General features: G+C 40.3%; 3 protein-coding genes across 5 annotated transcripts; 2 read left to right on the forward strand and 1 right to left on the reverse strand.

Moving 5' to 3' along the window:
* Nucleotides 1-37,080: 37,080 nt before the first annotated feature.
* nnt (nicotinamide nucleotide transhydrogenase) lies at nucleotides 37,081-81,467 on the reverse strand. The gene is made up of 22 exons (XM_033646671.2): nucleotides 81,347-81,467; nucleotides 78,969-79,184; nucleotides 72,781-73,010; nucleotides 72,412-72,629; nucleotides 72,079-72,166; nucleotides 71,845-71,933; nucleotides 70,381-70,568; nucleotides 69,932-70,065; nucleotides 69,638-69,829; nucleotides 67,109-67,262; nucleotides 64,912-65,073; nucleotides 57,831-57,941; nucleotides 54,227-54,372; nucleotides 53,875-54,070; nucleotides 53,022-53,255; nucleotides 51,100-51,260; nucleotides 48,851-49,030; nucleotides 48,442-48,601; nucleotides 45,154-45,235; nucleotides 43,839-43,957; nucleotides 41,636-41,751; nucleotides 37,081-39,515 (listed from the first exon to the last, which is right to left on the reverse strand). Exons 2-22 carry the CDS (start codon nucleotides 79,120-79,122, stop codon nucleotides 39,366-39,368), a joined length of 3,264 nt encoding a protein of 1,087 aa, XP_033502562.2. The 5' UTR covers nucleotides 79,123-79,184; nucleotides 81,347-81,467; the 3' UTR covers nucleotides 37,081-39,365.
* A 5,717-nt stretch (nucleotides 81,468-87,184) lies between these two features.
* Nucleotides 87,185-97,614, forward strand: ccdc80l2 (coiled-coil domain containing 80 like 2). Its single transcript, XM_033646672.2, has 12 exons — nucleotides 87,185-87,791; nucleotides 87,882-87,970; nucleotides 88,095-88,268; nucleotides 88,410-88,561; nucleotides 91,372-91,704; nucleotides 91,905-92,145; nucleotides 92,291-92,447; nucleotides 93,231-93,367; nucleotides 93,823-93,974; nucleotides 94,293-94,396; nucleotides 94,542-94,622; nucleotides 94,781-97,614. The coding sequence occupies exons 1-12, from the start codon at nucleotides 87,503-87,505 to the stop codon at nucleotides 95,113-95,115; spliced, it is 2,244 nt and encodes a 747-aa protein (XP_033502563.2). The 5' UTR covers nucleotides 87,185-87,502; the 3' UTR covers nucleotides 95,116-97,614.
* Nucleotides 97,615-101,324: 3,710 nt separating this feature from the next.
* On the forward strand, nucleotides 101,325-121,597 carry fyb1b (FYN binding protein 1 b). Of its 3 annotated transcripts, none has more exons than XM_033647538.2 (19): nucleotides 101,325-101,473; nucleotides 109,076-110,024; nucleotides 113,351-113,486; nucleotides 113,594-113,664; nucleotides 114,158-114,180; nucleotides 114,994-115,043; nucleotides 115,588-115,720; nucleotides 115,873-116,032; nucleotides 116,294-116,414; nucleotides 117,419-117,438; nucleotides 117,552-117,624; nucleotides 117,781-117,867; nucleotides 118,360-118,400; nucleotides 119,720-119,798; nucleotides 119,941-120,040; nucleotides 120,331-120,493; nucleotides 120,619-120,652; nucleotides 120,739-120,770; nucleotides 120,889-121,597. In XM_033647538.2, exons 1-19 carry the CDS (start codon nucleotides 101,471-101,473, stop codon nucleotides 120,909-120,911), a joined length of 2,298 nt encoding a protein of 765 aa, XP_033503429.1. In that variant the 5' UTR covers nucleotides 101,325-101,470; the 3' UTR covers nucleotides 120,912-121,597. The 3 variants fall into 3 exon arrangements, with proteins under 3 accessions (XP_033503429.1, XP_078018053.1, XP_033503430.1); XM_078161927.1 differs by having other exon boundaries at nucleotides 117,796-117,867; XM_033647539.2 differs by lacking the exon at nucleotides 117,781-117,867.
* The last annotated feature ends 299 nt before the right edge of the window (nucleotides 121,598-121,896 follow it).

The following is a 121,896-nucleotide window of genomic DNA, read 5'->3' on the forward strand; positions in this document are numbered from 1 at the left end:
CTATATTGGTGTTTTGTTTTTGTCAGCAATTTTTGTAGCTTCTTCAGGGATGTCCGCTGCTGGTGCCTACAGTTTTATAAAGTCCCATCCTCACCTGTGTGCTGCACCCAGACACGTCCTGTACACAGCAATATAGGAAGAAAATATAGACAGAGAGCAGAGTCTGCAGATAAATACACCACCACACACTTCTAGTGGGTCACAAGTGATAATTTAGACAAATGTTTTTTTTTAGGAAAATAGTGTATAGTATACCCTTAAACTTTAGACTTTGTTTTCCCTTCCATGTAAGTTTGTTTCTTGCTTTGTCAGACATCTCTTTTTTTCTTGACACCATGTTTCCAGATGTCTTGGTTAATACAATGTTATTCTTACCCATTAGTCGATGGCCAAAACTATGAAAATAATTTCATGAAGGATCATTTTGGTCGTTAAAAAAATCTTTAATAGTTTTTCCAAGCTTCTGATCACATGCTTGTCTCTGCAATCTTTAGATTCAGATCCAGAAAAGCTTCACAAGACTGACAGAATTTACTGTTTCAGAGAAAACAAGTCCTCCAAGTTCAAGCACCAGCTGACTGCTGATTTAATATCTGAGATCTTACGATAAAAAGACAGAACTTTTGCAAAAAAAACAAAAAAAAAAAACAAAACTCCACTAGGACATGTTTGAGTGTTTTACTAATGTCAGACTGTGTTACTACATTTCCTCCTTCCATTAAGCAATGTCTGTGTTTTTCGCGTGTGCATGGACGATATGTGTGTGTGTGAATGCACACAAGTGTGTCCTTCTGTGCATTTGTGTGTCCCTGAGCAGCTCTACAGAGTCCCGGCTCTAAAACAAATACAGCAGGAGGTCACGGTTAAAGATGGGCCAAGAGAGACACCATAAAGAGAAGAAGAGAGAGAGAGACAGAGATGTCAAATAAACTCGCTGCCTCCAACATCTTGTTTATCCATCAGAGTTTACTGGTGACTCACTCTGAATATATTTTTTGGTGCATGTGCGTGTAAGCACAAGCTCACATTTGCTGGTGTGACACGTGTACATTTGTGTGTACATTTACACTATTTAGTTCTTTTCACGCCCTTTGTGTATGTTGTCGGTGGGTGGTGTCCCCAAACGGACATGCTGCACGTGCAACATATCTGTGGTTAACCCAGGGTGGCCTATCTTCCACTGCTGGTAGCTGGTATATATTTCAAACTATATGTTTGGTTTCTTTCTTGCTTCAGCTACTGCTGCTGCTGACTCATGGTTAAAAGTGATTCTGTTTCTCTTGCGACCCCTTTGGGGGTCCTGAACAGGTTGGGCACCACTGGGGTACATCATAGACATGAAATTATTATTATGAAGATTTCTGTTGTATTTGACTAAAGATAAGATAAAATTTATCTCCTCCAAGGCTCAACAGCAAACAGACATACACACACTCATACATAAAATATGACTGTTCAAACCACAGTTGACAAGAACAGCTCAGGGTACAGTGCTGTCGTCATGTTGCAGTTATTAGTCAGTATAAATTAAGGCCAAATGTTAGTTGACCAGAAAGGTTATTAGTCGACAAGATTTCATTGGTCACTTAGTCACAGAAAAAAACGACAACAAGCAAACGTGAAACACTATTAGAAGCTGCACCTCGTCAAAAATAAATCAAAACCTATATGAATGGACCATGTGGGAATTTAATTTGAAAAGACAGGCACACCAAGTGGCCACGCTCAGCAGTCAGAGAGGAGTCACGTTAATTTCCAGGGCTGGTACCTGAGGTTATTCCACAGGCTAGTTAATAACATGTCGGGCAGGAAATCCAAAGTGTGGCATCACTTTGAGAAGGTGAAGGATGAACCCAAGGTGATATGTAAACTCATCTTCATTGGTCGACTACAAACATGACGTATCATCTGAAACATGGAAGCAGCTACATGCTCATTAGCCACTTAGCACAATCATTACTGCTTTGCTGACAGCGTCATTAACAGGCGGCTCGCTCAGTGTGTGACGTGCACTTGTAAATAAAATATAGGCCTATATTAATGAAGGTTCATTAGTACGGTTTTGTATTTCTCTGTAATGTAGCACAGTGTTAACAATGTTACTGATACTATTCTTTCTCACTCCTTCAACTCAAACCATTGTGTTGCCCCGCCCAAAATATATCATTTAATAATTGAATTAATATCATAAACATGTGGACGACTACTGGTCGACTAGGAAAATATCAGTCAGGGGCAGCCCTATTATAGATACAGCATGTTCATTGGTCCGAATTCAGATATTCATATCTGGTCTGATACTAAATGTATGATATTTTTTGTCTGCCGTACCTAAAAAGTCAAGACAAATCTATAGCTATAGTTCAAGCAGTATTATATGGATTTCGTAACAATAATCGCTATGATGATGGTGCTGAAAATCCCCACCTCTGAGTTTGTGATTATTGTTTTCGTAGTGGTTTTTATGGTGACTCGTGTTCAAAATGTACATCTATTCTAAGTCAAATCATAGATGCACACACAGGTGCCCATTACTTTTCTGCTACCTTCCAGCTTGATCACTTCTGCCTTTAATTTACACCATAAAACCTGCTCTCAAAGGTCAATTGTAGCAAACATGTTTTGGGACACTTTGGGCCTATTACTCATGTTCCTGTGTTTCTGAGTGGTAGAGAGTTATTTTGGGGTGATTGTATGTATTAACAAAGGGTGAATCATCCTGCCCCTAGCTGGATGTCTCCCCACTGGGGACTATTATAAATATTTGAGAGGAACTGTTGACATGAAGATAACACTGACTAATGGATATACAAGCCTGGAAAAGCACTGATGGGTCTGTGGGAGTGATAAAGAAAAGGATAGGTGGGAGAGATATTGGAGGGGAGACAGCGAGAGGAGAGGGAAGGATGGAAATGTGGTAATGGGCAAAGAGTAGAGAGGGGAGAGGGGAATGTGGAGGGGAGAGCAGTGACATAAGCGAGGAGAAAGTTGGGAAAAACAGATTGTGGGATGGAAAAAGAGGTGACGGGGCAAAGGCAGGTGGGAGAAACAAAGAAGGAAACTGACGGTGCCTATTGTAAATCAAAAAACTAAACAACCAAAATGAATACTGTACGAAAAGGAAAGACGCCCTACCCGACATTCAATGATTTTAATTCTTACAACAGCCATCCTAAATTAAAGTATAAACAAAATAGACAATTCTGCCTTATTTTCCAGAGTCCTGCCTTTTAAATGCACACCACAGTTTCATTTTGATGAGTGAAAAGGAAGAAGCGAAGGGCTGGAAGGAGGCTGGAGGGGGAAAACTTTCCATTCCAGCACTGGTGTTTAGTTTGAGATTATATCAATATTGATAAAACTGTCTGTAACACTGATTTCAGGCAGATTACCTTTTACTATTCTGAGAAGCAGGACAGCAGAAAGGAGATGACTGCTGCTATCTAATACACAACCTAATACTAGTTTGTTTCCAGGACAACAACACAGTGTCATTCATCTTGATTAAAGTGTTGGAAACGTGGCGATGTTTACACTTTTAAATGATAATCATTACAATGACTTCTATTAACAAAAGAAAGGTCAGTGCAGAATTTATCCAGGAGATTAATTTAAAGGCAAACAAATGGTTTCTTCACTACTTTCATGTAAAGTCTGTTTTCTTTCTTCTTTGCACAATGTTGGTTTGAGTAATATTTTACTGGAACTAGCATTTAAATGTTTAGATGTTTGCACTGGAGTCAGGTTACAGGGGAATGAATCAAAAGCACTGCTCCAAAAAAAATAAAGGGAACACTTAATTGTTACAGTATAACACCAAATCAAGGTCTTCTTCACAGAGGGTTCAGGGAGTTCATGAGCTCAAAAGTCATCTATTTAAAGCGACTTTGGCAGTTTGAGTTCGTTAGGTTAGGTTAGTTTTCTAGTTTCCATCCAATAGTCTGAATACAGACAATTCAAGAGAAAATGCAAGTTTTCAGCCACTACTGTTTAGCTTGCACTGAGGGTTGGGCGCATCAAGATAAACAGTTGGTGGGACTACTTCTCCATTTGACACTTGCTGAATCATGCATAAACATCCATCAGTTTACACCACTGTGCTGACTTACTGCTGTGCACACAGTTTGTCTCTGCAATGAAGGATTATATGAAGACTTTGGATGGGCTCACTTTCTGTTTAAACTGACTTAAAGCTGTTGATGCTAACTTTTATTAAAAGAAAAATCACTTAATGTCATACTTTTTGAAACTGTAATTATATTCAAACAGATATATTTGACGGAGGCTGCATTGAATTACACTATGATGTGTTAAAAAACTCTCTGGTAAAAATAAGTATTGGGCGAAAGTAAATTATAGCGTTCTCATGATTAGGGGTGTGCCATGTCATCTCATTCACGATAGTACCAGTATATTTTTTAATATATAAAATATTCATATAGTGATATTTGCGATATTTGTTACCCACAGCAACAACAAACATGCCTGAAAGCAAAATAATGATCAACTCCGCAGTGGTTCCAAAAGAGGAGCAGCTTCAGTAGTGTGGAATAAATTGTGGTGTCCTGAATGTTTTATCAACAACTCGGTACTTTTCAGACTCTTTTAGCGACTTACTGCTCTGAGGGAACTCATTCAGCAGCTCCTCTGGCAGCAGCACAGCGTCTGTCCCTCTCCTCTCTCGCCATGCGCACACGGGAGTTGGTGTCTTCGAGTGATTTTCTCATAAACCTTTGGTAATGTAAACCTACATGACGCTCATGGCTCAACAAATAACTACACATTGTTCTGTTACCATAACAGCCTGTCACAGGTTACAGTGTGATGATTAGAGGAGAAATGGCACAGCATAAAGGTCCAGGTGGGGAAAAAAAACAACTCAATCATTTAGGATTTTGCTAAATATATATAGTTACTGTTGTTATTTACAAACTAAAGAAAAGAGATTATTTTTGTTTAGTTTTTACTGAATATTTAAAAAGGTAAACTGGTTAACATGTAAAATTAAATTAATACATTTATTTATTTTATTCATTTTTTACTAATTTGTCATATCGTCAAGAATATCGTTATTGCAAAAATACCCTGAAATATTGTGATATTATTTCAGGGCCATATCACCCACCCCTACTCATGATGAGTTTAAATGTAATGCTGTAAAATGTTATTCCTGGCGAGAAACAGTTCTTCAAAGGAGAAACTTGTTGATGGTTTTAACAACAATATAAAGTTCATTTTAGATAGGGAATTAGCATATATTGTATATAGTAAAAAGGCTTTTAAAGCAGTTCATTGTTTTAAATGAAGAAAGAAGGTTTATTTTAAGTTTGATTCATGTGAGTGATTGAATTTGTGCTCAAGTAATGAAGTACTGAATGACTGAAATAGTTCAGTGTTTTTTTTAATAGGATAATTTCTTTGTTTCCCTACGCAAAAAGGGGAATATAGAACAACAACAAAAAACATCAGTATCCGATATCGACCAAATTGTTATTTTAAACATCAGTATTGGCCCAGAATCGGTGCATCCCTTCTGTAAAGAGGGATTAACTGCTTCCTAATAAAGAGAAGTTTTAATTAAATCCAGTGAAGGACATGAAAGAGAAAAGAGAAACAGATGAAGTTAAAAGTCAGCATTTCATATTACTGTCATCATGAAGTCATCAGCTCAGCATTGATGATGATGATGCACCTTCCTGGGTAGTCTTTCAGCCAGTGCTGCACTGGTAGTTAACCTTATACCTCCATAGACTACAGGCTAATCAAGGAACACCCACAAATCAGCGTGCACACCCACACACACGTACTCCAGGCCTGGTGATGAGCTGGCATGTGGAGCAATCCATGTGCAGACCGGGGTGTGAGGGGTAACGTTTCAAAACACACTGCCAATTCTGCTCAGGAACAAAGATGAAGTACCCACACACACACACACACACACACACACACACACATCTGCACTGGAAAAAAACACATCAAATTCCAGGTGTGGGGAAAATTTGGAATAAACATCCTGAACTAATGTGAGCAGATGATGGAAAAATTATTTGGCAGCAAACAATAAACACCGGCCCTGCCTATTAGTTATTAGTTTTTATTGACAGTCCTAATAGCTGATCGCATTCTGTAAACAAAAACGCTATTTTGGAAATATCGACACATGCATGTGAGTACAGTATGACAAAGAACTTATCCTCCATTTCATTACAAATAATGTTTTTCAAAGGCTTGGAGTTTGTGCATTCTCCATCATCATTTGGCTCTGTCAGTCTTCATACTGTACAGTACATCAGCTCTGTGAGCACATACAGTGTAATATCATATCCCATTTGTTACGCAAGTTCAGGACCTGTCTCTCAAAAATATTATCAACAGAGTCATGCCTATCTTGTTTCGAGCTTTTGGAGAGACTTGCTCATTTTGACATATCTCGACTCAGCTGTCCAAAACCTTAGCAGTAACACATGTTGATTCTGTTTGTTGACTCACAGCCTTCTGCTTGAGTCATCAGCAGTGTTGTGACTTTTGGGGTCTGATAGTGAATGCATTTAAATGTCAATACATCCATATTTGGCCTTAAAATGGCAAGTTTTTCTCACTTTAACATGTATTTGTTATTGCTAGCAATGTGCATTGTGGGTGGTTTGCATGAACTGTGTCAAATGAACGCTTGACCACTTCTGGTTTCAAAGATCCGATAGCCATCTTTTCTAAATCTGATTTCCAAGTCTCTGAAAACTCATTTTGAACAGACAAGTGTTTCTTTAGCTCTGATCTCAAGAATTATTTGAAGACCAACAAGAACTGATTGTGGTCTCTGGGTTTAGTCTATCACCAGGAAAGACACTGGAGAGAATTCCATGATTTAGTGCATATTTTATCAGGCAACCAGACAAACCACACTCAAAATCAAAGTCAAATGCACACCCATTGTGCAAGAACCATATTCCAACGCTTGGAAACGACTCCAAAAGGCTGGAAAATATGAATTCACATGCTTCAGTGTCAGGTTTTCTCAGCATGTAGCAAAATATGACTGTTAAGGTTGTAATTGATCACCAAAGTCTGTAAGATCCATCCTCTGGGGGCCATGAATGTCTGTAAAAATGATGGCAATCTGTCTAATAGTTAGGTCAGTCTGGACCCAAGTGATCCCATCCCTAGAGCCAGAACTGAATCTGTATATTGACAAACGAAATGGGGCCCTTCTTAGCTAAACCAATTTTTGTGTGTGCGAGGGGGAAAAACAGAGTCATCAAACATTCCACACAGCTTTGTGGTATGGTGTACGTGGTAGAGGTGAAACTATCCCTCGATCTTGATCGATGATTCGATTCAATGATAAATGCTCCAATATCTTTGATGCAAGGTGAAAACATCCATTAATATCATCATCTTTAGGATTCGCCTTTATTTAAAAGTCTGTGTCACTGTCAAACAGCACCAGGCAAATAATGGCAAGCAGCCAAGAAAAAGACAATGAGGATAAACATTCTTTACTCGAGGATAAATCAGCAGCGTGGCAGTCTTTACGATTTCTGAGCAAATATGGGTCAAGAGAGAGATGCAGCGGCTTAAACCCACTGTGCGCAAGAAAAAGTATAAATAATATTAATTAGGCAATAAGTATTTTTATTTTATTTATGCAATAAATTAAGCTAATAATGGGTGAGTAGCAAAAATAACACTTGTTTTGTCTATGAACATTTGACAACTGATATTATACTTTTGCTCAATGATCTTGTTGTAAAGCCATGTTCAATGGCAAAAATTTGCCTTCAGAGTTCAAAGATCCAGTGTGTTGGATTTAGGGGATATAATGTAAGTATAAGAAGTAGGGATGTCACACTTTTTTTTTTTTGCATCCAATCTGATACCGAGTCCTTTATTTTGAAACCGAGTCCGATACCAAGTCTGATCCGATACTTTGCAAAGAATTAAGAAAGAAAAAAAAAGAATGCATCCAAGTTGTCCCATAAGGTTTGTTTATCTTGGCTGTGATCTTTTTGGCTTTATTGTGGTCCTGGGGAAATTTCTCTTCCCTTTTCAAAGCATCCGCCAGTGTCGGTTGATTCTGTGGCTTTTTATTTGCTGCCTCGAACTCAGCATTCTGTGATGGATGTTTCCTTTCCAGGTGGCGTATCAAATTGGTTGTGTTGAAATGAGCTCGGTCTTTTCCCCCTTGTGAAATGCTAGACTTGCACATTTTACAAGTGGCTGTTGTACTGCCTTCGCCTTCCAATGTATAAAAGTTCCATATTGCTGACATTTTGCTACCGTTACTAGCTGCCCATCTGAACTCGCCTGCCTGCCCAACGTAAACACACTAATTTATGGCAGACCTGTCGTAAAGGAGTGCCGAAATGAGCGTGTTAACGTTGGGCAGGCGAGGGAGTGGCGTTCAGACAGATAACTTGTTGTTTTGGCATGGACAGCCAGCATGCTAACGGCAGCAAAAATGTCAGCATTTTGGAAGTATCATACATTGGAAAGCGGAGGCAACAATGAACAACATGTATGAAAAACCTGGCCATTTTTGTTGTTTTGATTCCTCCGATCTTTTATTACCGATTCCGATTTTGTAAAAAATAGCGTGATCGGCGCCGATACCCGATCCGAGGACATCCCTTATTAGGAATCCCTAATAAGAAGTATGTTTTCTTTAATGTATAATCACTTGAAAATAATAATTGTTGGGTGAACCATTTAGGGAGCAGATTCTCATTTATGAAGATCGCCATGTTGCACTGCCATGTTTCTACAGTAGCCCAGAACCGACAAACCAAACACTGGCTCTAGATAGGGCCATTCACATTTTAGCATTTTTGCATTGGCCACCTTAGTTAAAAGCCCATCTGTAACAAGCAGCATCGGAGCTATACTGGTGTGTAATGTTAAACTGCCTTAATCAGTGTTTTTAGCAATTTAAATTGCAGATTGTTTGTTTTAGAGTGTAATATGATAATCAGGCTAACGGCTTAAGCCTCCCAAACAATGAACACTGACAAACTTCTAGCTGGGGGAAGTTTTAACTGGTTGCAATTCATCCCGAGATGCAACCCAAATCTTACACTCTTCACCTTTAACCACATATTCTTTAAGTTTTAGGAAAAACATTTTGATTTGGGTTAAAATGAAAAGATTTCTGTCAGAAAGGCTGACTTATCCCCTTTGCTTTTTATGCATGTTAGTGGAGTCAATGTAAACCTTACTGTACTTAACCAGTTACACTTCTTTACAATCATCTATGTGTTGATATTTTACGGCCCAAAGTTAAACAAAGGGGTGGCAGCTTCTTCTGTAACTGATTGTGTTAAATGGGCATATAATATCATGTCACATCAATCACAGGCCCCTGAATTCAATCAAAATTATAGTGTGGCAGACTTTGTAATATCAGCAAATATCATATTGTTATCCAAAGAACTGATATACAGTAATGATGAAACTAGTGATTCACACCCCCAGTACAAGATGTTCTTGGTCCACAATCACACTCACCAAAACAAGCCTTCTAGCTGGAGCCGTTCAGACTCTACAGACACACTTTGTCAGTCTTTTCTTTGAACCTTCTGGATTGAATCAAAAGTCGTACTTGCTATTTAACAGACCCAAAAGTCAACTGAGGAGTATAAATTGAGGAACATACAGTAAGTAGCCAACGACCACACGATAAGTGCAATTAAGTGTAACAAAATAAACAACCTATGCCCTTTATTTCTTTGTACGATTTAACTCTGCACAGCTCGTCTTCATCATGCCCTCCATGCTTTCACTACAACAGCTGAGGAACATCTACAACTAATTATCCAACACACACACACACGCAGAAACACAACTTTAAACCCACCAACACTTTGAAACATACTTGCACGCACAAACACACGCAGGCAGGTCGTGGCCTCATATTAATATTTCCTATTCTGGTGTGTTCTCTTGGCAGGCGGAGCAGCCCTGCTGCAGTGTGTGGCCTGGCTGCACAAACACACCAAAAAAATCTCTAAATTAAGTTTTATTACTATCCAGAGGATTGACTCATCAGACTGTCATGCTAATGAGGGGTTCCCCTACTTCTATCACATTTCATTTTTCTCTCTCTCTGTTTATTTCTGTATGATGGTGTGTCTGTAAGTCTTTCTCTTAATCATCTTCTATCAGTACCACATAATGTATAAATCTTATTCATTTCAAAAGTGTGTTGTGATTGTGCCAGACTACCCTCACCAGGAATCAACAGCATTGATCATTCAGCCAAACGCTCAATTGAGCCGTGTTTACTTTTTCCTGTCAAGCGGCATGCTGTGGTCATGTAAAGGACTCTGCAAGTAGCCAAAGGAGAAAGTAGCTTGATGTTAAAATGCCACAAAACCTCTTAGGGGAGAGGCTGCGCCAGCGTGCCTGATGTACAATAATTATCGAACAGTATGCCCTCTATGTGATGCATGATCAATAAGTTGGTCATGGACTTTCCATGTCCAGGGATAACATGAAAGGTACCCTGGGTGCATTGGTTGTTGATGGTCTGAGACACTGTGTCAAGTTCGACCTGTTACATGCATTGTCTTCTTTCAAAATACACTTCCGTTTTCACAGGAAATTTACCATTTACATACAGTGTCTTTCAAAATAAAAGCACTACATTGGTACAACACAGCGATTTGCCGTTTTTTTGTGGGTTTTTTGTGGTTGGGTTTGGCAACAAAACACGTGGTTAGGTTTAGGAAAAAAGAACAGGGTTTGGCTTTATAATCTTACAGGACGTGAACACTGCTCCACCAAGTGAAAGTCGGTGTTTGTTGGACCCATCCACCACCCTTCCTGCCCGCCCAACTTGGGCTTTCGTCGCCTTTACTTGCATTCTTGTGCTGTCACCTTCCCCTGACGCTGCTGAGGGCAGTTAAACTATAACGGTGACCAGCCTTGTATCATGCCAATGTGAAAGGACGGCATGTCTGATGCCATAAGTCACTGTCAAGCGCTGGATTTCAAGACCTGGTTGCCTAAAGTACAATTATTAGACTATTCTGTGATGCTTACAATTGGTAATTCAAATCTGGACATGAATAAGGTAACAAAATATGGATATTACGTCTGTGTTTATGCATCTCTTCTCACAGGTCCTCTTTCCAGCCAATCGCGCTCGGGGTAGGGTGTGATGAACGTGAGTTGCAAACCTGGCTGTCCCTCTGAAGCTTAAACTTTCTCACTTAAGGTATGTTGTATTCAAGTCTTGTTTTAAAGCTTATGGCTTTAACTGACCTAGAAGAGCGTATTCATGCTTTTGTATTCTCGCGCCTCAACTACTGCAATGCCCTGTTTACATGCCTCAAATCTACAGTAGCTCAGCTTTAACTAGAGCAGAATGCTGTAGCTCGTATTTTAACTGGGACAAATCATAGAACACATATCACCCCATTTCTTGCCTCCCTCCTTTGGTTGATTTTAAGATTCTTTTAATAACTTTTAAAGCTCAACATGGTTTTGCCCCCAGTTACATAGCTGAGCTTCTGACTACCTATGCTCCAAGTCATGACCTGAGATCCTCAAGCCTGCCCTCACTAGTCCTCCCTAGATCAAGGTTAGTAACTAAAGGTGACGGGCTTTTGCCATAAATGGCCTCGAGGCTCTGTAATTCTTTGCCTGAGGATAAAGGGCTGGCTAGCACATTACCTGTTTTTAAATGATTGCTTAAAACAGTTTTATAATAAAGCTTCCCTTTTAATGCCTGATTTGAACTTTTGTGATTTGTAACCTTTGTGTTTTATTTCCTTTGTTCCATTTTTGCCTCTGTACACACTATTTTTTTCTTTTCAAATATTGTATTGTTGTGTCGTGATATTTGAATGCACCCTGTAAAGCACTTTGTAACCTTGTTCAAATAAGTGATATACAATTAAATATTATCATATTATAACTATTTTCAGGCAGAATATTAAAAGGCTTCCAGTTTTGCTGTCTTGTAATTTAATTTTGTAATAGTAGGCTATTACATAATTTGTCAGACTAATGGACATATGGACTTAAACCCCTTCCACACATCATAGCTATGTAATGTTAAAAAGAAAAACAAAAAAAACAATGTAGGTAGATTTGTAGACGTGCCAACAAGTTGTTTAAATATGCACTTTGTAAAAATTGTACATTTACGGCTATTTGTTCTAATGGTTATGACTAGCTTACGATACATTTCCTCAAAACCCGATCATTTTAAGCCTCTCGTATTATAGTTAAAATTTCCCTTCTAGCAACGCTGGGCTGGGCTGGATAGTTGGGTGTACAAAAGGTCTGACTTCAACAGAAGAGACTGCAGGTCACACCCTGTCCTCTATGTTTAGATTGATTCATACTCTCGTCCAAAGTGATACGAATAAGATGCAATCCAAACCACAGTAGAGAAATTAAATCCTTCAAACTACTTTAAGCCGCCAAACACATGGATTTATTCGTCCTTCTTGGATTAAGCTTCCTTTCAACAATACCAAAGCAACAGAATTCCATCAAAGCAGCCCTTTGCACTACACACAGACTTTATAAAGATGAATAAGTGAAAGGCTGCTAGACTGAGCATAAGTGAAAACATGACAACAAACAAGTACCAGAGATTCTCCTTCTCATTGAAATTGGTTAAACTTGTGATGTAGCGGAGCAGGAATTGTAAAAATTAGAAAAAAAAGAGAAGCTGTTTTTGTTTGTTGTTGGTCGATCAATCCCAAAAACAATCTGAGAGACAGACTGGCTTGTATTCGCTGCTAGGCACATTTGGAAAAAACAAAAACAATCCCAAAAACATCTGCGAGGCAAAGCATCTCTCCTATCTGAGTGATTGATTTAAAATTACTTTCTCGTCTGGCTCCACGTAACCGCTGTTATTTTTCTCTGCCTGTAATCTATTCATTGTGTCAAAGTCTGTCGTATACCATCCATGTCTGTTCAGCTGGCAGGGCATTGATTGCTCTGTTATTACCGTCTGCTTTCAGTCAGTCTGAGCTGTCATAAAATGTATTCATACACTCACTAAAAAAAAAGAACAAAAAAAGCCTTGTCTGTTACCACCATGTAGTGTGATAATTAACGGGGGTCACATGAGATGAAGTCTGATGCACTGTGTTGTGGGTAAGCTGACGTGCAGCCATCAGAACCTCACCTCAATCTTTACTGCAGTTGCCGGCTTTACATCTCTCCCCACCTGCAGCACTCAGCCACATGTTCTGTGTCCTTATGGTTCCCAATATAATGTTACAGTAAACCTCCCTGTGCATTTCGTTCCTGCTGCCTATAAATAAAACTTTACAGGCAGAGATGTTTTTCAAAACACAGCCGTGATGCCAAAATAAAATCTCCTCAATCTGCACAGCGCTGAGCTCATAGTGGCATATTTGCTGTCAGCACTTTCTAATATGCTCAACTTAGTGCAATAAATCCCAGATGGTAATTATGTTTTTGCTGATTAAAGTATGGGAGACATGGATAGAGTGGAAACTAAAGAGACTGAGATAAATTGAAGCATTTACCAATGCACTGACCAATATTTCATTACCACGATTATCTTCTCTATTTAATTATTCTATCTATCAACAAATAAATCTGCATGCTGTATGTGTGCCCATAAATCTCATTAGTAATAATGGAAAGTGGCAGATTGCTTTTCAGCAAGGACAAGAACACAGGCGTGCACCGACTCTGTCCCATCTTGTCATGCCTCTTCTGTTTGGCACGACATATCTATTGTCCATCCCTCACGCACAAAAATAAAACACCCACAACCACAAGATCTGCTGCTCTGTGCTTCAGAAACATCTGAGTTATACGCCCAGAGTGATGATGAGGGTTTCACAAGAGTTTAAAGGTTCAACCACTGCCACCATCAACATCATCATCATCACAGCAGGTATTTTGACTATAGCAGGAAAAAGCACAGGTGTAGTTACTGTTAATAACCCATAAGCTACCATGGAAAACTGACGCTATTTGCCAGTTTAAAAGAAACTGTTGTAGAGCTGAGAGACAATGGAGGAAAAGTAAACTAAATGTTCACTTTGACATCCTTAAATACCATATTGGCATTTACAATAATGCTGTTAAACAAGCAAAACAGGCCCATTTCTCAAAAATCATTATTGAAAATAAACACAACTCTAAAGTCCTTTTTTCCACGATCAACTCTCTTTTAAATCCAACACCGATGCCTTGCTTAAATGATCAAAACTCAGAAAGTAAATGTCAAGAATTTGCACTATTTTTTAAAGGAAAAATTGATACCATTAGGTCCAGTATTTTGGTCACAGATTCAATAACCATCTGTGATCTACCTGTTAGCGAGCCTCCATCTATGACATCTTTTAATTTAGTCACAGATAGTGAAATTAGTGCCACTATAACCAAAATGCTCACTAGACCCTATTCCAACTAAACTTTTTAAATCCAGCCATGGTGAAACCTTTGCTCAAGAAACCTGTTTTTGACACTAGTGACTTAGCCAATTACAGGCCTATTTCAAATCTCCCTTTTATCGGTAAACTGTTAGAGAAAATTGTTTTTAATCAACTATTGAAACATCTTAACACTAATAATTTATTGGATAAATTTCAGTCTGGCTATCGCACTAACCACAGTACAGAAACTGCCTTATTAAAAGTAGTTAATGACCTCAGAATCGCAGCTGTCCTCTTTTTACTTGACTTGAGTGCTGCGTTTGATCGACTTGAGAAATGGATGGGTCTTTCTGGTGCTGTGCTTGACTGGTTTCGTTCTTACTTGTCTGACAGGAAATTCTTTGTTAGCCTAGGTGATTCTGTATCACAGACATTTGATGTTGAGTATGGTGTACCTCAGGGGAGCATCCTTGGTCCGATCCTCTTTTCTCTATATATGCTCCCTCTAGGTAAAATAATTAGTCTTCATAATGTACATTATCATTGTTATGCAGATGATATGTAATTATATATACCTCTGTTTCATCAGGAGACCCTAGTGCGTTAAACAGTCTTTTTTCCTGTCTTACAGATATTAACATCTGGATGAACAAATTTTTTTTAAAAGCTAAACGAGCAGAAAACAGAGATTATACTTGTTGGTCCACTAGAAGAAAGGCAGAAACTTCAGTCAAAGTTTGGCAGTCTGTCCCAGCAGATTAAATCACATGTTACAAGCCTAGGAGTGATTTTAGACTCTGATCTTAAATTTTATTCGCCATTTTAACAGAGTTGCAAAAACATAATTTTTTCACCTTAGAAACACTGCCAAAATTAGACCTTTTTTAACTCAGGATGATGCTGAAATACTTGCACATGCTTTTATCACTAGCCGTTTGGACTACTGCAATTCCCTTTTTACTGGTCTCCCTAGAAAGTCACTGAAGAAACTACAAGTTATTCAGAACGCTGCAGCCAGGATTTTAACAAATACAAAAAAAGGAGATCACATTAGTCCTCAGCTTGCATCATTGCACTGGTTTCCTGTTTCTTTTAGGATTGATTTTAAAGTTCTGTTACTCACTTATAAGGCCTTAAATAATTTAGCACCGTCTTATATCAGTGATTGCCTTTCTTCTTATGCCCCAACAAGAACTCTCAGATCCTCCACTGCCTGTCTTTTAGCTGTTCCCAAGGTGTCCCACAAGAGAACCGGTAAAGCTGCTTTTTGTTTTTATGGCCCTAAACTATGGAACACTCTCCCTTTAGATCTGAGAATGGCAGACTCCTTAGCTATTTTTAAAAAGAAATTGAAAACCTATCTTTTTAATTTGGCTTTTAATACGGGTTGATTTGATTTTATTTTTTTTATCACTGTTATTGTTTTGTTTTGTTGATGTTGTTTAAATTGATGTGTTGTTTTTAACTGTTGTTGTTTTGTTGTTTCTGATGTTGCTTTGTTCAAGCACGTTGGGCTGCATTCGTGCATGAAAGGTGCTCTAAAAATAAAGTTTATTATTATATTATTATTAACTCTTGCCATTAAAGTGTACCAGGTAAGGCTGTAATTTTTGGTATTCAAATCATAACTTTTAAAGCGGTCGTATGTAAGGGAATGTTCTGTTATTTTTAAAAGTTAGACACAAAATAAAAAGTAAAATGTACCAGTTAAGGTTGCACAATTAATCAAAATATTACCAAAATCACAATATGTCAAACATCCAAATCGCAGGTTATGCAGTTTTTTCGATAAAAGGTAAAATGTGTCACAACATACCATTATAAATGAAGCATTGTGGTGTTGCAGAGATGCTCCAGTCAACAAATCATATTCCAGATGTGAGGGAAAATGCTTGTTATGTGCAGACCCCAGTCAAAATCACATGTTCACCATGTTTATATTTTTGAAAATTAAAAAATTAAATCCAAATATTACCATTCCCATTCAATTGTGGTTCATATTGCAGTCGCAACATCTGTCTAATTATCATTATGATTTTTTTTTTCGCATATCGAGCAGCCCTAGTATCAGTAAGCCAGCATGCAGAGTAGAAGGGCACCTAAACTAGTAAAGCTTAACATGGTACAGTCCAGATAAATTATTATTGACCCTTGTCTCTTTCCTGCAATGGCATGTCAAAATGACAGCTGTATAAAAAGCCCTTACTTGTAGTGCTGTCCAAATTCATATTTGTATATCTATTGTTCCATGTTTTACTAAGTAACTTTATTAACTGGTTATCAGGAGTCTCAAAAGTAGTGGCATTGGTGTACTGGTCACCTGTGGGTTGATGTCTATGTAGCACCATTAAACACTGGACTAGGCTGTGTGTTTGTTGTGAGGTTGTATTTGTAGCACACTTCATGAGTATCTTTTTCTTTCACGCCTCGCCAACTTTACTCTGAGCGGTCCAAACAAATTATCATTATGCTGCCTTCAGGGGCTGATAAAAATACCAACATTACAACTTGTCCCTGCATACAAACCAATAAAAACAATAAAAAAGGGGGAAATCAGGAAACAGACAGGATTTTCTGGAGTTTCCTCGATTTACCTTACTGGATCACTAATAATGCTTTGTTCTACATGTGTTCACAGTGTGTGAAGCACAACAAGGGCACAAAGCTGCTATTGGCCATATACAGGACTCATCATGGTTGATTAATATTGCATAGTAGCATGGACGGATTACTGAATGGGCCTACCGGGCACAGGCCCAGGAGCCCTAGTGTCAGGGGGCCCTCTGGCCTTCACACGTCACTCAAATTAACATGCACAGGCCTAGAAGGGACTCAAGATAAACACAAAGAGACACAAAACTAAAAAATGACCTCAAAGACACACAAAACCACAAAAGATGCATAATGACTATAAAGAGATGACAAAAAAAACAACAACAACCATAAAGTATATTTTTTGCTCCTGTGTAGGAAAGGTGGTGCGGTTTTTAGCCTATTTGTGCCTCATAATCCACCCTTGGATGGTAGTAAAACTATTAGGCATATCCAGAGGCGATCTCAAAGATCAGAATCGGGGCTGATCTAGGCATTTTAACACACTGTATTGGCTATATTGTGCCATACTGAGCCTCATCTGATCCTCTATTTTAAGTCAGCTGTCACACAAGAGTTTTTACTGAAAGCTTTCACGCACAGCAAAACAGCGAGTGCATCAGCTTTTTAACTCTCTGCTGTCTGTCCTCCATTCCATTCATAAAGGGAAACTTCACTGATATTGAACCAGCTGTGTGGCATCGCAGTGCGTGCAGATGAATGGTGTTTGGCTTCGCCCCAGTGCCACCTCCAGCAGTGTGACCTCTGTAAGCGGACTGTTGCGAAGCTCCAGGGGAGGGCAAACACAGTTCCTCTGCAGACACTGCGATGACACACAGCTGGTTAAACATCAGCAAAGCTTCCCTGTCTCCCTTCACTGGTTCCTGTACAGCAGGATGGGTCTTTGTTTCACTGTTATAATCATTAAAAAGCAAAAGCAGCATGTGTATACATTCAGTAGGCTATATCTTCAGTAGCTAGCTGGCTAACCCTATACTTTTCAGGGTCTGATTTTGGTTTTGGAACAGGGAAGAAACATATATCTTTTTCCAACCTCTCCAGGTAACGAGTATCATTAATACATGACGTGTCCCAGGCACATTTAGCTCCAAATCCACAAAACCAGCCTGAAAATGAAGGAAATCTGAAACGATTGCATTAAAGTCAATGGAGCACAGCTGTGTTGTTGTCGGACCCTGGTCTGAGTCGACCTGATGTTACATTATGATTGGTCAGTCTGCTTCCGGGGACTGAACTCAAGTCTTAACTCAATTAATTAACTACTGTAAACCACACAAAAGATTTACAGACGACGAAAGTAAACACTCAACGGAATACAGTTCAATCAGGGAAGAAAGGCTGCACCAAAGCAACAAAGACAAAGGATGATTTTTAAAAGACAGAGAAGTGACAGCAACAAGGCCACAAAAAAGAATAAAGAGGGGGTTTGTTATTTTATACTTTACTTTGTGAAAAGATCAGGTCAGATCAGGACTTGGTATCGGCAAATACTCTATATTAAATGACTCAGATTGAGACTGGGGGCAAAGAGACGGGGACATCCCTAAAAGATTGCTATCTAAAAAGTATGTAGTCCATCAAAATAAGAGGCTGTTGTTGCGTGCTAGTGACTGGGCTGCCCTGTTTCCAATTTTAGCTGAAACACCAGTATCAGTCTGAAATATCAGCAAGCCAACACTTGAGTCTCTCCCTGGCCAACAAACAGGTATCATCAGATACCCACTCAGACTGTGTGATCAAACACTTTACATGAGCCACTGATCACTGAATGGGCCACCATACAGCTGGGGAGCGTTCAAAGCCTCCCATGTAGGTAGGCAAGTGAGGTATGCTGGCTGCGGCTGGACACTCTCATCCAAATACCCAAACAGACACGCACACCCACAACCCCACACAAGTGGCACATTCCTTCTATGACATAGTGCTGCCCAAATAAGGGGCTCAGGTGTTTCTCCCTTTGTAGTTTTACAAACACGAAGACAGAGACAGAAAGTGAGTGAGACAGAAAGAGAAAGGAAGGAGAAAGATGTGATGTTTTCTTTTTCCTGCCTTGCCTGTGAAACCCTATCCCTCTTTCATTCCCTCTTTCATTGTGTCAGTCGCTCTTTTGTGTACGTTGCTGATGATGAGGCCCCCTTGACACTGAAGAGGTTATGCAGCTGATACCTGACTCCCATTGAAGACGCTTTTCTCTCAAACACACACACACACACACACACACCCTACCCTCTTTACTTTTCTTACACACAAGCTTCTGTCTCTCAATTTCTTCCTTTCTTCTTTGTTCCTTCAGTCTTTTAATCACTTCTGCACCATCCTAACACAGATATGCAGGTCATGCCACAAAAAGATACCACAGGAGAAGTGTTGGAAAACACTTACATCACTGCAGAGAGGGGGGAAAGGGAAGGAAAGACAAGCGGGAGTATGGACGGAGAGATGTCCACATCTGCTACCATCTGTATGTCCTTTACCCTTGTTCCTGACTCATTTGCATCATTTCTTCCCTTTACCCGTAAGTGAATCATGGTATTGAAAGACCTCTTATTTATTTTCAGTTTTCTTGATTAGACCATATTTCAATCATTAACAGAAATGAGTAAATTTTCATCACCTTAAAAAGAGAAGTGAAGTTGCTAACAACCCACTAACCAGATACAGGACACCACACTAGGTCACATCCCGAGGGATTCAATCTCCACGACAGTCCAGACCTTCTTTTTGGTCGGTGACTCTCACCAGAAAGCTCTGGAGTTCCCCCTTAGATAAAAGACACCTCAGATGACAGACCTAAGTGGCCACCATGTCACTGGATAAGGCTGCATGTGTTTTACGGTGCTGGGCAGGGTATGATGAGACAGAGGGAGGCAGTGTGAGCGTGTCTGCTTGAATAAAGGCATGATGACAACTATTTAAATGCTGAACAGCTGGCCTATATACCCTCCACCATATCTGATAGTCATCGCTTTCTATTTCTTATATTACATTTTGTGACCAGCGCATTCCTTCGAAGTTAATAAACTGAATCATTGCTGGATGTGAAAATAAGCCTAAATGTTTGCAAAGTTATATTTTGATGCATTTGTCTTTTTAGTTGTTTTTCAGTGGGACTGACAACTTTTAGTCAGTCAGTCAATATGCTCTTGTCTGACCAAACTCTCGGACAAAAGCTTTTTTTTTTTTTCCAAGCTAAAGACGCCAGCTGCTCTACTGAATATGGCTATCTGGGAGCACTTGAGAGTGCCCTCGAGGCAGAGTGTTTTTTCATCTGAGACACATATGGAGTATCCCTGGAAGTAAAAATTCTGGCACAGGGTAGAGTACTTGCTCTAGCCCCTTCTGTGGATAAACAAAAGGCTGAAGCATGTAGGGAGAACGGAAAGAGGGTCTATGTGGCAAACAGGGTTGCATACCGTTCGCATTTGAACCGTTGAACCGTTACAGGTGTCTATCATCTAGCAGTTACGTTAGACTATTACTGAAATACTATGGAAGCCGAAGACCAGAAGCCGAAAGTATTGGGGCAGTTCGACGCCAACAGAGTGGCCGATGGAGCGACTGATGGAGCGACCGATGGAGCGGCCGACGGACTGGCCGACGGAGCAGCCGACAAAATGGCTGATGGAGCTTGGTGACTGGCTTCCAGACTTCGGGGTGCTTTGACAAACTTCTAAACTCCGCATTACGATACGATACGATATACTTTATTGTCTGCTTGTACAGAAATTTGTCTTATGGCACAGCAGGCCCCAATCGCAAAAACAAGAGAAAGAGAAACAAACAGAAAATAACACCACAGAAACATTACAAAAATACACAACCAGTGTGAATCTTGATTGAACTTTAGAATTGACTGGTGGACAAAAGATCTTTGAAGTCTAACTTTCTTAAACTGTGGTACAGCATATCTTCTGTGTGATGGTAACAGGGCATATTCCTTCTTTAGAACATGACAGGCATTTGATACAATGTTTTTTGCAAGCCTTAATATGCTGTTTTGGTAGGTTGAAATACAGTTTAAGATTCTCACCCAAATGCTCTCTCAGGTACCCAAATCTGGCCTGGATAGAATTAAAGTGAATCAGTACTCAGTAGCGGCACCATAATTTGGTCATTACCCTTAAAAGTGCCAAGGCCAGCAGTATTAATGTTTCCACGATTGTTGTTAAAGTGATGGTTGGTCTTTGTGGTATTTGCCCTGCCCCACTTCGATTCTGAATGGACAGTTGGGTAAAGTGACGGTGATGAGCACGACATTTTATGTCAGTTTATGACCCAGTTTGACATTTTTCATCTCTCAGCAACCAAAAACAATGCCAAACGTGCAGCGCTCAGCACAGAAGCAATTCTCAGCTTCTGGTCATGCTGCTGCCATTTGAAGAAAACTGTGGATAAGCAGCTCTCCCATTGCAAAGATTTCAAAAAGGTACACTGGCCTCAGTAAGAACCCTTTGGTGGACAAACAATACACAATAAAGTCCAAGCCTGACAATAATTAATTCATGTGTACCAGGTATACAGCCTTAATATTACACATGGAGGAAGATTTTTACAACTAAATTGTGAACATGACTGTGTTAAAATCAATTACAAGTCTGTAGATGAGTACATTTATGTTTGTTTCAACTCTGCCAAAACAGTCTGAACATGATGAGAACTTCATGTTATCTGCAATGTAAATAAAGCTGTTTCACATTATGCAGGCTGTGACTAGAGATGGCTTCCACAAAAGACAGATTACATGGTATTATTAATATGCATAATATTATTTGTAGTAAAATGCCTTAGGGCCTTGATGAGCTTAATTTCTGGAGCATGGAGTATTTACAGTGTAAAGGGGATTACAAGCCTACAATTACAAGCCAGTCCATTATCCGTCTCCTCAGGTCATACAGATAATTACTGCAACTGGGAACTGATTTCATCACCATCTTGCATAACTCATGCAGCCGCCAAACTCTTATACATCATAAAAACATCATCAGAACATCATTCATTTTTTCCCTTCCTGGGTTTTCAAAAGGTTTGAACAGTGTTTCATTTTAGTGAATCCTTAAAGGATCCCAGAGGAACCTTTTCATTTCTAGGGTGCACTGTCCTGGACTGCCCTGCAGCAGATGTAAAAGCATTCTGTTGCCAAGTCCATATACTAAAACTGTAGGCTTAGATTTAATCCACAGCCAGCAAAAAACAGCCCATAAAAAGGCCTCTAAGTAAACATTATGCGACAATTCCCAAAGTGTCGAATGATTGAGGTCATTTCTGGACAACTCCATAAGTTACCCATGTCAGAGCTGACAAAAACAGAAAAAGAACTTAACTGTTTAATATACTGTCTAATGTTGATAGCGCAGAGGTATTTTGCCACTGACCGCAGGGACAGCAATGATTGTGTATGTGCATCTGTGTAAGCAGGTGACACAGTACGTGATTGTGTGGTGCTTCGTCATCAGGTCATCCAGGATCAATAAATATTCAAACAGACCAATGAGACGGGCCATTTCAAAAACGAACAAAGGGGACCAGATGGATCACAGCAGCAACTACTGACGCTATGTTTCACTCTCTACACACAAATACACACAGAGCTGTTCTAGGTCACAAACTACCACCCTGTACTAGATGAGCCATTTTACAACCAGACTGGCCCAGGTTCAGGCAGACATGGTTTGAACGCAACCTCAGAACACAGACTGTATAAAAATAATGGATGTAGCCACCGTGACTTCACCCACTGGTTTGTAGACTCCTGATTTAAAGCCTGATGCCAGAAGTGACTATATCTTGACAAGAGGGTGGAGCTTTGGAGGAGCGAGGTATGGATCTGACTGAAGAATCGAGGTGATGCCTAGCAGACAGCAGGTCACTCAAAGTGACCATGCCCAGTAATTGTGAGTAACTTTAAGCTGAGTGTTAGGATTCAGTCTTCTTGGGCATCTATGGGTCAGGTGGTAGGGACCTACTGAAGCACACATGTGAGGGGGGCGTGGGGTTTTGGGGTCATCAACCCAAATTGGCAGCCGCTGGGGCTGTTAAGGAGGATTTGTGGGCGGGACTTGAGCCCGGAGATTTGAAAAGAGAAAAGACGTCACCTGGAGAGGACAAGGGACAAGAGAGAAGACGTTAGCTGAGTTAAATAAAAATTCATCCCTGTACAGTTGCCATGAAGGTGGAAATTAGCTATAGAAAACAGTCTTTTTGTTTTTGTATGTTCCAGTCTGTAAACATGTTTATTTCGGCTGTAACATTGGGCATTTTAAAATGGGGGTCTATGGGGATTGACTTGCTTTTGGAGCCAGCTTCCAGTTCCTTTCTCACAACACAAAACAAGTAAATTTGTCTGGTCCACAGCCTCACCAGCGCTGAACTCGGGGAATAATCTGACTGAGGCAACAATAATCTTTAGCCTGTACGGCAAATTTGAATTGCTGCCAAACAAAGTTTCGTTGTATCGTGTGTACAATGACAATAAAGTTTCTTCTTCTTCTTTATTGGAGACCTTACATTTTCTTCAGTCACGGAGGGAATGAACTCCGACCTCTGACAGAACATGACTGGGCATGGCCTAAAACAAAAAATGTGATGACACAGCATACTTGTAGACTTGCGCCTCACTGTGGTGAACACAAAATACTGCCCCTCAGTAAACAGCAGTCACACAACAGTCACATAGCCAATTGAGTACACAATATAAAAGAATGCCTCTTAACAGAATACGAAAAGCATTGCTATTGTCCTCTGGTTTACATAATTAACTTAAGTCAGCATACAGGACACCTACAACGCATACCTAATGCAACAGTGAGCACATGTGCAACAGCTTTTACAATATTTATTGTATGAAACTGCAATAATAGCTGCTTTTGTTCTACATCACTCTATAGGGCAGAGCTATTCAACTACATATAGACCCTTTTAGGGCCGACGTCACAATGTCATCATTTTGTTAGCTGGAGGCAAAACACGACTCACCACCACAGGGCTTTAGGCTACATAGGAGTCTTAAATTGTCATCTTGTTGTGTTATCTGGAGCCAGAATAGAAGGAGTCATGACTCGAAACTTAAATTCGTAAATGAGATAAGACGAAAGGACTGGAGGGATCATCAAAAATGCTCACATGTGTAGCACACACTTCATATCAGGTTAGGGGGAAAGTATTTCCTGTTGTAGGGATGAATAACGTTATGTGTATCAAGGGTTATCATGTCCACATAATCAGAAATTGGGGAGGTATTAAGAGGAATGTTGAATTTCACCGTAACGCTAACTTTTTAGTGCATTAGCTAACATTAGCTAATGCAGCAAAACAAACTGGAGGAAACCGTTGAAGTGTTGTCCTCCTCTGAAAGACTGGCATAGTAATCAACCACAAAGTCGGCCGTCCCACCTTCAGCAATCCTGTCAAATCATTCATCCACTGAGTGAGAGCATACAGGTCGGCCAGTCTGGTCCCGTTGGTCAGTGTTTCCTTATTCAAGTAACGCTGGCGGTCCCGGAGAGTGAGTGACCTGACATGGTGCATTTGTAAATTCAGTCTGACGCTCTATTCTAGAGCTGCAGCTCCTCCACATCGAGAGGAGCCAGTTGAAGTGGTTCAGGCATCTAGTAAGGACGATTTCCGGACGCCTCCCTTAGGAGGTGTTTCGGGCATGTCCAACCGGGAGGAGACCTCGGGGCCGCCCCAGGACACGCTGGAGGGATTACATCGCCTGGCTGACCTGGGAACACCTCGGGGTTCCCTCGGAAGAGCTGACGGAAGTGGCTGGGGAGAGGACTGTCTGGGCTTCTTTGCTGAGGCTGCTGCCCCCGCGACCCGGACCCAGATAGCGGAGGACGACGAGTACGAGTACAATTTTAAACAAATGCATATGAATGTAGTAAAGGAATTGCAATGTTTATCATTTCGCTTTTGAAATGAAAACAGAAATAAATAAGTTGGTCACATATCTGACCCAGACACACCACGAAGTACAGAGGCAAAATAAAAAAGAGCTTTCAATGCACAGAAATATAACAAGTGGAAATAACAGTAACAACTGACACACTTTCTCCCTACCAGTACCTCTCTCCCTCTCCCCTCTCTATCTCCCATACACTCACACACACACACCTCACTTTACGATGTTCTCCATCAAGGTCAAGGTAAAGTGTTAAGGAAAAGGAAAAGACATATGATGTATTTTTTGACTATTCAACTGCAGCCCAGATGTTCTGAAACATTACTCAGCATGGTAAGAACTGTGTCACATGAAAAAACACTTGTGAATGATATGATTGGCGGAGTCGCTATACAAACATCCTGCCTGATTGGTAGTATACATGTGTTACTCTATAGAAAGGAAGATGGCAAACTCATTAGTGACTTTAAAACAACATATATAGTTTACATATTTTATCAGATATATCAGACATACCAGATACATGCATGTTGGGCCACTCTAAGGTTGCTTCTTGGTCGGATGTGACCCTTGGGCTGCCAATTGAGTAGGCCTACTATAGGCTGTTATCACACTGCACAGATCCATGTGCATTCTGCTTGCACACAAGAGACACACAAGAGATTTAGCCTATATACGGACGGAGCAAAAAATACAATTATCAACTTTAACTGTCACTAAATGGGAATCTTCATACAAGACATGAGTCTAAACATAGAGTAAAAACTATGCAAAGTAACTTATTATTTTTTTCCTTTTTTGTTCCCATGGGAGTGCAATGAGAGACAGCGTCCTGGACAAAGTGGACAGATGAAGACCAGAGCAGAGTATAAATACTCAACCAGAATAGAAAAGAGAAGAAGAAGAAGAAAAGCCTATATGCTGTTGACTGTTACGATACATTAAGTGGACACATTTCAAGCTGGAAGCATGGGGAAAATAAGGAAAATATATGCTCTGTCAGGACGGACAGTCTTCTATGACGACAACTTATGAGCACATAAATACTTACAGGCACCACAGTTGCATAGCAGACATATTTTCAAGGATTTCCATGGCAGTGTTTGTGTCTGACAGCCACAGCGAGGCTACATCAGCTTCAAAGCCTCACAGTATAAAAGCCCCCCCCCCCCCCCCCCCCCATTTGCATAAGTTGGGTTTCCTAACCGTTCAGCGTAAATACAATTTGTTTCTTTTTGCGTTTCTTTTTGCCCCTACAACTCTCGCCTCGCCACAAGACAATAACAAACTGATGCTAAGTGGTCTGGGAAGATTTTTCAATAAACATTTTGTTTCTCTGAACTTCGTGATGCCTCCGCTTTAAAGACACATATGCACAAACATACACATACACACACACACACACACACACACACACACACCACTCTAAATGATTCCTGACTTACTTCAGAGAAAATCCCATCCCCTCACTTCTTACCACCACATTAACCACCCCCTCACCTCTTTTCACCCCCACCTTATTCCCCCATCTTCTCTCATCCTTCCATCTCAACCTCTCAACAATTTACATCCAGAGGTTGAGAAGCAGCTGGACAATAAAAGCAGCTTAAAAGGACACACTCCCACAGTGTTTATGTTAGCCAGGCCTGAGCAGCAATCAAACCGAACAGTAAAGAGACCAGTTGTGTTGCTCACTGGCCAGGTTTGTGTGCTTACATTTATCTCGGGCTGTCACAGTCAAAACGACTTGAGGACAGTCTGGGGCAGACATTGTGTATGTTTGTGTGTGTCCACGAGACGATGTACCCAAGAGGCCTGGGTCTGGGGGCTTTTAAGGCACCGCTCAATAACACAGTTTCTCCAAACAAGCTGTTGGGACGATCAGATTAGACATTAAGGGAGGGAACATGCTCGAGATCAAGGATGAAAGAGATTCCTCTCGTGGAGAGGTCCACCATTTGTAACAGACTGATGATGCACCATCACTCTACCTGTAGATATAACAGGACCAGTGCTGCAGAGGTAGATTAGCATGATGGATCTCCAATTTGATACAGCTTATAACCTTTACTCAATAGATGATGGCTGTTTACTTAATAACAATAAAACATATTATAAAAGTAGAACATCTTCATTTTAAAGTCTGCACATGTTGGCAAATACAAATGCACTGTTTTAATTTAACTCAACATTAAAAAGGGACAATTCACCCAAAAATCAAGAATACATATTTTTCTTCTTACCTGTAGTGCTATTTATCAATCTAGTTTGTTTTGGTGTGAGTTGCCGAATGTTGGAGATACTGGCTGTAGAGATGTCTGCCTTCTCTCAATATAATGAAACTAGATGGCACTTGAGTTGCAGTGCTCAAAGCACCAAAAATACATTTGAAAAACTCAATAGTAATGTCTCTTTCCAGAAAGCATGACCCAGTTACTCAAGATAATCCACAGACCTTGTTGTGAGCAGTTTCATGCAGGAACTATTTTCTTTCTACCGAAGAACACCTGCCAACTGTATAACCACGCAGAAGGAAGCGTACATGTACTGCTGGCTCACCTAGCACCACTTAGCTAGTTAACGTAACAGCTCAACTGAGGAGGACGGCAATAATGTTTACATCTCACACTGTCAAGAGAATGAGCATCTCGTCCATGAGTAGTTGGGGTGGGGGGGGGAAACTGATATAGCATATATTGCAATATTTTGTGCTGCAAAATTGTATTAATACATGGACGCCAAGTGTCAATTTTTTTTTGTAGAAATTATTAATGTTGCAAATGAAACTTTTGGTAGCCTGCTAGAATAATAAAATCAACTGCTTTTTCAGTGCACTAGTTACAGTTTGCTGGAATACAAATGAATAAAGTGAGGAACTTCATTTTCTAAAACTTTATCTTAATAAATTGAAACAACTGTTAACCAATTTTTCCTTTGGAGACATTAAGTACAGTCCAAAAAGGTAATAAATCACAATATATTGTAATATATATTATTGCAATACTCAGCATATTGCAAAACTTTCACAACCACAACAATATTGTATCATGACTGAAGTATGCGATATTATCATATTGTGGGGAATCTGGCAATTCTTACACCTAATGAGTAGATCGAGGCACGCTTCCTTCTGCACTGTGATACGGTTTGCGGTGTAGTTCAGTAGACAGAAAATAGTTCCAGCATGAAACTGCTTACAACAAGGTCTGTGGATTATCTTGAGTAACCGGGTCATGATTTCTGGAAAGAGACATTGCTATTGAGTTTTTCCAAATGTGTTTTCCTGGTGCTTTGAGCACCACAAGTCGAGTGCCATCTAGTTCCATTATATCAAAGGGAAGACAGACATCTCTACGGCTGATATCTCCAACACTCTGCAACTCACACCCAAACAATCTAGACTGATAAATAGCACTATAGGTGAGAGGAAATATGTGCATTATGATGTGGGGGTAAACTGTCCCTTTAAAGTTAAATAAAAATAAATACACAGTATATCTTTATTTGCCAATATGAACAGCTTGAAGCACGAATCTGTTTTGCTTTTATAGTATGTTTTCATGTCATTAAGTAAACCACCATCATCTATTGATTAAAGCTTTAAGGTAAAAGAAAAATATGTATTTTGGATTTGGGAGTGAACTGTCCCTGTAATTTAATAAAGGGTTAGCCCCACTTAAGTCCAAGACCTCTTAAGCAAGGAAATCTGGCAGACAGCAGCATAACAACACAACAAACACACAAAGCTATAACAAATCTATTTGCACGGTAGATTTATTTTTGGACCTCTTATGCAAGATCAGACTGAACAGGGAATAAATGGGAAACCGCAGTCCTTATCCTAAGACCCCGTATTTAGCTGAGCTTAAGTTTAAATACGAAGCTGCATGACTGAATCTAATGTCTTTTCAAAGTATGGTTAAGATCAGTCGTTGGCATGTTTCTGTCCAGTATGGATGTAACGAGCAACAATGTCGCTTAATGAGACTGTGCCGTGGGGTTACGAGAACAGATTTCTCTGATTTGGGACCAGAGTTATGAATGTTAAATAACGCTGCCTGTGGTTTGCTCAGGCTGTATACTGTATATCCATGCTGCATGTCAGTTGCAAGATGCAAATACAGTATGTAGTTCATGTTCAGACTGTCAATTGGTAGGAAGACATGTTAAACAGATGTTGATCCTGGTATAAAGGCTTGTTGGAGAGATTTCATCCCATAGCACAGCCACATCCTCTGGCCTGATTTTGACACACACACACACGAACACACAATCACACACATACTTCATCTGTGGTGGGGAACCCGGCTACAAATCTCTCCAATCACACATAGTTTCATCTGCACGCCTTTCAACAAGGATTACTTCATGTACACAAGGCTATGCGCTCTCTCTTTGACACACACACACTCAGTTAACTAGGGTCTGTGGGTTTGGAGCTGCAGATAGTTTTGAGGGCTGCGGGGTCTGAGGTTGGCGCTCATCACACGATCAAACACACTGCAGAGACTCGAGCCTGTCTGCGTAGCACTGATTTAAAATGTGCTCCTTGAACTAACAGTGCTGGAACCAACGCGGCTCCTATAGTGGTGAGTGAGGGAGAGAGGATGAGATGTTTCTGCAGCGTTCAAACACGATTTGCTCATAGTTTCAGGGGATTGGGGAGCGAGTTACACCAGCCAATTCACATTTTTAATGTGAAATCAGAATATGTACAGAGTTGATATTTGGCGTCTAGGCTATGACCTCATCCTTGCTGCCGGCAAACACACACCAAGCTGAGCACAGAACTGAGGATGCTGTGGTATGGATGCTTTGCCCTAGCATGCAGCTCGTTCTCAAACACAGCACTGCAAGGAACACACTATACTATCACAATATGTTTGACCAAATACCTCAATACTGGTATTGCGATGATGATACTGTAAGGTTGACTATTGGTGCGTTCACAACATATTTACACAGAGATTTCTGAAAATAATCATCAGTATTGTGGGTACAGCCTGATCCAGTACATAAAAACTATCGATGCCTTAAGAAGCCTGCACACCTACAACCCTTTATTTTACCAGAAAATCCCAGTGAGATTGAAAATCTCTTTTATATGAGAGACCTGGCTGAGGTAGCAGCCAATCAAAACCCATTTAAAATGCAACAAATACAACATGTAATGCAAAAATCCAAAATAAAACAACAACTATTCAAACATAGTGGCCTCTCAAGAAAATCAAGCACATGGCTCTGTCACCACATCCTTTATGATGCCCTTAAATTCATCAATGGTTATGAGTGTTTCTAATTTTAGATCTTTTTGGATTGTTCCACGTCCGTGGTAAAACCTCGGGTACATTAAAAGCAACCACCTGGAGGAGTGTAGCTGGTAACTACCAGAGCTGACACACAGCAGGGTGCAGAGGTAGGACAAAAGTTTGCCCAAATATTGCTTTATAGATAAAAATATACAAGTGCTGTTGTGTGGGAATGGTCAATGATGTCCAACCCACCAAATCATAAAGAAATGCAGTGATGAGTAAGTGACTTTGCATTTGTAATTAAATAGAGATGCATACACTAAATCAAGGCTATGTAAAATGGAGGAGGTTGCATGCATATACAATATGTCACCTAGTTGATAAGCACCATCTTGAAAGCAGTCATGTCTGCATGGGAAGCTTTACACTACCTGTACTGGAATAAACTACCACTATCCTTAACCCAGGTTACTAGTAGGATTACTTTTAAAAAGGAACTAAGAACAGCAATCATTAAAAAGAAACCTGTTTTACTGGTATGTGATGTAACATTTATGAATGGTATTTTGATTAGTAGTGCTCACTTTAGTGTATAACCATGTTTTGTGCTGTCACATAATTCATGCAGTTCTTGGTTTGGTTTTATGATCTACTGATGTGATGACACTGTGAATGTGTGATAATGACTGCTGTCTGGTGTTTTGGTTTTATTCAAATGTGTCAATGTCGTAAATTATCTACAATGTGATGATGTGATGTTTTGTCTTGCCTCAGGAAGAGTGGTCGTTACTGTGGAAACAACTAGTGGGGATCCTGAATAAATGATAAAGCTAGAACAGTCTGGTGAGTTTGGGAAATTACATCACTTGCAGCCCCTAAAACTAGGTAAAGACAACAGTATGATACCCCAAATCTAAGATGACATCTCATCTCATCTCATATCACAATATTAATATAATATAAATAAACTGTGCAAATGCAGATGGAAACATTTTAAATCCAAGAATCCACCTCACATACAGCAACAGGTTAAAACCAATCAGGTGCATGGCACATTGGCTCAAAACTGACAACCTTTTAAACATTATTTTACACACAACAGATTATCAACACTGCTCTGACACTGTGTGACTCAAAGGTTGGGATTGTGAGCAGTGGAGTGCAGCACCATAAACGTCACAACTAGAAGTCAGCATCATATGAACATCAGTAACTTAAAGCAAGCTGACAGATAGGCTACACACATTAATGGTTTCACCAATGCTCAGCAGAATATTAAGTGAATATGAATGTGGGGGAAAAAAAGCCATGCAGAGTGCCAGTGAAGCATTATGTGGAAAAACAACACTCTTGTTTAACCACATCCCCAAACATGCCAACATGCCATTGTCACCATAATGTCCATAACACTGAGCCAAAAACCGCCCAAAACAACAGCAGTAATCTCAATGCCAAAACCAGTTTAACCCCATAACTGTTACAATACTCCAACATGATGAGCAGGGCCTGATCGTGGTTAATTGCTTCAATGCACACATCAAACAGCAACCAAAAGAAAACTCAATCCTCTACAAATGGATTCACAATAGCAGCATTGACAGCGAGCAGAAAACAATGTTAGAATTTTAAAGCATGACTTACAAGAAGAAGACACTCGGGTGGTTGGAGTGAAGCAGGGTCCTCGGCATCAGTCAGCAAAGACATAAAAAGTAGTGGCGGTCCAAAGCTGGGGAAAACACATGAAACTCCTTTTGGACTTGAAGTGCTGTTTGAGGCCCACACCTGACACCCACATTATGGATCCATAAAGCCGCCATAAAGCGATTAAAACCGAGTTAGAGTCTTTACAAAATGCGACATTGCACTTTCACGGCATGTACTGTAATTAGCTGGCTGACTTAATTACCAATGTGGAAACACCTGGTGGCCTGGAGAGTGGGCGGAGCTATGACGGATGTTAAAACTGACTGCCCTTTTACAAAAAGTCTTAAATGGTCTATATAATAATCTGCCCTGCATAATCTGTGCGCAAAGTAAGGCATAAAGAGCAAAATGGGTTGCATTTATTCATGGGTGTGTTTGTGCCTAACAAGACTTCAGCTAATCAGTGTCATTTCCCCTATAAAAGCCAGGTGTGCCTCCACCCGGCTGCTGTTTACATGCCGGACCGGGCAGATTGGAGGACTCTGTGGTTTTCTGAACAAATACAGTGGAACATTCAAGCAGCAAAACTAAAAAGTGTGGTTATAAACTTGATAGAAGAAACACAACCTACCTGTTCTGTAATATTTAATTAAGTTACTCCGCTCTTCATGTATAAACGCGCACAGCCGGAATTCTGCAGCTGTGCTCACATTCCAGAGAATGTAGACCTAATTAAAGGCGTAGTTGGACATTTTGGCAAATTCTTGAATTCGCCTATTGCCTTAATCCCTATAGTCATATGAGTATGTACATTACCTTTAATTGTCAGTGCCTGCTGTTCTGAGATCAGTGGGGCAGAGCTGCCTGCTGCTCAGGGCACAAAATGGAGGTAAATGGTACGGCTCCCTCTCTCCCTCAAAACTAATCAAATACACCATCAAATGACTCCAAAACGCTCTAGTGGACAACACATGGCTTGCGCATTCCCTACGCTATGAAATAATAATGTATAATTAAGTAACATTACGACACATGAAGCAAATACTAAACATGCTGTTTGAAATCACTCCGCCCAGCAAGTACTGTATGTCTGGAATGTAGTTCCGGCTCTGCATTTGGCTTCAAAACAACTCTGTCTCGTAATATTACATTATTATTTCATAGCGTGGTGAATGTGTAAGCTACAAGTTGTCCACAAGAGCGTTTTGGAAGCATTTGATGGTGTATTTGATGAGTTTTGAGGGAGAGAGGCACCTGTACCGTTCACCTCCATTTTGTGCCCTGAGCAGCAGGCAGCTCGGCCCCACCGATCTCAAAACAACAGGCACTGATAATTAAAGGTAATGTACCAACCCATATGACTATAGAGATTACGGCAATAAGCGAATTTGCCAAAATGTCGAACTATCCCTTTAATATATTCCTCATTACAGATGTAGTATTTTACCCACCTGCAACCTTTTGAAAAGCACAATAATGGACCCTATATATAGCAGGAAAGTACTGCGCATGTCTGACTTTGGACTAGGTTTTTGATAGTCATTATTGCATATTTGGTTTCAGCTGAAAGTGGCAATAGACAACCAATGTTCCTGACCACACCTAATTTTAAGACACGCCCACGGACGCACAGGTGGGCACAGGCCTTGAAAATGTCGGTATGAAACTAGCAATGTGCGTGGCCTCGCGCCAGGGTTAAGACAGAGCCCAGGATGTGTTTGGTAGTTACTCTGCAGCAGATACAATACTGCCTCTACAACTCATTAGGCTCCTTTTTATCAACATAACAATTGTGTTTGTTTCTCGTTTTGTCCTTTAGTAGAAAACCACATGCCATAGCTACAAGGGAAAAAATCTAATGCTTTGCTGTCTTAACAATATTAGACGAGTGTTACAACATGGGCCACAGTTAATCTGATAGGCTATTTAAAATGAAGGCTGCCATATGCACATATCTATATGTATTTTAAGTGGTGGAGACATATTTACTCATGTACTTTAGGTACATGAACTACAGTGTATGTATTTATGTTGCCTATAAAAGCATTTGGGCTGACCTCTATACATGACTCAGGCTTGATGTTGCTTTAAAATCCAAAGGACATGATGTTATGTGCATCGTCAAGTTGGTCTGATCCCTGACTGCCCTCTTGACTGTCCTGAGTCCCCTTCAGATCAGCAAACCTCTGTTGCTGCAGTTACACAGGTTAGACCCTGCTGTAAACCCTGGGGCTGGGGTTTGCACTGGCTGAATTGGAGGTGCTGCAGCAGCTGAGGTCCAAGCTGCCGTCACTCTCCTGCAAGGAAGTAGTGTCTTGATGGCAGGGAGTGAGGTGAAGGGTCATCAGGCTGTGCTATCTAGTTAACTCTCAATCTTATTTGTTGTCTAATAAACAGTAAATCCATAAAATTCAGTGCTCCCCCAGTGCTAGACATACGTATAGCAGCACCATGGTCTATACTTCGACTCCAGGTTAAGATGCTCTGTACAAACTGTGTGATCAGTTTATAAAACAGGATTTATTGTGATAGATCCAACTACTTGTTGCCGGCTTACTGTTTTTCTCCTTTCAGGGCGATGACCTTGTTGGTAACCTTTGAGGGTGTGATGTATACTTCACAGTGTATGTGAGGGGAAGCAGCTGTCTTGGTGTCATGGTGAAGACACCAGGCGACAAACAGTGATGATAGTCAGCAGAATTAAGTGTCTAGATAAGCTCAGTGCTACTGCTAAACCTCATGAGAAGGTAATGTTGGTTGTTATGTGGTGAAGACTGCAATAAAGCCATTGATTGTGAACGGCACCCGAATGCCTCGCCATCCTTCCTTCTGCAGAGTGGTCCAGACTGCTAGAAGCTAGTTACCAGCTAATAATGAGCCAAGCTAAAATTAATGTCACCAAGCCAGCATGTTCCCAACTATGGTTCGGAGCCGGTAAGCTGTCATTGAGAGAGGTAACATACTCATCAGTGTGTACAGTTTCTGCATCCTGACTAATTTTCTTACAGTATCATATAACTGATTAAACTTCTTCTGTGTTTATACTGAACTCACATTCTGATTTATATTTCTACTTTTTAAATAACATAATCTGAACACCTCATCCACAGCTGCAAATGTCTTCTCACGCATGTAGATGTTCACTGACCTTATCACACATGGAATCTACACAGTGTGTCTCTTCATCAAATAGATTCAAAAGCATTCTCTATCATCGTAAATAATTAAATACCCTCTACATCAAATTGCATGCAAGGCCAGGCAAAACAAACCGTGTTTGGTTTTTTTCAGGGAGGACAGACTATCCTTGTAGGTCGAAGAGATGGAGGCTCATTGTGGCTGAAACATGCTGGCTATCCTTTAGCGCTCGGGGTAAATACTGGCGGTGTGACAAAAGACCAGCTTGAGCTGAGGAGGCTGTCACCTCAGCGCTTATCAGGCCATGGATCTTCATGCTGTCTCTCCCACTTATCACTCTTTCTCTGTCACACACACCACAAGACACACGACCTTAGTCAGCACCTGACAACCTCCGCATGCACCCATCATTAGAAATAAATATCTGCAAGAAGTACATTTTATATAGATAAAGGAATAACTTTTACTCACATTTATGGAGGTAACAATTCGGACAGATGATGCTCACAAAATAAGTGCAAGACATTTTCTTTTATCACTATCACTACATCTCGCCTGTGCTGTGGGACTGACAGTTCTCCTCAGATCCCCTCCACCCTGAGAGCAGATAACAGCCTGTCTGAGTGCTACTTGTTACAGGATGAAGCCACCCTCATCGTGCACACATGCAATCCCCATCCTCATAAATCTATCTATGGTCTAATCTGCTCCATCTCTGCAGGCACCACTCCCTCTTCTAAGTACCGTCAGTTTACTCTCCACTGATGAATAGCAATCAAGTGCCGCTTGTAGGTGAAAATGTCATACAAACTGATATTTACATTTCAGTCATTATCCCAGCCCTCATGACGGACTCATGCGATCCCCTCCTGTTGCACGAGGATACTTTGAGGTTGCAGAGGTGGCTCTCCTAACCAGCGTGTGTATCTTCTTCCCACTATCCTCTCATCAAGGCACAGCTATTGTGTTTATTTCATAACTTCATTTTCACAATAGGAGGGATGGTCATTGCATGACACTGGTGGCACGAGGGCTCAAAGAAACCACTTCTCAGCTGCGTTTCAGCAGCTTATCGTGACTGCTTTTAAGTAAAAGTTTTGGTATCAGTTTGGAAAAAAAAAAAGTGTTGTAGTTACACTGTTATCGTGGGCACTGCAGCTGTATTCAATTTCCATTTCAATGTGATAACAATTTGGAAACAGCAACATGGCACTCTGCTGAAATGCCTACAGAAAAACTCTCACTGAAACATTCACAGCAGTGGTTCCCAACTAGTCCAGATTTCTCCTTAGTTATTAGTTCAAGGTCCACACGGTTTAACACATTCAGCGTCATACTTGTGTTTGTCTATGACTTTATTGCAGAAGAGCTTGACTCATGTTGACAGAAAGGAAATAAAAGATGGATGAATGAAGTCAGATAAAATGTTTAGGGCAATTTGACCTCACAAATACACATTTGTATCTAATGACTTTCAAGGCGTGCTGCGTGATGCAGTGGTTAGCGTCGTTGCCTCACAGCAAAGAGGGTTCCTGGTTTGAACCAGGGGTTGAAGGTTCGAGCCCCGGGTGGGGGAGCCCTGGGGGAGTGTGCATGTGCTCCTCGTGTCAGCGTGGGTTTTCTCTGGGTACTCCAGCTTCCTCCCACAGTCCAAAGACATGCAGGTTAATTGGTGACTCTAAATTGGCCGTAGGTGTGAATGTGAGTGTGAATGGTTGTCTGTCTCTATGTGTCAGCCCTGTGATAGTCTGGTGACCTGTCCAGGGTGTACCTTGCCTCTCACCCAGTGTCAGCTGGGATAGGCTCCAGCCCCCGGCAACCTCTAACAAGATAAGGGGTTACTGAAAATGAATGAATGACTTTTAAGGCCAACTATTTATAGGATTGAATTCAAGACATTTTAAGGACCTGTACACGTCCTCGCGTATGAAGCATGTGTGCGAATGTGGTTACAACTCCGTCCCCTCATGATCCTTCATCCAGGTAATTGCTGCAAATATTTGAGTTTTCAAACCCGCTGTACGAAATTGGGCAGGTAGCATTACCGTCAAAGCTGTGCTAGACCTCAAGGAAAACCTTGTGGATCAGCTTGTTTATTATTAGGGGATTCAGTTGCATCTTTAAGAGTATGTCAAGGAAGAAACACCACCCTAAGGCAACATCTAGTGTAAATACAGGTTTATTAGGGATGAAAATGTTCCATGATAAACAAAAGGGTCAAAACATTCACAGTACATTTCATCTCCATTTGCATGGTGCATCGAAACATTGTACAACTTCAAAAACCCCATTGTTGCTCTGCACAAATACGGTGCCTCTTTACAAAAATACTCTCCTTACGACGCGACATAATAAGGGGGCATATCGGCAAAACTATTCATATCCTCCATCTCCCAAAATTTGATCCAAACATGGCAACAAGCTACAAACATCAAGCAAACATCTCAATCTAATCGTCCCTAAAGACTGTGTTTGTGTAAATGGACATGTAAGAACAATAACCCCTCATGACCACTAATGACATTGGCAGCTTTACACTTGCAGAACATACAGTAAACTAGCCAGAGGCAAACTGAGGTCTGATGGTTAAAGAATGTAACACAAAACAGAAGGCAAATTGGTCAGGTTTAAGATAAATGAGAAGTGACTGGCTGAGTTAAGGTGTAAGGATGGAGAGTGACTGATTGTGGTCGAGTCAGTCCAAGGTAACTGGTCAGACAAGGGTTTTCTGGAAAGTTATTGGTCGCTTTATGGAGAGGTAGGAGAGTTGTCATGGTCGATGTATCAGGTCCCAGGATGAAACTTCGTACAGTACTCGTATTTTAAAAACAAAGACTGCTGAACTGTTAGCTCATTGTTCCTCAAACCTTGTTCCGGGAAAACTTCTTACAAATTCATCTACTCTATCATGACCATCAAAACTGAAAAGTAATAAGAATGGCAGCACCCAAACCTTAGTCAAAAATTAAAAATTGAGGGAATAAGTCTCTGGTGTAGCGTTAATGATCATTTGCAAATTACTCAACTGGTTACACAGCTATCCATCTATATTTGGGCCACATAATCCAGATTTACTGTAAAAGCGGGCCACGTTTATGGCTAAGAAAAAAAAAGGGAAATTCATTTTAGGAATTTGTAAAAAATACCATTGAACAATTCATGTCTCCTGAAATGTGGCGACGAATTGAATGAAATAAGTGTTATGTTGCTTTAGTCTCTTTACACAACAGTCAAGTTAACATCTGGTCCTAGTTTACAAACAGTGATCCTTCATTTCACTCTAGACAAAATAATGAGGACACACATATCGGAGTGGACATTCACTTACAAAAAGACACACCCTTCTTTACCGTAAAGACCAAAGGCTAGCATCACATGAACATCAGTACCACACAGGGTGATAGGATGCACCTGGCTCAAAAACACCATAAAATCCATCCAGCCATGAGAGCTACAAGAGTGTTTGTTTGTCTGAGTAGTCCAGTCTTTACTAGCGTTACACGACAGCTGTGGGCTCAGATCGGTTTGGTTTATTGCGTTAAATGCTTGACAGCCGAGGCTTGAACAGATCTTAAGTGTTTTTGGATCCATGTGTGATTGCTGCACTAGAGGCATAGGTGGAGATCACAAGACACGTGGAAGTGAAAAAGGAAAAAAGCAAACAGCATGACTAGGTTTCTAAAATGTGATGTTCTAGCTTTATGATAATTATTAGACCAAATAGAAAAATCTCTCAATACTGTATAAAACTGAAACTGAAGGAACTTTACAAAAATGTTGCACTATTCTGCTTTTTTTCTTTTTGCTTGTACAGAAAAAGGAGGTTAGAAATAAATAGATCTATTAACAGGGACAGTAAATTACCTAATAAAAGGAAGCAGGAGAAAACTCTTAACAGTGTGGAAAATTAGTGCTAAATGCTCTTATACTTCCTTCTCTTGGGGTTTCATCTTTATATCTCTGCTTTTGTTCCTTTTTAAATCCGATTCATCTAAAATTTTCCTTCAACTATTTCCTAAAATATCTTAACGGTGAAATTTGACCTACTAACTTCTTAACGTATCTACTTTTCTGATTGTTTTACATTAATACAGGTGTCTAAAATGAAGATGACACTGCCGGCTGCTCCCCAGACCACATGCTAATTTTTGCCACGCCCTTCCTTTTGCATCTAGAAATAAAAGACGTGCCTGTAAATCTGTGTCTAAGTTCATCACCACAGTGGGAGCACTAATAGAAAAACTATCTGTATCTATCACAACAAAATTTGCAACTTCTAGATGACAGGAGGGGTGTGTCAAAAACTTTTAAACCATCTTTGCTCAATTGGCCGAGTCACAATCGGACAAAGATCATCTTAATGTGGAGATCGTTTTGGAAAAAAACTTTGACTTGTTGTCTTCAACCTTCCTTGCTTCATGAGTGCTCTGAGTGAGGGTGTCCGCCTTACTGGCTCTGGGACTCGCGGACCTTGGCTTGCAGGGCATCGCAAGTCTTCTTGGCGTCGCCTAGCAACATCGCAGTGTTGGGCTTGTAGAAGATGGGGTTGTCAACAGCTGCGTATCCCACACCCAGGGAACGTTTCATCACAACCACCTAGAGAGGGAGATCCAGTCACAAACATGTGCACACACACACACACACACACACACACATACAGACAGACACACAGACACAGACACAGACAGACACACACACACACACACACACACACACACTCGTTAGGTTATAATTGGACGATTAGCTGTGACAATACTGGAGAGGAAGATTTTAAAAAGAATTTTGGGGGGATGAAAATTCTGCGCAGACTATGCCAACTTTTCTAAAGTAAAACCAGAAATTTCCCCTGGTCCCTGCCTTCTCTCCTCAACAACCTCTTTTCACTGACTTTGGGTTAAAAAATACAGCTGGAATTTTTTTTAAAGTCCAAAGTCAGCAACAGCTGCTGGGGATAGTTAACCCAAAGATCAAAAATCAGAATTTTTCCTTTTATCGGTAGTGCTATTAATAAATCTAGACTATTTATGGACCACAGAGATGTCTGCCTTCTCTCCAATATAATGGAACTAGATGGCACTCGGCTTGTGTTGCTCAAAGCACCAAACAAAAAACAACATTTGAAAATCTCAAAAGTCTCTTTCAAGAGTTCATGAGCTAGTTACCCTAGATAATCCACAGACCTTGTTGAGAGCAGTTTCATGTAGGAACTATTTCCTTTCTACCAAACTACACCCATCAACTGTATCATTGTGCAGAAGGAAGCGTGCCTCTACTGCTAGCTCACCTAGCACCACTGAGCTAGCTGATGTTACAGCTTACCTGAAGAGGATGTCATTAATGATTATATCTCGTGCTGTCACAAGCCTATCGTCTATGAGTAGATGCACACTTCCTTCTGCGCTGTAATACAGCTGGCAAGTTGGGTAGGAAGAAAATAGTTCCTACATTAAACTGCTCACAACAAGGTCTAAGGATCAGCATATGGGAAGAAAAAATTAACTTCAGGCACTCATGCGTGGAGCAGGAACAGATGCATTGGAATTAAGGTAAAAAGCCTTTATGTTTGCTTTACTCCTGTCCCCCCTTTTTGCACCCTAACGAAGACCTTAGGGTTGAAACTGGTCGGTGTTTTAATGTAAGCAGCCATGTTTTGAATTAAAGGCTTTTTCAATTAATTCAAATGCATCTGTTCCTGCTCCACACACAAGTGGCTGAAGTTCATTTTTTCTTTCCATGTGCTAAACGTTTTTTCTTCAAGAGCAACTGCGTTTTTTCTTGAGTATCATATGACAAAGACGGTCCTCTTGCACACTACTATCTCTTTCTTCAAGGTCTATGGATTATCTTGAGTAACTGGGTCGTGATCTACACCCAACAGCTCACCAAAACAGTCTAGACTGTTACATAGCACAACAGGTAACAGGAATGTGTTTTTGATTTTTGGTTGAACTGTCCCTTTAACACACTTAATATTAATTTCATTTTTTAAAAAATGCTGTGTAGTGTGTTCTGGAAAACATTAATTCAGTGAAGATGCATTATATTTGACTTCAAAAACAGTCCAAGAGTATCGTATGTAAGTAGTTTGTCCGTGTGTGTTCTCACATGACTCATGCATGCACAATTGGGCACTTATGACTGACTTTTTAAAGTGTGGTTTTTGTACACCCATATTTTTGTCTATGTATTTAATCTGTGCACCTGTACATGTGTCTTTGTGTGCATCCACATGAGCGCGTGTGGTTAGGTAGAATGTCCTCTATGATTTCCCCAGGGGACAGTGTGTGTGTGTGTGTGTGTGTGTGTGTGTGTGTGTGTGTGGAAACAAGTGGGAGCGCAGTATAAATCCCAGATCTCGGAGCGGTGCCAGCGGGATGCTCCGAATGTCGTCATTCCACAGCGACACAGTCACCACTAATGGGATCAGGATGGGACTGCACCTGGAACTGTAACAATCTGTGGCTATGTATGTGAGCCTCAGCGCGTGTGTGTGCGTGTGTGTGTGTGTGTGTGTGAGAATGTGAGTATGCATTTCTTTGGGTTTGTGTGTGTGTGAGTGTGTCTTCAAGTTGGAGGCCCCTCTACGGGTGTGGACTGCAACATTCAGTTGTGGCGATAAAAAGCAGTCCAGTTGCTGTAAAATCTTCCATTCCTCTTTATCTTTTTAGGCTTCAGGACAACCTCATTATCGCACATGCATGTACCAGATGTCTCACCTGCTTAGACTTCCAGACCTCCAGCACAGGCATGCCAGCAATGATGGAGTTGGGATCTTCCTGGGCTGCTGAGTTTACTGTGTCATTGGCACCGATCACCAGGACCAGGTCCGTTTCTGATTGGACATACAACAAATTAAAATTAGAGAACAGCTCTTAATCCTTCGACCTCATGTTTACTGGATTTATTTGTTTCAGCCTTTGACTCCATGACATTATATATCCCATCCAGTCTTTTGCTCAATAACTCAAGTTATTAAATTGTATCAGTGTTGGCTTGTTGTCACTGTGAGGTTGCCAGGCAACCAGCAGAGAGAACACCAAGTCCTGGCCAAGTGTCTATTTAACACATTTGTGTAGAGATTGAACAAACAAGATTTTACATATTAACTTTTGAGCTTTAGAGGTGCTGTGAGCAGATGTATTTATTTGGACTTACATCAAACTAACCGTCTCTTGGCTTTCGCTTCCTATGTAGCATACAAACAGGAGAATGGCGTTGATCTTCTCACCCAACTCTTCGTAAAAAAGCAAACTTATTCTTCTATATTAAGCTTGGATGGTATCACAGTATTACTGTTCCCCAGGGTATTTTGAAATCTCAATATTATGATTTTCAATACGGTCAAAAACACAGATGCTCCTCTTATTATTACAAACTGATACGAAGATGCTGTATTGAGGCAATGTGCTGTAGTGCAGAGTTCGCACCACCAGAGGTCAGTGTCTACTGGTGGAACAGGCAGCTGAGCTGAGAAAGATGGTGATTGCAAATGGTGGGGATAACGTTACAGACTAGGCTCACGGTGGCCAGTTGGAAAATTTTAATACATTGCCCAACTAGGGCTGGGAGATATGGCCTGCAAATGATATCGCAATATTTTTAGACTATATTGCTATACAAGATATATTCATCTCAATATTTCAGAATCTCCCCTAAACTAAGGAGACTACTACTAAAACCTAAATTACAAAATTAACTACTGTTACAATAAAAATGATCAAAGTATTGTTATAATGAAATAAATCAAAGAAATCACTGACTATTCTGAAGCATCCCCCTCATCTTGGGCTGGAAGTGTTTTTGTTTTTGGTGTGAACTTAAAGCTTCAGGTCAACAGTTAGCTGTTAGCAGTTACTACAGAGTTAAACTGTTATAAACCAGATCTATTCACTGTGAGCGGGAAACAAACTTACAGCTCTCTAGTTCATATATTAATAATATTTACAAGTCACACTGGTGCTCCATGGTCACAAAATGTGACTGAACAGTCATGGTCTGGAGCTCTGCGAAAACAAAACACGCCTCAGATGCTCACACACCATCTCCCAGGAGAGTGGTCTGGATGGGCAGCGGAGTGCATGTAGCAAATCATGTTTGTAGGGCTGCCCCTGAAAGTTGGAGATTCAAATCATCCACTGGAGACGCCTCAGTCGACTGAGATTCCTTTAAGTCAAGCAGTCGTTAATACGATACAGTCTCTGGAGTTTGCCTGATGTCTAGTATCGGCAAAAAATGATGTTGCACATTTTTTAATCCGTCGTTAACATAGTTAGCTTGTTTACTATATTATGTAAATGTCACTGTCACACTGAACGTCCCGCTGACCCCCCTTCAAACTCTCGAATTCTATGTGGGAAAAAAGGAACTAATAGTCAAATATTCATAGAGAACATCTGGGCTAAGTACAGCCCTACATGTTTTTGAGTCTTTTTTAATTTTTTGTGTCCTTAAGAGGGAGAGAGCAAGAGAGTTCAAACACAGAAGCGAGTCATATGCCAGTGGCTTTAACAAACAAAAAGTGAAAAATTATACTTGATATTTGCGATAGTCATTTTATACTTTCCACATGGAAAAATCTAGCTGTGATACATTGAGTATAACTGATACATTGCCCACCCCTACGGCCAACTCTATGCTATAATGACTTCTGTCACCAGCTGCTCGGCCTTTCCTTTTTCTTTTTTACCATACATCCCTGTGAAATGTCAGGTAGGTATGAAAAAAAAGTTATTGCTTGAGCCTAGTCAGATTCCTAAAATGTCAAACTTCTCCTTTAACTTAATATTTTCAAAGATCAACAGCGTTCCCTGTTAATTCTCAGAAAAAAGCTGCAGCAAAATCAAACATGTTGGGACACAATAAATAGTTTTAAGAAAGTCATGGCAGGTACGATGTAAAAGAGACAGGACTGGATCTTACCAGGGAAGTCGTCATTAATCTCTTCCATTTCCAGGACAATATCATATGGGACACCAGCTTCAGCCAACAGCACGTTGAGCTGACCAGGCATACGGCCGGCCACAGGGTGAATACCGAACCTGTGAACAAAGACTTTAGTAAGTAATGTCTTTCTTGACTTTCTTAAGTCAAGGAGAGGACAGACAGGATCAAAATGAATGGACTCGGGCTGAGTCAGAGACAATAAGATGGAGATTTTGGACAAGTGGAGTTGAGAGGCGTTTGTGATTATAGTCTGGTTACACACACACTTCCCACTGCACTCCTCCACTACGTTATTATTTGTTGAGTGGGTACGCCTGTGTGTGACTGGGTATACAGAGCTCTCAAACTCAATTAGCCATGTCATGTCATCAGGGTCGGAAATTAACACCAGCCACTGAATTCTGGTGGCTTGCTCTCTTGGACCAACCACCGTTTGGAGATTTATCTTCTGTTTGTTGGGTGAGTTTAGGCGGATTCACGGTGCAGATGGCCCGTCGGTTTCTGGGATCTGGCTGCCGATTGGAAAAGTCAGTTTCCTTCCATACAGTCTACATGCATTAGAGGAAGGTGGTATGATGCAAAACCTTTCGTGTTGGAGGGGGAAACGAAAGTGTGCTGTGCTTCCAAACTCCATACTGTCAATGTGCTGTAGTGTGCATGAGGAAGAGGAGTAAAACAGCACATGGTTTGTTCATTTACACTGAGGAAGAGGTGTAGAAAGAGGCAGGCACATATGAAGAGTAAGAAGACAAGAGAATGCATAAGAATATAGAGGAGAGCAAAATAGGAGAGAAAGAGTAAGAGATCAGGGTGAAGGTTTTTTTTTTCTGACCACCCACTTTCCTCTAATCAAGTACAAATGCTCTAAGTAGCAGCAGCTGCAACAGCCAGGATCAAACGACTGAGGCAGGACAATTACACATGCTTCCGCTGTACCTTGTCCTTCCTCTCTTCTCTTTCGCATTTCCTTTTTCTCATTCTTTCTTCACACACACACAAATCTCTTCCTACATGCCCTGTCCCATCTTCCCGCCATCAAGCCCAAAACCCCAACTCTTTTTTTCTGTCCTTAATGGTTCAGTACTCATCTTTTGTTTCCCCCAATTTTGTTCCCTCCTTAAACTACATGTCTACATCTTCATAAATCCATCCATACTGCCTACATCTATTGATCCACCAACCTGTAATAATTTTTGTTGATTTCATACTACTTTTCCCCCACAGCTATTTACCTGAGACACACTAGTTGCTGCACATTTAATGTTAAAGAGTTAGTTTTATCAGCCTTTACCTGACATCCTTGCCAGCCTCTTTAAGCATCTTCACCAACTCAGCAATGGGGTACTGAGCCTTTGCAGCACAGAGTCCATAACCTGAGGAGTTCAAAACAACAATACATAAGAACAAGTTGATGTGAACTTCACATTTTGTGCCATAATGCACTGGTCCAAAACCCATTTTTGAGATCTGAGACAAAAACTCTAATTTCTTTCTGCCACTTGTATACGCAATCTCATTCTTTCGGTCACTACCCAGAGCTCCGCAGGTGAGGGTTGGGACGTAGATGGACCAGTAAATCGAATGCTTCGCCTACTGGCTCAGCTCCCACAAGTGAGGGTAAAAACTCTCATGTTGATACAATTACATTTTCTGATTTTGTTTCCTCTTAAATCTGTCACCTTCAGCTCTGGGAAATTTTGATTGGCATTTTTGCTACTCCAGCAATTCACCGACAAAACAAATAACCGATTACGAAAAATAATATGGAGACTAATTGGTAATGAAAATAATTGTAGTTGCAGCCCTGGTCTCCAGTAAGTCCACACAGAGCCAGCATATAAAACAAGCATAATACAAGTCCTTTTTAGCCAAAGGTTAACATCCCAACCTGGAAAAAAGTGCACTCTATGTGATAAGCAACTTGTACAAACAAACAGTCATCTGTGACAGGCAGCAGTCTGATGGACAGGTGATGTGGTGGTGTTGGTAGGAAGCAACCTTCAACTGGACAACCACGTTTCAAACCATTTTAGTAAAGATTTTCCCAACTGAGGTGCTCTCGAATAAAACCTTACACACACACACACTGCACTGTGGACTCACTCCCTGAAACTTTAATATGGTTTAATGATGATACTGTCGCTGCTATGAGGATTCCAGGTACAGAGGACGGGTTAAATAAAGCAAAAAACTACCTCTCATATATATATTTTTTTTGGGGCATTGTCTGTAGCTGTGAAACTTGAGAAACAGAATCATAATTATGTTTATTATAATCACAAACAAGGATCTTGCCTTGGTGCAGATCAACAAACATAAAAGTCAAGAAACAAAAATATAGAACTGAAAAAAAAATCACAATAAAATAGGAAAAAACACCGTAAAAATGTATTTCTAATTTATCAATTTTAAAGTGAAAGAGCTGAACAGTAGTTTTGTGCAGAAATGTGCAAAAGTTTAAATGATGTGCTGTATTTATTAATAAACTAGAGCTGCATGATATGAGGAAAACATGCAATGACCTTGCATATAAAATCCCAGAGTGCAATATCGCAGTCTCAATGAGGATAAAAAAAGATACACTATGCAGCCCAACATTAAACATTCAGATTATACAGCGTATATATATAACACCATGTTACCTGCCTGTTCATACAGAGCTGGCACTGAGCTCTATACACAGTATATGTTTTTCTCCCCCAAGCTTCAGACTCCTTTCATGTTCAATATTGCTGGTGTGTGGGACTTGATTTTTATCACACCGTCACACACACAAACACATGTCAAACGGTCCAGTGGTGTTTACTAGCCTTGTCACAACAAACAGTCAGAATCTGTCTGGGTACATCACACCCATCAAAATGACAAGGTTTCAAATTCAGCATAAACTAGAGAAAGGAAAAAAAACTAAAAGAAACATGGTTGTCTGCATTCTAGCTCAACAATATAATGGTTTTTACTGGGGGGTTTTTTCCTCTCCATCGCAGTTGGTTCGTTCCTTGTGCTTCTAATATTCTCCCTGGAGTTTCTCCTACAAGAAAAACAAGTGGACCCAGGCCACATAGAGATGGGCCAGACAAAGCCAGGAAAACACTTATGTTTATCAGGCAGAGTCTTAACCGTTTCCACAGATGTCAATCAGGGAAAGTGACTGTGACGGCTCCAATTAGGGAGACTGGTCAAAATGGAAACAAGGGGACTGACTGAAAGGCGGCGCTGAGTAACAACACTAGTCTGAGTGCTCACTATTAGGGCAAAGAGGAGAGTTATGCATTAGGACTGTGCATGTTCTGCAGCTGATGTCATTTGCAAACTATTACCTGCACAGATCGACTGATGTGATGTATTAACTTCGTCATCTTATATATAAACTTTGCACTGACGACTCATAAAAACGTTGCAACTACATACAGAAATATCACCATACTCACTGGGTGACTGATGGATATCTTTCAAATGACTCAATTCATAAAATTACTTTAACTTGTTTATTATGTTTTGTTTCTACTTGTTCTATTCCTCACAATTCGCTGGTTTATGCTCATCTATAATCCTCCTGAGACATGTCTGGCATTTTATTATTCGTCTCGTCTTGGTGTGGTATTGTTTGTAGACCATTTTAAAGAAAAGGCTTAAAAAAATAAAAAAATTCATTTCCGCTTATTTCTCCCACTGTTTCCAACAAAAATGTCTTGGGCCTGTTTTTGGTTTCAGCTGTCAGACGTGTCCCTCTTTGTCGTCTCAAAAACTAAAAAAGAAATTGGTTTCATCTACATTGGACGCAGCTATGAGGATCACTTCTTCTCTACTTGTATTCTGTTCGACCGCTTTAATTCTTGTAAATTGTAGAGGTTTCCTCTGAAGAGTTAGTTTTTGTATATAGGCACTCAGCACTGTGACTGGAAACACCAATTTGCAGGCTGGATGCCTTTAGTCTGTGTTTATGTGTACCCACGTGAGTAAAACAACTCTTTGGAACAGTCTGGCGAGACGGCTGAGATGTCATCAGGCCACACAATGATGGCTTAAGGACAGCAGCACCAAGGACGATCAAAATAGTGTGAGTGGGAGGTTCAGATACATATTCAGGTGTCAAATATTGAAAACATGTGAAATGAAGAAAAAAAAAAAAAAAAAAGAATGCAGCTGGAACAAAGGTTGGACTCCGAGCTCTCACCCCGAAAAAGGAACAAGAAGCCAGTTTTGAATGTAGCATTTGAATTGTCAACATAAACCCAGCATACCCTCATTTCCATCCAATTTTCCCTTGACCTTGCATATATATATGCTGCACTGTAGAATGTCTATTTACGTGGGACTGACGACCACACAGAAACCTGTGTGTGTGTGTGTGTGTGTGTGTGTGTGTGGCCACTCCACCATGACTTGTCAATTAGCCTAGCAAGATGGTGATGTAACACGGGTCAAGAAAAGGTTAAATAAACAGAACACACTTTGTTAATGCTGAAAAAAAAAAAAGTGGCTGGCAAAGTCAAAGTACCATGTTTTTCCACTCAAGTACGAGACCTCTGAAGTGTGTGTATGTGTGCTTGTGCTTGTGTTTGTGTGTGTGCCTTACCTGGAGTGATGATTATACTCTGGGCATCTTTAATCATGTCGACGGTCTGATCCACGTTGACCTCTGTGTGTGTCCCTATGATCTCCATGGGCTTTCCTGTGCCGGTGGAGGATGTGCCGTAACCTCCCAGGATCACGTTAGCCAGTGAACGATTCATGGCCTGTGAGGGGAGGAAGATATTTTGTGTTTCTGTTACTTTTTCATGATTACATTAGTTTTTGCTTTTACTTTATTGAATGTGTACAACTAAATACAGCAATCAGAGAAAATTTAAAAAGAAAACTTCCTCAAAAACACACATTTGTGACCTGAGACTTATATTCAGATCAGATACTCTGCTATGGTAAAGTCAGAGTCCCTCCTGGTGGACAGGAAAGGAACAACCACGCTGAGACTGTGTTTCACTCACCACACACATAATATATGACAGAATGGCTCCAGATGACCCGATGAGAGCTCCGACGATGGTCAGCAGGTTGTTATTGAGCAGGAAGCCCTCGGCACACAGGGCCCAGCCTGAGTAACTGTTCAGTACGGTGATCACCACTGGCATGTCAGCGCCTCCGATAGCAGCTGTCAATGTGACACCCTGAAGAAGATAAGAAGAAGAAAACAGGAGAGGAGCTTTATCCACTGTTACCTCAGTGATGCACTGCCTGAACCCCGCTAGGATCTCCTTGAAAACACACAACCATTTCTCTTCCACACGGAGGAAACAGCCTTTCCAGCTTCACTCACATTTTTCACAATCAAATTCACTTGTTCTCCGTCCCTCTATCATCTGTGCAGGTTTTCTTTAACAAGGGCCAACTGTAGTTATCAGAGCAGCGGCGAGATCAAGGAGTGAAGGAACACATGCACGCACATAAGATGATACATTACACTGCACTTTAAAGGCTGATTAGAGATCAGCTGTTCACGTAAAACTGAAACTGAAATAATATCCATCTATATTCTCCCGGGAAGCACTGATCATTTTTATCTGGGACTGACTCCAGGTGCTGTTTTTCCCGAGCAACACATAAATATGCAAAGCACGCAAAAATACTCTAACTGTAACATGTCACTGTGTATACTTGTTTTTCCTTTTAACAGTAGTTGCATTAGTGTGTGCTCTCCATCTCTGTCTGCTCCGCCTGGATTACCATGATTAGAATTGATTTTCAGATGCTGTAAAACTCATGCAAGTGCAATAAGAATCAGCGGAGATAAACTACCACAGCCTATCAAGACTACAGTAACACTAAAGAATATTTGATTATATATAATTCTTGTTTGTTTTTCTTCTGATTACACATTAAAAACAGATGGGTGAAATGTTCTTTTTTTTCTCAGTCCTTTGAAAAATAAGCTTCTTAAAAATGTTTTCCCACAGGTGTCAATTATGATTACCTCCTGTGCAAATATTACAAAACGTAAAAGTAAAATTTCTTTTGTCCCTTTGTCCATTAAAGCTTTAGATGAGAGCTAACTAGCTTAACCTCACAATGTGAATGTGTAGTTAGTAGTTAGTTGTAAATATGTATGTCTGTGTACGTATTTGTGTACATTTGTATATGTATATACATATATGTAAAACAGATGTGTTGTGCAATGCAGTGGCAGACTGTACATGCACTGTAGGTACTGAGTGTGTGGGCTTGTGAATAGCCACAGCTCTGTGCTCTGTGTATGGTGTACACTTTTTGTATCTGTTAACGGTAGGTACGGCATGTATCCAAGACAAATTTCCTCCGGGACAATAAAGTCTGTCTTATCTTATCTCATCTTAATTGCTGTTTATTCTTAAATGTTTTGCCATTCTTGCAAGAGATTCTTGATTTTGGCATGATCTTGTAAATCCAGCTGCTTTGCAATGTAATGTGATTTGGGCAGACATGGAGGAGATGAGAGAAGTTGTAAATACAGAAACCTTTAACACATGAAATTATTGTTCCCAGGAACCTTAAAGTTTCCATTTTTTAAGAATTCAAGTTTTCTTGTTTTGAGTGTTTTTGTTTTAAGTCAGCTGTCATCTCACAAGAGGCTGTTGTTTTTATTTGTATGCAAGTTCCAAATAAAAGAAGGAAATAGTCAAATGTGATGAAGTACGGTGCATCTCATTTAAGCCATTTCCCTATTTCTGATATACAACCATTATTGTGACATAGATATACATATACTGTGATATAATAGTTTGGCCTTATTGCCAACCCTACTGCTGACCATGGACATCCTCGTCTCTGACAAACTCTGTAGCACAATAAAAGTTAAGCATTACTTAACAATACAAGCAGGTCCCTGGCAGTTTTACAAAGTCAAACCTGTTTGCCATAATGGCTGCCAGACTACTAACAGCTCAACTCTGACTAAATGTCTGCACAGCTTCTCTTACCTGGGTAAGAGGCTTTTTATTTGACTATGTTATTTTAGTAAATCCCCTTTGCTGTCTTTTTCCTCACATACGACATCCTCTTCTGGCATCATTTTTTACTCTTTTATGCTTTTCCCATTCCCAGAGTTTTCTGAAGTCTTTTAACAACACTCTAAAATGTTCTGTCTGTCAGCATGTAAGAAAAGTCCAACTTGCAATATTTTAATGCAGATTTTTCTACTGATGGGCCTCACTGAGTGCAAAAACACAGAACACAGAAATACGCGCGCACACACACACCATACCATGACAGCGGAGAGAGCAGAGACAGATCCAAGACAGGTGATGCCTGTGGTGTAACTGGGATCCATCATGTAGGGAATCATCCCACCAATGCTGGCTGCCATCAGAGTGCCGTTCAGAGCGTGACGAGCAGGGAGCATCAGGGGAGCGCTGTTCAAAATACCTGCATGGAGAAAAGAGGAAGAAAAGGGACTTAATAGAACCACTAATAACTGACTGCACATAAACACTTATATTAATTATCAATCAGCTGCGAACTTGTCTTAAAAACGGCATAACTCATTACAGCGGAAAAGGCTTGTATATCGTTAAATTAATCCTTCAGCAGCCGCCACTTGAGACTTGTCATTAACTGAATGTCATGTTCATGCATAATTTGCCCTCATGAAACACTTGCAGTCAACATGGAAATTACAGTGTGGCTGCTAGGACCGGTGCCAGTGCATGAACCCGATGAACTTTTTTTCTCCGCTCTCTTTTCCCCTCACAGCAGGCAGCAGTTGGTTTGAAGCATCAGACCTGCTCTTGTTGATAACTGCAGCATGGCCAAGCTGACATGAAATAAACCCCAGTAATCCGAAAATTAAGTTCTAAACAAGGTTCATTTACATCAATAAACGCAATGTTCCTTTTACAACCCTTGGGCCAATCCAAGGTTTTCCGATGTGTGTCATGCGAAGTGACGACTATAAAAAGGCAAATACAGAACACATAATTGGCCACATTTAATATGCAGTTAAGACGTTCTCTTTGCCTCCCCATGTCATCAGCTGTGTGATGAATGTGCTGATGAATACCATATCAGCATTAAAAGTTCTGCCTGTGCATCAGCATACTGCAAGTGTAATTTTTCCTTCTAAGTTTGTCAAGGCGAATATTATACACAACATGTAGCAACACACTGCATGGGACACATATACATACATACATATCTGGAGGTCATGTAGTCATGCAACACATGCTGACACACACACAAACTCACAAGCATACACAAACACACAGATGTGCATTAAACAGAATAATGTACAGAGGTAGGTGACTGTGCAAAAACAAGTAGCAGCATAAAGTTTAGGTAAATAAATCACATCATAAGTAGTTATAATGATAGCAATAGTAATATTAATATTCTTCATCAGCATAATGTGGTCCCGCCTAGGCCGAATCTGATCCACTGGGCACAGGGCCAGCAGTGACACCACATCCCACAACCCTTTGTATTCCCATCCTTCCCTGAGGCTTAGTTGTTACCATTCCTTTAGGAACTGCAAGGTCTGTAGTTTGTTTTAGATGTTAGTCCATCTATCATCCAGTGTGTTTTAAGATACGTTTTAAATTCTGAGATATTAAGCTGTGTGGTTATTTATCATTTTATTATAAAAGCTTTACCAAAACAATATGACAATGTTACTCATCTCTGGTTGTAAGTTAATTGTATATTAATTATTGTAAATCATTATCCCAAAATGAGGCAACAACTGGACAACACTACATTAGATGCAAGGTTGATTCCTCTTCATCACTGCAAAACCTTCACAAACAAGTTTGTTCTTGACCCCAAATAGATAGCATCTTGTTAGTGGGTAAAAATGTATGTGATATCTGTAGTTGTATTATACATTTAGAGATATCTTGGGTAGTGTTATATTCTTTATTAATTTTATTTCCATTCATGACTAGTCTCTAGCAAACACTCAAGAAACTACAGTATATCCAGATCTCAGCTGCTTGTCTTCTCACACACTCCCACACCCGTGACCACATTATCCCTGTCCTTCATAACCTCCGCTGGCTCCCAATCTCCCAGCGTATCCACTTCAAACTCCTCATCATCACTTACAAAGCTCTCCAAAACCTGTCTGAGCTCATCCACCGGCACACTCCCTCCCACACTCTTAGGTTATACATATGATTGTGCTTCTCTCACCTTGCAGTTTTCCGTACGCCACCAAAGAGCCACTGAAAGTGATTCCACCGATGTAGGTGCCAATGTAGGCGACTATCTTGGTGAGGTTGGCTGCAGGGTCTGTAGCGAAGTGGGGGTACTCGATCATGTATTCTGCCACACAGGTGAACACAGCCGCCAGCCCCACCAAGCTGTGGAAGGCAGCCACCAGCTGGGGCAGGTCAGTGATCTGGATCTTCTTAGCAATGGCGAGGCCTAAAGGAAGAGCGGGAGAAAGAAAAAAAGCGAGAGATAACAAATGAGCAGTGGCCCTGAGAGACCCACACGCTAATAACATGCAAATCACAAGCACGTGCACACACACTCAGAGGACTGCTGGGAAGTGGGTCCATCTGAGGAACCAGGTGTTGCTGATGAGGCCTGTTCTGGGAAATTCCTTGTTTGTGAGTTGGTCTACACTTTGTGTGTGTGTGCATTGCGTTTGTGTGTCCTGCAGGAAGCTTTCCACCATTGCTGTATCTGGAAACGAGCATTACTGTCTGTGTAGATAGTTTAGTCTAGGTTTCTGCTTTGTTACTGGAACAATTAGCATTTAAATGATCAAACTGTCCCGAACAAGTGAAGGAGTGAGTAATACATGCTGCTGACCATTTCGACAGACCTCCTGAGTCTGGTGGGGAGTTAGTCATGTTGTGTTTGATGTAACCTCTCTGCGCTCTGCACACCTGCTGCTTAATCTGGCCAAGCTTGGAATAAATGTACACATACAAACCAGTGTCCACTAATTTACATCTGCTGCAACACTCTGCAAGAATTAGAGTCTGCCTGTAAGTCTGTCTTCTCCTTCATTTGACATAAATTCACACTGACTCACCAGTAGTGCCGCCTACAGCCATGGCTGCACTCATCTGTGCTAGGAGCTCAGGACTTGGTTTGAGGGCACCTAAAGTTGCAGCAACCCCCCCTGCGACTCCAATCATGCCCAAAGCATTACCCAGACGGGCTGTTTTCTGATTGGAAAGGCCGGCCAGGGCACCGACACAGCACAAACCTGAGCCCAAGTACATCATCTGGTGAGAGAAGCAGACAGAGAATGGAAAAAGAGGGGGTTATAGACAAGGATTGAAGGACCACAAAATGAGAAATAAGGCCAAATGATTTTCTTGGGGGGTTCTGTACTACATCTGGGAAAACATGGGGGACATGGCATAAACATCCTCTTGCACCTGTTCAATGTTGTATCCAGACTGCAGCGCAGCAGCGTAGCCACCGACGAAGACACCAGCAGGAAGCAGATACAGGTAGTTGTGCTCTGGAGGATCAGTGGGGCGTTTGAACATGTCCAACATTTTCTGCGTCACCAGGAAACCACCTGGGGGGAGAGACAAAGAAAATGAATACAACATTTGAAGTTACAGTGGCACAAAATCCAGTTTAAAAGCTGCTTTACAGAACAAGAAGAAGCAGAAATGTGCAAAAGGGGGCATAAAGACAGGGAGTCGAGGCACCTGAAATACATGAAATATATCTATTTTTAGACAACAGGTGTTTTAAAGCCAATACCTAAAAACTGTTGCCAAGTCCAATAACTAATGTTAGGAATTTAATGAGTCTACTTTATGTCAGTGTAAATATTTCAAGTAGAAAACCTCAAAAGTGTCAGAGCGGGACCAGACGGTGTCTCACTGCTTTACAGGACGAGATCATATTACCGTGTGTATGTCTCCCATTTTTCCCCCTGGCATGACTGTAGCAGCGCGCACACACATACACCCATACGTACAAAGGTGAATTAGAGGTTAACACCTGTTTCCTACCAGTTCGTGTACTTTCAGTCGTAGACTGTCCGAGTTAAAACATGTAACATAATCTGACTAATATTATTGCTGACCAATCTAAGTCAATATATTAAATATGGAGGAATGTTCATGTATTAAAACAATGTAAAGCCAGTGTCCACTATATTTAGTTATACCCAGAAGGGATCTGCTGACACTATATTAAGAAAATGAGAATAGAAGCAAATCAGCAACACTGGCCAGGTCATGAGGCCTCAGAATCTGCAGCCATGCAGCTTTGTGAGGCTGTACTGGATGCAGCAGTGCTTTGGCGCTAAATGCTAACATCAGCGTGCTAACATGTGTACACAGACCTGCTAATACACTGATGTCAAGCAGGTTAATGTTTTCAGAAGCTGCAGTTAAATGGATGCCTTTAATGAGAGGACAGCACGAATCCCGAAAGGGGGAGAGATGGGGGATGAGCAATAATTGAACCCGTGGCCACTGTGGCAAGGACACTGCCTTTGTGCACTGGGCTCTACACACTGAGCTACTGTGTGCCATGACAGGGACGGCATGTCTTCAACCAGAATTAAATCATTATTATGAGAGAACAACTGGACTGATAACACAAACATGAAAAAAAATGGATTCGATATGATGTGCATTTACAGGCTCCAAAACATTTAATCAGAATATTACTTTTTTCGCTTGAAGCACTGTAAAGCATCTATCTGCTGGGAATTCAACAGTGAGAGAAGTTTTTTTTCAACTTTACAGAGAAAATTCAATTAATTCAATACATAAAATACAAAAGGAGAAGAAGTGGTTCCCCTGTTTAGTAACCTATCCAATTTAGTAGTAAAAAATTTAAGTGCAATCCAGGTAATTGTCTATAGCTACAAATGACAGATGTAAACAGCTTACATGGAGACTAAGGGTAGAAGTCATATCTTATCGATGTTCCATAAACGTCTCATATGCAGGCCACTGCTACTGGTAGCAATAGATTATTGTTATGTCCAGAGACTCCACAATTTAGCTTGTAACAACCACCTTAAATAAGGCTACTTTGACTATGTTAATGAATCACAGCAGTCACATAAGACTGTGGCACTAGCAGAGCGCTAAATAGTTTTTGAATTTATGAACAATCATGGAGGTGCGTAGAAACAGCTATTGCAGCATGTCATGCGCTGCACACACACACCACCTGTGTCACCTAATGTTATCCTCATATGGGGCAAACATGTGCAAGGAATGTATTTATTCCAACCAGAGGGAAACAATCAGATTACGCATTCACATGGTTCATTCACTCATTCATTTGGCGGTCGGGGGGGGGGGGGGGGGGGGGCTGGAGCCTATCCCAGCTAACAGTGGGCGAGAGGTGGGGTACACCTTGGACAGATCGCCAGACTATCCAAGGGCTAACGCATAAAGATAGACAACCATTCATACTCACATTCACACCTACGGACAATTTAGAGTCACCAATTAACCTGCATGTCTTTGTTGCATGGTTTGTGGGAGGAAGCCGGAGTACCTGGAGCAAACCCACAATGACATGAGGAGAACATACAGTACAATCCTCTCACAGAAGGGCAAATCCTCTTGCTGTGAGGCGACAATGCTAAGCACTGCACCACTATTACATGGATATTCAGTGCTAATATTTTCCTATTGAATGGATTATTGAAGGTTTACACCACCCCTCTCTATCCAATTAAAAAATTCCATCCTTTTGGGCTAGATTAAAACCAGTCTCTTGTGATTGAGATGGCTACATGGGTCATTTTTATTCTGATTATTAGTGGAATATTAGGGTCCATGAAAAGGCACCAAATGTTAAGCATCTTACTTTAGTTTTTAGTGTGACTAAAAACTTATAGCGCCTCTGAAATAACTAGTATTCCACTACGTATCAAAACTTTCAAGACAAGACTTTCAGCTGGTTTGTTTCTAGCATGGATGCAATTATATTTTGAGCCACTTAAAAAAATCAGAGTTCCAGATAAGATTTAGCTCAGTGACTGAGCCTGGTGCAATAAAAAGAAAATATGGAATCTGAGGGGACCTGGTAACACACACTGACATTTAGATTGTGAAAAACTGAACATATTTAGCTCAAGATATTCAGCAGACCCAGGTGTTTTCCATGCATTCCCACATCATACTGCTGCGGAGACACAAAGGGAACAAGAAGCTATCGCCAGGGACCTGTTCCTCAAAACAGACGCGCAGACTGAAAAATCTCAGGGTCTGTTTTATTGGAGCTAAATTTCACTATTGTGTTTCGTCCCTTTCCATGGAATGTTTTTTTCTGTTCCCAAGGGTTTATGGGTAATGTGGTAAACCACTTAGAAATGTGCGTGTGGAAACGAACCCATGTAGAAGATCAAAAATGAAACTAGGTATGTCTATAAAGGCTGTGGTATTTCAGCATGCTTTCGGTGAGGGAAATCTAAAAGACTAATAGGTGGTTTGAACAGTAATGCCGCAGAGCCTAGAGGGCCCGAGATTTGTGGCAGGATTCACAGCCTGGCCTTGAACTTAAAAAACATTGTGGTACCCTGCATCTCTCACACATAAAAACTCAAGGAAGCTTTGGTGCATTTTAACAAACAGGCTGAACCAAACCATTGTGCAAGTTAACTTTTCACTGCGTCAAATTCTCCCCTGGTGTCTAGCTATGAGCTAACGGGAGGTTTTAGAACAAATTCATGGCTCAGCCCTGGAGGAACACTGTGTTTCCCAGGACTATTAGAGAGTGATGAGTATTATAATGACTCCGGGAACACTTTGTCATTATAATGGGAATTATTAAGCGTAATAGCAGGGATGAATGTGTGTGGTCCAAGACAGAGCCACTGCCGACTATGGTCTGAGCAGGTGGTTAGAGGGCAGCTGCAGAACTTGGTTCGAAAGCATGTTATTGTACAATCAATATAAAACACTTCAATCTTCAGCCTAAGTTGATATTTTATTGGCTAAAGGTTGCTGTAACTGGCAGGGATCGCTGTGAGGTGTCTATGTGTGGGTGACTCACCAGCAATGTTGACCGAGGAGATGAAGGCAGCCAGCACGGCCAGTGTCTCAGCAGTAGATGTTGGGGTGTAGCTGCCTCCCATCAGGGACAGACCACCCACAGCCGTCAGACCTGCAGAACAAGGATACTTTGGAGTTATGAACCTCCAGTTTCAGAGTTCATTATCCAGGACACCGAAGCCTTTGGTGAAGATGTTACAAAAACAATTGAACATCAATTCAGGCATAAAAAAGCTCATCCTTAATATCATTGTTTAACATCTGCAGATGCTTTACAGCTGTCCTTTTAATAGAACACTTCATCCCTCAAATGACTTTTTGTGTATCAATTACTCACCCCGTGTTACCTTGAATGCCTGAAGAAAAAGGTTTTTCTCGCATGCCTCTATGGTGAACGAACAATTCAAAAACTGAGTAAAGTCTTCGTTACTAAAGCCATAGGGCTCTGCAAAATTTTATCAAAACATCTGTTTACAAACTCTCACACAACTCAACCAGCGTTATCCAAGTCACATTTATCCAGTGAAACTTAGGTTTGATCTCTTCACAGCCAGATTCCATTGACAAAAACAGTAATTTTACCTTGCCGAACACCGGAGCTGCTGGTCTACCACTGCCTCAATCAGTTAGTTTGTTTGTGTTATTGTGTGACTTTGGTGTTTTAAAGGGTTAGTTTTGAGTCACCAAAGTTACACAATAACACAAACTACCATCAAGGCAGCAGCGGACCAGCAGCCCTTGTGTTGGGCAAGGTAAAACTACTGTTTTCGTCAATGGAGTCTGGCTTTGAAGAGAGCATAGATGAGTTTTGTGACAGTTTGCAAACGGATGTTTTGATGTAGTTTTGCTGTTGGTAAACACAGCTCCTCATGACTCCAATTCATCAAGAATTTTTCTCTGTTTTTGAATTCTTTCTTCGCCAGAGGCAGGCAAGAAAAACAACGTTTTCTTCACAACTTCAGTGTGCCACGGGAGAGTAACTGATATACAAATGGCCATCTGGGGGGTGAAGTATTCCTTTAAGTCCAGAATACTCTGTCTGCTTCCCACATTGGAAAAAGACAGAAATAGGAAGATTAAGAGATAAAAACAGAAGGAGAGAGAGAGAGAGAGAGAGAGAGAGAGAGAGAGAGAGAGAGTGTTTACCAAAAGAGGCTCAGGAAACCTTGATAACATCAGCCCTGTAATGACTTACAGGCAGTAAGATGCAACACACAGCACCCCGGGAGCCTGCATTCACACGGAATTGTGTTTGAGTGAGATTTAGGTTGACTAGCAGGTAAAGAGTGTATATGCATGTATGTATGTATGTACAGTCAGGTCCATAATTATTTGGACAATGATACAGTTGTCGTCATTTTGGCTCTGTACACCACCACAATGGGTTTTAAATGAAACAATGAATACCTGCTTAAAGTGCAGACTCTCAGCTTTCATTTAAGGCTTTTTTCAAAAATGTAGTATGAACCGTGTAGGAATGACAACCATTTCTTCACATAGTCCCCCAACTTTAAGGGCTCATAAGTATTTGGACAAACTAACATAATCATCAATTAAACAGTCAGTTTTAATACTTGGTTGCAAATCCTTTACAGTCAATGACTGCCTGAAGTGTTGGACACATAGACATCACCAGATGCTGGGTTTCTTCCCTGGTGATGCTCTGCCAGCCCTTTACTGCAGCCGTCTGCACTTCCTGCTTGTGTTTTGGGTGTTTTGCCCTCAGTTTTGGCTTCAGCAAGAGAAACACATGCTCAATTGGATTCAGGTCAGATGATATGACTTGGCCATTGCAGAACATTCCACTTCTTTGCCTTAAAAATGACTTTGGTTGCTTTTGCAATATGCTTCAGGTCATTATCCAACTGCACTGTGAAGCATCGTCCAATGAGTTTTGAAGCATTTAGTTGAATCTGAGCAGATAATGGTGCCCCAAACACTTCAGCTTTCATCCTGCTGCTCTTGTAAGCAAGACAAGACTTCACTAGAATAAATACAGAGGGTTTATCACAAGATGCAAACCATTGGTTAGCCTTAAAAATGGAAGGCCAGATTAGAGTTTGTCAAAAACCATCTAAAAAGCCTGTACAGTTGTGGAACAGCATACTATGGACAGATAAAACAAAGATCAACTACCAGAATGATGGGAAGACAAGAGAAGGAAGAAGGGAAGGAACTGCTCATGATCCAAAGCACACCACCTCATCAGTGAAGCATGGTGGAGGTACTGTTATGTCATGGCCATGTATGGCTGCCAGTGGAACTGGTTCTCTTGTATTTATTGATGATGTGACTGCTGAGAAGAGCAGCAGGATGAATTCTGAAGTGTTTGGGGCTACATTATCTGCTCAGATTCAACCAAATGCTTCAAAACTCATTGGACGATGCTTCACAGTGCAGATGGACATTGACCTGAAGCATACTGCAAAAGCAACCAAAGACATTTTTAAGGCAAAGAAGTGGAATGTTCTGCAATGGCCAAGTCATATCATCTGACCTGAATCCAATTGAGCATGCGTTTCTCTTGCTAAAGCCAAAACTGAGGGCAAAACACCCAAAACACAAGCAGGAAGTGCAGACGGCTGCAGTAAAGGGCTGGCAGAGCATCACCAGGGAAGAAACCCAGCATCTGATGATGCCTATGTGTCCAACACTTCAGGCAGTCATTGACTGTAAAGGATTTGCAACCAAGTATTAAAACTGACTGTTTAATTGATGATTATGTTAGTTTGTCCAAATACTTATGAGCCCTTAAAGTTGGGGGACTGTGTGAAGAAATGGTTGTCATTCCTACACGGTTCATACTACATTTTTGAAAAAAAGCCTTAAATGAAAGCTGAGAGTCTGCACTTTAAGCAGGTATTCATTGTTTCATTTAAAACCCATTGTGGTGGTGTACAGAGCCAAAATGATGACAACTGTATCACTGTCCAAATAATTATGGACCTGACTGTATGTTAGTGCTTGAGGTCAACAGTTTATAAATTTCACAAATAAAGCACATGTTTGACCCTCTCTCACTAGTCTCCTTTTTTCTCTCCAGCAAAGTCAACTTTATAATGATGTGTGTATCAGCTCGTAAACAAAGCAAGTTTCAAATGGTGCCAAACATCATTTCACAACTTCTACTAGGTAAATACAGGCTAATTTAAAATTTCCACTGTTATAAAAGAGACAACTACAGCTGGAAACATGAAAGGTTATTGTGATGAGGATTTAAAAATGACAGAATTGACAGGATTTGGTTTATTTGGTTTGTAGCACAGAAACACCTGAAAGTATGTCAGGATGTCACCATCAATTTTCTCCAGAGGCGAATGACAAGCATGTTTTGCTCTTGGCACAGACGCTAGCCAATGTCAGTGAGGTAAACTCATACTTGCATACTCAGACAGCTCAAATCCCATATGCAGTCTAGTTCTGTGTTTTCAAATGCATGTCTTCTTTAAATCTTCAAAAGCTGTGTTGCTCCTCTTCTCATCTCTTATTAGATGGCTAATGACATACAACAAAGGTCCCCACTCCCCAGCTGGACACCAAACAGGGTTGTTACTATTCGTTGGCCACCAGGCTCCCTACATTTTTATCTGTATTGCTTCCTTTTTTGGCTGATTTTAGTTTTCAATGCAACTAATGTCTGTAACTCAGTCCCTATGTTGATGATGCAGCCATGAAATCTGTTGGATACATCAGATATTTATCTCAGCCGATTGAATTACCTCATAAAACTGGTAAATAGCCTCATAAAACAAAGTATTAGGGGCTTATGCATTTGGATTTTCATGTTTTTTTCTGCATTTAGCCTTTGTGTGCAGTCAAGGCGAATATGATGCTTGCTTAAAAGGAAAACTTCCCCACTCAAATGATCATTTGTATGTCACTTACTCACCCTGTGCTGCGTTTAATTAATGAAGAAAACTTTTCTTTTTTTACATGCCTCAGATGAAGGAAAAATCAAAACAAAACAAAAAAATCGGTGTTGAAAAATTGGTGTTATGGGGTTCCTGTTCAAGAGCAACAAAATTTTATCTAAACATCTCTTAGAAAAACTCTCATACAACTCGTGCAGTATATTTCAACTCTCATTAATACAGCTGTATGCTCAGTACTTCCCCAACCAGACACTGAACTAAAAGCCAGTCTCCACTGACCAAATCAGTAATTTGACCTCACTGAAAACGATTGCCTTGATGAGTTTGTTTGTGTTACTGTGTGACTTTGGTGAATCTGAACTAACTCTTTAAAACACCAAAGTCACATGATAATATAGACACACTCACTGATCGAGGCAGTGGTAGACCAGCAGCTCCAGTCTTCGGTAAAGTAAAACAGTAGATAGGTTTTACTTTTAGTTCAGTTCCCCATCTGAAGTAGGGCTGTCAAAAAAAAATTTGAAGTTCGAAATATATTCGAATATATATTTTTTTTTAATAATTTCGAACCTAAATTTGATCATTCAAATATCATTAATAATTAATTAATACTATTAATAATGTTGTATATCACGGCGAATCCCGTTTGGGCGGAGATGGCTCGCGCACAAGCTGGGCCAGACAGGGACGCAGCAACGGAGGGAGTGGCGCCGACGGTGGAGCCCGCTGCACCAACACCACCCACTGCGCTGTCCACGATGCGTGACCTGTTCGGGGAGACATACAGGGAGAGTGTTGCAGCTGCTGCCTCCCTGCCTACCCTCTTTGAAGAAGAGATGAAACGTTACCAGAATGAGACACCAATACGAGCCGGCCAGGATCCACTCTTGTGGTGGAAAACTATGCACTGAAGTATCCAAACATTGCTCAGATAGCAAGGCAGAAGTTGGTCATACCTGGCACTTCAGTGAGGTCAGAACAGGTGTTTTCATCCGAGTGTCACGTTCATATTGCACCAGCAATAAGCATCTTTTTTTTTGTGTGTTTTTTTGTAAAAAAAAAAAAAGTAAAATAATGATAATAAATTTGAATATTATTCAAATTCTACTAAATTAATTCGTAAATATTCAAACTCAATTTCATGGTGCTTTTGACAGCCCTAATCTGAAGGCACTGTCTGTTTGGGAAGTACTGAGCATACAACTGGATAAATGAGACTTGGATTACACTGCATGAGTTGTGTTTGAGTTTGTAAACAAATGTTTTGATATAGTTTTGCTGTTAAACGCAGTTGCCTATGACTTCATCAAGACTTTACTGATTTTTTGGATTCTTCGTTCACCAAGAGCATGTGAGAAACACAAAGTTTTCATGAATTAACATAACACGAGGTGAGTAAATGATACACAGATGGTCATTTGGGTGGTGAGATATTCCTTTAAGAATTTAGGTGTACACTGTTAAGGCCTATGTGTGTACACTGCCAAAAAAATATTTACTTAAACCTCCTCTTGCTAAATTATATGTAGCTTATATTTACTTAAGAAGTTCAGATCAAAATGCGATCTGACTGAAAAGCTAAATTAATAGGGATGTCCTGATCAAGGTTTTTTTGGGGGTGAGGGTGGGGGGGCACTGATCCAAGTCCTTTAAAATTGGGTGTCTGATAACGAGATACTTAGACAGTATATTTACCTAAATGTTGATTAAATATGTAACTGACATACTGAAATAACAGCTGTGGCCTTCTAAATTTGGCACACCATATTTTTTTGTGGGCTACTTGATCTTAAAAAACAAAATGGTACAGTTACACCATTTCGGTGGAGATCAAAGGCAAGCTTGGTCACCACAGCTAACAGATAGGCCAGAAAGAAAGCCAATAAGCATCAGTGGACACACACAGACACACACACACGTATATACTGGGTGGGCTACTGTCCTGTAGTTGTGGCACTGTGACAAGCATCAGCTACCAGGCTACAGGCAGTGTCACAGTGAATCAGTGCTCTCAAATAGATGAAAGCATTTCTATCAGACACCCGATATAAAGATGCACCTCAATGAGCCACTGGATACCAGACCAGTGTCTGAAGGATTTAAGATGACCCACCGGTCACAGTCACCACTGGTTGTAACACAATAATCTCCCCATGAAGAATATAACTGTCCCTCACTCAAACCCTAAATTCCAATATGATTCCCTCATGTCTGAGTGATTGTGCGTGTGTGTGTGTCTTTACGATGCCTGGCACAACAACAGAATTCTGTTGGTCTCACTGTTTCCAAAACCACAGTCAGTCAGTGACAGAAATAAAGAAAAAAAGGCAATAAAGTAACGCCAAATATGAAGGGAAAATACCTGAACAGGGAGGAAAGGGAGAAAAGAAGGACAGTCAACTTGGAGAGGAGAAAGGAAAAACTTCAAATGAACTATAACGTCTAATAATTTCTTTTATTTGCGGTCTTGTATTCTACTGATATTCGTGATGATCTCATGAACTTGTGCATTTTGTTTCGAACAAAAATAAAATTTTAAAAAGGGATTTTGATGGAATTTGACAAATTTGAGAAAGTAACATTTTGTGAACTTGAAGAAGAGATATCAGGGCGGAAAATAAAAAGGGCACAGACTTAGATAAACAAGTAAGATGGTGTGAAGATGGGAATGTTAAATTAGGGTGTAGGTGTAAGCAATAAAGTTTTAAAAGGAAGTGAAAACTGTCTCTTGGTTGTTGCACTGCTGGGCTCCACAGCCAAGCTCTCATGTCCGACTGTGTGCACAGTTAAACGAGCAAAGGACTTCCCTGACCCTCAAAGATCACCGACGGTGTGTTACTTCCTACCCCAGAGTGGGTCTCAAGGGTGATCAAAGCCACAAGAACACACACATGCACTTACCTCTGTAACCTCTTAACCCCTCTGTGTTAAGCGGCAGCCAACAATAAGGACACAATCTTTACAGTTTTTATATGGGCTCTGAAAAGCAACAGCAAGGCGACGGGGACTGCTGCACTGACATGTTTGATCATCTAGCTAGGTCTTTACTTTGTGTTTGAATGTTTTGTGCTTTGTTTTACATATTGTATTCGGATTTTTCTATTAATGTGTTAGAATTCAAAGGTGATTTATTACTATATTTCTCCTGCATGTTCCATGTGGTGGTGTTTTGGAATGAGAGGTGTTTTGCAAAAGACACACTTAACTAACCTGAGATAGCGTTGGTGACAGACATGAGTGGAGAGTGCAGAGCAGGAGTGACCCCCCACACTGTGTGGTATCCCACGATGCCAGCCAGACCAAAGGTGGTGACGATCTGAGTGAAGGCAGCGTTAGGAGCTGACAGACCCAGACCCAGCAAAGTGGCAGCACCTGGAACAAAGAAAGACAAAGTTAAAGGAGACTTATTATGCTTTTCCTTATTTTCTGTCATATATATAATGTTACAATGATGGATGTTAATTTTAAATGTGGCCAAAATCTTCAGCTTCAGACTGTTCTGAATACTCTTTGTTTTTTTCTACTTTCGAGACAAGATGATGTCAGCACGTGACAGATTTCTTCATATGTCCAGGCACATACTGCAAGTGTTTACATTGTGTAGCCTGCACTGCTACATGTAGCACAATGCAAACGTCTGGGAAATGTGTAATCTTGGTTGCAGATGTTGTAAATTTCTGCATTTTGGATCATATTCCTGCTGGAACATGTCCAATTGTGAAGATTTTGGTTTAGAAGCTTTTACTGGAAACAGTGCCACTATACTCAATTACAATCATTCCTCCGGCTGCAGCGATGGTAGAGAGATGCCAAGATGGATTTTCGGTAGAGGGGGGCTTTGAGAGATGTATAAAGCGAACTGGATACCACACTGGAAGCAGGACCTCCCATTATTCCTTTGAAAGCTGCTCAGTGGCACATGGAGCCAAAAAGTTAAGCTGATGGGCATAAAGCTACTCAGATGATCAGCACTGCTTCTGCACTGTGTGGCCCGTAGTGTGTGGCAACCCCACGAGAGACTTCTAAAAGCCAAGCCGACAACTTACTGTTTAGCACTTTGCTAACTTAAATAGGAATAGAATGATTAAATCATGCAGCTCTTTTAGAGGTTTCAAATGGATCCATTTCTGATAGTGAAATGAGTCTTTTCGCAGGGGTTGTGGCGATCAAAAAAATGTATCTACTGATTTTACAGACGTCTTTTTCACCATGCAAGTCGATGGGAAGAAATTGTGGGCCACAGGGCTTCATATGATGGATGCAATTCCACTGTTTGGCCACTACGAAAATTGGCTTTAAAGCCTGGCGCACTTCGCGGGGTCCTGGTTAGCACAGAGTGTCTCAGACCAACTTAATTCTGTGTTGTAGAAATGCTTTTTCTCTTTCCTATCCTGCTATCGTTCAACTCATCTGGGCTTATAGCAGCAGTTTAATTAGTATAAATGAGTTTTGGATGTAGTGCATGTCCCCAATCATAAGCATATTTTCTTTGACTGTGGTAGATGTGGTGGGCACTTGACCACCCATGATGTCCTTATTTCCTTTTGACTTCAAGACAGGGAAAGAGCAATTTGTCTCGCTATATTTGCAAGACTGTTGGCATCTCGCATATAACAAACACTCAATGTCCACAACAATCAATCTAAAATGATCAAAACTACTTCATTACATGCCACACTAATAAGCACATAACCAGCACAAAGCAAGTTCTCACTCTTTAAAAAAAAGAGCAGCTAACACCAGAAGCTGTGTGGTGGTGTGAAGTAGGAAACTACTTGAGTGCCTGAACAATGTGTGAACCACATTAACTGCATGTGGCGCACTTACACAGGGCGCTGCTGTGTGGCACCATGGGAACCACTCACTGCAGCACTACTTCAAACACACACTCAGCATGACACTATTTTTTACAATGCACACTTCCTGACACTGACAGGGCGTCTGTGTGTGTGTGTCACTTCTCGCCTCCTGTGCACATTCCAGCAGTGACCTAGAAAGCTGATTATTAACCTATGCTTCACCTTCTGACAGACCTTAAAGGGACAGTTCACCCCAAAATCAAGAATGCATATTTGTCCTCTTACCTGTAGTGCTGTTTATCAATCTAGATTGTTTTGTTGTGAGTTGCTGAGTGTTAGATATTGGCCGTTGCCTTGTCTCAAATGTAATGGAACTAGATGGCACTCGGCTTGTGTTGCTCAAAACGCCAAAAAATTTGAAAAACCTAACAGTAATGTTGCTTTCCCCAATCCATGACCCGGTCACTCAAGATAAACTTGTCCCTTTAAGACCCAATGTAGACAATTAACAAAAACAAACCCTGTAAATGAGAAAAGCTCTGCGATAACATCGTCCTGATTTTTCTGCCTCACCAGAAAATCTTAATTTAATGGCACATCCCACTCACCTCCAGTGTACACGCCAGCAGTGGTGAGTGTAGCGCTGAAGGGGGAGATTTGTGCAGCCTTCTCTTTCTCCATTTCCTGGACGGACTTAGGTTTAGGAGGAGCTGCAACGGGCACATTGTTGGGCTGGGGAGCGGGGAACAGGTTCTTTCCATTCTGGAGGGGACGATAATTAGACAGAGAGTGGTATGATGTGAAAAAGGAGAAAGACGGGGGAAAAAAGAACAAACAGAAAGTTCAATCAGTCTTTCCTAACCACCATATTAATGGCTCGGCTTGTAGTTATCTGCACTTTATTCCCTGATCTCATCACCTGGTGGTGTACGATGACCTCTGGTGCATTAGTAAATCTGTGAAACATTAGACTGTGCTGTCAAGATCAAAGTGAGCAAACTAATGATCAGTAAGCACAGTAAGTGATATCTGCATTTCAGCATCATTTATAAGATGTGTGGCTGTTATTGCGATTAGGTATGGAAAGTCTATTTGTTTACTCCAAAAAAATGAACAAAGCTTGACTTAGATTGATTAAAGCAAAAATAATGGCCCAAAATCTATGACTTCAAACTGATTTAAATGATTTGGGTCCACCTTACTAAGAGAACACTGATATTAAAGAAAGGCCAGCACTGATATCTACATTAGAGAGTTAATAAAGGAAAAACAGTGAATAACAAAATACTTTTTTTTAACATTAACACATACTATAAAAGCAAGCATTTTTATAAGGGTCCCTCACATTTGCAGAACTGTGACCCAGATAGTTATCAGGGCATTTACTGTTTCATTTTCCACCAGTATGTATGGGTTCTGTTCCCATTCATGCTCCTAATTTTGAACCGTTCAGAGCATTTGACCAAACATAAATTGGTTCAGAACCCAAAAAGTTGGTTCCCAGCTGGAACCAAAAAACAGCAGGTTTTCCTTGACCTAATGTGAACCACGAAAACATCAGTGGACGTGTCATATTCTACAGGTTGGAAAGAGAGGATGTAAAAGGCAACATTTGAGAAGTTAAGCAAAAAAATAATCATCTCATTACTGATAGTTGGTCAATGCTTGATTTTTAAATTTTGATTAAAAACAAACATCTGTAATTACAGAAAAAAGCTCAAAGATAATCATGCAATCCGCCATCTTGCTGCTACTAATTACTCCTGTTGTGCATTGCGCAACTCCCTCCGCTGATGACGCATCCTTGATGACAACTGTTTCGTTCAAGACTAGTGGAAACGCAGGCTGGTGTGCTCGATAGCATCAGAGTTCAAAGAATCCTGAATGTAACCAGTTCAAGAACCAGAGCTAATTTGGTGGAAAAGAGGAAACAGAGGAACAAAGGGAGCCTTTAAATATAAAAAAGTGAGGAAATTTAATTTGCTCAGCATGTGCTCAACTGCAGGTACTTAAAAGCACACAGAACACAAAAAGGGAACGGGACAGGCAGCTGCTCTGGATTGCAGTGTCTTTTAAGCTTGTTCTTCCTCAGGCACCATCAGATGTCATGTTATTACTAATTGGACGACATATGCACTGATATACCACTCTATTTTTAACAAGCCAATGGGGGCAAATTATCAGCAGGCTCTTACTAAAATTTAATTATCTTAAATTTGAGCATTTTAGACTGTAATATTAGAACAGCATGAACACTCATTTTAGTAGGCAGATCTTCATATAGAGCTGTATATAACATACAAAAGCTTGAGGTTTATTTAATGCCATATCAAATGTAAGATTTTAATTGTAATGAACTAACAAGTACTTTTTAGAGACCTTTTTTTGGGTAACATGTGGGACTGATGAACTTACAATTAAGTCTTTAAAAATATCAAAGCTTTATCAACAGTGATAATAAAATAATGCAAATGTTATTAATGGGCAGAGCAGTATTGAAGAATAGTCATTTAGTATGAAACTGTATTGTTACGGGGCGTCGGTGGCTTAGTGGTAGAGCAGGCGCCCCATGTACAAGGCTGTTGCCGCAGCGGCCTGGGTTCGACTCTAGCCTGTGGCCCTTTGCTGCATGTCACTCCCTCTCTCTCTCTCCCCCTTTCACACTTGTCTATCCTATCAAATAAAGGCTAAAAATGCCCCAAAAAATATCTAAAAAAAAAAGAAATTGTATTGTTACAATGTAGGGACATTTGGGTATAATTACCTGAATATTTTCATTTCTAATTGACTACTTAGTTGCACCAATCAAGCTCAACTTTGGCACTCCATAATTTAGCTGCTTAAGTAAGGAGTGAGTAAGAAACAGGTCAGAGAACCCATTTTTTCAGTGTAAATGCTCAAGAGGACACCACTACATTAACAACTGTGGAGATGCTCTCAGTAGAAAGTGTTGTTAGGGTGACATCTAGTGACCATGAGAGGGACTTGCAGGACATTTTGAATGACTTTCCATATGACTGCATGGACTGTTTTCTTCTGTGCTGCAACCTGCTTATCAGCTGAGAAATTTGTCTGACATCCCAGCTGTACACATACTTACATGTTTGTTTGACTGCTGACCACATTAGACCTCCTACCTGCATGACAATGGATCCCCTCACAACGTGATCCATGGTCCCGTAGTCGAACACTTCCTTGACGTCGAGGTAGAAGTTGTCCTTGTCCGGGCTGATGGCCCGAATCAACTTGGTAATGTTGTTGGAGTACAGAGTGCTGGACTGTGTCGGCAGACGGCTGGGCAGGTCTGTGTAGCCGATATGGGTCACTCCCTAAAAAATAAATAAAATAAAAAATACCCTTTTTAACACAATGACAATTAAGGTAAACCCAAACACCTTTGTCTTTTTCGTATGGGTGTGATGTACACTGACCTTGTGTACCGACAGCTCTCCAGGTACCGTGGTCTCAATGTTTCCTCCAGCCTCAGCAGCCAAGTCTACCACCACTGAGCCATCTTTCATGCTCTCTATCATTGGTTTGGTGATGAGGATGGGTGCACGCCTGCCTATAATGTTACAATGGAGACGGACATCAAGGCTTTACACACACATTCCCAAGAAATGAAACATATTCACAACAGCTGCTGTGGATACATGGCCACACAATGTAATGGAACAAATGAGAAACTGTTGTAAAATATGTTCCCCTTAAAGTTATTTTTATTGTTTCACATTTTGTTATTGGTCCTTTTTATTTCTAAATTCTCTGACTACCTGCCCAGAATACACGTCTCATACCAAAACCTTTGTTTGCTTCCCTCTGCAATTTTGACATTTGCAGTCGGTGTTAACTGTGTATGAGTTCATGCTTCTGTGCATACCAGGGATGAGAGCAGTGGTGATGATGATGTCCACATCCAGACACTGTTTGGCAAACAGCTTCATCTCTGCCTCGATGAACTCCTTTGACATTTCCTTGGCATAGCCTCCCTGACCCTCTCCCGACTCCTTAATGTCCACCTCCAGCGGCTCCGCGCCCAGAGATTTAAACTGCTCCAAAGCTGCAGCTCTGGGAAATGAGGGGAAGAGGTGATTTTTAGTCAGGCAGAAGGAAAAATATCTCTTAGACTGGTAATGCAGACAGCATTGCTTGCCTTCATGCACAGACACAGAGACTTTGGATGCTCATGGCATGATGGAAAAATTGACGGACTTCTTTTCTTTAAAAACAACCTAAGTCTGTTTGGCATTCAAGGAGTGTTGTTGCCCCTAGGAATGAAATCTTAAGGATTATAATCTATTGCGATCAAATCATGTGGAAATTATGCAATATTGTTGTCATGCTTTCAAACCATATTTGTGTCTTATTTTTTTCTACAAAGGCTTCTAATACACTATGATTACATGTACAGTAAATCAGATGCTGCCATTGCAGTTGTCAGTCCTATCCAGATAAACAAATCTGATCCAGGGGTGTAATGGTACACAAAATTCAAGTTCCTGTAAGTATCTCAGTTTTGGGGCCATGGTTCTGTGCATTTTTCATACAGAAAATTTTATTTTTTGAGAAAACGTGAACATTCAATGGTGGCTCATTGGCTGGAGTTATTTCCTGAAGAGTTAAGGGACTTAAATACAATAAGAAAACATAAATAAAAATAAATAACATACATGTTAGAAATGTAATGTTCCATCGTAAGACTTTTACTTGATTATTCCTGACCTACAGCTTGCACACATTTATACAGGGCAGGCACAAATGACTAAAATGTTGAGCCTAAAATACACATGAAGGCACATTGTAGCACATTTACCATATGCTTTAAATTTGGTACTGCACAACATACATCATATGCAAATTTGGGTGCATACAGGAAGCAATTTACACTCTTAGCATGAACTATTACTTCGGCACAGTCTGAATCTGCAGTGTGACACTGCCTGAACACTGAGGAGAGAAAGACTTTGCCTTGCAGCTTCTTTTTGTCTTGTTCAGGTGATGCCGTCATAAATGAAATGTTTTGTGCGTTTCTACAGATATACCCAACTACAGCTGAACAATGTGGGCATACATTTAGACACAAATTGTTGTGTGCTGCCAAAACTTTCCAGTAGTACACACTAATAGACTATTTTGACTGTTTGGGTCATGAGGGGTACCGAATAGATGTCACATCCCGAAACGAATGGTATGGAACAAATATATGTACTGTTGCACCCCTAATCTGATCATATTAGCAGATAATAATTTCATCTAATTCTGCACTTGTGCTCAAATACAGTCTGTTAAAGACAGTGTTCATTTCATCTACATTCAGACACACAGTATAACATCAAAAAGCAACCTGGTATCAAATCCTCTGACAATGGCTCCCATGGCTCTGGCAGAACCAGCTGCTGCCAATCCAGCAACACCACCTCCAATGATCAGAACCTATTCACATACATGAAATAGTTTGGGGTGGTCAGTACAGTGATTTGGCATGTTAAAACTGACACATTCACACGTATGATAATACTTGTATTGTTTGCCAATAAAAGAATCACTAACTACAGAATCACACACTTGTATCACTCACCTTTGCAGGAGGCACTTTCCCTGCAGCTGTGATTTGTCCAGTGAAAAAGCGACCAAAGTTGTTTGCTGCCAGAACAACTGCCTTGTACCTGAAATGACAACACAGGTAATTAAACATAATGCAATATGGATACAGGTATGAACTGTACTGTGTTTAAACAAGTTAAATTATGACAGTAGAAACTACTTGAACAGATATATTTTTTAATATCTGAACACATGAAAGTGCAATGTCTCTCTTAGACAGACAGTAAAATCACATCAGTGAGTCATTCAAGCAAACACCTCTCAAACACAGTAAACATGACCTCCCTTGAAGGCACCATGTACATACCCTGCAATGTTTGCCATGGAGCTCAGTGCATCGTAACCCTGGGCTATGGTGACTCGAGGCACCTGATCCATGGCCAGGACGGTGGCCTTCTTCTGGGATAGCATGTCCATCAGCTCAGGGTTCTGAGCTGGGTAGATGAAGCTGATTAAAGTGGCTGCGTCCTTCATCAGCTCCACCTCATGGACACCCAGGTCAGGGTTGAAAACAGGAGCACGAACCTGGGAGCAGAGATATTGGTTAACAAAGGTCAGGACAGAAGAGTGTGTGATAGGATGGCTGCAACAAATCCACTAACCCTGACCTTATTAACCTTTCCTCCCTCCAGTGTTGGTGAATTATCTAATACCCCGCCCTCCACTTAAATCCTACCTTAACCAGCACATCAGACGCCAAGACATCCTTAACATCTTTAATTGCTGCTCCAGCCTGGGTGTAATGTTCATCAGCGAACTTGGAAGGCTCTCCTGCTCCAGACTCGACGATGACATTGAAGCCCTGTTTAATGAGCGCCTGGACACCAGCAGGAGAAAGTGCTACACGACGTTCGTTCTGGAAGATTTCTTTGGGAACACCAACTGTGATTTGTTTGTATGGAATACCTGCAGGCAAAGAGAAACAATAGAGCAGCATGTGAGATAAGTGACAGCTGTTAATTCATTATTCAAAACAGCACAAACAATACACAGGATACTATTAATATAACTATATAACTAACTATTAATTTAGTTAATCATAGCAGTTAATGCAGCTTTTCTCTTTCACAAGTCAGAACTTATGATTTAAGACATGGGAAAATGTTTCATTATAAATATCACAACAGCACAGAGGAAAATACTCTTTCAGGCAGATACCTCTGCAACTTTAAGGAGAATCTCTTCACGAAACAGCCATGAGCAAAGTAAAAACTGTGTTTACCATTTTACCATACATACTGTGCTCTATATGCAATGGCCTTGGTAGGCAGACAAGGTCAGTGTCCAGCAACAACAGTAAGAGACTACAGCCATGTTAGTGGCTCTGTGAGGCTGCCCTTAATTTAATGTGTTAGCATGCAAACATTTGCTGTTTAGCACTGCACACACAGTGCAGCTGAGGCAGATGGGAATGCCAAGAGTTTTGCAGGTATTTAGTGATAAACCAAAGAGAGATAAATTAAGTTTTTTTCTTGGGGAACGTGAATGTCTGTTCCATCCTACAGCAATTTAAGATATTACATGGCATATAAGAACAACAAAAAAAAATCCATAACAGCCAGCCTGTCTATATTTAAAGCCTCCCTTTCAGATTTAATGTATGTACTTATCCAAATATTTTGTTTTACATGATTTACCCACATAATAGTTATAAAAAAAAAAGCCCTCCAAATTGGGGCCAAAAGCAGATCTACTCTTTTAGAAATTCTGGATCTGGCCTCTACTCTCGCTTTCCTCTTTCTCCAGTACTGCTCATTAGGGATGTCATGATTACTTGATTTCACTATTAACCGCGATTTTAAACGGCACGGTTAATTATTCGTAAAGATTCCTCAACACCGTCACTCTCCAAAGATTATGCCGGGACGCGGAACCATATACAGTAGGTCAGCGCAACTCGCACGGAACGAAAACAAAGTTACACAAGCGGCATCGCCGAGTGATGAAGTATGGATGAAGAAGACTTATTCCCCCCCAAAAAACGGATAAAGTGAGCTGTGTGCGATCATATTGGCTATGGCAAAATGACTATCGTAAAAATGACCAAGGGGTCATTGTTGACGACGGCTTTCCAGTTTGTAAAACATGCCGCAAAAAAGTCTTGGCCAAAGGATCGAACTCGAGCAACATGATACAACATCTGCGGGACAACCACCTGGCTTTACATGCGCAAGTAAAGGTAAATGCACAATAACTGGGTTAAAATACGTCAATCTCAATTTATCTAATATAACATTGAATTAAAAATTCCATGTTAGCGTGTCATTTGCAATTAATGGCGTAGTGGTATGATATGATTTGGGCTTACAGTGCAACGTGACAAGCTAAGGCACGTCTCAAAAACTTTTTTTGACGGATAGTTTTGCAGTTTGTGTGCACACAGCGTGAGGTTGTAATGGTTTTGGGTCCGTGTAGCTCTTTGGAGTGAGACGACAGGCAGAAACTCACATCCACACGAGTGCAGGATTTCACAAATGCTTGTCGTTTATTTTTACATCAACTTAAAAACACTTTACCAAGCCTGGTTGTACGGCTACTATATTTTCATACATGAACAAAATAGTCACCACACGTACTTGTAACCATCACTGTTGTGTTGAGAGATAAAAGAAAAAGCAGGAGCACATGGAAATAAATGAAACTTAAAGATCTATAAGGAGTGTTCATGTGATTTTACACATTTATAGTGTGAAATTAATTAATGCATAATAATTGTGAGAATCGTAAAACCGTGATTATTTCTCTGACAATAATCGTACCAAGAAAATCTATAATCGTGACATCCCTACTGCTCATGCCAGTTTGACCTGTGAAAGAGCAGCGTGCATCAAGATGGCCAATCTTAGCATTACAGGAAACCTCAGAGTGTTTCAGTCAAACATGTTTGAAATTCAGCCAGACATTGACTCAGATGAGGAGTATGTTGTGAACCGCAATCGGCAACTGGTAGACAAATCAGTATGGTAAGTGTAGTTAGCATCTTTTTTTTGTTTAAGTTGCTTGTTAGCTTGTTGGCTAACTGGCCGTGGTTCACAGTCTTAATGGTTGTGAAACATATGAGAATACTTGCTATGATGGGGGTTATGGTAGTTAGTGGAAAGAAGCTCCAGGGTCCAGTTTACATCCAAAAACAGCACAGTCTATGTTTGTTGTGAAAACTTCCTCACTTTACTTTGAAATAATATCACTGTCTTTTTCTTTGAACCCTATAATATTTCAGCCATATTTAACCACTGTATATCATGTTATATCAAATGTCCTTTATATCTGATATATTTTTGTATTATCTTGCACTTGTGTGAGTGTATTTAGGATGTCTGACTGAATGTATCTAAAAACCTGTCTTCACACGATGGAATTGTTATGTAACACTGTGAGCCCTTCATCCTGAAAATACTAAAATTATTTGGAAAATTAACTCTCACTGTGTCATTGTATTTGTTTTTTATTTACTGGAGTTGTGTTGAATCTGTTTCCTGTTGATACACATTACATGTATTGGTGATGTACCTATCTGGCTAACCAGCCTATATCTGAATCTCAGATTTTAGGGAAGCACTCAGACAGTGCCCCCTTCAGTACAGGAATGTTAAAACACCTCTCTAGTGACCAACTTTGCACAGACTCAAGTCAGTGGAGTAAAGGTCAGACATTTAAGGGGACATGCACAGAAGGAAAACACATTTTTTGTGGAGGGGATCCTTAAAGTCAGAGTGTAAGGTACAGACACAAAACAACTAACTGCATTGTTGTTTGCAATATACGGGTAGAAAGCTTTCATATGTTGTTCTGGACTTTAGCCATTAAAAACAGACCTAACTCAACATGTCTGAGAATAAAGGGGAATCTAATGATGAGCATGAAATTGTTAATGGGACTACAAAAAGCCTGAAACAGAGTCAAGAAGGTGGGACAATAGAGATACAAAGACACCAAACTATTACTATTCTGAGTCAGTTCACTTTGTGTCTTTTTAGTGTCTGAGCAGGTGACATGTTGTGTCAGCTCCTATGGAAAATTCCACCACAGCTTTTTCCCCCTCAGTCTCCTTGTCTATACATAAACACATGAGCCTTTGACATGCTGCCTTTCCTCTCACCCTGCTGTGAAGACCCGTCCTCTGACAACTTGTTATAGAAAAAGCTCCACAGCACAAGACAGCATTTACATTTCTATACAGTAAGAGTCACCTGATGCTACATAAGGAAATGCATTCAACGCTTTTGTTAACCCAATGATACACAGAATGTGTTTAGGTAGGAAACACCTAAAGTAAAATCCACTGTGTGACTATTAGACCATTAAACACCTCCCCTTGTTTATTTCAATGAGGATTCTGTACACAGACAGGTACAAATGATTCTCACCATGCACTCTCCCATAAGTACACTAGTGGCACCCTGTTTTCAGTTTAAACGCCCTGTAAGGGTGCTGCGTCACAATTTCGACAGTGAAAACAGACTTAAGTAGCAACTGCTGACCAAGAGCATAATTACTGTGTTCATGTCACAACACTAGTCCCACATACAAACATCTCCACTACATCTAAGTTGGGAGTGCCTGCAACAGTCTGCTAAAACTGGGACAATTTGAACACACTTGGCAGGCTTACATATATATTAGCAAGAAAAAGTCAAGCATCTGGTATAGTTTCAAAAGTTGACCCCTAAAAAGTTGAGTGCCAGACATGGCAAAGGTAACTGGTATATCACAAATCTACAACAAGCTTGGCAAATCACCTGAAAACTGCACGTAACAGCTGTCTGGCTATATATTCTTTTTATTTATTTTATTGCACTGACTCATTAAAAAGTGATGTTCAGTCGGACTTATGTCGCCCCCAATCAAAGCTTTGATTAACTGCAGATATCTCTCACTGAGTCTTCAATGCCCGTAAAATGATGTTCGGGACAGCCCTGGCCTCATATCGACACACTGCCTGAGAGTCTATACTGTGCGCCTATAGACTCCCCAGAGGTCAGACCATGACCACATCTATACGGAGTGTGTGGTGTGTTTTCCTTCCTCTACGAGCCTGTAAGCTGATACTTGTGCGTCCAGAATAGACGCTGCCAGTTGTTACTGGTGCTTGCTGAACTGCAGGAATGTCAGCATGAACCAGGTCGCAAGTTCCCCTTAAACACCCACCTACACATACAGAGAAACACCGGCACACACAGACATGAAGCACCTGCAACCAGCTGGTGCTAGCTTTCAAAGCACACACACGCACATGTTCTAGGTTACGCAGTACAGAGTGTGGGCATGGGGAATGGATAATTAATGCCTGAGGACTACAGTGTCCTAAATGTAACCTTAGGACTGAAAGAAAATGCAGGTAGCAGCAATGACCTCTACAGTAAACTTTTAACAAGATGAACAGGAAAGATGTCCTCTGTTTAGTTTTATATTTATCTACTTCACCTACACAGGCGATTACATTCTTCATAACAAATAAGATGACAGAGGAGTTAAAAAGGAATAAGCATGTAAAACCAGATATGAATGGGTAGTGCTCTACTCTTAACGACTGATTGTTTCACCAGTTGTCTGTCCACTCTAATGCTGAGCAGTAGCTACTACACTATGAGTATGCTGCCACCTGCAATGTTGCACCTGATAGACAAGCACATGAGAATGCACACAGCTGGTGTTTTCATGTTGCTATCAGTAGTACCACGTGTAACCTCAACTGCTGCATAACAGGTGTTTTAAATTTAGAGTCCACAAGAAGAAAACCAGCCAGATACCCATGAATTAACCCATCCCTTTATTATCTTGCTTCCTTTTCAGATACACACAACTGAATACAGACAAGTCTGTACCATTCACCTCCGCTGGTGTGATGTGTACCGATAAAAAAGGAGCTATGTCATGAGAAATGTGATTATGTAACTGCTCAAACATACATGACTTTGTACCTGAGCATTTTCTCTCCAAAGTTAGAAAAATCTGCTCAACATGGCTGTTTTTAGACCTACTGGTGCCACCATCCCCTTTAAGCCACTATGGAAAATCCCATTAACCAATTAACCAGAGAGGTGATTAGGGCTGCAGCTAATGCTTCTTTTAATGACTGATTAAACTACAGATTTTCTTTGTTGATTAATAATTGTTTGGTCTAGAAAATTGTGAAAATGCTTGCTTTGTTCGATCAACAGCCGGATCCTCAAGGAGATTAACGGCACAATGATATGAAACGGACAAGAGGTGCAAATCATCATAACTAAAAAGCTGTAACCAGAGAATGTTTGGCATTTTGGATTTTTTAAAAAAAGATGAATGGTTAATTTGTTGTCAAAACTAATCAATTATTTGACAAATCATTTCAGCTCTCAGGGCAATCTTTGCTTGCATCAGTCACCTAATGTGTGCAAACTCAACAATAGTTTTAATTTTCAGCCATGTGAACAATCAAGCAGGAAAATTTCCAATCTACAGTATCACACTAACCACATACATACACAGCAGCTGTACGAGCTAGTCGCTGATGCTAATCTATCTGTCTAATCTAATATTTTTGTTTGTAGATGCTTCATTTGCTGAAGGCTGACTGGTAAAGATTTAAATGTACCATCACAACCTCTTTGCTTCTTAAGGATGACCTTTTGTCACAGCATAGTTTGCATAGTTTGCAAGATCATGCAACCTCAGTGTAGATCTCTGCAACAATATTGTGCTGCCTTCTTGCTGCTTGCTGCTTTTGCTAGTCGGCACCAAAATACTAACTATTATTTCATTAACGTAGACATTTAAAGAACCTATTTCTTGACCATTTATTGATAAAAACGTTAAATGCTTTTTGTGAAGTATTATGTGTGCTAATGCCAAATCACTGTGTGTGTGTGTGTGCCGGTGTCTTACCTGGGCTGGCACATCTTCCCAGAGCTTGATGGGTCCTGAAAAAGCGAAGGCATGTTGATTTGATACCACTGCTGCTCTGCAGCTTCACGCAAGATACACCACTGAACACAGGGGCCGAGCAGCTGGCTGCCACGACACGCAGGAGGCTCGCCATGGTGCACACACACCCGACACTCACACACCAGGAGGAGCTCAACAGGACAGACGGCACCCCTCCTGTGGAAGAGACAGGTGAGAGATAAGAGCAGGAAGAGAGGGGAGGGGGGTGAAGAGGAATAACAGGAGGATGAAAGTGTGTGAATGAGAGAGGTCAAAGATCTGTGAGTCTCAATGACTCCATTACTATTAGCTTTAATTCAATTGCACATACTGTCACATTTGAGAAAGTATGTACTGTAAGTTGTGCACACACTTTCCACAGAAACATGTCCTACCCTGTTCCTGTGTAGATCAAATACACACTATGTTTATGCAACAGGTCACACACTTTCCTACATGCCTGTGTACTCAAATCCAATTGCCTGTTGGAGCCACATTATGAATCTATTTGCTCTCCCACAGGCATATGCACATTTTGTCATGTCATTTACACGTGTACATAAATAAAATCACAGACCACCACAAACACTTCTTTAAGCTGCAGCCTTCCAAATGACTCTGGGGCAGGAAACAGCATGAGGGACAGCATGTTTACTTTAAAGGGAGATAATGGAACTGGGATAGACTGGGAGAGCTAGTCTGGTGTAGAAGGGTTTAAACTAGAATAGACTGGCAATAAATTCCACAGAGCGCACAAAGTAAAGAGACCGATTTAGTTAAAAGGTCAAAAACAGACTATTGATTTGAGAGGGAAACCCAAACTAGAAGTGAAACCAATCAACACCACGACACATTAGTGCTGAAAGTGGAGTGGGAATGATTTGTCAATTAACTGAAAATGTAGTGTAACAACTTTTTCTAATCAATTACTCATTTCAGTCATTTATCAAGGACATATTTGTGTCATTTACTAGTTACAGCTTCTGTAATATAAAAATTTGCTGCTTTTCTTTACAGTTGGAAATTTAATATCTGGGTTAAATAGCTAGTCTGTTAGAAACTTGACCATTTTGCACTATTTTCTGACACTTTAATAACTAAATAGTCAATCGAGTAGTTGCACAAAGTCTAATCCATTGATGATTCAAACAAATAATAATAATAGTAACTGTCAGCTGCAGTCCCAGAAGGCATTTACGACTTTGCAAATTAGCACAAAGTTGTAATAAAATCTTAGGTTCACTATAATAATCTATGTGAATCAACTGTGTCCCTTACGCAGCCTGTGAAGCCTTGGCAGGAGAACTGACCTTAATGGTAGACTTAAATGCAGCTGAGTCAAAGGATCAATATATCATCATCTAATCAATGTTTTATAATTCAAGTGCAAAGCATACGCACATCAAACCATGCAGTGGGTCTGGTCTGTTGTTTGAAAGCAGGTTGTCAATTACTATTCTGCTTTGTCTATCAGTCATTTAGTCTGTGGGGTTGACACGGTAAAATTACGTTTTACGTTTTGTCCTACTAACAATCCAAAACCAAAATATTTTAAAGTTACCATCAAAGAAAAGCAGCAAATCTTTCCACTTGATAATCTGATCTGAGAATAGATTATTTTGATAACTGATATGAGCATATACGATATGAAAGAGATACTATTTAAACCCCAAGCCTGGAGCAGAGCAGACATCATTGATTCCTCACACAGTGCAGGCTGGGTGTGATGAGTTCAGGACTCTTGTTTAATGTCAGAAAAACTGAAACCACCACGTCAGCAAAAAAACATCGCGGTTATAAGATATGACTCATACAGTTTCAGTTGACATTCTGTAAACAACATAACGTTAGTTCATTGAACGGAGATGAACACGGCATCATATAGCAAACGTTTGCATCTTTGTCCTGTATGTACCGGATTAAACCCGGGTCAGGAGTGGAGGGGCTCTCATAAACCTCTGGCTAACGGCATCTTTTAACGTTTATGACCCATAAAGGCACCAATAAAACCGTTGAAATCCCCGACTGCCACATCACAACACGCGCTCACAATTGTCTTATCCAGACAACTTACAGCGTACAAACTAATGGATTTCACATAATTATTTTGCAGCCAGCTGCATCCTGCCACTTCTCTTTTTTGTCTGCAAATCTAGCCGGGGATGAAAGCTAACATGAGCTAGCTCGCGCTTTAGCTGGTAGCTAATACACATCTGTCTCGTGCACCGGGGCGATGTATGAGTCAAAAAGCTCCCCACACACGCAATGACATGCAAACCGAAACAAATGCACGGTGAAAAGTGAGAGTGGGAAGGTTATCAGCACACAAGTCGACTGACCTTTGCAAATAGTCCTCTGTGCTCTGTGCGGCACAGGCGAACTCTCTGTCGACCCGGAAGATGTCTGCTGAGAGAGGCCGGTGTGTTATTGGACCATATGAGCAGCATCAGAGGATATCCGATGACTTTTGATATGCTGTCACTGTCACTGACGAGCCATTATAAACACATCACCAACATATATATATATCTTTTAGTAACAGTTAACTTGACATATTAATAATTGACAGAAATATGAATATATTAATATTAATATTTTTTATTATAATCCCTAACATTATTAGTTAAGGCTTAATTAAGGCACATGCTTTGTTCAAATCTCTGTGTTGTAGCCACTATGCACGTGTAGGCCTACATTACTAAATACACAAACCATGCAAATATAAATACAGTGCTGAAGAAACTGATAAAGAGCCCACGTGTTTTCTACTTTATCAGAAATGGCGTCCCAAAACTTACTGAAGCTGCAACTCTGTATATTTCCACTGAGAGGCGCTGTTTTACCATTTAAAAACTACCATTGCACTGTTAAACTTAAACTCCAATTTCAATTTCAATTACATAACTATAAGTTAGTACTAATCTCATAAAAAAACAACTGGATGCTGTTCACCAAGGCTACTCATACTGTATCTTTCAATATTTATTCTGCAAATGGCACATCCATAGAGTCCAACAACACATGTTCATCTTGGCATCTGGCTGGACGACAATCTTAGTTGTAAGCACCACGTTGACATTCTGACTGCCAAATTGAGAACAATACTTGGCTTTCTGTACAGAAATAACTGTTTTCCTTTTGTATAAAGAATTGTAGAATTTTGTCTGTTGTGGATTATGGCGATGTTCTACATGGAAAAGCTGCTGCCTCTATACTGAAATCTCTGGATGTTGTCTACCACTCGTACAGCACCTATCACTGCCACCTTTACTGAAAGGTTGGCTGGCCACATTTGGCTGTGCAGCAGGAACAGCATTGGTATCTGTTCATTTATAAAGCTTTGATGCAGATGCTTCCACCCTATATGTCAACCCTTTTAAATCTGACTTCACATAACCCTTGTGCTCACTCACAGAACAGGTTGTTGCTTCACATTTCCTTAATCAGAACTGAAGTAGGAAGAATGTCACTCTCTTACAGTGCACCTTATACATGGAATAATCTGCAAAAGACCTCCAACTTAGACACTCTGTCACCCCTATGGCTTTTAAATGCCTTATTTCTGATGAACTCAACATTAAAAAATGTACCTGCACATGGACCTACATCTGAATATGCCTACACATATGTTGTACGTGCCTGAATAATCCCAATAAGTGAGCATCTATCCATCCATCCATCCATCCATCCATCGTCTGTACTGTCTTATCCTTGGCAGACTTACAGGGTACTGGAGCCTATACCGGTTCACACTGGGTATAAGGTGGGATACAGCCTGTACAGATCAACTGGGCCTCTTGGTGTTGGAATAGAGCAGGAACCACCTTAAAAGGGAACACCACCTAAATCAAGAAATCTAGTACGCTATTCCCGTGACCGAGAAAAGTTCAGTTACTATTTGTGAGCATAAGCCGCTCTCTGTTGAAGCCAGAAACCACAGAAGTAAATCTCAAAGTTGTGATGTAACAGAGCAGGGGTAGGCAACCTGTGCCTTTGGCAAAAAAAAAGATAGTCTTGAGTGACTCTTACAGTCTCAGTTGTAGAAATGTGTAGCCTATACACAGAATAAAAAATGTTTTTACATTCCATCAACTACGTGTGCATCATATGGCCTATCACATTTTCCTTTAAATTTTGCCAAACCTCAATAGCAGTGGCTTGTCTTGGATCTTCCTGGCTAAGCTAGCTATGGATTCCAGATTTTTTTTTTTTTTTTTTTTTTTTTAAAGTCTTGGAGGACAATAGAGAATTTAACAGTGTGGACATATTAGTTTGCTCTTACTGCCAACCCTACAAAGTTAAAATACCAAACGATCATAAATAGCCACTGCAGAGAAAACATATTAATAAATGCTATTTTAGACCTATTAGCAATGTTGATGGGTGAATTTAGTCTTACTGTTACCCTCAGTATAAGGCTCAAATATGTTTTGCGACTCCAGGCAGATTATTTGAGAGCTTCTTTGGCCAAAAATGGCTCCTTGGATAGTAAAGGTTGCTGATCCCTGTTATAGGGTCTGGAGCTGCTGCATAGACAGTGAGTACAAGCCTGATTTTGTGGACCAACAGAACATCTGTTTTCTTTTTTTTTTATATCCAAATGAGCTTTATTCTGTTGTTGTGTTCTCAGTTCTGAAACATTCCTCGGGTGCTCTCAGTGTCATCACAAACATCTTTCCCAATTCATTCTCTACTTTTAGTTTTTGGATTTGGGAGAATTGTTCATTTTACTGATATTTTTGGACTCTCTTAGACCATAGGAATAACACATGAATTTTGAAAATAGGTGTAGTTCCTCTTTAAAGCCATTTTCATTTCAGTTGATGTTGTGCTTCAATGCAAAACAAAATTCTCAGTTAAATTAGCACAAACCAGTTGACACATAGTGAGGATGGGACTTTAGAGGCCGCTGGGGCACTAGGGCAAAGGGAAGTTGCTAATTTTGCCTAGTCGGTAACCCAGGCTTACAGATACAAGTACCAACATGTTTGATTACATCATTTCTGGAAATACATTTTCCCACTGCAATATTATGTTCAGGCATTTCAAAAGAAGTACATCTACTGATAGGCCTACACATAGCATACAACGGGCAATTTCTTTTAACATTTCTGTCCATCTTGGAGGGAGGGTTGTGCCTAAAAGCTTGTTAGCTGGACACTTGATGTCTGCGTATTTTTTAAATAGGTACAGTCACAGTAACAAGGTAATTGTAAATCTACTTTTAAGTAGCTTTGTTCACCAAAATTGTACACTATCTTAAAACATGTTTTAAGTATCATGAGTGCCCCCTTTCACCTGTATTTTTAGAGTAGGTGTGACTTCCTGTTATAATGTGACCATGATGTATTCCTTTCTGTGTACTGTGGTATGTTCTAAATATAATTGTTAGCTGCTTTTCGGTGTCATGGTGCGATTCGTATCTCTTATACTAAATGTGCTATCTAAAATATGTATGCATCTTCACTTTACATGGCAGCGCCACCCTGATTCCCCTTCTGAACACCTGGCCCTCGTTGTAAGATTGTGGAGATAATCATACACCACAGTATGAAATCCATTTTTTTCACATATTTAATCATTGGAATTGTGGTGTGAGGTCACTGCAAAGAGGGCTTTGAATCAGTTGGGGTTGTACATTAATCTAAAGCAGAGCATCATGACAAACAGATGTAGGCTTATAGGATATCCGAACGGATGGGATACTTTCATATATGTAGCAGTATTTTAAGTAAAAACAAATCTCTAATGTTACTAAAGTTTTGTCTTGAGAAATGCAGTATCTCTTTTTGCTTTGCAAAAACACAGAAAGGATTAAAATAATACTATAAACTGCCTATAGTCCAGGAATTTACCCTTAGTTGAACTTTGGTTGCCCCCCTCCAGCCCTCTTCATGCACTAATCACATCCTTTCACACTATAAGCAGTGGTACAGTTCAAACACGTGGTGCAAGGAAGAGGAAGAGGTGTTTTTTTTCCATTTCTCTCTCTCTTTTACTATATTACATATGTCGTGTGAATTAATTTCCTTTGCCTTCTGTCTAATTTTTGTAACATTGCTTCTGAAAATGAGACACAGATAACCTGGTCTGATAAACTAATTACAGTAATCATTAATAACGTAGAATTATCAATGACGTTTTAGACTTTGGACAGCATGTGTCTGGATGCTTAATGACTTCCATGGTACATAAGGAAATAAGATATAAGGTCAGTGACGTGGAGCCTGTTCTTTCCTCTCTAGCACCATCACACTATGATGTGTTTGCTGACAGCATATGCACATTGCAGCGCCAATGTGCAATAAATTCTGTGCTTGAGGGACAAATTGCATCTAAAGGTCGTTTGCCTTCTTTTAACTGCAAATCTTTACTAAAGCTAGCATTGAGACAGAACCTGTGTTGACACTTATTCAAGCAACAGGAGCAATAGCTTCTTTATTTATCTACTCCCTCTGCACCAGAACATCCCTTGACTTACAGCATGATATATGTCCTGTATACAGTATATATACTCTCTCTCACACATACACTGGTCATCTGGTTCTCTTTATAAGGCTCAGAGAGTGGAATGCATTGTTGCTGCGCCTGGTTCTCATTTCAGAGTTTCACCCAAAAGACGGTTTTTCTAATTGCGTTGGCTTTGCTTGAACGTCTTTGGTTTTCTTTGTTTCCCCTTATTCTCTCTTCATTTATTCTTCTTCCTGAGTGACATTAAAACTGTAAGCTAAACCAACATGTGTTTATTTTGGGCTCAAGGAGCAGGTGGAGGAACACTGCTGTTTGTAACTCGTCACTGTTTTCAGTCATTTCAAAGTGTCGCTCTGTTTAGTAGATGCATGTGTTTCTAACATGTCACTAGTTGCATATCCATCTTTTATTCTGAAAACTGTCCACTCTTTCTCTTTCAGGCCATATGTGTTATCCTTTTTTTTTTTTATTCTGAAAATCAAGGACAGAATGGAGACGCTGTTCAACTGTTAAATGTCTATTGACTGATGTTGGATTGTTGTATATCAATTTCCTTCTAAATTTCTGGACTTATGGTGACTGATCCTGGTCTCACATCAAAAAGGTTGTAAAGATGTATGATCCCAACGATATTCCCCTTCCTATATGTTTATTTGAGCCACTGAATACAATGTAAATATGCTACATTATTTGTGTATGTTTACTTTTATTTTACACCATAATCACTTTATCTTTTGCAGACCTAGAAAGCCCTACATTTTGGGCATCTAGTGTTCAAGGGATGACTAGTTTCATGCTTTGGTTTTAGCTGGTGAAGCCTTTATGAGGCGCATAGTGGGAGGGCAGAAAGTCTTCAGGGTTAACCTGCCTTAGGGCACATTTTCCTCGATTTAACACTTTGAACTGGCGTGAACTTTTGACTCCAACGTCCATCAGCCTGTCTGGGTTATTTATGGTTGCAGGTATATACCTTCATTTAAAAGCTTTTACTCCTGTTGAACAAATGGCTTTAAGATGAACCACTCCAACTCTGATCTCCCACTTTTACTCCCTCAGTCTGTCAACACTCAGTATTTCTTTTTCTGTGAGGCAGCCTGCAGTAGGTCAGGTTTGTGCTTGTCTCTGATGGATAGCGACAGATGTGAAAATACAAAACTGTCAAATACAATCAATCTGCACCTGGTGTAATAATGCAAGTAATTTTATCCTTGCAGGGATACTGTCCTACTCCAGAGGGAGGTCAGGATCACAGCAGCATCCCTGATACAGCTAGGCATTTAGTAACTTCTTGATCAAATACTCAGCGGGACATTTGCTTTCTCACACCAGCTATTCTACTAAAAGCTGTGTGGTTTTTGCATGTGAGAAATCGTTTTTTTATTAATAATGGACACCAAACCAGTCAGCTGTGGTACAAAGCAGCACCACACACATACACCGTGTGTGTGTGTGTGTGTGTGTGTGTAAGAGAGCGGCAGATGCAAAGAGAGAGAAACAGGGGAAAAAAGATTTTTCAGCAATAAAATGCTTTGAAGTCCCAGAAAATTCCAGGAGTTTCCTGTTAACGATCCTGGGGTATAATCTGAACCAGGAGAGTGTGTGTGTGTGTGTGTGTGTGTGTGTGTGTGTGTGTGTGTGTGTGTGTGTGTGTGTGTGCAAGAAGAGGGAAGTCTCCTCGGTCAGTCTCTCTGCTGGTAAGAGGGGTTAACATCACTGCAGTCTTTGCTGTCATTCTACCGCTGAGATTCGGATTCAGATTTGGTCGACCCGTTTTTTTAAAGACTTCTTCAGCCTTTAATGCCGTTTTCATTTTGGATCAACATATGGGAATTTTCTCAGTTTGGTGACTGACGATGTTGAGCATTTAAACTTTTAAGTAACTTTTAAACAGCTGGCGAATCCACCTCGTCTGTTTCAGATGCAACAGTACTGCTGATGATCTTGCACAAATGTATTATGTAACCAAAGGCGGATTTGTGAGCTGCTAACCAGTTCCAGCTGATCAGCAAACTAAACACTCAACCATGTCAGTGAAAATGTTTCATTCCTATAAGTCACACTGGCCCCTGCTGTTGTTTGCAGCTCTGTGGAGCCTCAGCTACCCAAGTTTGCTTACTGCCTGGCCAGGCATCGGTCGCAGCAAGCCCAAGGATCAGCTGGACCCTAATGTGAGGGACTGGGGAGACTATTCAGACCTCCCTCCAGGGATCGAGCAGGGGTTGGGGTTGGAGGAAGAACATGTAGACAACAGACGAGTCATAGAGTCATCATTGAGCCTGGCTCCAGAGCTGGATTTCCTGGCTGACTTTGCAGGTAAGACAAAAAGAACTGATCAGCTGATGCATCTACTCATCTATTTACCAACTTACAGTACCTCCACTCACCCTCCACCCTCCCTTCCAGGTAAAAAGCGACTGTGGGTGATAACAGCCCCATCACACAATGACAACTACCTTCGTATGATGGAAAAACAGCTGGAAGACATGGAGCAGGTACTGTACTTTTTTATGATGCACCCTTTGGACATTTAATTTGGGAAAACATTACAGAGCAATTTCCCTCCTTTCAATCTCTCTAACTGTCTTGCCTCTTTGTGTCACTTCCTGTCTCTCACAGAAAGGGTTAAATTGCCGTCTCGCAGAAAGAGACACATTCATCATCACCATCATCCAGAACGCAATGATGGAAGGTCGAGTCCAGAAAACAACTTTCCAAGGAGAGGCCACAGTAGAGAGCCTGGACTCTGACACAGTTAGCAAACTGCTGCACTACCTGGAGCTAACCGGCCAGGTGATCAGACAGTCTCTTGACAACAAGTTACAGCCCATTTTATTTGTTTCTTTAAATTCAATTTTTTCTGAAACTACCGATTTCTCCTTTGTGGGCACTTCTGCTTGACTTGTAGTATTTAAATCACACCAATTGTTTCAGGAGGAAGGGTTCACCATGCTGGTTATGAAGAAAAACCTTCGGGTCAGCGAACGCTTCCCGTATCCGGTTCGTGTAGAGGCGATTTTGGAGCTCATTGATCAGTTCCCCGTGAGGAAGCTGGAGAAAATGACCAGAAAAGGATCCAACTTGAGGTTGTAATACCACTGTTGTGACCCCCTTTAAACCTTGCATTAAAATGCGTGAGATCCAATTGAGACCCGATTACTCTGTGCAGGACCTATGGTAGCCTTCTTCACCATTTCCTTAGCCATTGCTTCCTAATTGCTTGGTTGCAATATGAATTGCCAAGTCTTGCTTGTATACTTTTGTCAGACCAAATTGAAAGCAAGTGTCGTCTTGGCATGTAACTTCCACAACCCCCGTGATGCAAGAGGGGCTCTGCAGTCCAAACATGCCCCGCCCCTGCCTGTCAACATGCTTTATGATAAGAAACCTTTTTAAAATTATTGTCATTATTTTTTAAAAAAAATACAATTACATAGGCAACAAATCATGATATTGTCTGCCTTTTCAGAGACAATATTAGCATAGAAATAAACATTTAAAAAAGAGTTTTGCTGGTCCCTAGTTTTGTTTGTTATACAGTACAGGCCAAAAATTTGGACACACCTTCTCATTCAATGCGTTTTCTTTATTTTCATGACTATTTACATTGTAGATTCTCACTGAAGGCATCAAAACTATGAATGAACACATGTGGAGTTATGTACTTAACAAAAAAAGGTGAAATAACTGAAAACATGTTTTATATTCTAGTTTCTTCAAAATAGCCACCCTTTGCTCTGATTACTGCTTTGCACACTCTTGGCATTCTCTCCATGAGCTTCAAGAGGTAGTCACCTGAAATGGTTTTCCAACAGTCTTGAAGGAGTTCCCAGAGGTGTTTAGCACTTGTTGGCCCCTTTGCCTTCACTCTGCGGTCCAGCTCACCCCAAACCATCTCGATTGGGTTCAGGTCCGGTGACTGTGGAGGCCAGGTCATCTGCCGCAGCACTCCATCACTCTCCTTCTTGGTCAAATAGCCCTTACACAGCCTGGAGGTGTGTTTGGGGTCATTGTCCTGTTGAAAAATAAATCATGGTCCAACTAAACGCAAACCGGATGGGATGGCATGTCGCTGCAGGATGCTGTGGTAGCCATGCTGGTTCAGTGTGCCTTCAATTTTGAATAAATCCCCAACAGTGTCACCAGCAAAACACCCCCACACCATCACACCTCCTCCTCCTCCATGCTTCACAGTGGGAACCAGGCATGTGGAATCCATCCGTTCACCTTTTCTGCGTCTCACAAAGACACGGCGGTTGGAACCAAAGATCTCAAATTTGGACTCATCAGACCAAAGCACAGATTTCCACTGGTCTAATGTCCATTCCTTGTGTTTCTTGGCCCAAACAAATCTCTTCTGCTTGTTGCCTCTCCTTAGCAGTGGTTTCCTAGCAGCTATTTGACCATGAAGGCCTGATTCGCGCAGTCTCCTCTTAACAGTTGTTCTAGAGATGGGTCTGCTGCTAGAACTCTGTGTGGCATTAATCTGGTCTCTGATCTGAGCTGCTGTTAACTTGCGATTTCTGAGGCTGGTGACTCGAATGAACTTATCCTCAGAAGCAGAGGTGACTCTTGGTCTTCCTTTCCTGGGTCGGTCCTCATGTGTGCCAGTTTCGTTGTAGCGCTTGATGGTTTTTGCGACTCCACTTGGGGACACATTTAAAGTTTTTGCAATTTTCCGGACTGACTGACCTTCATTTCTTAAAGTAATGATGGCCACTGGTTTTTCTTTAGTTAGCTGATTGGTTCTTGCCATAATATGAATTTTAACAGTTGTCCAATAGGGCTGTCGGCTGTGTATTAACCTGACTTCTGCACAACACAACTGATGGTCCCAACCCCATTGATAAAGCAAGAAATTCCACTAATTAACCCTGATAAGGCACACCTGTGAAGTGGAAACCATTTCAGGTGACTACCTCTTGAAGCTCATCGAGAGAATGCCAAGAGTGTGCAAAGCAGTAATCAGAGCAAAGGGTGGCTATTTTGAAGAAACTAGAATATAAAACATGTTTTCAGTTATTTCACCTTTTTTTGTTAAGTACATAACTCCACATGTGTTCATTCATAGTTTTGATGCCTTCAGTGAGAATCTACAATGTAAATAGTCATGAAAATAAAGAAAACGCATTGAATGAGAAGGTGTGTCCAAACTTTTGGCCTGTACTGTATACATCCAAACCAGTCGTCCACGCAAATTAAGGTCCTCCTGATTGTAAAGGCAGTGACAGAAGAAATACATTACAGATAAGGGGGACACCGCAGTACTGTTAGAATCAGACAAGAAAGAGACCACAGTGCGCCCCCGCAGGTTCAACAGAGCTGCTGCTGCCTTGCTGATTTGGAACGTATTCTCGCCCGCTGATTGTATGTTGATTGAAAACCCAACTGCGTTTACACTTGGATTCAATGTGGTCACAATGCATCCCTAACAACCTCTGGAGGTGGTTTAACTGATCGGATCAATGCGTTTTGGGTGCGTTTACACCTTTATTTTCATGTGGTCAAGCACTATCCCACTAAAATCCCTTAACCCAAACTGCACTTAAATACAAGGTGTAAAGTGGGTCTGTGTCATTCAATGTACTAATCAAGAACCTAGGGAGAATTTTATAAGTTCATTCAGTCCACTTTAAATTTAAAGTGGTGCTTTTTGATGTAAGTTTGGAAAATCTGGGATAATTCCTCTTCAGTTTGTCACTTGTCTTGAGTTGTTGATTCACAGATGGAAAGAATGTGTCACATTTGTCGTGCAAGATGTCGATGTGTGTTGTTCAAGTGATCATGCAGTACAATTTTATCTGTCTTTTTTAATGTAATTTTGGTTAAAGTTTTGAAGAAAAACCTACACTAATCCTCACTGACGAAATGCTGTTTGATGCTGTTTTCTATACAGGTGCAGAACCTCTAAAAAAAAGGTTGTGATGAAAAGGAAAATGACGAAGAAGAAGATCGTACTGAGCCCTCAGAGGCGAGGGAATGTAACTTCAATTATGGCAATACAAAGAAAACCTCCTCTGGACAAAAAAGCTGCCCTGAAGAGTAAGATCCAGGACATACTGAGTGGACGGTCAAGGTTTGTTATCCGTAAGGTGCCTACAGTGGGGTCCACGAAGGGAAAGGACTTGAGCAGTGGTAGTCGGGCCACTTCTAACGGACAAGAAAAAGTGCACAGCCCTTCACCTGCTCCACCTGTGTCAAAGAGCAATGAAGAAGTAAAGAAAGTCAGGTGCTGTCTTTTTATTTTTTTGTCTATTTTTAAAGCGTAGCAGATGTAAGAGTGTGGATGTTTGATTTCACTTAAATTCTACTTGGATTTGTGTTCACATCTGGTCTGTCATGCCTCCTCATCCCCTTACACCAGACAGAAGTGGGTTTTTTCAGAGCTGGATGAACATCAAAGTATTTTTTTTTTCTATTCTACTGCAGGCCTGACCCCGCTGTGGAAGAAGGGAAGAGAAGACATGGAGAGAAAAACAGAGAAGATAAAAAAGAGCAGAATGTAAAGGATAACACACAGGAAAAGCAGAGCTCCAAGAGAAAGGGTAAAGGGAAGAAAGGGAAGAAAGGGAAAGGAAGAGGGAAAAAGTCCAACAGAGAGGCCAGCGAGAAGGATAAAGCAGCCCTGAAGGAGTTTTTGGACAGTTTAAAGGGCAAAAGAAGGTTAATGGTGAGATCTTTCTCTTTTGGCATCTAATCCTGATGTAAATGCATGCTAAACATTAGACTTTTTAGAGATACATGCACCTGATTAGTATCATCATAATCATCCATTTATAATGATGTATCTGTTTGTGTGTTGATACTGATTCTAGTTGATCGCAACGCCCAGCAGAGATGCAACACTGTACATCCAGCAGAGGGACGACAACGACAAGCAACACTGTGACCTTGCAATTAGGAAGATCACTGTGGCAACCATTGTGGGTGAAGGAAGTCACGCCACGCTCACGCTGCAACACCACCAGCTCGGTAGGTACATTTCTGTGTGTGAATGATGTTTTTTGTTTGAACATTTGCATCTAAAACATTTGCTTAGGCTCTCTCTATGGGTGATTCAAGTAATTGGAAAATCTTGTGCATGTATTATCTATTTTTTTTTTTTTTTTTTTACATATACAACTACTACTACGGAATATTCCTAGCCAAAAAAGGAACATGCTGTATTTTCCACTAAGGCGTGACCAAAGGCAAATACGGTGCTTCCATAGGTAAAGCAGCAAAGGTGTAATTCCCTGTACAGTAATGGCCTGAAACTGTATATTTCTTCATGCTTGCATTCGCTGTAACAAGAATCATACTGGTGGTTGTTTTTTCAAGTTTCATCCTCTTTACTTCAGTTTACTTCCCAAAAAAATTCAGCTGCAGACTGCTCTTTGATTGTGCTGCCAACATTTGTTATTGAGCTGTGGTGTGTTTACAGGCTGTGGGTATGTTTGACTTCCATTTGAGGACATTGTGGGGCTTAGCCCAGACTTTTGTAGAGGGTTTTTGATAAACAAGCTCTATTTTAATGCTTTTTTAAGCACTCTAGCATCTTAGTTCTAATCTAAGTACAATAACAAAACAAAACAAAAAACAATTTGAATCAATTTATTTACATTGTGAATTAGAAAATGGTCAGCAGGCCACCTAGCTCCCAATTGCAAGCCAGATGTGGGCCACGTACCATAAGTTGAGTATCTGCATTATGGTATCCCCGGTATTTTGTCTACTCCCTTCACATCATTCATTCAAATGTTTTGTGTGTTTCAGAGTCGGAGCCTCCACTCAGTGACCAATCGGATCGTTTCTCAGATTCAGGCCTGATCTCTCTGTTGAGAGCAGAGCTCGGCCTGTCGTCCCCTGACCTCTTTTCCATGACTGTCACAGACTACGACATTAAGCCCAGTGTAAGACAATCTCCTCTTGCACTTTCTTCTGTCTTTTTGGAGGTTTGATAGGCGTGCATACTTGTTTCAGCACTTGTCTTACTACTGATCACACCTGCCAGCAGTCTGCTTCACAGCTGCTCACATTAATGAGAACAATATTCACCTCGTCTGCCAAGACTTTGTAGGTCAGCGCACGAGCCAAACAGGCAACATTTCTTTCAGACTTGTGTGGCAAAGCTAGTGCAAGCCATTCATTTATTTGTTAAAATCTAAAAGAGATTTATTTGTGTAGTAAGAGATTTACAAAATCCCAATGTTTTAAAATCAAGCTGTGTTATAGCTGTGTTGTTGTTGTTGTTGTTGTTGTTGTTGTTGTCAGGAACCAGGAAAGGAATGTAATACAAACAGACTTAATAAGACTAGACTCTAAACTTTGTTTTTCCCCCTATAATTAGCTTTTCTCTTTCTCCTAGAGAGTCTTTGAGGCTCCTCCATCAGGTCCTGCTCTGTTCGAGTACATTGACAACTTTCCCTCAAGGCGCTCAGAAAAAGAGAAGGAAAGGAGGAGTCCTCTGTCCTGCTCCAATGGCAGGCAAAATCCTGGAGCTGAGAATTCACTGCTCAGGTACTATGCTGTGATTCAGTGCTTATTATTACCTAATACTATATAAAGACAAACAGCATCTGGAGCCTCTTTAGAAATCATATTGAAGACCATTTAACATGCACTGATATTTCATAATCATTATTTGTTTCTTAATATTGATTAAACAATAACAATAATACTGTTTGCTTAAAAACTGATATTGAGGGTGAGTTTATCTATTTATAGTCTGACATTACTACACAACCTATGTCTCAACACATCTTGACTGAATGAATGAGGTTGACTGATGTATACTACAACATTCAAACTTATATCACCATTGTAATGGATGTTTAGGTTCATGTCTAAGAGGAGACTGCTGCTCATCTCCGCTCCATCTAAGGACGACTACTTCTTCCAGCAGCAGCTCTCTGCTCTCAGCGGACAGGAGTGTCACCTGGGTCAGTAACACACCATGCTCACATCTACTGAACAATACACTGTATGTCTGCTCTCTAGGTTTGTGGTGCAATATGGAAATGTAACCTTGACTCAGCTATTTATATAAAACCTATATTGACCTAACATTTTGGGCCTTTTCATCAGGTATTCGCCACTTTGCCATGTTGAAGCTGACTGGAACTGGAGACAAAGCATCAGGAACTGTTGAACTCTTTCCCCTAAATGGTGAGTCACAGTCATGTGGGGCAGTCCAGGTACATGGGACTGTGATGCTAATACGCTAATATGTTTAACATTTTTACATTTATAGTTGAAATACAAAGTTGTCTTTTGTGTTTTGTAAAATGCACAACTTACTTTTCACCTGATCGTTCTTCTTCCAGGGCGTAGTCAGAGTGAGGTGGAGCCGTTATCCCGGGACATGGTCAACAATCTGAGAGAACAGCTGAAGATCAGTAAGGACTACTTCAGCATGCTCGTTGTGGGGAAGGATAGCGATGTCAAGGCGTGGTTCCCGTCACCCATGTGGTCCCTGGATAACATCTACGACCTGGTGGACTCCATGGAGCTGCGCCACCAGGAGGAGAAGCTGCAGAAGAGACTGGGGATCCACTGCCCTGAGGACAGAGGGAGAGGAGGCAGTGAGGGGGGGCCTTATCACGGCTACGACGAAGACGGGCTGGATGAGACGTACTTGTATCACCGGTCAGAGGAATAATGAGACAAGAGGAAGAAGATTCAGTTGTGTAAAGAAAGCAAGCTCATAAACAAAGACCTTGAAAACTTATCTGCAAGACTCACATGAGCAGGACTCACATCTTCACAGACCCACAATTATTAAGCTGTATATTTTATATTTGCATATAATAAATTTCAAAAGCAGAGAAGAAAATATTGAAATGGTTTTATTGAAGAAAGTCTCCTTAGGTGGGGTTGTATGAGGGCCTTATTCATAGTTAGTGTATTACCTACAGTAGATGGCAGTCGACATGCCCCCAGTTTGGAGAAGCAGGCAGTACTGCAAAGCAATGTACTTCTGAGGAGGGGTCAGCAGCAAAATGTATTTTAGCCACCTAAAAAAAAAAAAGAATATTAGTTTAAAAGTACCCTATATTTAGTCAGACAGCCCTTTCTGACAGGAAACTGAAGCTGTTATACTGCTCTCTCCAAAGCCACACTCCATTGACAAAAACAGTAATTTAACATTGCTGAACACAGGAGCTGCTGGTCTACTGCTGCTTTGATCAGATAGTTTGTTTGTGTTGTTGTGTGACTTAGGTGTTTAAAAGGGATAGTTTGAATTCACAAAAGCCACACAATGACGCAAATAAACTAGCTGATTGTGGCAGTGGTAGATCTGCAGCCCCCATGTTCAGCAATTAAAATTAATGTTTTTGTCAATGAAGTCTGGTGGCTTTGATGAGAGCGTAGATGGGGAACTGAAGCCATTAACGGCTTCCCTGTCACAAAGCGCTGTCTATGTCCAGGTAAGGCAGTGAAAATATTATATAGCATACATTCACACTAGATTTTTTTCAGGTGGCTAAACTATGTTTTGCTGCTGCCCCCATCCACAGCAATACACTGCTTAGCTTCCATCGTGATACTCCCACCTGCTTCTCCAAACTGGGGGCATGTCGACTGACAACTACTGTATGTAATACACTGACTATGGACAAGTACCTCATACAACCCCACTTGAAAACATCTGAACTATCCCTTTGATGAAAGCATATGTGCAACCTTGAACTGCTTCTTTTATTTGAAGAAAATATGGTGTTCTGTTATTATTTGTTGATTACAGCACAGTGAAACAGGAACAAAGTCCATCCAAGGCAGAGCAGATTGTGTTTTTTGGCAACACTTCTGTCCACTCGTCTTTAAACACATTCACTTTGTATATAGTGAGTATATAAAAGGAAAGTCCCTCTATTAAAATGTTGTGATGTTGAAATTGAAATTGTACTTAAACCAAACACATGTTCTTTGCTGTAACTCTAAACTAAACATCTGTTTTTTAAAGAGCTGCAGTCTTCAGACACCTCAGGGTCAGTAAAACAAAGAGTTATTGATGCCGGGCTTGTTGCATGCCTCGGGATATTCTTTTATAGCAGTTCTTTAAAAAAAACATAATTCAGCTTGTCTGCAACAGCTTTCAGTGGTTCATCAGCGTACCCAAAAACTGCACCAGATCTTCCATTATAGGGCTGCACGATATGAGGAACATTTGCGATAACAATGTTGAACATCACAATAATAATATTACCTGTGACAAATAGATATTAAAGTATACATAGTCCTGCCCTTCTGCAGCTTTTGGTGTACTGTTAAAATAAAAACAACAAAAACATGGGAACTGAACCTTGTGGTTGTGTGCCTCCACGGACCAGTGAAGTTGCAGTTACAGTTTACATCCATGTCTTGTCCAGACTCATACGTAGCCATGACACTAGACAATGCTTCAAATATGGATGTTGCTGAAAAGAAGCTACAAATTCCTAAACGTGCCTGCTTCAGACACGTCTTCAACCCGACAGCGCATAAGATCTATACAGTCACCACAGTTTCAAAGTGGACACTCAAGATTAGTGTCACGATTTCAGTCTGACCAAATGTCTCCTCTTCTGTTCCTGAGTTATGGTGTTGAGTAATGGTGAGAAAGGTGTCTTTATCGAACATTATGATGTAACAGTGAAGTTGACATGTAATCACTTCATTATTTTATTTTCTAAAGACATTTTGGGAAAATGTTGTCATAATTAGCATATGAATTCTTGAGTTATGGCCAAATACTCATTTTGTGAGGTCCATCCTTGGGTCTAAATTCCTTCAAGGCCTTCCTGAGATACTGCATTCACAAGACTGAGACAGAGGCCAATCTAATTAGTTAATCCTTGAGTCAAAGTAGATGTTTCACTTTGAAGTATCCCTCAAGACGTTCTGGAGATATTGCTTTCACAAGAGTAAGATGTGCGGACTGACGGACAACCTGAAAACACAATGCCTCCGGCCAGGGCTGTCACTGGTGTGAAGGCATGAAGCCTTAAGTGCAATATCACAGTCAGAGTTGACATTGTGATGATGATAAAAACATGTCATATTATGCAGCTCTATTCCATGGTCATTTTAATTTCATTGTACTACAGGGTTGGGTGACTAATCGAATTTCATTTTCAATCACTGTTTTGGCTTTCAAATATTATGAAAACATGATAGCTGAAATAAAATACGAATTGTGCTCCATTCTGTTTTGCAATGATGCTCTTGCTTCGTCTTGTGTTATAATCCAGCACACTCCTTTCTTTTACAGCGGCATCCTTTTGCCCCTCCCTGAAAGCCCAAACTCACCTTCAGCCAGGCTACTGTATGTGTATTTCACCTCCAACCTGTTTTTCAGTCAATAGCTGCATGACGAAATAACTGATTATTATTTTTTCCGTTATCTAGCAGTCATACTGTCCTATGAGGAACACTTTTGTTTTCTTCTTTGTTAAAAAAGAAAACAAAACACTTTTGTTTTCTTTTTTAACATTTTTCTATCATTTAGAACACGTGACAGGTCATCAAAGGCCATGTAAACAAAAAATAAACCTCATTTTATAGTAAGAAGACAGCAATTAATTTCACATAGACATTGACCAATCCAGGGCCCAGTTAAGTGAATAGTGAATAGCCATGACAACGAAAATATCCTTAGGCAATGTTCAGTAAAATGATCAAGATGAGAAGATATGCAGACTCAGTTTAGGGGAAATGTACCTGTGTAAAAATAAACAGCAAAAGCCACCACTGCACACATGTAGTTGTTGAGTCTTGCAAGTGCAGCAGCATCTTAAAATAAGATGCAAGTAGAAGTAGATAATTTCAGGTTTGAAAACACCTCAGTAAGCAAATGACGTAAAAAAATAACCAAGACAAGTGTTGATGCTACAAATATCAGTCAAAGCGACAAAGATCTGACAGCTAACAACAGCGTGCTGCACCTTTTCTGACCCCTACTACTGTCTGGTGTTCTCTTTAGTTAGGGTGATTAAAGCAACCTTTCACAACATACTGAGTGCCAGAAACTTAAAAGTTATACTATGCACAGTTTTCCTGAAAAACAATGTATGGGCTCATACAGAGGTAATCCCTCTCAATCATCTCTTGTGACCCACGAGTGTGTGGCGGTGTATTTATTTGCAAAGACTCTGCCATTTGCCTGTATTTTCCTATTTTCTTCTATTTTCTGTGTTTATTGTGATGTTTATGGCGTGTGCCCCCACAGCACTCAGGTGAGTTCAAGGCTTTACAAGAAGAAAGTGACCAAGTGCCAGACTGTAAGCAGCAGGCATTCAAGAGACACAGCGCCGAAAAAAGCAAATGTAGCGCCGCCAAACACTAAACAAGAGTGAATTTGTTGTTGGCTTTAACTTTCACTTTTTATGGTGAGCATGTTCACAAACAGTAACCAACAATCCTGCATAGTTTACCTTTAAAGGAATACTTCACCCACAAAATGATCCATGTGTCTTTGAATTCATACAGAAAACTTTTTCTCTCATGCCTCCATGGTGAATGAAGAACCCAAAAAAAACGGAGAAAATTCTTGATAAATTGGAGAAAAATTAGGCCGTGTATAATATAAGCAAAACTGCATACCACTGAATAAATTAGACTTGTTCTGTGTCTCAAATCACATACTTCCCTTAATACACTTCCATGTAGTATACTATGTGCACTATGTACTTACTGGAGTAGTGCGCAAATTTCGACAGGGTAGTGTTGTCTCAAACCAAACACGGCTGTTGTGCACTTACCGGAAATGATGAGCGCAAATTAGCTAGTTAGCAAACTAGCATTAGCATTCGCGTTATTGTTCGCGGTACCAAATCATTACAGACTGCTAAATTAACCCAATAAACATACTGCTGGCTTATATCCGACAACAGTATGGTGGTGCTTAGTGAAAACACATGCATTTGTACAATGCAGCAACCAGGCTTTTTAATTTGGATCGCTGTTGTCATGTCTTACTGCTATACTCGCCCTTGAACATTGCACTTTAAATTGCAGCGACACTCTCTTGCTGTTATAATTTGCTGCTATACTCGTCCATGTACATTGCACTTTAGATTGCAGCGACACTTCTTGCTGTTATAACTTGCGGCTATATTTGCTTGTACATTGCACTTTAAATTGCAGCTATACTCTCTTGCTGTTATAACCTGCTGCTATACTCGCCCTTGAACATTGTACTTTTAAATTGCATTCGTACTCTTTTTATTCTTTATAATCTTTATTTTTTTCTTTTTTATTTAGTTTTTCTGGTCATTTTGCTATTGTTGTATTGGACCACTGCGCTCCTAGGTGACGTTATTATACATGTATATTTTGTCTATGTCTTATTGTTGTACTGTATGTTGGCCATGGTGGCAATCCAGTTTCCCCTTGGGGATTATTAAAGTAAATCCAATCCAATCTTTCATGGTCGCACAGTCCTCGGCCGCCATTTCCAGTTTGAAAAGTGGTCCCTCCCCTTCCGCTACGTAGCCAAGATGGCGAAGTGTCCATAGTTCCACTTCTTGACCGTTTTGAGTGCACCATCCGGGTACTCATAGTGCCCTGCATTTTTCCATACTTCTGAGTGTGAACGCATTTATGCACTCAAACTATTAAGTGTAAGTACACGAGTATGCAATTTGAGACAAAGCACTGGATTACACTGCACGAGCTGTGTAAGAGTTTGTAAACAGATGTTTTGATATAGTTTTGCTGTTGTTAAATATGGCCCCTGTTCACATCAATTCATGAAGAATGTTGGCATTTTTTGAATTCCTCATTCACCAAAGAGACACGAGAAATACAATTTTCTTCATGAATTTCAACATATGACAGGGTGATTAACTGATGTATAAATAATCATTTTGTGGGTGAAGTCTTCCTTTAACATATACCGGCTGACACTGAACCAAAACCTTGTCAAGTCCAAAGTAGCTACAGAGTCAACACTCAAAATCAGTACAGACCAGAGTTAGCTCACATCTGATCCTAATTTACCACAATATCTCCATAGCTACAGTACTTATGTAGATGAACACCTGGGAAATTTTGTGCAGACATTTATGGACTCCAGATTATGAATGCTACTGACTTCAGTAAACCCATGGTGGTGATCCCCTGACATTACCTCTACTGCCATCATCAGGTCAAAATCTTAACTTGTCCAATACTTTGGTTTATGACCAAATTATTTACCTGTAAAACTATGGAAACTCCCAACAGCCTCAACTGAACTTTATGATACTAATCCACAAATTTTAGCATGCTTACACTCTTAACTAAGATGGTGGACGTGGTTCCTGTGGAACATTAGCATGCTAGCATTGTCATTGTGAGCTTGCTGCCATGCTTGCATCAGTATTTTGCTCAGTGCTGCCTCATAGCTCTGGTAGCATAGCTTTGGACTGTTACTCTTATGCAGCACATATGGCCAGATTCTTTACTGTAGTGTCTACCAGCTGTTGCTTATTATGACTATTTAGCTTTTAGTCATTCCATATTTTTGCTTACCAAAATAACAATAATTAACTTTATTTATACAACACTTTTCAGAGCACAGATCACATAAAACTGAAACCTAAAATCATCATATTCAAAGTGTTTATCATGGTTGCTAAGGAAAATGTCTCACAATGCTTTTTCTGTTTACCTGCCACCGTGTGAGTGGGCATCAGTTGTTGAGCACAGAGGGAAACTGGAGTTTGCCAGGGATAGGCAAATTAATGAGATTAAAACACGCAGATAACAGAGGCTGTGAGACTCACACACCCATACAGAACGCACATACTACTCAGAGAGGAAGTAGTCTGCCTGTGTCACCGACAGAGTCGGAGTGTACACCCCCCCCCCCACATACAAACACACAGACTGACACACTTAATGCTTTGTCACACTCTCTGTCATTCACTAAACCACGGTACCTCTCTCTTCGACAGAAACTCACACAGATACACTGAGCAAACACACTCTCCACCACCTTTTACGACAACCATTCGGACGTAGCAGAGGTGCCTGGGATTGCTGTCCCCAGTATGGTGAGTGCAACTTTTAACTGTCAACTAAAAATACTTAGAACTACTGTGGAGTGCCTTGGTAAGATTTAATGTAAGAAGTTGCGATCAGAAATGTAAATAAAGGGTTATTGTGAGTATTTCTTTGCAACAACACTCTCAAGTACCCATTCATTTTTGTTTAACAATGTCATATTTGAGTTACTGAATGTGTTTAGACTATAGACTATATCTAAATAGTACGCTTGCATTCAACAGTACCTGGACAACAAACACTTTAGTGATGTGTGGGCTTTTAGTTATCCTAATATAATGTTTAAGACCCATGAGATTATCTTAATTAGATTTTATGTCTTTGTTTCATTTCTTAACATATACTTTGTAAAAACAGTTGTCACCAATAGGGTAGTTTTTTTCTCGTGTCAACTTGATTGAGCAAGACAACTCTGTCCTCCGCTTTTCATCACACTGGAATTAGAAATCATGGTTCCTCTTTGCTTTGACCAGAAGACTTATTTCACTCAGTCATTGGACTTGTACTTGTGCTTAATAACTGACAACTAGCTAAACACTGAACCATCCAGCGGCTTAAGTGTTTGAAGCCAACATGCTGTGGTTCTCGCTTCTCCTCAAGAATTGACACAAATGAAAGTGACCCTGGGCTAAAACAATGGATTGTATACAGGGTAAACTAGTGTAATCATGTGCTTAACCAGAATGTGCAGTCAGGTGTCAGTTTATCAGTCACACCTGGCCAAAACTAACACAGTCTAAAACAACAGCCTGCAATAAACCCTAACATTTGTTTGACCTGCCAAAGGGTCCAATATGGCACTGGATGACTTCCCACACCTAATATTGATGCACTTGTGAAGGCTAAGAGGTATCAGATTTCAGGAGCAAGTTAAACAGTGAGTAGCTACTTCATGTAAAATACTGCTTCTCAGGCTTTTCCACCCAGACCAGAATACACTTCTCTGAAAAAACAGTGAATACTTATTGTGAAAAACCAAATCTTCATGCCGAGTTACCTTGAATTCATGAAGAAAACTTTGTTTTTCTCACATACCTCCACAGAAAATGACGAAGATATTTACATACTTACCAACTGGGGAACATGTTAACAGCAAAACTACATCACAACAAACTCTCACACAACTCAGGGTTCAACGCTAAGGTTTTTTTTCACTTCTGTGTATCTACTGGCACCAGAAGGGCTCTTTAGGACTAAGTACATACAGTACATTTGTGCACAGTAATGAGCAGGTGAAATGTCTGTCTAGCTTACATATGAGGTGTCTCAAGATTTAGGAACATACAATTTTATTGAATATAATAAAAGTAAAAAGTCACTTGACATGCTGCTTTTTTGTGCTATGACCTATTTAAGTGTTGGAAGTTGTTATTTACGTGACAACGCCTGCACGCAACAAAGCTCAGCACGAGTGCTGTGCTGCGCTGCTGTGCGAGCGACTGTTTGTCTGTGCATAACAGCAGTCTGTTGATGGTTATTTACAGAGTGTCCATAACAATAACTTTGTCATCTGACAAACTGCACCGGGCTCGGGGTCAGGTTTGGTCAGGAAAATGCGGCCCCAGCCACTCAAGCGTGCTCACCTGTGTGTGTGGCGGAACTCTGCCGTGCGCGATACAGAGAGCAGAGGAGAATTGTTAACGCGTGACCGTGCAGAGACAGAAATGACACGATGACATAACACCATAAATAGTATATTGTTATGTTATTATATGAAGCGTCCGTCGCGCAAAATAATATCAGTGGGGGCTGTGGGCAGGACATTGTTACACAGCGTGTGCCTGTGACTTCAGGCAGAGAGACCGCTGCATCAGAGCCGAAGGAGCGTGTTTTAAAATACATTTATTTTATCAATTAGTTATTAACTTTTACTATTTTTAGCAACTTGCCCGATCGGGCAAGTGAGTTGTTAGTTTACATGCCCGACCTTGAGTTTTACTTGCCCCGGGCAATCGGGCAATCGTTATTGTTGAGCCCTGCAACTCCAAGTCTTATTTATCCTGTTGTATGCTCAGTACTTCCCAACACATGCATTTGTGCAAAAAGCCCTTTGGTATTAGAGTCTGGCTTTTAAGAGAGTGAACTATTTTTTAATAGTAAAGTTTTAGTAAGGTTATGTCTTTATTGAGCATACAACTAGACAATGAGACTTGGATTATACTGTACGAGTTGTGTGAGAGTCCATAAACAGGTGTTATGTAATAGCTTTGCTGTTGTTAAACTGGTCCCCCATCAATAAATAAATCAATAATATTGCTGTTTTCTGTCGGGACATGCGAGAAAAAAGTTTTGTTAACAAATTCACTGACGCAGCATGACTGATTCATACACAAATGGCAGCAGCTCAGTCCGTAGGGACTTGCATTGTGAACCGGAAGGCTGCCAGTTCAAGTCCCCATCCAAGCCAAATATAGAGTGGTAGCTATAGGGCCAGTTGGCTTCCTGGATACTGCCGAGGTACCTTTGAGCCCCAAACTGCTCAGAGCCCCATGGGTAGCCCCCTCGCTCTGAAATCTCTCCATTTACTGCATGTATAGGTCCCGTGTGTGTGTGTGTGTGTGTGTGCGTGCGTCCGTGCGTGCGTGCGTGTGAGTGTGTGTGTGTGTGTGTATTTCGGGCCTGTGTGTATATGACAACAGGATGAAAATAATTGAATTTCCCTTTGGCGATGAATAAAGTATATCTTTTTCTTCTTAAATGGTCATTTTGTGGGTGGAGTACTCAATTGCTTAGGTGCTGCCAAAACTTCTAAAATGTTAATGCTTTGTAAAGGCAGAGGATAGCTAAACATGCTTCCCTAATAGCTTCCACTTCAGTTTGGTGTGGTGATGCCAGCATTACTATACAGAGAGAAAACGTATGGAAAAATAAACATGTAGAGATAGTGAGTGGTAGACTGACTGAATATGGAAACTGAGGCAATGAAATTGCTCTTATTTTTCTGAAGACATCTAAGGCTGTTCATCATCTGTTTTTCACACTAAAAGAAAGAGAATACATTGGAGGTGCAGATTTAACTTTATGGTCACCTTGGCTGCAGTTTGTGGTTCTGTTGAGTTGTGTTAATGGGGTTTTCCAGGATTTGAAAGCATTTTAAGTTTTCAGAAAAGTGCAACTGCACAATCATTTTAGAGAAGCGGTAATTGCTACCGTCTGGTGCGGAACATATTGGGTAATTTTTAGTTTACTGCAGTTGAGAAAGAGAAGCGTGATGAGGGAACTTTCCTCTAATTTCATATGCAACCACACCATTTCAGGCTAAGTGTTAACACCCGTCATTATGCCACCACCACAGGATGTTACTGGCACCATCAAAGTGACACACAACTCAAAACCTTTCATTTCACTTGAGTGGTTGGTGTAAACTAAAAGTTGGCAGTGGCCTTTTCAACAAAGAGAACAGCTATGGCTAGCTTGACTGCTGTCGTACAGAATTTAGTAAATGTGAGACGTTTACAACCATCAAATGGTGACAATTTTCCACAATGAAATGTAAAGTGTCACAATCCTCCAATATTATCCACTTCTCCATTGCCCACACACATGCCCAGTATGCTGTTATGTACTGTATTGTGCTTAACTATGACTAAATAAAGAGCTTCTGGGTTACATGAATGTCTCTGAACAGCCCAGGTGCTCAAACTGAAGCAATGTTTTAAAAGGAACATTTCAACACCAAATCAAATATGCATATTTTGCCTCTTAACTATAGTGCTATTCATCAGTCTAAATTGTTTTGGTGTGAGTTGCCGAATGCTGAAGATATTGGCTGTAGAGATGTCTACCTTCTCTTGAATATAATGGAACTAGATGGCACTCACCTTGTGGTGCTTAAAGCACAAAAAAAAAACACATTTGAAAAACTCAACAGTAAAGTCTCTTTCCAGAAGTCATGAGCTGATACTCAAGATAATCCAAAGACCTTGCTGTGAGCAGTTTCATGCAGGAACTATTTTCTTTCAACCGACCCACAATCACCACCCAAATCAGCCAGCAGAAAAAAGCGTGCATCCACATAGTAATACATCTACATTGTAGAGGCTCATGCTCATGACAGTGTGAGATGTCCATGTCCATGTTCATGGCGTCCTGTTCAGGTGAGGTGTAATGTTAGCTAGCTCAGTGGTGCTAGATCGGCGAGCAGTAGATGCATCAGCATACGGCTGGTGGGTGTAGTTGCGGAAGAAAGAAAATAGTTCCTGCATGTCCCATCGAGTTCCATTATATTCAAAAGAAGGCAGACATCTCTACAGCTGATATCTCCGACACTCGGCAGATCACATCAATACAATCTAGACTGACAAACAGCACTACAGGTAAGAGGAAAACTATGTATTTTTGATTTTGTGGTGAACTGTCCTTTTACTATGATGAAATAAACAGCTTCTGGGTTACACTAGTGCCCATGTACAGCTCAGGAGCTCAAACTGAAGCAGTGTTTGTAGCTACATTTTGGATGGATATTTTGATTTGCAGAAGTTTACAAAGAACATATTCTGCAATGCAACAAAAGTTCAAACTGAACATTGCTTTCCCCACAATATCTGCTTGTGGCAACAAAAGCATGATTTAAGTTTCTTTATGGTTGAGTTAAGGCAACTCAGGTTAAGGTTAAGAAAAGCTCCTCTTCCTCTGTGTTTCACCAACACCAAAATCTTTTACTACAACTTCTATGCCATACAAAAGCACTTTGATGACCTGAAAAGATGTTGCCTGTGAACGTAGAAGCAGCAATTTAACTTCTTCTACAACATATAAGCCAAAAAAACAAATTTCAGTGTATAAATATATTTTTTAGGAGACATTCAACTTATTCATAGTGATTTAAAAGGCTACCGAGAGGCCGTATGTAATATCAGGCTATACAAAGCTTAACTTGGCTTTTCCATCGCACGCAGACACCATAGTGCATCACTCTGGTTACAATCACACACTGTCGCTTCTTCTTTTTATTACTGGAAACTACAAGATTTAGTGTAAGTGTGACTATTTTTACAATATTCTAGTCGGGTGATGTGTTGAATATTATTATAAGATCTGATGCTCAATGTGGTTTAACTTCCCATTTAGCTTCATGCAGTACATCTGTACTTTCCGTTGTACAGTTTTCTCCTGCTTTCACTGCTGTGCTGTAGGAATATAGGAGCAGCTGTGTGTCCTCGTGCTGTTATCTTTACTTCCTGGTAGGGTGCTGACTCCATTCAAACCTGCCTCATTAAAATAGGTGTGGCTGCCCCTGGGTCAGTTCATTGTGGCAACTTGTGAAGCTGCTGCATGACTGATTCTGGACCAAACCTGCTATATTGGGCACATTTTAGATGCAACATTTTGGATGGTCTGCGCAACTCAGGTTGCTGATAAGACTTTCAGTTTCCAGATGTTCAAATGGTTTTAGCCACTCATGTCACAGCCAAAGCAACACTATATACTTCCTTCTATAGACTTATTTTAATTTTAATAAGCTATTGTCAAGGCCCGCTCAACCTCAAAACAGGAACACTGTAAATATCCCTCCCCCTCTTCATCAACAGTAAATACATAACAAAAGTTCCTTCAGTTTGCCAACACTGATAGAAGATATTCCAGGCGGTCATACAAACATTTGTCTGAGAAGTAATAAAGCTCTTTATATACCTGTTACCAGCAATGATGACCTATGTTAGCTAGTTGATTGCTCAGTAGTCAATGTTTTATCTATTGTATGGTACTCTTACTTTTATTTATCTGCTTGTGTAAACCTCCTCTTTTCAAATATCACATTTGCTTTTCATTTATACATTTTAACTTTGCTTGTGACATACATTTGAGTTTGGTTTCCTGTTCTCACCCTCTGGTTGGCTGGTTCAAACCCAGAGCCATCTAGATTTGAGAACAGGCATAACCACTGTACCACCATGCTGCCCTCTATACAGTATGATCCATTACCAATCTCAATAGCGTCTATGTCAAATGAAGAGCTTTAAATTCAATGAATGAAGGGGACTCTGTCAGCTAGAGTATTGGACACATGCTTTTGGTTGCTAATGGTGCTTTTGAACACTCTTATCATGTGATGAAGTAGAATCATTACTGTCATTTTTACAAAAGAATTATGGGGAGATTTGATTTTATTACTTTCCTGTTAAAACCAAAGAGAACAACAAGATAAAGGTGATAAATTAGGGCTAACTTGGCATCAACATCAGCCCTGGGTGGTTCAAACATTTTGGCAGTTAATAACAGAGTGATAGTGACACACACACACACACACACACACACACACACACACACACACACATTTACACATCAATGGTTGGCATGCGAAGGTACTAGCCTGGCTGCTAAGAGTAATTTGGGGTTCAGTGTCTTTAGGGTAACTTAGGTATTTTTCAACCTGGACCCCATTGTCCCATTTTTTGTGTCAAAGTGACTACTGGAGATAACAATTAATGAAACTGTTTCAGTATGAAATGAAATGGGCTGTTAACATTAGTTTAACGTTAACAGACGTTTCCCCCCTCAATTTACGTCCGCTAAAAGTACTTGCCTTCGCCACTGATCACAGCTCAGATTGTGATTATAAGTGTCTGGCAATATTATGGAAAGGGTCCCAACCGAGAAAAATCATTTTTGTTGCATCAGAAACAGCCCCAATATCACTATCACCACACTCACCAATTTTATTACTGTAAAACACACTTCATTCAGAGTCAGCACAAACAAAATAAAATTCACAAAAACTGTCTTGGTTCACCTTCTCACTGTTTCAGCAATCACCAACTCCGGTTTGGTTGAAATTTACTCTTAATTCATCCAGTTAGATGTGAAAATATGCTGCTTCTATACATGCTAAAATTACTGTTTATTTAAATGGAGTCTGGTTTGCGATGGTCATTTGGGGGGTCTTTCTGGTTAGACACTTGGAATAATAATCTGAGCCTGTCAGTGGCAAAAACATGCACAAAGTGGCATGCACAAATGCCATGAGTGGTTATACTACAGCCTGTTTCGCGGTCCCCGGCTGCAGCAATCTCGCTCCATACTGGACCGGTTTTTAAAAAAATGTTGATCCTATTGGTTATTTAGACACAAACACATGGGAAAATGGGTCCAGATTAAAAAATACCAAAGGTACCCATTAAGGACAATTTAACATGGTCAACCTGTACCTTCTGAGCCACAGCTGTGCGTGAAGTTGTTCTATTTGTATTTGCCATGGTTTGTGTATACAAGGTTGTGTGGTTAATGAGTTGAGAAAAGAGAACAAACAGATAAGTCCGTTAAGTAAGCACAGAGAGAGAGAGAGAGAGCGGGAGATGCAGTGATGGGATGAAAATTTGGAAATAAGAGAAGGAAATGCCCTGATTGGAAATAAGGTATTTTGAAGTTATGCAACTTTCTGTTCCCATGTTAACTTTCATGTCTAAGGATGGTCGTGTTTTCTTTTATTCCTCTTTTACTTTGTCCAGCAGTTTCTGTTTCTGTTCAAGGACCTCTGTTTAGTGAAGTCATTAGATATTCTGGCATGCACAGCACATCCTCATCTTATTTTCAATTCTGGGTTTGTGTTTTGATTTTTAACTCTGCTTCTGAAGCTCTTTTATTCTTTCCAGGAAAGAAAAGCTGATGTGAAGGCCATCATGGCTCGCTTTCAAACGAGTGGGGGAAGCACTGACGAGACTTCTTCCACACCGCTTGGACATGTCAAACAATCCCTGCACCCCACCCTCTCCTCCGGCCCGACCATACAAGCAAAGAAACCGGTCTTGGAGAGTCTCTCAGGCAGTGCGATAAATGTTCCTCCAAAACCTGCTTTTCTGAAAAATACAGTATCAACTAAAAGTGACACAGACGCACATGAACCAAACAAAGCTAAAGCCCTGGCTAACAGGTTTGGAAACATGCAGGAGGACACCAACAACAAACCTCCCATAGCTAATAAACACCAGACACCATTGAAGCCAGCTTTTTCACAGGCCGCTGACACTAAAGGCCCTCTACAGAAGCCCCCTTTCAACAAGCCCCCACTGAGCTCCACCCTGTCCAACTCCAAACCTGCCTTTCCGAAACCCTCCCCACTCAACCCCAAACCCAGCTGGGTTAAAGAAGACAGTGGTGGGGGTTTACAACAAAAACCGCGCAGCAGCATTGTAAAACTAAAGCAGCAAAATGAAGAGATGGCGGGTGCGGGCACGGAGACTGCAAACAAACCTTCTGTTCCATTAAACTCCATTCCTAAGCCCTCCAACTTCAGGACTGCTCAGAATCTCTTCAACAAAGAGGCAGACAGTGGCGTGAAAGCAGACGAAATCAAAAAACCACTCGTCACTGCTACTAACTCTGTTACACCTCCAAAACCTCCGGCCAGTAAAAAACCTAGCATAAAGAAGCCACCAAAGCCTTCTCCTCAGTCCAACAGCATTAACAGTGATGCCACTTCAGGCCCAAAGTGTAACCCCCTCCCCAACAGTTTAGCTTTGGGCCCTCCTCCTTCCAAGCCCAACCGACCCCCCAAAGTCGACCTGGAGAGGTTTAAAAGAGGTGCTGAGGCCTCGGATAATGGTAAGTAGGCCTTCATTCGCAGGAATTAACAGCTTTGTTTGTTTAACAATGACACAACTGATTTTGAGTGGGTAACCACCAATAAGGGAATATCAGTATTTGCATATATCAATCGTCACTGTGGTGCAATGCATTACAACGTTGCATTTTGCTAAGTCATATTTTAAAGTGTCCAAGTTGCTTCGCCAAATAATAACATCTTCTAGGGATAGTTCGGATCTTTTGAACTGGGGTTGTATTAGGTACTCATCTATAGTCAGTGTATTACCGACAGTAGATAGTGGTCAACATGCCCCCAGTTTGTAAAAGCAGACAGGAGTACAGCCATGGAAACTAAGCAATGCACTGTTGTGGACAAGGGGCCGCAGCAAAATGTATTTTAGCCACCTAGAGAAAAGGTGATTTATTTTTAGCTTCTAGCTTTTCTCTTTTAGCATCTACTCTATGTAATACACTGACATCATACAACCCCACTTCTTTGGTACAACTATATTTGCAGTAACAGCTGTATGAGTACAGTGCAGGGCAGCTGGGATTAGCTAGCCAGTGGGATACACACACACACACACACACACACACAAGGACTCACATGCACTAACATGCATGCCTGGCCCTAACAACTACCACAATAATGAGCAGAGAGACTCACCATTACTTCAGTACAGATTTGCATAGCAAAGTTGTTTGCTGCTATATTAATGCTGTGAATGTCACATACAGCTCCTTTAATCATTTCTTAGAGTGGTAGGGTTGGACTGCATGGACAAATATGGACTTATGACTCATGGCACGGTGTAGGTTACTAACTTATCTGGCTTTGATCTTTTGCATCGGTAATTTGTGCTCAGGTCTCTGCTGCAAAAGAGATACTGATCTGAATAAATAAAGCTGAACTTACTTACTATTCAGTCAAACACTATAGCTTTCCCAGACAAAATGTAAATCACACAATGTTATAAGGAAAAAAATGCACTGTAAAGTACATATTTTTCAGTATAGATAGCCTTCCTATCTAATTTTTATGAATTTGAAGGCAACGTGTTAAAAGAATGACTTGACTTCAACAGCTGGAAAACAAAGTTTTAGGAGAATAATTCTGGCAGCCAGCAAGTACACACATGTGGCCCCACAGGCAGGAATACTTCAACTATATCTGGCAGCATTAAGGTCATTTGTTTTTGGTCTCCTGCTCCCAATCAGCATGCAACATATACAGCAAACCAACCACTGCAAAAGGTTTCCGCATAGTTTGTTTCCAAATTATATAATCAACACACTATAAGCTCCACCAGGCGCTTGCTGTCAAAAGGATTAAAAGATCGAGGGCAGTTAACAGTTTGCAGGTTTCGTTACAGTACGATAAAGAAGGGGTTCCTCTTATTTTGTTGTCTTAAGTGGATTTCCTCGCTGTCACTTGCAGCACTACTTCTGACAAACTTCATGAACACATTCTAGAAGTGTGAAAGGACTTGCTTCACAAGTCAGTGTGGTCATAGTGACACAGAAATGTGTTGCCTCCAGAGTTGACTTGCGATTATCTGACCAAGTTGCAACACAAATTCTGCTTGTACATAAGAGCTTTTAAAGTCAATTATTGTTGGCATTTTAAGATCTGTACAGTGCAAATCATCTGAATTTGCACTTTGTACACTCTTTAAAAAATTAGTGCAAGTCACACAGAAGCTGCCGCACAGTTATTCAGAGCTTCAGATAAGAGAGCAAAGTCACAGAAACACACTTGGTTCCTCTATTTCCCCCGGCCAAGTTCCCTGTCCTGTTTCTCCTTTCTCCTCCCCCTTCGCTCTCCGCTCTGATACAGCTGAGTTTGTTTCACCACATGAGGAAGTAAGTTCTAACAAACAGGGATAGTTTCGAGTGAGAGGCTCCCTTTTTTAGACACACACCTGATCTGAATTGATTGCCAGTCAGAAGTGAGGGATGGCTGCTGGCTGACCAAATATAACAGTTTTGATGCTTCACTTGATCATTTTACAGTTTGTGATTTGATAACATATACTCAAGTACTGTACTTAAAAGGTCACTTTGGTATCATTTAATCTGGACACCCATGTGTGTCTGATGGGAACCACAGTTTCTAAAACTGGTCCAGTATTTGGTTTGACTGCTGCAGCCGGCACCTGCAAAAAAGGCTGCAATGTAACCATTTGGGCATGTGTGCATGTCACTTTACATCCACTAAAAGTGCTCTTTTTGCCACTGACTGCTCAGATTATTATTGCAAGTGTCTGATAACATTATGGAAAATACCCTCCAGAGCTAGACCTTTCATTCAAAGAGTAAGATCATTTTCTTAAAACCAATTACAGCCCCAAAATCGCTATTGTCAAAGCCACACACATGTAAAAAACAGTACATGTGTGTATGTAGAGTCAGCAAATTTTCACATCTAACTTGGTAAATTGAGGAATTATTTAACCAAAACCAGAGTTGGTGATTGTTGGGAAACAAGAAAGACATAACAAGATGGTTTTGTGAGTTATTTTTTCTGTTGACTTTGAATGACGTCTGTTTTAAGATAATAAATTACTGTTTATGTGACTGGACTATGGTGGGTTTGGGGGTGGTGATTTAAGAGCTGTTTCTGGTTGAACAAAAAGGTCTATCTCTGTTGGGATCCTTTCCATAATGTTGTCAGAAAGGTAGAATAATTATCTGAGCCTGTTGGTGGCAAAAACAGTGTTTAGATGCCCATTTGGGTTATATAACAGCCAATTTTTTAAGATTTTTTTTGGGCATTTTGCCTTTAATTGACAGGACAGCTAAGTGTGAAAGGGGGAGAGAGAGAGAGAGAGAGAGGGGGAGCTAAATGCAGTAAAGGGCCGCAGGCTGGAGTTGAGCCCGGGCTGCTGCGGGCAAGGACGAAGCCTTTGTACATAGGGCTTGCTCTATCCACTAAGCCACCGACGCCCCCATAACGCCCATTTTGATGCTGCTGGCTGAAGCACTCTCGCTCAGTCCTGGATACTGTCATTAGTCAGATGTAAAAATGAGATGTAAAAACATGAGAAAATAGGATAGTAATAGGACAATTTTGAGGTAGCTTGCAGATTGCAAAGTAACTAGTGGAGTAAAAATTAAATTAGTAATTGATTTCAAATGTAGGCTTTTACTGGTAACAGAGTATTTTCAGTCTGTCAAATTGTTTGTTGGGAGCTGTCTGACTTGGGGTTTCTGTCTGCATGGTCAGCCACCTAGTTACCCCTCTGGTGATTGATAACGTTATCTCCATGTGCAGTCATTAAAGGACGCTGGTAAAGACATTTACAATAACTTCTCTATTTCAGCACTATGCGTTTTTGTTGCAGGCCCTGGCACCTTAAAGAAACCCACCATCCCACCTCCTCTGGCCTCTCACCCCAGTAACCTTAGCAACAATGTGCCCCCGACTCAACCCCCTCAGCCTGCAGTTCCTAGTCTGCCCCCACGACACCCTGGAGCCATGTAAGCACCACATTTATACACATACACAAACACACTTACAAATGATATATCCTGTGATGTTTTCTGAAAAACTGTGACAAAAGGTAAATCCTGACTCTAATTTTCAGGATCCCACAAGATGATTTCTATGATGATGTTGATGAATTTAGCAGCGCTCCTCCGCCTCCACCACCTGCAGGTTCAGTAACAGTCACTATTTGATCAGCTGTGATGCGTCATGACTATGTGACAAGGCATTTATTAGTTTTTAGCGCCACAGGAAGACAGACGAGGACTGTACGGCGCTGAACCTTGTACCATATTTACATATCAAAAAACACACTTAAAAGGAAATAAGTGTGTCCTACTGTTACAAACTTTTTACCTGCCTTGGTGTGCTTATTTCAGTTATTTGCATATGATGTACTATATGGCTAAAACTGTACATTTCTTTGCGGTTTCTATCAATAACTGTCTAGACAGTCTAGTTCCCATATGTGAAACTTAACACATGAGCCTAAATGTTGTTTTGCATAATTCATAATCAAGTGATAAAATGTTTGAGCAACCCTGTGACTGTTACCAAAGGACCAAAAATAGTCAGATCTGAAGTGTGAGTCAGATCATGATGATCGCAGCTACTCCAAAAGGATCAAATCCTCATGTAATGTTGATTCATTGTTTCTCTTTAGGTCACCCCAGTCAGAGGCCAAAGGTGAGACATGCTGATTTACTTTCACATATAAACAGATTTGCATGCAGTTATGTTTGCAGAGGCACACACCCTCAGATAAGAACATGTATGTGTATGTTCAAAGTGAACTGACTCCTACTGAGCTATTAACCTTATGTAAAGCACTTGTATAGGCTAGTTCTGTACTACACTGAGCGTGACATCATCAGACTGAAATACTACAGAACTAAAGACATTCAGTAATAGTGTTGAGCTTTAGTCGTATGTACGGTGATGCATTCACTTACTGTATATGTACTGTACTGAAGTGCTTTTGAGCTTAGAGGAAGTGAATGAACCGCAGAGTCAGTGACTTTGAACCTTTGAAGTTATCTTAACAAAGTGACTAGAATCAGCAAAGAAATTTGTGACTTTGACCTGAAAAAGAGACGTGACTAATAAACCTAGTGGTGCATTATGTAGTGAAAACATACAGCAACAACAAGTTAATAGGAAAGAAAGAAAAGATGAGTACTGTAAAGGAGAATAACTTTCAATGATGAACAAAGCAAATCAGGTATGTAAGTATTTGTTAGATTGACCTCAGAATACAGTATGAGAGATGTGTGAATAAAAAAATGTAGGATTAATGCATTAAAAGCAATAATCCAGTAGAAATTAAAAATGTGAAATATCTCATGCAAATATATGTGACTATAAAAAGTGGAAATAAGAAAAGTGAAAAGAATATTGGGGCAAATATAGAAAAGGTGGTGTAAAGGACATTCAGTATCTACTGTATGATTTAGAAAAGTAAACTAATTACTGCTGTTTTCATCCATTTTTCTGGCCCAGGAGGAAAATGATTCTGATGGAGAGATGTATGAGGATCTGGATGAACGATGGTGAGAGACTGTTCGACATTAAATCCTTAGATTATCATCCCACACCTCATTGGATCTGTCCTGTCTTGAAATCTGGTTTAGTTTTAGGCTTATATTTATGAGTAAATGTGTATATGCCCAGAGCGTAAAACTTTTATCAACACTGCCCTCTGGTGGTCGTTTTGCAACACTACAAGAAGTCATTCATTCTAACTTGGATGAACATTGAGTTGATCAAAACAGAGAAGCAACAAGTGTATTTCCTCAGGATTTTACCTACTTGATAAACTCTTATTCTAATTTGTGTTTCCAGCATTATCTGTGTTTTCTATTTCCAGAAAAGCCCAGCTAGTGTGTTAACTGTGCAAGTTAACACAGGCTAAGATACAATTAGACTGACAAAAAGCCTCTCCTTGTTTAAATAGTAAAAAAAGTTTTGGTATTTTAGGAGCAGCTTGTAGTCTGCCACGAAGTACGTCACATCTTGCAAGGAATTTTGCTTCTCTATCAGTCTGTCACAACTTATAATTTCTGTCTACTATCAATTCTCTCTTCCACTCAAAAGGGAAGCGGCTGAACAAAAACAAGATAAGAAGAAAGAAAAAGAAGATAAGGAGGAGAAGAAACGACTGGAGGCTGAGAAGAAGGAGCAGAAGGAACGTGAGAAGAAGGAACAAGATGCCAGAAAGAAGTTCAAAGTGAGTAAACAAGACTGAACTGAGTATGAAGCAGGCAGTTAGCTTAGCTTAGCATTAAAAAGGACAAATATCTTGTTGTATCTGTATAAAAACAATCTATTGTTTTTTTGTTTTATTGTCTGTGTGTGTGTTTGTGCATGGCTGTGTGTTAGTTGGTCGGGCCCCTGGAGGTCATCCATCAAGGAAAGGCTCGTGTGGATTGCAAAAGCAGTAAGACCGACCTTGCTCTGAAGCAGGGAGAATGCGTGGACATCATCCGTGTTCAGGGCAACCCAGAGGGGAAATGGTTGGGACGGACGCAAGATGGATCCAGTAAGTTCGCACATGTATCCGTCATTGTTCTCATTGTCCTCCCTTCCCATCCATCTCATCGGGTCTCATCTGTAAATAGAGGATAAGACTTTTAGTAACATCTCTTAACCTTATTACCTTTATATTCTCAACCTATTCTCAATTTCTCATTCAATAGCCTGTATTTGCACAACAGACATGCAATAATAAATCATACCCCACTTCCTAATTTAAATCAAATAATCAAATCAACAATTTCACTTTGCTTTTTGTTTTTAACAGTTGGTTATGTAAAGACCACTTCAGTGGAAATCGACTTTAACACTCTGAAGAAACATCAAGCTCAGCCGGCGTACGAGCCAGAGGTATACGATGACATCGATGTGGTCCCCTCTGATAACAGGTACTGAATTAGAGATTCAAACTCTGCATCAGTAAGTTGCACAGACAAGTTAACACTGCAATGTGGCAGGGTGTTTTGTTCCAGGTTTGGCCCAAAAATCTTAAAGTAGTAGTTTGTCGTTTTGGTAAAATGTTCACTTTCTTGGGGAGAGTTAGAGGAACAGATCAAAAAGAAGCTAGAGCCAGCAGCTAGTTAGCTAGGCTTTGCACAAAGACTGGGAACAGGGAAAACTGCTAGCTTGTCTCTGTCCAAAGGTTAAAAAAATCCAACCACTGGCACCTTGAAATAAATATTTCACCTGCAAAATAATCATTTGCATGTTACTCAGCCAGTGTTACACTTAATCTGTGAAGAAAAAGTTTAATTTATCCAGTACCATGATCAGTACTTCCCAAACACATGATTTTTGCTGAAGCCTTACTATCTACAACACTTCCACATTACCAGTTTCACTCATGGATGAGTATTGTGCCACTGCAGCTCAATGGAATGCACAAGTAGAGTTCATACGTACATGCTGGGCTAGACGCGCTACTTGTATACGAAAGTGTTAAATGTAGTAAGGTTTTATCAGAAAGGTAGGTTACAGTAGCACTAAATATTTGACTGGAAAATTAGACCTGGATTACACTGCAAAGTTGTGGGACATTGGTAAACGCATGTTTTGATATAGTTTTGCCTTCATTAAACACGGCCCCCATTTACTTCAATTCATCAAGAATCTTTGCAGTTTTTGGATTATTCGTTCACTGTTAAGGCATGCATGAAAAACAAAGGTTTCTCTGCAAATTTACCATAACATGAGGTGAGTAACTGATATACAAATGGTAATTTTTCAGGTGAAGTTTTCCTTTAAATTTCACTAGTTAACAAGTGCATAACATTGCTAGTGAAGTTTACCTTTGGACCCTGTTTATCACATGTAACACCTCTTTAATCTGTTGTAAGAAATGAAAGTTTACTATATTTTTAAATGTTTGTATAAAATTCTTTTCTCTCCACAGTGCAACCAAAGGACCAGGAGGTATGCTTAAAGCCTTAGATAATTTATTTCATTATATTCTGTTATAGTCTGCACTAAAAACATGTCACCAGTTACATGACGTTGCATACGTATTTGTTTTTTCCCCCCTGTAGTTGTCCTGCCCCCGCTACCAGGAGAAGACGGAGAAATATATGATGATATTCTTGATCCAAACCTGGAAGTCAGGTGAGAACTGATTTGTTTATTTACAAGAAACGAGTACGTTAAACGCACTGAAATGAGTGTTTCAGTACAAAATGCTTGAGATGGATTCACAGGAAAGATTAAACAATGATACAGAAAAAGAAATGCAACTCTATTCATGCTTGGTTGGCTCTCTAGTCCTGTGGACTCCAGGTCATCTCCTCCGAAGCCTCGTGGCTTCCTGCGGATGTTTGACCGGAACAGACGTCCAGCCAGCACTAAAGTGTAAAATACACTCAGTAGTAAGACTGATCACAGATCTACTGTCCGCTGTTGTTAATCCCTCATCTTCCAGCCATCGTTCCCCTTTAATGACTAAACAGTTCCTCTCAGATGAAGTTTTGCTTTTGAATGTTGATTTTCGCCGCAGGTCAGATCAACCACTTCACCTCTAACTGAGTAACATTAAAGGATGTTATTTTGCGAACTGAATAAAAGTTCTGTGATTACAATCAGTGTAGCTGATTATCTGTGATTTTACTAATCTTCCCGAGTCATTTGCATGTCTGTAATCGATGCATGACTATTAACCTAATCAGAAAATCAAGGCACCATCTGCTAACACAGTCAAGTGTACTAATTAAAATACTGTGTTGCAATACATGAATATTATTATTAATTTGGGCTGCTTTGAATCATATTAACCTCATTTTAATTGATGATATTGTGATGATATAAATATGTAACACTTTAATAATTTTTCTTCTCTTGTGCCAGATTGCCTCCACCCAGCCAGTTCACTGCAGAGGGGAATTCAGGTACCACTTACTGTGATGATACTACTATGTGTTGAGTGGGTTTTAATGGACAAAAGATACTATATACGTCCTTCCTCAGAGTTTCTTCTTCTCTATTAAAAACAAAGTAGATGTGCGGGTTTGAATCTATGTTGTGACTAAAGGAAAACATACTGTACTCTAAATTAATGTGGAAGTGCCCTTTTAGCAGGGTAACTCTACCCTTATGCAACAGGCCTTTGGTCATTTAAAAACAAAAGTCCTTGCCTGGCTTCGTGGTAGGCAATATTAAAGTGAGACTATTATTTCTGAAAGAAGATATAACTCTCACAAATATAAGAATTTAAATTCATAAGCAATTAAACATACTCTTGATCAATTTAATACACACTGTGGTGTTGCTGCTACAGCATTATTTGGCCTAATATGACCAGTAGCTCATAGCAGCTAATTTTTGTTTTTAAAATTGGGATTCCTGAATCATTTTACTGACTTTATGACTTTTCTCTACTTGTGTTTCTGTTATGCTACATTTTAGCATTATATAGTCATAATTTGTGATGGGCGTTCAAGTAAAGCTACAATTGTTTTTAAGAAAAACTCTGTCAACACTTTTATGAATTTTATCTAAAACAAGTAATGTTTTTACTGATCTAAATTTATTTATGACATTAAAATGGGTCTGAGCCGGTGGTGGAAGAATATTAAGATCTTTTACTTAAGTTAAAGTAGCAATACCATGCCATAGATGTACTCTCTTATGAGAAAAAGTCATGAATTAAAAATGTTATTCAAGTAAAAGTACATAAATATTAACATAAAAATATACTTAAAGTACCAAACATAAGAGTAGCCCAACCATATATAATAGTAGAATATCTGATGCATTAATGTGTCCATCATGTCCATTAATGTTACAGCTGGTAAAGGGGGAGATGATCTTAATTCATTTTTATATATTTTATATTACATACTCATGGTTTAAGTACTTACTTAGTTAATCTACATCTGCAAAGTAACTAATAACCAAGCTCATGCCTGACACATACTGAAGTAATGTATAAAGTAGAGGAAAATAGAAATACTCAGTTAAAGTACAAGTATCTTAAATGTGTACTTAAGTACAGTACTTAAGTAAGTACTTAGTCACTTTCCATCACAGGTATGAGCATATCTTTTTATGTCAGCTTTAAGCTTCACCAGTCAAAATTAAAATTGCCCCACACCTCCTCTTTACATCCTTTATAGGTGACTATTGTTGTTATAAAAATGTTCCCACTAATGTCAGAAGTCTAAACGATAAACGTGTCACATTACTAACTTCTTCTACATTGTCACAGACAAACCTGCACCAATTGATGAGGAGATATACGATGATGTTGACTCCCAAAACGCGCCTCCCCTTCCTCCCATCAGCAGGTACAACTACATCAATCTTACAATAACATAGCCTTACAATAATTTCCTTTCATATCCATGATTTCAAACTTTAAGAAGACATATTTTGCTCAAGTAAAGAAAATTATGAGTAACCCATTAGCCATTTGTTTTTGCTCTCCAGCCTTCCACACCTGAGAGGCAAAGGCAAGACTGAAGAGATGGACCCAAAGAAGCAGAAAAAGCTTGAGAAGGAGGAGAAGGAATTCAGGAAAAAGTTTAAAGTTTGTCTCTCTATTACGTCTTTACGTTTGTTTCTGTTTTGCTGTTATCAAGATCACAACCGCTGAAAAACTTTAGACTGCTCTACAGTGGGAAAAAATGTGTTACTCCCTACTTTAAATATATTAATATTTAAATTACAAATAAAAAGAACAATACTTTTGGTCAAAGTTCATTACAATGTTGAGTATAATCATCAAAGTGAATATAAAGTTGAACTTAAGTTCTAAAAAATGACCTTAAAATGAAATGAATTCATAGTCACAATACTGATGACTTAATTCTCTTTCAGTATGATGGGGAGATACAGGTGCTGTACCAGGTGACCATCGCCCCAACACTCACTAACAAGAAGTGGGGTGTGAAGGAGCTTCCTGTCAAAGCAGGAGAGAAACTTGACGTCATCGTTAAAGCCGTGGATAACAAAATGATCTGTCGGAATGAGGAGGGCAAGTGTGAGTATCTGCTGAAAATGAATCAAAACATGTATTCAAGACTCCCACACTGCTGCTTTCTTTCATTCTTTGTGCCATAAAATTGGACCATCCAAGTCTAAAATCTGTCTGTGTGTGTTTTACAGTTGGTTATGTTTCAATGGGCCACATTGTGACGGAGTGAGTACCTCAAACATTCACACATTCATACACAGAGAGATTTAACATTATGCTGTCTGTACTGACTGCTTCATTTTTGTTTACAGTGATGGTGATATCTACGACGATATTGGAGATGGTATGATTTATTGTTAATCATTCATTGGTTCATAATTTGGTGATATCCACACAGTGAACCTAAATCATGATTCATAATAGAGATTATATTTGTAATCAATATTATATTTTCTTTTCAGATTGCATCTATGACAACGACTAGAAACATCCTGCGCCACATTTATTGTCTTACACTGATATTGTTCATGTTATTTATTATGTTTATTGATGGTATACATTGGGAGCTGCTTTTGGTTAGCCTGATAACCATTTCATTTCCCCTCGTTATTTATTAATCAGCATTTGTAATCCCTGAAGAAATTGGGCATACAGATTATGTTTCAGGGATTTGGAATCAGGCTAACTTTAATTCATCTGAACAATGTGATCCTGTTAAATTTCTTCAAACAACAGCAAAACAATTTAATGGGGTTATGTTGATTGCAACATTTCAGTTAAGTGGGAAACATTTGTTATAACAACAGTATTTGCATATCTCTGTCTGCCTTTAGTGGAAACTCAGCAGCGTTGTATGTACGTGTATGCTTTTACTGTGTTTTACATTTTTTGTTTTGTTCTGCAATTTTATCGCTACATGTTGTAACATTACTTGTGATTTAATTATATATATATATTTTCATTTAATTAATGTTCATGATATGATACTGTATATGTATTACTTTGCCATCTGTAAGGCCAACTGAATTTTTAACAGCTCCTAAATTAACCTCAGCATCTTTGTCTCAAGGTTTAACATAAATTAAACAACTGTCTCAGTGCCAAAGTTTCTCTGCAATACTGTCCACACAACAAGGAAATACATGAATATAAATATGATTTTCCTCTACACATCTTAGTTTGTCCTGTTGTTGAAGTAAAAGCACATCTGCTATTAAAGGATGATCCTGTTCCATGAGTATATCCAACAATAACATACGCAGTACACTGTGGTGAGATGCTTGTAAACTTGGGTAACATGAGTGCAGGTGTGTGATGTGTGTAGGGCTAAATGGACACCTTCTTTTCCTGCAACAAAGAAGGGAAATTGTAACATCTAGTGGCAGCCATCAGGAACTACAACAACAGCAAACTTCGAAATGGGATTTGAATTTAGAAGTTTAATTTTTGCTGTGACATATATTATAGAG

This window comes from Epinephelus lanceolatus, chromosome 19 (assembly GCF_041903045.1).
Source record: "Epinephelus lanceolatus isolate andai-2023 chromosome 19, ASM4190304v1, whole genome shotgun sequence".
In the NCBI taxonomy this organism is placed as follows: domain Eukaryota; kingdom Metazoa; phylum Chordata; class Actinopteri; order Perciformes; family Serranidae; genus Epinephelus; species Epinephelus lanceolatus.

Coding starts and splice junctions, on each gene's coding strand:
- fyb1b (XM_033647538.2), top strand. Junction 113,665..114,157: donor TCCGCCTCCACCACCTGCAG/GTTCAGTAACAG, acceptor GTTTCTCTTTAG/GTCACCCCAGTCAGAGGCCA. Junction 117,625..117,780: donor GATCCAAACCTGGAAGTCAG/GTGAGAACTGAT, acceptor TTGGCTCTCTAG/TCCTGTGGACTCCAGGTCAT.
- ccdc80l2 (XM_033646672.2), top strand. CDS start 87,503: ATGTCAGTGAAAATGTTTCATTCCTATAAGTCACACTGGCCCCTGCTG. Junction 87,971..88,094: donor AGCTGGAAGACATGGAGCAG/GTACTGTACTTT, acceptor TGTCTCTCACAG/AAAGGGTTAAATTGCCGTCT. Junction 92,146..92,290: donor AGGGCAAAAGAAGGTTAATG/GTGAGATCTTTC, acceptor TACTGATTCTAG/TTGATCGCAACGCCCAGCAG.
- nnt (XM_033646671.2), bottom strand. CDS start 79,122: ATGGCGAGCCTCCTGCGTGTCGTGGCAGCCAGCTGCTCGGCCCCTGTG. Junction 65,074..67,108: donor TGCTGGCGTGTACACTGGAG/GTGAGTGGGATG, acceptor TCTTTGTTCCAG/GTGCTGCCACTTTGCTGGGT. Junction 54,373..57,830: donor CTCCTCGGTCAACATTGCTG/GTGAGTCACCCA, acceptor CTCTCCCCCCAG/GTGGTTTCCTGGTGACGCAG.